We start from the raw sequence: 144179 nt of genomic DNA on the forward strand, positions 1-144179 counted from the left end.
TACTTTTTCAGCACAAAAAATGTGCTGAAAAACTCGGCTTATACTCGAGTATATACGGTACACATAAAATGTATTATTTTAGCCAGTATACTGTGGACAATGAGTGCACTGCACATAACTCCAAGATAAGAGTACAGATAACATGCAGTCACTTTTTCATACATCTGATGAAGGAAATGCAAAAAGGAGTCGGTACACTGTTTATGCTCTTGAATCGCACTACACTTTATGTATGTACAAACTATAGAAACTGAGTAGAAAACATGCATTGAGTGTGCTTCATAACTTGCCTACTAGAGAGCAGTATCAACTCTAAATCCTTAAAGGGAAACTGTATAATGGGAATCTGCAATCAAGAATGCCTAGCAGGTAGCAGATTGGTTGCTGCTAGATCCTAGTTGAAGGGACCTCTCTGATGTCGCAACCACGTGATCACTGCTGAAGAGCCGGACTGCTCCAGTGTCACCACCCACGTGATCATAGAGGGGGAATATATTTTTGTGGCGAGCCTCCGTGCCTGAAGCATGGCGAGCAGCCAGTTTTGGCCCCCCCTGTTCTGATCCTTGCCCCTCCCCCTTTGATCAAGGGTCATGTGGGTGTGACGTCAGAGGTCCCTTGCAGCACGCAAGTCTAAACTTAACCGTTGCAGATTAGTGGGAATGTACAGCTTCTCGCTTACATCATTGCCGGCCTGGGTGTTCAGCGCAGGTTCAGATCCTGAGGATGCTGCGGAATATTAGACATTGTGTTTAGGATTAGGACAAGGCACAAGGTAATTCCTATGGCCCATTGTACTTCGGGAATAGTCCTATTTTATCCATTTACCATAGTAGCCCTGGAATATAATGCTGAGAAAACTAAATGCAAAACATTATGTGACTGATTTATCACAATCTTCACTTTTTATGTGGCTGTGATAAATCATTGCCTAGATGTAAATTTTTACCCGAATTCAGCATTTTGCCCTTGCCGGGAGATGAGCTTGGTTGTCCTCTGCTTCAGGTTACCCGCAGCTACTGCGCATTTGTGGCCGATGTCCAGCGTATGCAACATTCGGGGGCTGACGGAGAGGGATCCATTTCCGAAAGAATCTGCGCTATAGAATCCCATAGGCTACTATAGGCTGACAGCAGCTAACGCCATCTTGAGGGGCCGTGGCAGGTATTGGAGATATCGTCTGTGGTCCCTCCATGTTAAATCCTGGGGATCCTTAACATTTGTGGGTACCTGACGAAAATCGTTGTTTCGGGGATATCCTGTAAATTTCTTTTAATAAATATGCCCCTATATATCACATATATTGATACAGACATTCACTAGATATCGTGTTAAAGGGACAGTAAACCACTAAACACAATATTGCATGTGTGCCAGTGGCAAGCATACAGTACATGTTGTCGCTATCTATAGCTGTCACTTTATGGTGATTTCAGCAGAGCCTCTGCTGGGATGCTCTTCCCCAGCCACAGACCATCTTCAGCTCCTTCACAAATATTCCATACTGCAGATCAGCACTCCCTGTCCCTTTTATCCAATACAATTTAGAGGGACGTGGTTGACCCATCCTATGGGTTGCTGATGCCAGGCATGTTTCTCAACAATCCGCTCTTCGAAGTGGCAACTGCAAAGATTATAATTGATATACTTGTGTCAGTAAATTGCCATTTTCTACTTCAGGGTCCATAGGGTATCCACAGGATACCTTGGGTATAGGTGTGACGTCAGTCATCGGGCACCACAGAGTTAAGCTTTCAGCCTCCCAGGATGCACTAGGGTCCCCCTCCTATACCCCGCCCCCGAGCCAAGGCACCTCAGTTTAGTTTGATGCCTGGCCGGAGTCGGGTGCACCTGTTGGAGTGGGGGCTAAGAAGAGCCCCTGAAGCTTTCCTGTATGCAGCTGTGGCTGCACATCTGGATGTACAGCATGGACAGTCAGTCCTGACGTCCATGCTGTCTTCCCTACACCCCCGCTGGTACCAGAACGCCGGTACTGATCCGGGGATGCTGGTGAGCATCTGGGGTCACAGCTAGCGGTGACCCCAGATGTTCCGGACCATGGCCGGATTCAAGGGGGACAGCAAGGTAAGCAGCGGGGTCCCGCGGTGGGTCCCCGCTGTTACATGGTCCAGAGTCCCCAGGCAGGGGGCTCCCTGGGGACTGGCTGCAGCGTGGAGCCAGGTAAGAACCTGCGCTTCCACTACCCCCCTGGGACAGCGGACCGCAGCAGAGCGGTAGCGCTGCAGCGTCCCGGGGGTTAAATGCATGCCAGGGGAGCACGCCTTCCCTGTCGCACAGCCGGCGCCTCCCCCGCTGCACACAGCCCTCTCTGCACTGTGCTGACTGGCCCTGTGTCAGCGCTCCTCCCCCAGGCCAGCCTCCTCTCTGCTCCTCGGCGGCCATCTTCCTTGAACGCATGGTGAACGCTGCTGGAACCCTGGAAGAAAGCATCTTGGTCTGGGTCCCCCCGCATACCTCTCCTCCGCTGTGGTCAGGTCTGTGTATGCAGCGCTGTGTCCTACCAGACCCTGTGTCTGCGTAGTTGAGTGATCAGCGCTGGTTAGGAATTGATTTTCTTTGCATTGTATGTGACTGTGCTAGCGCTGCTGCCTGTAACTTTTCTTCTCAAGACTGTCAGCTTTATTTCTGTCCCTGTTCTTTCTGCTAAGCCCTTGCGGTGCGGTGCTGCAGGGTGGTCTCTCACCTCTTTAAAATACAATTGGTGAGAGGGGTCACGTACCATCATGTCTGAAAGTGATTTTCCTCTCCGGCTACAGTGTACTACGTGTAAAGTACCGTTAGCGGAGGGGGAGGGTAGCGCGGAGGGCCTCTGCCGGCAGTGTTTGTCAATGGCGCGGCCTATTACAGTTACAGCACCGGTACAGGAGCCGCCCTGGGCTTGTTTCGCTCAGGCGCTTACAACCTTAGTGGGCCAGTTAGCTCCGCAGCCCGCGTTTACACAGATGGGTTTGTCCCAGCAGTCAGTGGTGTCGTCACCCATGCAGGGTTTCCCAAGACAATTGGTGGTACCCCGCAGTCTCCCTATTTCCCCTCTCCCGGTTTCTCAGGAGCCGGCGTGGGTTAACTCCCTGACGAGTTCTGTACAGCACTTGTCGGATGTGTTGCAGGGGGAGACTGTGATGCGGCCACATAAACGGCCGGTGGCGTCTCTGTCGGCTCCTTATGAGGATGACGAAGGGACGTCTGATGATGGGGAGATTCTGGATCCTTACGATCAGGAACCTCTCCATACTAAGGACGCTGACGCTAGGTCCAAGGTATATATTCCTGGACTTATTCGGGCAGTCCGCACAGCCTTGGTGATTGAGGACGAAGTTCCCCCAGCTGCTAAATCCAAGTATGCCTTTTTTAAGGATGTGAAGGGTGACGCCACAGTCTTTCCTCTTTCGGGTCAGTTAATGGACCATTTAGAGGAGGCGTGGAAACAGCCTGGCAAGAGATACCAGCCGCAGAGGCGCCTGGCGGTGGCTTATCAGTTGGCGGATAATTATTTTGCTAAGTGGGAATCCCCTCCACAGGTGGATTCTCATGTGACACGTCTTGTCCGTAGTGCCACATTGCCGATGCCATCCATGTCCTCCCTTAAGGATGCTACGGACCACAAGGTGGAGATCTGCCTGAAGTCAGCTTATTCCCTCGCGGGGGGGGGCAGCGCGGCCGGCTATGGCCATTTGCTGGGTTGCCAGAGCGAAGGAGCACTGGGTGGATTCATTGGAGGCGTCCTTTGATTCCGACTGTCTGGCCGAACAAACGGAGTTGATTGGTAATCTCCGTGATTCGGCCACATATATCAACGAGGTGGCCTTAGACATTAGTACACTGGTGTCTCGAATTTCTTCAGCAGCGGTGGCTGCTCGTCGCACCTTGTGGTTGCGATCCTGGAAGGCGGACGCTGACTCCAAAAAGGGTTTGGAGGCGTTGCCCTTTAACGGAGAAGTTCTCTTCGGTCCAGATCTGGACAAGATTGTGGCCACGCTGGCGGCAGCCAAATCGGCATGTCTCCCGTCGGCCGCGGCTCCTTCTGGTTCAGGACCATCGTCCTTTCGGTCTTATAGGGCCCAGGGCAGGCCCAAACCAAAGTCTTTTCCCCGACAGGCTGGTCCCAAAAAATCGGCCAAGCCCCGGAAGCAGGCATGGAGTACCAGACGTCCGGCCCCTAAGCCTGATGACAAGCCTGTGGCCTGACGGTCCGGGCCTCCCGTTGGGGGATCCCAAAGTGGGAGGCCGCCTGCTGCAGTTCGCCAGGTGTTGGTCGGTCACCACGACAGACACTTGGGTTCTTGAGGTGGTCTCCCACGGGTACGCCCTCTCTTTCCGGCACAGACCCCCGGCTCGATTCTTCACCACGGGTCTACCATCAGACCGGTACAAGGCCACGGAGCTGCGGAAGGTCTTGCACACTATGCTCCAGGCTGAAGTTATAGTGCCTGTTCCATTCTCCCAGAGGGGCCAGGGTTTCTATTCAAATCTTTTTTTGGTGCAGAAACCCAATGGGTCGTATCGTCTGATTCTCAGCCTCAAAGCTCTCAACAAGTCTTTGCGGGTGCCGAAGTTTCGGATGGAGACCCTACGGTCCATCATTCTGGCGCTGGAACCTGGGGACTACATGGTGTCATTGGACATACAGGACGCTTACCTGCATGTCCCTATTCTTTTGCGCCATCAACAGTTCCTCAGGTTTGCAATCCGCAGCGACCACTTTCAGTTTCGGGCGTTACCTTTTGGCCTGGCGACAGCACCGCGTGTGTTCACCAAGGTGATGGCGGTCATGGTGGCTTCTCTGCGGCTGCAGGGAGTCCGCATGTTGCCGTACTTGGACGACCTGTTATTAGTGGCAGGATCTCCAGAGCTCCTTCTACGCCACTTGGACCTGACCATTGCGCTGCTGCAACGGCACGGCTGGTTAATCAACTGGCAGAAGTCCACTCTAATCCCGTCTCGGCGGATTCTGCACCTCGGAGCCTTATTAGACTCGGGACAGCAAAGGATCTTTGTGACGGAGGAAAAGATCTCTGCTTTACAGTCGATGGTGCGCAGTTGTCTGCACAGCCGCCGGGTGTCTCTGCACTCGGCGATGAGGTTACTGGGCTCCATGGTGTCGGTGTTCGACATGTTGGAATATGCCCAGTTTCACTCCAGACCTCTGCAGCACCTGATCCTGTCCAAGTGGAACGGGCTGCCTCAGTCTCTAAAGTCCCAGACGATAGTGCTCACCCCGGAGGTTCGCCTGTCCCTTGCCTGGTGGTTGCAGATGACCCATCTCAGCAAGGGACGTCCGTTCTGGGTACCAAATTGGGTCCTGTTGACAACGGACGCCAGTCTTCGGGGCTGGGGAGCAGTTTCGGGTCCACACTTGTTCCAGGGCAGGTGGATGCCGACAGAAGCGGAGCTTCCAATAAATATCTTGGAACTCCGTGCGGTCTTCAATGCTCTCCAGCAGGCACATCGGGTTCTCCAGGGTCGTCTGGTGCAGGTCCAGTCGGACAACGCTACCACCGTGGCCTACATAAACAGGGAAGGAGGAACCCGAAGTCGGGCGGCTCTCGTAGAGGTGTCTCGGATCCTGGTATGGGCGGAGCGCAATCTTCCGGCCATATCAGCGGTCTTCATCCCAGGAGTGCTAAATTGGGAGGCGGACTTTCTAAGTCGCCAGGACGTTCATCCGGGGGAATGGTGCCTGTACCCGGACGTTTTTCAACTGCTGGTGGACAGGTGGGGTCTTCCAGAGATCGACCTCATGGCGTCCCGGCACAACAACAAGTTGCCGGTGTACGGGTCTTGCACAAGAGACGAAGAGGCGTCTCTGGTGGATGCTCTGTCCGTCCGGTGGATGTTCCGGTTCGCATACCTGTTTCCTCCGGTTTCCCTTCTTCCACGGGTAATCCGGAAATTCAAACAGGAAGGAGGGACGCTCCTGTTGATAGCTCCCACGTGGCCCAGACGGCACTGGTTCTCAGACCTTCAGGGTCTGTCCGTGGACAGTCCTCTGCGGTTGCCGCTACGACCGGACCTTCTGTCGCAGGGTCCTTGTCTTCACCCGGACCTGGCTCGGCTGTCTTTGACGGCGTGGCTGTTGAGACAGCCATGTTGAGGTCCAGGGGGTTTTCCAGCTCTGTGGTGCGTACCATGTTGCGAGCTCGGAAACCGTCGTCCGCGAGGATATACCATCGGGTGTGGCATACGTTCTTCCAATGGTGTCGACCGAGAGATTATGCACCGCTGGAGTTTCGTCTGTCTAGGATACTTGCCTTCCTACAAGTGGGACTAGATCATGGGCTTCGCCTTGCTTCTTTGAAGGTACAGGTTTCGGCCCTGTCTGTCTGGTTTCACTGTAGGATTGCTACAATCCCGGATGTACGCACCTTTATGCAAGGTGTTCTCCGCATTCAGCCGCCCTTTGTTCCACCTGTGGCGCCTTGGGATTTGGCTGTGGTCCTGAGGGCTCTCCAGGGACCGCCGTTTGAACCACTGGGCTCAGTGGATCTTAAATGGCTAACAGCTAAGACTGTTTTCCTTCTGGCCATAGCTTCGGCCAGACGTGTTTCTGATTTAGGGGCTCTTTCTTGTAGACCCCCTTTCTTGATTTTTCATGGGAACAGGGCAGTGCTCCGCACTCGGCCTGAATTTCTTCCCAAAGTTGTTTCCCAGTTTCATGTTAACGAGGAAATAGTTGTTCCGGCCTTTAACTCACCTGGTCTTTCAGTGGGTGAGGCCACTTTGGATGTTGTGCGGGCCTTAAGGACTTATGTTGACCGCACTTCTTCGTTTAGGATGTCGGACGCCTTGTTTGTCCTCTATGGCTTCCGTAAAAAGGGTTGGCCTGCTTCAAAGCAAACTTTGGCAGCCTGGATCCGTATGGCTATTTCTGAAGCTTATCTTCATGAAGGTCTGCCGGTTCCTCCTTCTCTGAAGGCTCATTCCACTAGGTCTGTGGGTCCTTCGTGGGCAGCTCAACGTGGTGCCTCTGCAGTCCAGATCTGCAAGGCTGCTACGGGGTCCTCTGTCCATACCTTCGTGAGGTATTACAGGTTTGACACCTTCGCCTCTCAGGATGCTTCCTTCGGGCGGCAGATTCTCCTTTCAGCACAGGAGCGTCCCCACCCTTAAAGGATACTGCTTTGGGACATCCCCAAGGTATCCTGTGGATACCCTATGGACCCTGAAGTAGAAAATATGAGATATGGTAAGAACTTACCCTTGTTATCTCTATTTCTACGAAGTCCATAGGGTTCCACAGGACTCCCGCCCTGTCGCACCTGTGCTGCAGATGGGCTTTGCTCTGGTCACCGGTTTTTCCGTCTCCCTCTGGTGAGAGTGTGATTCTTGTGTGTATCCAGATCTTCTTTCTCTTTCTTCCTTCTCCTCCTCCGGCATATGGCTTGGTAACTAACTGAGGTGCCTTGGCTCGGGGGCGGGGTATAGGAGGGGGACCCTAGTGCATCCTGGGAGGCTGAAAGCTTAACTCTATGGTGCCCGATGACTGACGTCACACCTATACCCAAGGTATCCTGTGGAACCCTATGGACTTCGTAGAAATAGAGATAACAAAAGTAAGTTCTTACCATATCTCATATTATTTCAATACTCCCTTTGATCTTTCTGTCCCTAGACCACTGCTTCCGGTTGCTTCATTAGGGAACAGAATCATCCTTTGAACTGGTATAAAATGGATCAATTTACATTGGTCCTTTATCGCTGTTAAAACTAATATTCTCGTACCTTCCTAATTCTATGCCAGGTAATCCTGATACACTGGCTCATCATCACTGTTCCACCGAGCCATATCCAGTCCACCAAAAGATCCTGCCATTATTTGATGATGTCACACACCCCAAAATAAATAAACTCCATCGTGTTGGTTACCCAAATATTTGGGCTGTCCCATTAAATGAATATTGGTAGGGTTTAGGGGGGACTTAGGACCTGATTCAGACCCGGTCGCTAGCAGGGGTTTGCTCGCTGCTACCAATGTCCGCTAATCTGCGTATGCATCGCAGTGGGCATGCGCGTACTAATAGCGATCGGGATCTGCTCGCTCGCCCAGCAAAGACAGCCCAGTGTAATGAGTGACAGGAGAGGCCGTTTGTGGGTGTTACAGGGGAAGGACACTAATAACGGGGGTGTGAAGGTGCGAATGCAGGCGTGCCTGAGTGTGACAACGCCGTTTCAGAGGCGTGCATAATTATCAGTCAGGAGCATAGTACACGTCACCTGTCTGTTTTTTACATTGAAATCCTCGCAGTGCTTGCGGTAAGTTAAGGCAACCACAAGCGCTGCGAGCCCTTCCGATGGTCCACGATGTACCAATGTTTTAATACACTTCCAGGAGATGACGTGCGCTAGTGGGTGTCTCTACAGACGCTAATGGGCATCTAAAGACACAAAGTAATCGCTCGCCAACACAAAGTGGGAGTGCTTATGCCTTTCTGAGCGATCGCCTGCCATGCAGTCACTTTGCCGAAATTTGCATACGCTGGGTACGAGCGATCGCATCTAGCGGGCGTGTGTAAATGAGCTCCTTAGTGCCCAGAGACCACTGTACATGGCACTATAGCCATAGGGAGGAGAAGACTGACTGAATCAGTCATATTTCATACTTGCCAACCCTCCCTGATTGTAGCAGCAATCTCCCTGACACTGAAGAGTCCGGGAATCTCCCTAATTGTACCTTAACTCAATTATGGTATATTAAAAATAAAAAGCCAAATATATACATTCAAATTATTAGTATCATTTCCCTGCATTGGTTATAAGGCACTTTGGTCCCTGTGGCTACATGCATTTTTTGAAAAGTATCAGTGTGTTTTCATCAACAAGTAGATCTTACTAACCGCTTTGTGGCTCAATTACCTTTGGATGTAAGGGCCTGATTCAGAGCCGCTCGTAAGTGGCCGCTCGTTCGTTCCGAGCGATGTTTGCCCAACTGAGCATGCGTACGGATCGTAATACGCATGCGCGAACCAGTCAGTGCGGCCGAAAATCGTTTGTTCGCTAAATAGCGAATGCCTGCTATTTTGAGTGACAGGAGGAGGCGTATGTGGGTGGTAACAGGGGAAGGTGCTTGAAAACGGGGAGTGGAGATCCGAACGCAGGCGTGCTTAAAGGTCAAAACGGGCGTTTTATGGGTGTGCATAATTAATACAGCAGCGTCATTGACCACGTCACTTGGTTGTTTTATAGTCGGAACTGCTCGCAAAATAGCGGTTGAAAACACCAACCACAAGAATAGCGAGCAGTTCATACGCTGTACGATGTACTCGATTAATCTAATAAATAGCGGACATGACGTATGGTGCGTGCGGCCAGGGGGCGTTTTTATCAAAAAAACGAGCGTATGTTTTGCTCGCTCGTTCAGACTTAGAGGTGGGAACAGACTGCAATTTGCGAACGGATCATTTGAATAGCCACCCCTTGTTTTTGAACGAACGACCACAAATAGCGAACGGCTCTGAATCAGGCCCCAAAGCTGTTTACCCAGCTGCAATAGAGGGTACATCTCAAGGACAGGGGATCTGTGATGTGTTCTATTTAGTATATCCCAAAGCATTGACTTTAATCATCACATTAACTAATAAAAATCACATGAACAGCACTGGAAGTTTTTAGAGCGAGGAGTAAACCCTAAAGGTTAATTATTGCACAAAAAACACAATAATATGTAAAATTAGCGGAACCGCGCTGCTCTCTCCACAGCGTTCCGAAACTTTACTATACTTGTAATTTTAGAACACCGTATGACCTCTCTGGATTCAACATTCTAGAAAAAATATACAAATAACTATTAACCAATCAGAGACATCATAAGCAAAGGGACTATATGAGGATTTTGAGCACTACTCTTTCATAGGTTGAACTTTTCACCAACTAGAACTCAGTAATTTATATTCTATAATCTAAAAATTCTCCTCTGAAAAGTTTGCTTTATACATTAAAGGCTATGGGCCGTATTCAATTGCCAGCAAAAAGCCCTTCTCGGCAAAAAATGTTCTCGCCGTTGATGTCATTTCGCCAGGCGAGAACTTTTCCCCGTATTCAATTCCAAAGACTTTTTGCCGGTACAAAAAGTCTGCGCCTTGTAACCAGTGGAAAAGATTCGCCTCTGAAAGGAGGCGGAAAAAAGTGCAGAATTTGGGGTGCAAAGTTGCGGCAACACCCCTGCAGCCTTGGGACAGTCCCCCAAAGGTAAATGACATTAAAAAAAAAGTAGAAAAAACACTTTAGAACACCCCAAAAAGTACTTTCGTTTTGTGGGCGAAAAAGTTCTAAGTTGGGGGACAAACTTAAAAACTAGCTAAATAGACTCAGGGGGTCCCACAAGTATGCCCCGGGTGTTTTTTAGATTGCAGGTGTTTGCTGAAGGTGCGTTTTTTATGTATTATTTAAATATTACTTTAGCACATTTTAACCATGCTTGCACCCATTTTCATGTACCCCAAAACCTGCTAAATGCTATTCCTCACCACTTATGCAAAGACGCTAAATAGCACCAATTCAGAGCATTTAAGCACCCCAAATACCTTCAGCAGGGCTATTTGGGGTATCCATAGTGCTCCCCCCTGTCAGTGCTTCTTTTGGGGGGTGTCAGGCTGATTTCCCCAAATCTGACAGCACTTTTTGCCTATTTGAGTGCCGCCGGGAAGCGTTCTCGCGTCCTATGCAATTGAATAGGTCAAAAAGCAGTGACGAGCGCGATACTTTTCCGGAGGCAAAACTAGCGATGACGACGGAAAGTACACCATGCGAAAAGTCCGGGACTTTTCGCCGGCAATTGAGTACGGCCCTATGTATCATTTAGAATTGTATTTATTTATATATATATATATATATATATATATATTTATAGTTACAGAGAGAGAGAGAATGAAAGACATAGGATATACTGTATATTTCTGGAGTACCAACTGCCTGTATTCTGGCGTGCCAGCTGCAAAAATAGGTAACCTCAGCCTGATTTGCTGTAGGTTCTGATAATTGAGGGTCTGCATTTTATAGTGATCTGCACTCATTGTCGTCCGATATACTGGTCGCTGGTATTCACTCTGGTCCAGTACTTAAAGTGGTCCTAGAGACGTAGTGGAACTCACCCCCCCCCACACTGTCCTCGGCGCCCCCCTGCAGACTAAATATATACATTTGCGCCATCCCTAATTTTTTTTTCAATAAAGAGACAGTGCAAGCTGTAGGTGCGCCACAAAAATAGGCAAGGTCTCAAAAGAAAGGGGCGTGGTCACTCAATAGTATCCCCAATTAAAATTATGCCACACAGTGGCACCATCTTATTCACATTACACCATACATAGTGCCCCTGAGTTACATTACACCACATAGTAGTGTCCCTTATTCATGTCATGACACACAGTAGTGCCCCTTTTACACAATGCCCACATTAGTGCCCCTAATACACAATGCCAACATTAGTGCCCCTTATACACATATAAAAACAAAGAGAAATGGGCGCGGGTCTCACCAGTGACAAAAATGTTAGCTGTACTGCTACACTCTAAAGGTATTGTCGACCCTCAATCAAGACAGAATTACAAATTTTATGAAGATGTGACCCTTCAAAAAATGAAGAGGGCGCTGTGCATCTAACAGGAATGATAGTTAATCAATTTATTTAGAAGTAAAAAAAAAAAATATATATATATATATATATATATATATATATATATATATATACTCATAATATCCAACATAAAAAATATTGCATAATAACATATACACAATTTAGTACATAATTAGTAATCACATATAATGGAATACAAAACTTCAATTATAATACTGAGAACATTTCTAAGGATTTTTAGTGGCTAAATATATTGCACATCATATAGGAATAATTAGTCCTTAAATTTTTCTTATATTTCTGGGGTTCTCAAACTCGGTCCTCAGGACCCCACATTTTCCAGGTCACCCAGTATTCATTAGTCACTGACACACTTTAAAAGATCCACAAGTGGAGCTAATTAGTTCACTTGTGATTCTGTGAGGAGACCTGGAAAACATGCACTGTTTGGGGTCCTGAGGACCGAGTTTGAGAACCTGTGTTATATTTTATATATAGTGTTAGTAGGAAGAATTCTTTTTTATATATTAGTATGCTCCTGTCATCCAGTTTAGGAGTAATTTTTTGTGAGTATTGTTAGTAGAGTTAGTAACTCCTTATCAACTGTACAATGTACAAAAAGATCACTTACATCACCCTTATAGTGGGTAGATGGGAATTCCCTTATGATGTAATTGATATTTTCCTCAGGTGAGTATTCTCTGTGACAAGTCCTCTTATTATGAAACATATATAAAATATGTGATCCAGCAACCGAATGCTGAATTTTCAGTATACCATGTCCTTGTTCCGGATTCTGGGCAGACTCAGGGGGTCATTCAGACCCACTCGCAAGCGGCAGTACGCTCGCAAGTGGGTCAATGTTCCCCACTGCGTATGCGCACGACGGAGGCTGCTCCGTCGTGCGCATGCGCGAGACCCGGACTGCGACAGCCAAGCTGTCGCTCCGGGTCTCGCACCAAAGGGGGCGCGCTGTCGATGGTGACTGACAGCACGCCCCCTTTGGTGGGCGTGCCTGCCAGATGGAGGCGTTCCCATGGGCGTTCCCATACCGTCTGAAGCCGGCCCCACTGACATCACTAGTGATGTCAGTGGGAGTGATTTTGGCTCTGATAGAGCCAAAATCACTCCAGGGCTTGTGGCTGGGAAACCCTACCGCAGGGTTTCCGTCGCAAGTCCGATGGTCGCGATGATCAAGACCATCGCGACCATCTTTTTGGACGCTCGTATATGCTGTGGGTGGTGACCCACAGCTATATGAGCGTCCAGGAGGATGCTCCATTTTAATGGAGGAGGGCCCTGATTCAGAGCGAGCGCTCTGGTCAAGAGCATCCGTCTTGAATCAGGCCCTCAGTCAGGAGTGTTTAATAAATGCAAGCATTAGGTCCTGCATTGCTGATATTGGCCCTCATTCAGAGCCGGACGCTCTGAGCAGAGCGCTCGCTCTGAATGAGGGCCATCCTCCATAAAAATGGAGCGTCCTCCTGGACGCTCGTATAGCTGTGGGTCACCACCAACAGCTCATACGAGCGTGCAGGATGATGGGGACCATCGCCAGTGCGACCAGAAGCCTGTGGTCGGGATTTTCGACCACAAGCCCTGGAGTGATTTTGGCTCTATCAGAGCCAAAATCACTCCCACTGACGTCACTAGTGATGTCAGTGGGCCGGCTTCTGACGGTAGGCGTTCCCTTGGGAACGCCCCCGTCTGGGAGGCACGCCCAAAAAGGGGGCGCGCTGTCAATCAACATCGACAGCACGCCCTCTTTGATCAGACACAACGAGCGAAGGAAAGTCCTTCGCTCGTCGCATCTCGCGCATGCGCACGACGGAGCTCCCTCCGTCGTGCGCATGCTCAGTGCACACCATCGACCCACTTGCAAGCGGACAGCCACTCGCGAGTGGGTCTGAATCAGGCCCATTGTTCAGACTGAGGAAGCCGCTGATACCAGTTGGAGGCGGAGAAACGCGTTACTGAGCCCATGTGTTTGAAATACAACTGCTAAGCACAGATCCAGCACCATTGGATATAATACTGACAATTGAGGAGAAGTGTTGGCCATTTTTTCCTGTCTGGCTCTGCTATCAGGCTATATGAATAGGAGTATTCAACAATATCAGCAAAGCTTGCATCTAGTAAACACGCCCGGCGTAGGTAAAATGACAGGCGTCGGGATTTCGACGCCTGTCATTTAACCCTTGCCGGGATTAAGCAGTCGGGAAGCCGGCAGTCGGCGTTGTGTCCGCCGGCTTCCCGACTGCTTCCCAATTTTATTGAACCATGCACTGTCCTTCACTTCAAGCAAGATATAGTTTCTGTGTGCCATACAATTGTGTACTGTTTTCTTTGTTGTGCTACTGATCCCATGTATTAGTGATTTTATAAAACTAAAGGAACATCAGATAAACCACTGGTAATGTACATAAATATAATAAATATACATGTAAGCAATACTGGGTTTATCTAGAGAAATATTACATGGCAATTATTTATTACATACATTTTGATATAAAAAATTTTGTCCTTGATAGTGAACGGTAAGTCTGAGGAGCTCCTAGGATCACTTCTAATTAATAATGGACTACTTTTTAATCACTTTTCTGTCATCTATGAATGGAGTATAATATATATGACATTAGATAGTGACACACAATAAAGCTGACTTAGTACTATTGATTTAATATTGATTTAATAAATATTAGCTCATGCCCAAACTCCTGACTTGTACAGCAATATGCCATGGACCTGCCCCAGTGAGGTTACTGCTTGTCATCCTGTCGTTTGTCTGTGTTGTGGACCATGATCAATACAGTCATAGCGCTGGTTATATGATTGGGGTAAATGAAAACTGTATTTTCCCGGTCATTTGTAACCGCGGACATAGCTTAATCCTACGCAAGACTGCGACATCTGAGATTCATTGATGTGACGATGGAGATTGATGTTCATCACGTCAAGTCTTCCTGTTCTACAAGAAAACACAATGTTCGATTACCACCTCATCCAACCCTCTGCAATCCTTGGTGGAAATGATCCAAGCACTTAGTACAGCCTATTCACCTCAGGAAATGAATGATCAAGTGATTGGGATATTGACTGTCTCTGGGGCTTGTGAAAGCCAGTACGTCAGCGTCACAAAGAATAATATTACACCGGAATGTATTCCTGGATCTCGAGAAAACAATTACTTCAATTATCTCTTTACAATCCATACATATTAATAATAAGTATATACCAGTGGTTCCCAAACTTTTTGAATCACGGTGCCCTAGAGTATCAGCATTGTTTTCATGGCACCCCTAAGCCAAAAGTTTGTTATTCAGAAATTCAGAAAAAAATGTAGTGAAGTAGTACATTGAAGTAAACTGTGCTTATCTGTCATCCTTAGGATTGGTTATATAGTGTTGGACAAGTTTGTGCTTTTTTTTTGTGCACATATTTAGATTACATTGACCATAAAGAATTTGAGTTGGTGCTGGGCCACCAACCTGAGGCACCTCTGCAAGTGTCCCGAGGCACCCCAGGGTGCGGCAGCACACAGTTTGGGAACCATTGGTATATACTGTAAGTCAGTGAGCAATGGCCCTGATTCAGAGCCGGACGCTCTGACCAGAGCGCTCGCGCTGAATCAGGGCCCACCTCCATAAATATGGAGCGTCCTCCTGGACGATCGTATAGCTGTGGGTCACCACCCACAGCATATACGAGCGTGCAGTATGATGGTCGCGATGGTCTTGACCATCGCGACCATCGCCACTGCGAGCAGAAGCCTGCGGTTGAGTTTTTCAACTGCAGGGCCAGGAGTGATTTTGGCTCTATCAGAGCCAAAATCACTCCCACTGACATCACTAGTGATGTCAGTGGGGCCGGCTTCTGACGGTAGGCGTTCCCTTGGGAACGCCTCCGTCTGGCATGCACGCCCCCGGCACGACCACCAAAGGGGGCGTGCTGTCAATCAACATCGACAGCACGCCCCCTTTGATCAGACACAACGAGCGAAGGAAAGTCCTTCGCTCGTCGCGTCTCGCGCATGCGCACGACGGAGCTCCCTCCGTCGTGCGCATGCGCAGTGCACACCATCGACCCACTTGCGAGTGGACAGCCGCTCGCGAGTGGGTCTGAATGAGGCCCAATATGTGCAGCTTGTCTGCATTCTGATAATACACAAGATCTAAAGTCACTGATTCCTGAGTGGCCGAACAGTATAGTAATTGGGCCATAGGTATTGTCACTAAAGTCTGTGCAGCAGTGAAGGAAAAGAGAGACTGGAGCTACAACATTACGCAGACAGATACCCTTTGTAGACAAAAAGTGGGCTAGTTCTGCGCAGAGTGGAAGGGGTGAAACTTGTGCACAGACTCTAAGGGGTATAGGGCCTGATGCAGACCCTTTAGCTAAGCTGCAGACGCTCGCTATGGGCGATTATCGCACGTTTGCATATGCGGCAAAGTACGCATGCACGAACCAGTCACTGCGGACGGGAATTGTGCACTCGTAGTACACAGACTGGACGCTATTTTGAGTGACAGATAATGCCGTTTGTGGGTGGTAACAGGGGAAGGTGCTTGTGAATGGGGGGAGTGGATGTGTGAACGCAGGCGTGTCTGGCCGTCAAAACAGAGTTTTATGGGTGTGCATAATTAGCAAGGAGTTGTCATTGTACACGTCACTTGGTTGTTTTTCAGCCTGCATTGCTTGTGGCGGGCTAAGGTCTACCTCAAGCGCTACGTGCAGCTCCGATGGCTCTCGCTGGTTCCGATTGTTCGTACACTTCCTGGAGATGACGTGCGCAAGTGGGCGTCTTAAGACTGGCTGATGGGCGTCTGCATAGACAAAGTGATTGCACGCCAAGACATAGTGGGCGTGCTTATGCCTTGCAGTGCGATCGCCCGCCTTGCCGTCACTTAGCTGACTTTGCATACGCTGGGAGTGAGCGACCGCATCTAGCGACCGGGTCTAAATCAGGCCCATAGTTACTAAAGTGCAGGTTTTTCGGGATGCAATCGGGAAGCCGGCTGACATTATAGAGACAGCCGGCTTCCCGACTGTCTTATCCCGGTGAGAGTGAAATGCCCGGCGTCTAGATGTAGACGCCGCTCATTTCACCAATGTCGGGAGACCGGCGCCCGGCATCCCGATCGAAGGGATGCCGGGCGCCACAATGTGGGAGTGTCGGGGGCGAGTGTCAGGGGCGTGTTATGGGAGTGTCATATGTGTGTTATGGGAGTGTCATGAGGGTGTTATGGGCATGTTATGGGAGTGTCATTATGTCATGGGTGTGTTATGGGAGTGTCATGAGCGTGTTATGGGAGCGTCATGAGCGTGTCAGGGGCGTGTTATGGGAGTGTCATGTGCTTGTTATGGGAGTGTCATCGGTGTGTTATGGGAGTGTCATGGGCGTGTTAAGGGAGTATCATGAGCGTGTTATGGGAGTGTCATGGGCATGTTATAAGCGTGTTATGGGAGTGTCATGAGCGTGTTATGGGAGTGTCATGGGCATGTTATGGGCATGTCATAAGCGTGTTATGGGAGTGTCATGAGCGTGTTATGGGAGTGTCATGAGCGTGTCATGGGCGTGTTATGGGAGTGTCATGGGCATGTTATGGGCATGTCATGAGCGTGTTATGGGAGTGTCATGAGCGTGTTATGGGAGTGTCATGGGCGTGTCATAAGCGTTTTATGGGAGTGTCATGAGCGTGTTATGGGAGTGTCATGGGCGTGTTTAGGGATGCTGCTGCGTTCTCTTTTGCAGCACCGCCGCCACAATTATTAAATATTATAAGGCTGATGGTGCGCCGATGGAGGAGAGATTGGTACCACCCCAGCGCAGTTGAGCCTTGCTCAGATATGCAAAGTTGGCGTTTCAGGGTCTGGCCTCATGTTATTATACGGCGACAAGGCGCAGGTTGGCAGAATGTGTATGTCAGTAAAACCATTTTAACAAAAGCCTTTGGACTGTACAATATATGATATAACTAGGTTATAAACTATTTTACTATACTATTGATTTGTTTCATTGAATGTTTGTTTTAATTTATAACGATATTATTGTGTTCTAGCATCATTTGCACACCTTTATGAGAGCGCATTGCACCAAGCCAGCCTGCCCACAGCAATACAGTATCACAGCAGATGTAATATGATTCTGAGAAGCCGGAGGAAGCGAATAATTTCACTTTGGCGCCAATGGTTATGGCTCAAAGGTATTTTTTTTTTTTATGAATGAAAACCCCCGGTAGTGAAGTTACATCACTGATAACTGAAAGCTATAAAGATGTTTAAATATAAATCATCCCCAGAGAATGTGCAGGATGAGATCATCGGATATCTAACCCACGTGACAGGATGGTTTCAGAAGACGCTTAGACACCACAGAGACAGGAGAATCTGACCCCCCCCCTTGATCTTTTGTAAATTAGAGTATTACCTCATTCTCAGCCATTCAGTGGCAGCTTCCTAGTCCCCATCAAAGACTTGCTTTACTATGCAAATTATTCCTACATCAATACATAATGTAGTAACCTGAACGGTATAGATTTTCCCATTATATATAATTGTAGCCATAGGATTATACTGTAGTAAAGAGTTTCCGTGTTTCCTTAATAAATGACATAAAAAAAAGTATTAACTGCACTGGTGCATGTTTGTATACTTTATAAACAATTATCAGACACTTTGATATTAAAATTCACCCTTTAATTACGACATGATAAAAAGACATAAATATATAAACATTTAAAAAAGAAGGAATTCAGTAATAACAATGGACATTGGACTTGTAGAACTAGAGTAACAAATCACTCATATACTAGGAACCTAGATGAAAAACCATATTGTTGCAACAATAGAAAAATAATAAAAAATATCAAGATGAATCTTATAGGAACAGTTCTCTAATCCCAGTCACACACTATCTCCAATACAGCACTGTATACTGTACATGCAGAAATGAGACTGGGATATTTGAAACAATGAAATCTTCAGTTTTGTAACAGTGGGCCTGATTCAGACCCAGACGCTATTTACGGCCGCTCGCTGGCTAAAGCGGCTATTTAAATCATGTGCTCGCACTGTGTCGCGTAAAGCCGCCCACTAAGTAATAGCGAGCGGCCGCACTATGCGCTCATACCTGTATAAAGACACCCCTTTGACATTCACAACACACGTCATCTCCGGCAGTTGTAGGATTTATCGGGGACATCGAGAGCCATCGGAGCTGCTCGCAGGGCTTGTGGCAGCCTTTTCCCACCACAACATTGTGAGCAGTTCTGGCCAAAATACAACCCAGTCACGTGTGTAATGACGCTACTTTGCTAATTATGCACACCCATTAAACGCCGCTGTGACGGTCGGGCATGCCTGCGTTCTTACATCGACACCCCTGTTTACAAGCACCTTCCCATTACCATCCACAAACGGCACTATCTGTCACTCAAAATAGCGCCCCGACTGCGGGCTCCGGGTGAGCACTTTCCCATCGCAATACGCACGCGCATTGCGACTCATATGCATGCGCAGATTGCGAAAAATCGCTCAATGCGAGCGAGCACAGCATAGCGTCCGGGTCTGAATCAGGCCCTGTGTCTCAATGTGTCGCTCTCCGCAAGGATCGCTATTCTACTTATACGCATGCAACGCAGTTGCTAATATCAGCGGTGATATGTAAATGTGTGCATTCGCAATGCAATCGCAGCCTAACATAAGGACGCCCACTTCCCCTTACTCACATCCGTTTACTATGGCAACATAGCGAAATAATCGTTAACATCGAGTAACATCGGGACCCATACAAACAGTTAAGGCAGGTCAGACCTCACTCAGGAACTGATGACTACAGCGCACGCTAATGGATCTCAGGCTACGTCAGGTATCGCAGTGGCTATTTTATGCACGCCCATGCAACGCTGTTGAAATGCACTGGCACGCCTGCGTTCACCTGACCACCCCCCCGTCACCACCCACAAACCACACTTCCTGTCAATCACTCTGCGATAGCTCTGTGTCGCCACTGCGATCACAGCGTCTGGTTCGCGCACTGCAAAGTAATCGTCCGACTGCGTGCGTATTAGCAACTGTGATCCTTGCTGAATCAGGCCCTCCGTCTGTAAGTTCATAATTGCATTGCCCACATAATGGCCCTCATTCAGACCCGGTCGCAAGCGCAGAGCGCTCGCAACCGGGTCCATGTTTAGAACTTGCGCACGTGCAGTGGCTGCACTGCGCGTATGCAAGCCCCGGAGCGAGACAGAAATGCTCTCGCTTCGGAGCTCACTACAAAAGGGGCGGCTGTTGATGTTGATCGACAGCTCGCCCCGTTTTGTAGGCATTGCGGGGGGTGGTTTCACAAATGGAGGCGTTCCTTAACGCCTGCCGTTTTGTGGGCGGCCGCACTGACATCAGCAGTGATGTCAGTGGGGAGCTTCCTGCTCGATCAGAGCAGGAAGCTCCCTGGGGCTTGCGGTTGCCGAGACCCAACCTTAGGGTCTCGTTGCCAGCCCCGATGGTCGCAGTGGTCTTGACCATCGCGACCATCAACCTGGTCGGTCGCTAAAGCTGTGGGTGGTAACCTGGAGGCCGCACTAGAAAAGTAAATCGGCCGCCCTCATTCAGAGCGAGCGATCGCTTCTTGCGACCGCCTCTGAATGAGGGCCAATATTTGTTATGGCCCGTACACAAATGACATAGTAGATACAAATTGTGTGTTGCAAAACTGTCAAGAATTTTTTTTTTATAATAATTGTGATAAAATAAACAGATTTAATGTTATTTATTTTTTACAGGTGTGAGATGATTACATAATAATAATGATAATAACAATAATAAATAATGATATTTATATTGCACTTTTCACCTGTAATGCTGCATACACACGGGACGATTTTCTTGAACGATATGAACGATAACTATATAGTTGAACGATATATTGTTCACATCGTTCATTTATAGGCAGTGAACGATCGACCAATGACCAACGATGCGCGTTCCTGCATGGACAATAAAGATATCTTTCATCATCCATGCATGCAGGCCAACTTGGACGATATCGTAAATTTTCCCTGTGCAGAGATGTGGCAGGTTGACTCACTAAAAGATATCTTTCAAGTCGTTGGTGGTACAGATCGTACCGTGTGTATGCACCTTAACACTCAAGGTGCTTTTAACTATATAAAACTAAAGATGCGCATTATGGGCTTATTTCAGAATCGTACTCAGTGCCGATGTTTTCACAAATGAAGCGATGAGTCGCACTGAGCATGCATGAAGGTACATTACCATAGTCGCATGCTGCGAGTCTTTATTCACAGTGTGATTGACAGGTAGGGAAAGTTTGAGGGAGGCAACAGGAAGTGTCAGCATTGTCTCGACTGTGTCAGTGGCGTCACATCCTGCGTCTGCGATCCCGTATGCAGGAAGCAGGGCTCCGGCATCCTCAGTTACGGCGCCCATTCTGCGTGACCATAGACTACCTCAAGGAGTCGATGCTTGCCTGAACCGCGCCTGATGCTTCATATGTGCACGTAGTTGGGGGACAGCTGCGATTCCGCTCCTAATGATTCTGCTCTGTGATGTCACACCAATAGATGACATGCGTCTCTGATGTCGGACATTTTTAAACTTTCATTTGGCAATCCAGAAAGGGTTAAGCTTCAGAAATTTACGGTGGAAATCTGCTGGCAAACATATAACAAATACATAGAATATAATTAGCGACAGTCCTGTCTCCGTCATGTGTAGTGAAAGCCCCCCCACCCCCCAATGACACCCACCGCTGTGACAGACCAAATAGGAGAGGAGAACCATTGGGAGTAAGTCATACACCCCGCAAGAGGAGGCAAGTCCCTCTCATAGTCCGCCAACCCCCCTGCGACCGCTCATGAAAGAGGGCTGTTCGGAGGGGCGATGACGCGATTCGCGCTGAGATCCTGATTCAGACCCGCTCGTAAGCGACCGCTTTGTTCGTTCCGAGCGATGTTCGCACATCTGCGCGTGCGTACGGATCGTAATACGCATGCGCGAACCAGTCAGTGCGGTCGAAGTTCGTGTGCTCGCAAAATAGCGAGTGCCTGCTAATTTGAGTGACAGGATGAGGCGTTTGTGGGTGGTAACAGGGGAAGGTGCTTGAAAACGGGGGGTGGAGATCCGAACGCAGGCGTGCCAAACGGTCAAAACGGGCGTTTAATGGGAGTGCATAATTAACAAAGCAGCGTCATCGACCACGTCACTTGGGTGTCTTTTAACCAGAACTGCTCGCATGATTGCGGTAGGAAAATGCTACCACAAGAATAGCGAGCAGTTCATACGCCGTTCGATGTACTCGATTAATCTAATAAATCCTGGAGATGACGTATGATGCGAGCGGCCAGGGGACGTTTTTTTCAAAATAGCGGCCGCATGTTTTGTTCGCTCGTTCAGACATAGAGGCGTCAACAGACCGCAAAGAGCGAGCACTTCATTTAAATAGCCAGCCCCTTTTTCTGAGCGAGCGTCCGCAAATAGCGTCCGGCTCTGAATCAGGCCCTGAATCGGGTCATCGTAGCCCTGCCCCTGCTTTGTAATGCTGGTAATATTGGCATTATAAAGCGGGGGCAGGGCCGTGATGACGCGATCATGTGGACACGCCCCTGCTCCACCCACTTCAGCCGCCTCCACCATCCCTGTTTCACCGACCCGGCAGCCCCCTCCCGATAGGGGCTCACAGAAAGTCGGCATGTATGGAGTAAGTATAGCAGGGCTGGATTGATCCCTCCAATAATAAAAGACAAAGATAGCAGGTCTGGCGCTCAGGTAAGTCTCATGCAAAGAGCCTGGTGCAGAGATGGACGGATTTGCGGAGCCGCACACAGAGCCGCTGTGCAGTTCTGTCCATCTCAGGTGCAAAAGGAGGTATCAGACACCTCCCTGCTGCATTTGCGATCCCAGCACTGCGACCGATGGTCACAATGGTTGTTCCTTTGATCAGGCTGTAGGAGCTGAAGTTGCCTGCAGCCTGGCATGGTTCTAGTCCCTTCAAAGGCAAGGAATCCGCATTCACCAACTCAGACCATGGCCACGTCCCTCCCGGAAAATGGGGGTGACATTCCCCCATTCCGGGAACGGAGACCAGACATGCCCCCGCTCTGCCCCCCAAACACAGAAGCATGTAAATCATACTGCAGCTTGGGGGGATCTGCGAGCGAGATCACAGGACCTGTTCTACACATGCGCAGAATGAATCCTGAGCAGGCACAGACCCCTTAACATGGGAGATGTATGTTCAAATTAACGTACATCTCTAAATCAGGCCCAAAACCAGATGAAAACTACTGTGTCAATGGGAATACCTTTTTCCAAATGAAGACACAGTATTCGTGGAATGTGAAAAGTCCCCTCCAAATGTGAATGTACTTTCTCTGTCCCAAGCAATACAAATATCTTCATACCTCAGCTGTAACTAGGGTAGTGCGGCCAGTGACACCGCATATAGGCCCTGATTCAGACCTGCTCGCTGCCTAAAGCAGCTCGCAGGTCTGAAGGGCATTTTTTTTTTTGCAGTTCGGCCTCCTGGCCGCTCGCTAAGCTGTGGGTGACCACCCACAGCTTTAGCGAGCGGCCAGGTTATGGTCGCGACCATTGGGGTTTGTGACGACACCCTTGTGGTAGGGTCTTGTCTGCCGCAAGCCCCAGTGAGCTTCGTGATGTCGTGATGTCAGTGGGGCCGCCCCCAAACGGCAGGCATTCCTTCGGGAACGCCCCTGTTTGGCCAGCCACCCCCCCCCACCCGCCTACCAAATGGAGCGAGCTGTCGATCAACATCGGCAGTCGGCCCTTTTCGATGCGAGTGCCGGAGCGAGTGATTTCTCACTCGCGCGTGCGCACTGCCCGGCCATCGACCTGCTTGCGAGCGGGTCTGAATCAGGCCCATAGTGCGTGGTGCCCTGGGGAGGAACCAGCCGCCCACCACAATTTTAATTTGCTGGGCCATCTGCTGCTATGTATATCAGCACAGTAGCCCCTGCCGCCTGTCAATCTCCCCTGAGCTCCGCCTCCGCGGCCAGGACCCGCAATCAGCGCACTCTGATTGGCTGCTGTGTTTGGCTGGGGTTTTAGTAATGCTGATTGTCTGTTGGATTGTGTAGACTCTATAATGTAAGCAGCGCTTCAATTAAAATTTAAGACCATTTAATCTGACTAATGTCAAATACATACATCAAACAAATCATTAAAACATAACATGAAAACTGGATATAAAAAACTTTTGAGTGCGATGAAATACACAGATTTAAATTTCAGGCACACTAGGAATAAAACTGGATGAAGTTCAATAATGGATTAGATTTGCAATTGCAAATGGATAGATATTACCAGTTTCAATGTTCTCCAATCAAAATAAAAGTCTATAGGTCTAATGACTGGCAAGGACCCATATAGTGGAGTCTTCTTTAAATCCGTGGGAAATGCTGGTATCTTGCAGAGACGTGTAGATCTCCAACATCAATTCAGCTGTCATCCCCAATGAAGGGGAGAGGCAACTGCAGTTAAATCCCAAGCAGATAAATGGCTGTCCAAATCCGGACCAGTGACTGTTGTCACATATAGTTTTGTCCCTGCCACCGATGATGACTCCACAGAGCTTCAACCAAGAAATGTATGTTCCAATTAAGGGTATACACCAACGCGTTTCCCTGCCGGATTGGCAGCTTTTTCAAGGTGACTGCATATACCTAAACAGAGCTCTCAAATAGTGTTCATTCATCCACAATAAAATATATCCAGCTGTGTTCAGTTAATCAATAAAAAATTAACAATTCATACAAAACCCATGTTCCAACATAATTTGTATTTAAAAAAATCAGTAACAATTAGAAAAACACACTATATCTTAATAGTCATAAGGAGGTAAACCTACAACCTTGGCAATATACATTAAAAAGGAATAAAGATAAGTAAATGATCAGATGGGACATGTGTATTCAATTAGGGAAATCTGTCAGTCTCAAATTTCATCTGCTCACATATAACCTGTTTGTTTCCTGGTGTCTACCAAGTGATGTCAATAATAGGACATCTAGGGGGCACAGGTTCTCAAACTCGGTCCTCAGGACCCCAAACAGTGCATGTTTTCCATGTCTCCACACTGAATCAAGTGAAATAATTAGCTCCACCTGTAGGCAATTTAAAATGTGTCAGTGAGTAATGACTACACCTGTGCACCTGCTGGGTGGCCTGCAAAACATGAACTGTGTGGGGTCCTGAGGACCGAGTTTGAGAACCCTAGATCTAGGGGAATTACTTAGATAACATACTAGACCTTCAATCAAGTCCAAACATATTAATATAATAACTATGTATGACAAAAAAACTTTTAAAAGTGCTTCCGTTAACTCCAAGTCTGTCACCATGGCAACAACCGACACGGACCGATAGAAAGTCATGTGATCCGGACGTAAGTCACATGGGACCGCCTTGGAACGTGGCGTTTAAGTTGCGCTGCGTGTCACAGGACGTTTAACACTTGACTCTTATTGGGTAGCCAGGGAGACACACGCCAACCCATGTACGGGATGAATCTAGAGCCATACTAATCTAATACCCTAATACTGGTGGTAATGGCATATAATAAATGCACCATATAGACCCAAACTAAATGCACGTAGGTGCACATATGCAAATAGGGAAAACACACTGAACAACAATGGATAGCATGTCAAAATATGTAAGTACCCTTTAATTACTTCCTTAAATTTGAGACTAACAGATTTCCCTAATTGAATACACATGTCCCATCTGATCATTTACTTATCTTTATTCCTTTTTAATGTATATTGCCAAGGTTGTAGGTTTGCCTCCTTATGACTATTAAGATATAGTGTGTTTTTCTAATTGTTACTGATTTTTTTAAATACAGATTATGTTGGAACATGGGTTTTGTATGAATTGTTAATTTTTAATTGATTAACTGAACACAGCTGGATATATTTTATTGTGGATGAATGAATACTATTTAAGAGCTCTGTTTAGGTATATGCAGTCACCTTGAAAAAGCTGCCAATCCGGCAGGGAAACGCGTTGGTGTATACCCTTAATTGGCACATACATTTCTTGGTTGAAGCTCTGTGGAGTCATCATCGGTGGCAGGGACAAAACTATATGTGACAACAGTCACTGGTCCGGATTTGGACAGCCATTTATCTGCTTGGGATTTAACTGCAGTTGCCTCCCCCCTTCATTGGGAATGACAGCTGAATTGGTGTAGGACAGTGGTTCTCAAACTCGGTCCTCAGGAGCCCACACAGTTCACTTTTTCCAGGTCACCCAGCAGGTGCACAGGCGTATTCATTACTCACTGACACATTTTAAAAGATCCACAGGTGGATCTAATTATCTCACTTGTAATTCTGTGAGGAGACATGGAAAACATGCACTGTTTGGGGTCCTGAGGACCGAGTTTGAGAACCTGTGCTGTAGGAGATCTACACGTCTCTGCAGGATACCAGCATTTCCCACGGATTTAAAGAAGACTCCACTATATGGGTCATTGCCAGTCATTAGACCTATAGACTTTTATTTTGATTGGAGAACATTGAAACTGGTAATATCTATCCATTTGTAATTGCCAATCTAAATCATTATTGAACTTCATCCAGTTTATTCCTAATTTCCTAGTGTGCCACAAAAGGGTTTTTCTATTATCAGGAGCTTGAACTTTGACATGCATGCCTGAAATTGAAATCTGTGTATTTCATCGCACTCAAAAGTTTTTTATATCCAGTTTTCATTATATGTTTTAATGATTTGTTTGATGTATGTATTTGACATTAATTAGTCAGATTAAATGGTCTTAAATTTTAATTGAAGCGCTGCTTTCCTTTTATCTTATCCATTTACTATATAGGAGACTTACTATCTCCTTCAGCAACTGCTTGGTTAAACCACTCTTGACAGTGCTTGATTATTTATTTTGTTTTTAGACTCTATAATGTGTCTTTTATTTTCTATTCAAGAACAACTAATAATAACTATGGCCCTCGCAATTAGCGCTCGCTCGTTCATAAAAAGAGGGTGGCTATTCAAATGAACCGTTCGCTCTTTGCGGTCTGTTGCCGCCTCCATGTCTGAACGAGCGAGCACAACATATGCTCGTTTATTTGATAAATAAGCCCCCTGGCCGCTTGCATCATACGTCATGTCCGCTATTTATTAGATTAATCGAGTACATCGAACAGCGTATGAACTGCTCGCTATTCTTGTGGTTGGTTTTTTCAACCACAATTTTGCGAGCAGTTCTGACTATAAAATAACCCAGTAACGTGGTCAATGACGCTGCTGTATTAATTATGCACACCCATTAAACGCCCGCTTTGACCTTTAAGCACGCCTGCGTTCTGATCTCCACTCCCCCTTTTCAAGCACCTTCCCCTGTTACCAACCACATACGCCTCATTCTGTCACTCAAATTAGCAGGCACTCGCTATATAGCGAACAAATGATTTTCGGCCGCACTGACTGGTTCGCGCATGCGTACTAAAAACCGTACGCATGCGCAGATGTGCAAATATCGCTCGGAACAAGCGTACTGCCGCTTACGAGCGGCTCTGAATGAGGGCCAATGTGTTTCTGTTCACCTATAAATACTGTTTAGGAAATATGACTGTGATAAGATCCTAACAATAGTTTTTTGGATCATTATACATACCATTGCTCTCTGATTAAGGATATTTGCCATAGAAACACAGACGTGCCAGTGCTTTCGAACGCCTATACAGGGGCGTGCATACATAATCCATACATACGCAGCTCAAGTGCTAAGTGCGTGCGATGAGGTTAGCAATTCCTGAGTAAGGTCAGAGCTTGTGCAAGTGTGCGTGAGGCTACGATTGTTCTCGATGTTACCGATGGTTTCAGTCTTGTGTTACTGATGTGTGTAAGGGAAGGAGGGTGTCCCTGTGTACTTTCTATGAGTATAGAATGAATGATTAACACTCTTGATTGATGTTTTATAGAGTACATATATAAATTTTAATAAATAATTATATGGTGATCCAAGACACAGGGGTTTTATAATTTTGTATTCATTTAATTAGTTTATTGCCAACAGTGGCATATTGGCTAAAGGAGGTTAATAATGTTGAAATTAAGTCCCCTTCTTTACTCACCTTCTGAAAAAACTTTACCATACTAAAACGGAGAAACGCGTCAAATTCAAGAATATTGGGACTATATGTGGATTATTCTTAATCCTCTATTTGGATGTTTGAGTATGAGCGGGATTAAGCAGGACTGAGGCAGTGAACGAGCTGCTTGGACTACACCAGTCATCGTTACAGACGCCGGCCAGGAGGACTGTCCGTGACTGTTGTGAGTACGTCCCGTTAATTACATCTACAATTTAGGACGAGTGTTAAGATCACTAAACACAGTGGGGTCTATTTACTAAGCTGTGTTAGGAGATAAAGAGGAGAGTAATAAGGTACCAGCCAATCAGCTCCTAACTGCCATCTCGCAGGCTGTGCTTGAAAAATGGCAGTTAGGAGCTGATTGGCTGGGACCTTATCACCGTTTATCTCGCCGAAATTTAGGAGGAGGATTACAAATTGTGGATTTTATATTACTAATGTTGTATTTATTTATGTGCACACAATTTTAATTGAAGGTTTATGTATGTCAGGAATGTGACCAGCCAGGTCCCGATGCAAAGCCCGGTCAGTTGCGTTATGTACCTCCGGTCTCTGGTTCACGGGCACTGAGCGCAGGTCCCTTCATCTCAGATCTTCTCTTCTCTGCTGACTGATGTTTCTCGTGCAGTGACGCGTCATCCTCCAATACTATCAGCGGGACTCCGGTTCATGGGTGCAGCCATCTGGCTTCAGTCATGTGATTCAGGATCTTCCAGTCAGATCGGGTTCTCAGGTCAGCTGGGAATCAGTCACCAATCAGCTACAGGCACTGCCTATATAAACTCTTCATGTATGCTCATTCAGTGCCTGTACGTCGTCTCTTCAAGTCATAGTATTTGGCTCCTGTTACTTTCAAGTCTTGGACTTCCTACGCATCTCCGTGTATTGTCCTTTGAGCACCAATGACGCTACTTTGTGTATTATCCCGGAGCACCTAAGACGCACAGCTGTGTACTCTATAAATATCCAGGGACGCATCTCGGTGTGCCGCACCAGGAGTTATGATGCACTTTTGTGTACTCAAGAAGATACACTCACTGCAAGCCAGCATTACCGCACAGTCTATATGGATACACCTCAGTATCATTGACCAAGGATCTCCGTCACGTCTAGCTGGGTATATCCTGATGAATATTCCTTCACCCGTCTAGCTGAGGATAATTCAGTGTTGTCTGACTAGTGTTCTGCTTGTCGCTGTGTTCGTGCATCGATATCAGTCATTCTACTCCAATTACAGTATCACCTTCTAGTTACAGATTCTCAGGATTTATGTGCTGAAGTCATTCTTTCTTTCTGGACTTTAGTTCTGCTACTCATCGCTCCAATCATTTCTGTGTTACTCAATAAAGCCTCGTATTCTTTTTCATCAAGTTTGGCTATAATTGTATTCTTCTTTGAGGAAAAGCTGTCTGAAACCTCCTCAGTTTCTGCTGCCAGTATCCCAGCCAGCAGAGTCTGGTCCATCACAGGAGGCCAATTTTCCTAGAGTAGTAACAATGTATCCCTCCCTTTTAGTGTGAATTAAATGACTATTTGTTTTATATCTGTGTCCTGGTTCACCAGCGGCAACGCGCACCCTTAAGTGGAGTGATTTATCTTGTTTTTATTTGTTTACTTTATATTTTGGTTACTATAAAAGTATCCACTGGGGAGCAGCATTTTTATTTACATAGATATTTATAATATCACTGTTGTACTTTGTTTAATTAGGAGAGCGCCCGGTGTTGGAGTTATTAAGTTAACTTGATTTTTTGTGAAAGTGTAATATTTAAGAGGGTGGAAGTGAGAGGTAGGGGTGGTGGTGTCTTGGGGAGGTTGGAACTAGGGTAAGTGGTGGTAGGGTGGGGGGTGATCGTGGAGGGGGTAGTGAGCATGGTGGTATTTGCAGAGGAAAACGTTTGGCCTCCTTCATTTGCATACCTCCCAATTAAACCCAGCGTTATGGGTAACGGTGGCATAGTCACGAATGACTATACCCCAAAAGTGATACTCAATGAGAGTGTGACACATGGGCACACCCACAGTGTGACGGGCAACGGTGGCATGATGCGTGACCATGTCCCCAAAGTGCAATGTGCAATGGGGATGTGACGCGGTCACACCCTAAGTGTGATATACAACCGACTCTCTACTCCCAAATGTTGAAAGGTATGGAATGAGCTCAAGCCTTTACCCCCACATAAACCAACACCACCTTCACAACCTATTACCACCATCACACCCCACACTAACTCCACTTCCACCCTTCTCAACACACCATGCCACCACCATCCCTACCCCTCAGTTCCCTCTCAAGCTCATATGGTGGTTGGGTTTTTTAACAAGGTGGAAGTGAAAGGTAGGGGTGGTGGTGTCTTGGGGAGGGTGGAACTAGGGTTAGTGGTGGGGGTGATCGTGGAGGGGTAGTAAACGTGGTGGTTATTGCAGGGATAAACGCTCAGCCTCCTCCATTTGCATGCCTCCCAACCAACCCCAGCGTGATGGGCAACAGGGGCATGATGCGTGACCATGCCCCTAAAGTGATGCACAATGGTGTTGTGAAGCTTGGTCACAACCCCAGTGTGACATACAACTGACTCCCTACTCCCAAATGTTGAAAGGTATGCACTGGAATGGAAGAGGCCAAGCCTTTACCCCCACATATACCAACACCACCTTCACAACCCAACACCACCATCACCCCCCACACTACAACCATTAACTCCACTGCCACCCTCCTCTACACCCCACCACCACCACTACTCCCTACTTCTACCCCTTAACTCCACCTTAACACCACCATGTGAGCCTGAGCCATAGGGACTAAGGACCTCATTCAGACCCAGTCGCAAGCGCTGTGCGCTCGCAACCGGGTCGATGTTTTGGTCCGGCGCACACGCAGTGGCCGCACTGCGCGTGCGCAAGCCCCGGAGTGAGAGAGAAACTCTCTCGCTCCGGAGCTCACTACAAAAGGGACGGCTGTCGATGTTGATCAACAGCTTGGCCCGTTTTGTAGGCTCTTACACAAATGGAGGCATTCCTAACGGAACACTTGCTGTGTTGTGGGTGGCCGCACTGACATCAGCAGTGATGTCAATGGAGAGCTTCCTGCTCGATCAGAGCAGGAAGTTCCCTGGGGCTTGCGGTTGCCGAGACCCAACCTTAGGGTCTCGTCGCAAGCCCCGATGGTCGCAATGGTCTTGACCATCGCGACCATCACCCTGGTCGGTCGCTAAGCTGTGGGTGGTAACCCACAGCTTAGCTAGCGACCAGGAGGCCGCGCTAAAAAAAAAAACGGCCGCCCTCTTGCGACCACCTCTGAATGAGGGCCTAAGTGCCATTACCCCCCCAACTCCAACCCCTACCGGAAAGAATGGCAGCTGCTTAGGAGGTGTCAGGTTACGGCCTAGGATGGGCCATTACTCACCCCAAACCTGGCTTCCCCTGATCCCTCGTGTGGTCAAACGTCAGGTGCGGCAGTGAGTGGTGCGCTGAGCATTATGCCTAGGGGCCATGTGGACATCCATGAGCTGTGCTGTGACTTGGTTGCTGCTGTTGCCATCATGGACGCAGCCATGACAGTCCTCATCACCTGACTACCCTATTCCCAGTGGTAGCATGGTGGTTGTCAGCTGACGCTGTCCACCAATGATCTGCTACTTCAGGGTATTTAACCAGCCTTCCGGACAGCATGAAGTTGACTGTGCAACATTATCGCTACCTTGTGTATACTTGTCGTTACCTTGTTCCAGGTTCCCTTATCGTGTATATAGGAAAAATTCCTGGACTGCACACCCTGAATATATATAATGAGAGGCGCGACCTGTTGAGACTTATTGCAGGCACAGAAACAGACAAATCACAAGTGCACAACTCCAAATTACTGATTATATATAAATACTTTATGCAATAAAATTTTGCAATCAATAGAGGTTTTTAGCATAATCATGACCAAGGTTATGGGCCTACCCACCATATCCAGGTAACCTCTGTAGGGTAGGTCCCTAACATACTAGGGTTCAAATCCAGAGCACAGTACACCCCTAAATCGGCGCAGCCGAGCCACCGCAGGGCATCGCCATAATCTAGTGCCATCTCCTTGTGCAACAGTGCGTCCGAACATCTTGCCTGCATGCAGTTACAAGTGCCACCTCTCGGTGCAGCAGTGCGTCAAATACCCTTTACCTGCGGGCATTACAAATATAAACTCCTTGTGCAGCTGTACTTCTTCCTGAAGTATATTTTTAGGGCCATCGTTGTAGTCTCTCTATTCCCGTGGGTATCGGATACCTGACCAAAGGGCCATGACATGCCTGCTGGGTGCAGCCTAAACCCATATCCCGCTTGGAGGGGGTCACTGGTGAACACATCCCAGCAGGTTAGACTCCGCAGCTTTGGTCAGGTCTCGCCAACATCTGATATTCGTGGATGAGGAGATCGTATTTACGGGCCGCACACCTCAGATTTCTCCCTCAACCCGGGACCTCAGCTTTCACCCCCTCAGTAGGGGATTTCCCGAAGTCAAACGTGACAGGAGGGTAACAATATATTTTGAACATGTCTGCTGTAAGGAGCAACTGGCCAGTGAAGCTCTGCAATAAGTGGCCACATGCCTCACTTCTGCCGCGTGCCTCGCCTCTGCCGCGTGCCTCGCCTCTGCCGCGTGCCTCGCCTCTGCCACGTGCCTTACCTCTGCGGCATCTGCTGCTAATTACTTCACCAACAGCCTCTAATGGATGAGGAAAAATGCTTCAAATGAGACAAAAAATAAGACTTTTCTAAAAAAGAAAAAAGTGTCTTCTCATTCTTGACTGAGGCACACGTTCTTCTTGTTACATGTACTGTAGTTCCTTAGCTCTGTATTTTCAAGGTATAATTGTCAGGTGTAGTGAATCTCTAAGCTCCCTTCATTACATCTGTTATAGGTACTGTATGGCCGTGCTATTTCTCCGGCGATCTGTGCATGTGCAATAGACCCTATTGATTCTGCGGTGGCCGGCCAGCCGTGTCAGTTGGCTGCCGACCATGGAGTGAGAGGAGGAGGCCCGTGACAGCCGATGCACACAGGCCTCCTCATCTCTAAAGACGCCCCTGGTTATGGGTAACCTAAGACATTATATATCTCCCACAAATGCTTAAGGTGTGGAGCAGGGGCTGGCTGGCAACTTTTAGCCTGGGGGGCAAATGCATGCAAGTGGCCCCGGCAGAGGAGTAGCATGTAGCCAGGGTGCCCGGAGCACGTGCGTGCTACGGCGCCCCCCCGAAGTGTTCCAGGGAGGAGGCAGGTCCATATGGAATTAATGTAAAGTAAAAATAAAGATTAGGGGCAGGCCCCTGTAGTGGTGCCCATATGCAGTGCCCCCTGTGCCCCAGGAGAGGACCCCTTTATGCAGGCCACCAGTAGTGCCCCCAGTAGTGATCCCCTATGCAGTGTCCCTTATGCAGTGCCCCCAGTAGTGGTCCCCCCTGTGCAATGCCCCTTGTGCCCCCAGTAGTAAGCCCCTTATATAGTGCCCCCAGTAGTGGTACACCCTATTCAGTGCCCCCAGTAGTAGTCCCCCCCTTGTAGTGCCCCCAGTAGTGGTCTCCCCCTTGTAGTGCCCCCAGTAGTGCTCTCCCCCTTGTAGTGCCCCCAGTAGTGCTCTCCCCCTTGTAGCGCCACCAGTAGTAGTCCCCCCCTTGTAGTGCTCTCCCCCTTGTAGTTCCCCCAGTAGTAGTCCCCCCCTTGTAGTGCCCCCAGTAGTGCTCTCCCCCTTGTAGTTCCCCCAGTAGTAGTCCCCCCCATGTAGTGCCGCCAGTAGTGCTCTCCCCCTTGTAGTTCCCCCAGTAGTAGTCCCCCCCTTGTAGTGCCGCCAGTAGTGCTCTCCCCCTTGTAGTGCCCCCAGTAGTAGTCCCTCCCTTGTAGTGCCCCCAGTAGTGCTCTCCCCCTTGTAGTTCCCCCAGTAGTAGTACCCCCTTGTAGTGAGTGCCGCCAGTAGTGCTCTCCCCCTTGTAGTCCCCCCCTTGTAGTGCCGCCAGTAGTGCTCTCCCCCTTGTAGTGCCCCCAGTAGTGCTCTCCCCCTTGAAGTGCCCCCAGTAGTAGTCCTCCCCCCTTGTAGTGCCCCCAGTAGTGCTCTCCCCCTTGTAGTTCCCCCAGTAGTAGTCCCCCCCTTGTAGTGCCCCCAGTAGTAGTCCTCCCCCCCTTGCAGTGCCCCCAGTAGTGCTCTCCCCCTTGTAGTGCCGCCAGTAGTGCTCTCCCCCTTGTAGTTCCCCCAGTAGTAGTCCACCCCTTGTAGTGCCACCAGTAGTGCTCTCCCCCTTGTAGTTCCCCCAGTAGTGCGCTCCCCCTTGTAGTGCCGCCAGTAGTGCCGCCAGTAGTGCTCTCCCCCTTGTAGTGCCCCCAGTCGTAGTCCCCCCCTTGTAGTGCTCCCAGTAGTGCTCTCACCCTTGTAGTTCCCCCAGTAGTAGTCCCCCCCTTGTAGTGCCACCAGTAGTGCTCTCCCCCTTGTAGTCCCCCCCTTGTAGTGCCGCCAGTAGTGCTCTCCCCCTTGTAGTGCCCCCAGTAGTAGTCCCCCCCTTGTAGTGCCCCCAGTAGTACCCCCCTTGTAGTGCCCCCATTAGTGCTCTCCCCCTTGTAGTTCCCCCAGTAGTAGTCTCCCCCTTGTAGTGCCGCCAGTAGTGCTCTCCCCCTTGTAGTTCCCCCAGTAGTCCCCCCCCTGTAGTGCCCCCAGTAGTGCTCTCCCCCTTGTAGTTCCCCCAGTAGTAGTCCCCCCCTTGTAGTGCCCCCAGTAGTGCTCTCCCCCTTGTAGTTCCCCCAGTAGTAGTCCCCCCCTTTTAGTGCCGCCAGTAGTGCTCTCCCCCTTGAAGTTCCCCCAGTAGTCCCCCCTTGTAGTGCTCTCCCCCTTGTAGTGCCCCCAGTAGTAGTCCCCCCCTTGTAGTGCCCCCAGTAGTGCTCTCCCCCTTGTAGTTCCCCCAGTAGTAGTCCCCCCCTTGTAGTACCGCCAGTAGTGCTCTCCCCCTTGTAGTTCCCCCAATAGTAGTCCCCCCCTTGTAGTGCCGCCAGTAGTGCTCTCCCCCTTGTAGTTCCCCCAGTAGTAGTACCCCCCCTTGTAGTGCCGCCAGTAGTGCTCTCCCCCTTGTAGTGCCCCCAGTAGTGCTCTCCCTCTTGTAGTTCCCCCAATAGTAGTCCCCCCCTTGTAGTGCTGCCAGTAGTGCTCTCCCCCTTGTAGTGCCCCCAGTAGTAGTCCCCCCCCTTGTAGTGCCGCCAGTAGTGCTCCTCTTGTAGTTCCCCCAGTAGTAGTCCCCCCCTTGTAGTGCCGCCAGTAGTGCTCTCCCTCTTGTAGTTCCCCCAGTAGTAGCCCCCACCCCCCTTGTAGTGCCCCCAGTAGTGATCTCCCCCTTGTAGTGCGGTAGACACACGTAATAAAAAAACACTTACCTGAATTCCCGCTCCCGCCGCCGCCATCCGCTCCTCCGTTCGTCCTCCCGGGCCGGGCCGCTCTGCATTATGGGAGAGACGTCATGAAATCTCTCCCATTACCCACTGCAGGAGCCGGAAGATGGAGCGGCTCCTGCAGTGGGCGCTGCAGCAGTCAGTGAGTGTCTGACAGACTCTCATTGGCTGCCACTCAAAACAAACACACAGCTGCCGGCGCTGGCAGCTGTGTTTGTCAGTCACTGTGTAGCGCTGACCAAACTCTGGCCCTCATTCAGAGCCGTACGCTCTGACCAGAGCGCACGCTCTGAATGAGGGCCGGCCTCCATGAAAATGGAGCGTCCTCCTGGACGCTCGTATAGCTGTGGGTCACCACCCACAGGCTATACGAGCGTGCTGTTTGATGGCCGCGATGGTCTTGACCATCGCGACCATCGAAACAGCGAGCCGGAGCCTGCGGTTGAGGTTTTCAACCGCAAGCTCTGGAGTGATTTTGGCTCTATCAGAGCCAAAATCACTCCCACTGACATCACTAGTGATGTCAGTGGGCCGGCTTCTGATGGGAGGCGTTCCCGTGGGAACGCCCCCGTCAGGGAGGCACGCCCCCGGCACGCCTACCAAAGGGGGCGTGCTGTCAATCAACATTGACAGCACGCCCCCTTTGATCAGACACAACGAGCGAAGGACTTTCCTTCGCTCGTCGCGTCTGGCGCATGCGCACGACGGAGCTCCCTCCGTCGTGCGCATTCTCAGTCCAGAACATCGACCCACTTGCGAGCGGACAGCCGCTCGCGAGTGGGTCTGAATCAGGCCCTCTGTCCGCTCAGCGCTACACGCGCGGTGCAGGTATGTCACAGAAACACAGACTGTCGGTGGCCCGCATGGCGCTGCGGTCCGGGGGGCACATGGCACCCTGCCCCCCGGCCCAGCCCGCCACTAGTGTGGAGAGTTAATGCAGACTTGGGAGGGTGACAGCTTTATAAGCCTAATAACAGAGTTTATTTTTTCAATATATTTGTAATGAATCTGAAGTAGAGCGAGACAATAATTCAAACATTGCACAATATCAGAGTATATGTAACAGGTAGGAATCTAGTATGAAATTGGTACAAAACAAATAGCATATACACATACTGTACCAAATATATGGCGAACGGAATACAGACAATTCAGCAAGTAAATGTTATAAAATAGATGACAATATATAGGAATTAAAACGAAAAGGAATGTGCAACAATGAAAATGAAGGTGCTGTGTGGACTTTGGGACCCCCAACAAAGAGACAGGGGGATCATTATCTGTGATTGCCAGGTATTCCATGAGGCAAGAGGGGAAAAGCATCTCAGGGAGATTGTGATCACTACACTTATGAGCAGGCGGTAAAGTACTATACATCTGAGAGGGGTGTTGTAAAATGTATGTACATTTAAATGTAAACGAGCCCCAAAGCTGTTAGTAAGATCTATTTGTTGATGAAAACACTCTGATACTTTTCAGAAAATACATGTAGCCATAGGGATCATTGGCCCTCATTCAGAGCCGCACGCTATTTGCGGTCGTTCGTTTAAAATCAAGGGGTGGCTATTTAAATGATCCGTACGCACATTGCAGTGTGTTCACACCTCTAAGTCTGAACGAACGAGCAAAACATACGCTCGTTTATTTGTTAAAAACGCCCCCTGGCCGCACGCATCCTACGTCATGTCCGCTATTTATTAGATTAATCGAGTACATCGACCAGCGTATGAACTGCTCGCTATTCTTGTGGTTGGTGTTTGCTACCACAAATTTGCGTGCAGTTCTGGCTATAAAATAACCCAGTGACGTGGTCAATGACGCTGCTGTTTTAAATATACACACCCATAAAACGCCCGTTTTGACCTTTAAGCACGCCTGCGTTCGGATCTCCACTCCCCATTTTCAAGCACCTTCCCCTGTTACCACCCACATACGCCTCATTCTGTCACTCAAAATAGCAGGCACTCGCTATATAGCGTACAAAGGATTTTCGGCCGCACTGACTGGTTCGCGCATGCGTACTAAAAAGCGTACGCATGCGCAGATGTGCAAACATCGCTCGGAACGAGCGTACTGTTGTTAACGAGCGGCTCTGAATGAGGGCCATTGTGCCTTATACCCAGGGAAATGATACTAATGATCCCATTTGCATGTATATATATCTGTTTTTTTTATTTTAAATATATAACAGCTACATAACGGGGTAAGGTGCAATCAGGGAGATTGCTAGGGGTAAAATTAATAAAGTGAGAGTTTTTAGAAATCAGTTTTAGAAGAGATGTTGCCCATAGCAACCAATCAGATTCTACTTAACATTTAACTAGCACCATCTAGAAGATAACAGCTAGAATCTGACTGGTTGCTATGGGCAACATCTCTTCTAAAACTCACTTCTAAAAACTCTCACTTTAGTAAATTTACCCCCTAGACTCTTCAGGGAGATTATATCAGGGAGTCAGGGAGATTATATCAGGGAGTCTCCCTGACAATCAAGGAGAGTTGGCAAGTATGCTGTGGGCCTGATTCATTAAGGATCACAGTTGCTAATACGCACGCAATCAGCCGATTGTTGCATACTGCGCATGCATTGCAGTGCGCGTGTGTAAACATTCCACTGCGATCAGGTTTGCGGTTACAGTGACTATGCAGACCCATCGCAGAGTGATTGACAGGTATTGCCGTTTGTGGGTGGTGAAGGGGGTGGTCGGCGAAACGCAGGCATGCCAGTGCGTTTCAATGCCGTTGCAGAGGCGTGCATAAATTAGTCACTGCGATGCCTTACGCAGCCTGGGGACTCATAGCGTGCGATGAGGTTAGCAAATTCTGAGTAAGGTTGGGGCTTGTGCAAGTGTGTGTGAGGCTGCGATGGTACTCGATGCTACCGATGGTTTCACAGTCTTGCTAAACATTGCGGATGTGTGTAAGGTAAAGTGGGCGTCCTTGTACAGTGCTGCAACGTCATAGCGATCGCAATGTATTAGAATTCTATCGCAGTTGAACTGCCTGCGCAATCGCAGCTGTGCGGGGGGGCTGTGTGTAGTTATAGCCCTACCCTCCTTCCTAAAAGAGAATGTACTTATTGGCCATAGCAAAATCACTGTTGGGCAATTTCTGCTGTATTAAGTTTATAGCAGGTGTTATCTATAGAAATATTGATTCAGTAAATCTCTGTAAACTCTATGTAGTCTCAAAATAACTTCAGGGCGAGGGGGAACAAACAGTTTATGCATGTACAGACTTTTCCCCATTTAGAGGGGAGGATCTGTTCAAATCTACTTTTTCACTCATTAATGAGGCGGATCAAAACATCAAATTCACATGTCAATGTCGTTTTTTCAGCAGTACACTACCTTGAAGTTGACGTGACTATCCAACACCATGAATTCCAGACCTCAGTCTCTTTAAAAAGACACAGGAATACCCTGTTACAAGCAGGAAGTCATCACCTCCCTACACCTAAATGTGGGCTGCCATATTCTCAGTTTCGGAGAATATTCGTTATTTGCAGTAATCAGACTGATGGCGTTAAACAGATAGACGACATGTCTGTGAAATTCTTGAACCTAGGGTATCACCCGAAAATTCTCGAGAGGCAACATATAAGAGTTCTGGCGCAGTCACGAATGGATTTACTTCGACCAAAATCAACTGAGACCAGAGAGCGAAAGATGATATGGGTACAAGATTACACCCCGGTGAGCCACAAAATCATCAAATCTGCACGAGCATTTTGGCCCATTCTTAGGTGTCAATATTATCATTTATATGGTGCCAAAAATGTTCTGCAGCGCCTTACAAAGTACATAAACAAGTTGTAGACAAGCGACTTACAGAACAATACACTACAGGACTAGGACATGGATAATATATATTGCTACATTAGCGACCATAACACCCAAATAAGCAACAGAGCAAAGAAACCAAGTATTAGGTGCCCTAGTGGTGAGTAAAGGTGCATACACACACAATTTTTTTGAACGGTTATCGATAATGATATCGTTTATTCGTTGAAAAAATTGTTCACTTTCTGAGTTAAAACGATGAACGATTATCGTTCATACGGGTTCCCGTTTGTAGTTCAGTCAGACTGACCAACTCAATGATTTTCAGTAAGGGAATATGCAAAAATCGTTTGTAGTACAAAAAAAACTGAACGATTTTTTCAACGATTGAACGATAACGACGTCGTTATAGTTAAATCGTTCAAAAATCGTTAAGTGCGTATGCACCATAATGCATTAAAATGACTGAAATCGTCCAAAACTGACTGCAAACACATCAGATGTCAGATATCGTTATGACCATCGGGAACGCGCATCGTTCAGACATGTCAGATTTTCCTTCAGATATTAAAGATTTTTTAAATCATTATCGTTCAGAACTGAAGAAAAATCTGACCGTGTGTATTCACCATAAGAATCAGATGAAACTAAAGTAGGGAGAAGCACAAAAGGGTAGGGGGCCCTGCTCGTAAGAGCTTACATTCTAAAAATAATTATACACGATGAACTTAATTTGTCCTCTCTTTAGAAGGTTTGAAACATATCCCCTTTTAAGTGTATAGTATCTGGGGTAATTAATGATGACGTCTGTTTATTTTGGTCACACTGTAGCTCCATGTGATCCTAGCAAGAGCTCCTCCCCAGCCCTGGGGCTTCCACATCAGAGGAGGCGGCAGCGGGGACACTCAAAACCGGCCACGTATCTACTGCCGCCATTAGCCAATCACGTCCCTCGCCCACCTCACAGACCCGCCTCTAACATGTGTTGACGTTATTAGTAGCCAATAGAAGGCGAACTACTCACTAATCCCGCCAGCCAATCGGCTTAACCGAAGTCAAAAGTCGAGCTCATTGGCTGTCCCGTGACACTGACGGGGGAATAAAAAAAATAGAGCCCCATGGTAAACAGAGAGCAGCAGAGGGAGAGATGTGATTGGCTCAGAGACGCAGCCCGCAGCTGTCGGGAGGCAGACACGCACGGTGTATCCCAGCAGGCTGTGCGGCCTGCTGACAGCGCTTTGCCCACTCTCCAATGGCAGCTGACGGGGTTTGTTAGTAGGCGGGGCAGTAGGGAAGTGATTAGCAGTGGCGGCGGCTAATAGCCGTGGGAGCTGCAGTCTCCCCGCAGTGTGATTGGCGCAGCCTGTGGGCACGTTCGGGGGGCAGCGGCTCTCGGTGTAATAGTGTCATGGCGGCGCTGGGGGAAGTGTGATGAGATAGAGACGGTCGGTGCTGGGCTCAGATGGTCGCTTGGCTATGGGAGCCCGGGGCCTGTGCGGGTGGCGGCTCGGCCTCTCCCTGGCAGCTGTGCTGCTGATAAAGGCTGCGGCGTCCGGGCTGGTGGAGCAGGGATCCCCGGGGACGGAGGCTGGTTACCCATGGGAGGAGCAGAACGACGGCGGCGGCAGCAGCAGCCTCAGCTTAACCCCAGGAATCGGGGCCGCTGCGGCCTTTCCGGCGGGGGATGTGATCGTGGAGGATGATGAGTCTGGGGCTGAGCAGGAGGAGAGTGGCCGGGAGGAGCCGAAACCCAGGTGACTGAGCTGTCCCGGATAGATGCCGCTCACCGCCGCAACGTGCATACATCTGTACCAGCTGGGTACCACTCACTTCCCTCTGCAATGCCAGGCTGCGTACCCCCTACCCCCCCCCCTATTCCCTGCAATGCCAGGCTGCGTACCCCCTACCCCCCCCCCCCTATTCCCTGCAATGCCAGAGTGCACCACTTTCCCCCCCGCGATGCCAGGCCGTCTACCACCCACCCCTTCCCCACTGCAATGCCAGATAGTGCACCACCAACGACCCTCCCCCCATGTAATGCCAGGCAGTGTACCACTTACCCCACCCCTTCCCCTGCAGTGTCAGAAAGTGCACCAGTGCCAGGCTGTTTACCACTCCCTCCCCCCCCATTGCAATGCCAGGCTGTGTACCACCCCCTGCAATGCCAGACAGTGCATCATTCCACACCTCAATGCTGGCCAGTGCACCAATCCCTTCTCCCCCGCAATGAGTGACAATGCAACACTAACACCACACACACACCCCCTGCAATGCCAGACATCATTCCACACACACAACCCTTATCCCCAGATGATGCACCACTCACATGCCAGCCAGGGTACCAGTTATTCTCCTGCCAGTGACAGGCTGTCACACCCCCCAGGGCCGTAATTAGGGTAGTGCGACCAGTGCCTTAGCACGGGCAGGGGATACTGTTTGGGCCTGTCAATTTTCCTGTTTATTCTCATTCTCACTTGTAGCTTCCTCTTCTTTTATTCCCAGCATTTCCTGGCCTCCCCTATCTCTTCCACATTAGATAGTGCACCCTTCCCCAGATGCACTATCTAATGTCCCTATTTAAAAAATGGGGGCTGGCGCAATCCTCTCTCTGGCACAGGGCACCAAAAAGTCTAGTTATGGCTCTGCCCGCCCCCCCCTGTTAGTGACAACTTTTTGTGTCTGTCTAACTGAAGCAAATGCAGTTACTTTACAGATTGTCACAGTGCTGAGCGTTAGGTAGCAAAATTGCCATCGTACAGTTACGGTGACCTGTGTTCCGTACTGTCATTTATGTTTTGGAAAGTATGTTTATGTCGCAGTTGAATCTCCTATGAAATTATTTCTAGAGTATCGTTATGCTAAACTTTCCTAAAAACAATCACTCCCCTAACCCCTTCCCCCAATGCCAGGCTGTGCCACCCCTGCTGTGCCACAGGCAGGGCACCACTCCATCCTCCTGCAATGCCAGGCTGTGCTCCACTCACAACCATATGATGCCAGGTTGTGCACCCCTCACCCTATGCAATGCCAAGCTGGGTAGCACTACTCTTATCCCACTGCAGTGGCAGGCTATGCACCACTCACCCTTTGTGATGCCAAGCTGTGCACTGCTCAATTCACACGCTGTCTCTGATGCCAGGCTGTGCACCACTACTACATTTTTCCCTTCTTGCAATGTCAGAGGTTTTTCACCCCTCACCTTCCCCTCTTTCAGTGCCAGGTTTTCCATCTTTCTTCTCCCACCCATTGCAATGTCAGACTGGGCACCACTCACCATCTCCCCTGCCATGTCAAGTGGGGCACCTCTCTCCAGCTGCTCCTTGCTATGCCATTTTCACCATTGGAAGGGCTCAGAAAACACAGCTTGCATTGCGCTAAAAAATATTTTATGCAACACAGTGCCGTATTCAATTGGCGGCGAAAAGCCCTTCTCTGCAAAAAAGTTTTGCCGGTGATGTCACTTCACAGACAAGAACTTATCCCCGTATTCAATTCCAAAGACCTTTCGCCATTGCAAAAAGTCTGCGCCTTGTAGCCAGCGAAAAAAGATTTGCCTCTGAATGGAGGCAAAAAAGTGTCAGAATTGGGGTTTTGGGTGCAAAGTTGCTGGAACACACCAGCAGGCATGGGGTGGTCCCCCAAAGGTAAACTGCGTCCAAAAAAGTAAAAAAAAAAAAAAAAATACTTTAGATCCCCCCCCCCCCCCCCCAGAGTTGTGGGACAAACTTAAAAACTAGCGAAATAAACTCCGGGGGGGTCCCCAAAGTATGCCCTAGGTGTTTTTGTTTACAGGTGTTTGCTGAGGGTGTTTTTTTTTTAACGTTTTTTAAAACATTACTTTAGCGAATTTTAACAATGCTTGCACCCATTTTCATGTACCCCAAATTTGCAGGAACTACTTGTTTTAGCCTAAAAAAACCCCTAAATGCTATTCTTCACCACTTGTGCAAAGACGCTAAATAGCAGCAATTGAAAGCATTGCAGCACCCCATATACCTTCGTAAGGGCTATTCGGGGGTATCCATAGTGATCCCCCATGTCAGTGCATCTTTTGGGGAGTGTCAGGCTGATTTCGCCAAATCTGACAGCACTTTTCGCCTTTGAGTTTCGCCGGGAAGCGTTTTCGCGTCCTTTGCAATTGAATAGGGTGAAAAGCGGGGACGAGCGCAATACTTTTCCGGATGCAAAACCAGCGATGTTGGCAGAAAGTGCACCATGCGAAAAGTCCAGGGGGTAAATTTACTAAAGTGAGAGTTTTTAGAAGTGAGTTTTAAAAGTGATGTTGCCCATAGCAACCAATCAGATTCTAGCTATCATCTTCTAGAAGGTGCTGGTTAAATGTTAAGTAGAATCTGATTGGTTGCTATGGGCAACATCACTTTTAAAATTCGCTTCTAAAAACTCTCACTTTAGTAAATTTACCCCCTGGACTTTTCGCCAGCAATTCAATTCGGCCCATAACCTTGTTATTTAATACAGAAGTGAAACTTGTAATGAGTGCTGTACGTATATGGGAAGTTAGTGGCTGATCTTCCAGAGCTGGGATTACATCTTGCAGTTAGGGTCCGTTGATGTTTGCCTACAATTTGGGGACTACTAAAGTGGCATCCTCTTTAATAAATTGCATCCTACAATCTTTGGGTTTGGTATAACCAAATTATGTTGCCTATTACACTAATTACGTACAAGGTTGGACTGGCCCACAGTGGGTAAAGGGGAAATCCTCAGTGGGCCCCACTGCTAGAGGTCTCCACTCCCTCCTCTAGGGGGGTCATGTTCCAGACTGTGCACTGAATTGTACATAGTTATTATAGGGTGAGTTACCTTGTAGAGCAGGACCACTGATAAACATCAGTTCTTGCTTTGTTTCTGTAGAACCTACACCAATATTTACCCAATGGTTAGCCAAACAACTGTGGTGGCAAGACAAACTCCTCTGGTGGATGACCACAGCCCTTAAGCATGGTCCCCAGTTACTTCATCCCCCCTCCCCCCCCCGGTGGGCCCTTTATGGCCCAGTCCGACGCTGCATGCATGTATACTATACATACATAAATACATACATGCTTTCACCAGTCCCAGGTGAGGTAATGAGAGATGGTGATTGGTTGTTCCACTGACTTTCATAACCTGTACGAAATGCATGTGCTACACCTGTGGATGACCATGTATGTTATGGCTTGCCCTGCACTGTAGTAATGTGGCATGATCAGTTATGTGGTTACTGCTTTCTTATTCCTTTGTAAATCAAATGTATAAATTCACCTGAGGTTGTAATGTACAGCTTGTAAATGTCTGCACCTTTATGTGTCTGGACATGCAACAGTCTCTTCATCCTGCTAGTTGGTCTCTGTGTATTGCTTGTAATGAGTTGGGCTGTTCTAAGCTTTTCATTCTCTCTCATGGAGAGACGAACTTGGCACCTAATACCCCTTACAGACAGAAATCCAAATTACCGGGTTAAACATTTCCCGGTGATTTACACGGGACCTTTTTCTGTCTGAAAGGGTCATCCCAGGTCTAAATTCCCGGGAGCTTCGACCCAGGAATTTACCAGGATCGGAGACACGGGAATTTAGTCCCGGGTTGACCTTTTCAGACAGAAGAAATACCCGTGTAAATCAGCAAATTACCGGGTTGACATTTTTGACCCGGTAATTTGCTCTTCTGTCTGAAGGGGGGTACAGACAGAGGATGGCAAAACAACCCGCTATGCAAAAGTCGGGAAAAATCAGTTGGTTTTTTTTTTGCCATTTTCTGTCTGAAAGTGGTATTAATCTAAAGTGTGAGCCACATACTGAGGATTTGCGCCCACCATCCACAATCATTGGTAACAAGAACCTTGTTTTACTTTTTACATCCAAAATGCCATTCACTTCAAGTTGTTCCCAGATGTCATAGCTTTTCCAATGACCTACAGTATGTAGTGTTCACTCTAGCTCTGGCGGCAGGCAGGGCGCCGGAGCTAGAGAGGGCAAGCTAGTACGCGCGCGCGTCCAAAAAGGGGGCGTGTCATGAAAAGGGGGCGTGTCTATAAGACGGGTCCCATTTTCGTCATACTTGGGGGCGTGCCCTGCACTTACGGACACGCCGGGTAGCCCCCAAGTGCTGCAGAGGGGGAGAATAGATGCCGGGCGCATGCGCCCGGCGTCTATTCTCCAGCGGTGACCGGGTCACCGCACATTTCTCCACCCGCGGGACACAGCGTCCTGTGGGTGAAGACAGCACCCGCAGGCTGTGAGGGCAGGGCGCTTTTTGCCCTCCAGAAGGAGGGCAGGGCTCCGCGCCCCGCTAAAACAGCCTAGCGGGAACGCTAAGTATGCACTGGTCTGCTATTAAATACTCTTATATTTATTTGAACTAGGGCTAAATACATGCAAAATATATCTACCAGTTGTTTGTCTATTTTCTTCTCTTTCCCTATGTGTTTCTCATGACAACTTTGTGTCTTAACTGAAGCAAATTGAGCTGCTTTACAGATTATGGGGTCTATTTACTAAGCTTTGTTAGGAGATAAAGTGAACAGTGATAAGGTACCGAACAATCGCCTCCTAACTGCCATGTCACAGGCTGTGTTTGAAAAATGGCAGTTAGGAGCTGATTGGCTGGTACCTTATCTCCATTCCGTTTATCTCCTAACACAGCTTAGTAAATAGACCCCTATATGGTCACAGTGCTGAGCGTCAGGTAGCAAAATCACCATCATAAGGTTATGGCGCCTTGTGTTCCGTACTTTCATGTTTTATGTTTTGTAAAGTATGTTTATGTCGCAGCTGAATCCTCTATTAATCCTTCCTGTGCACACGAACCAGCCCCATTGGTAAACAGAAGCATGCTTTATTGTTGCAGCATGTGATTGCTACCTGTATGCCAAATTACAAAACGCCTGCAGGTAACTTGTACGCTTATTAAAATGCAACGGATTCACGCTTTTTGTTAAACTCGTTGTGTCGCTCTCTGTTTTGTGCCTGCCGTTCTTGAGACTAATAATAGTTTACGTTATGAGTGCGTTTGGTTTGGATGCTGTGCGCCATCCTGGCTCTCTCTCTCTCCTTCTATCTCTGACCTGTGGGAGCAATTAGAGTTGAATGTCAGCGAGGAAGCTTCAGTTGGGAATTGTCACGTCTTTGCTGGTTCTCCTCCTGGCTCTTGTGCTAGCAACAGCTTAAGGAAAGCGCAGAGCTGCAGTTATATTAAGGTGTCCTAAGCTTGAGCAAAATAATATTAACGTGTCTGCAGTGTCTTGGCTCTGTTTCTCCATTGTAGGTTTCTTTTCTGTATTATGCAGGACGACGGCTCTATGTTCAGTTTGTTGCTTAATAATAATGCTGGTTTTAGACACTGTAGAAATTATGGCTATTTTCCGTCCCTTTAATAACTGGTAATGCAGATAGTGACTAATGTATGTTTCTGACATGTAACCTAAAGGTGAGGCAGCAAGACTTTGGTGAGAGAAGGTGCGTACAGGCCTGGAATAAAACTGTAATTAGAATACGGACTTGTACACTGTAGGAGTGTAGGTGGTACTGTAGCAGTCCTATTGGTTTTGTTTTCCTGCGTGACATCACTATACATGTGAAAATGATCAAATGCCATTTTAATACAGTGCTGGTAAAGTAGCACTGATAGCCTTTCAGATTGTGGTAATCATTATTCATAGCTTGGAAAGTGACTGATGGCTTTCACTTATTGACTTGGGGCAGCACAGACGGTGTAATGGCACTCAGATCGTGGGTTCGATTCCCACCACGGCCCTAACTGACTTTGTATATTCTCCCTGTACTTTGGTGGGTTTCCTCCGGGTACTCCGGTTTCTTCCCACTCTCCAAAAATATACTGGTAGGATAATTGGCTCCCAACAAAAATTAACCCTAGTGTGTCTGTGAGCACGTGGTAGGGAACATAGACTGTAAGCTCCACTGGGACAGGGACTGATGTGAGTGGCTAAATATGCCCTGCTAAGTGGGAATGTGTGTGCGCTATATAAATAACTGGTAATAAATAAATACATTTTATAACCGTATACTGACATTCTCTCCATGCGGGCTGAGGAGTTTCATGATGGTGCAATTTGCATAATAGTCCTAAGTTAGTGACTTGCATGGGATGAACTTCTTTGGTGCAATATGGGAAGGTACAAGCAGGTAGGAAGTAAGGAGAAGACTCTGCTAATAGACCAGTCATGGTTATTGGGGAGGGGGGAGTTTAGCCTATACTATGACATGTCCGGGATGTTTCACAAGTATTGTTTGTGTCTTCTAGGACCCTACAACCGTTTCCTTCTCTGGTTCCTGTGTATGCTATTTCTTCTGTTCTGGTGGTGTTGTCTAATAACCGGCTTCCAACATTAAATACATGAGAATGTAGAATGCTTCTAGTGTCATGTTGGCAGTGTGTTCTATTGCATAGTGCTGGTTGCACATGACTGGATATGCAATTATGGACATTGTAGCTTTGGCTAAGATTTATGCATTGGATGAAGTGAACTGTTTCTTGTATAGCTACTTTACACTGGCTTTTAAGAACCTCTATGTGCATAGCAATATCTGCAAGTCTTCTAATAGGTTCTTATTTTATCTGTTTACTTCTGCTCTTGTCATTGCATTGGATGCAATGAATATGTTTGATATGCTACAACAGTGGTTCTCAAACTGTCCTCAGGACCCCACACAGGTCACGTTTTGCAGGTCACCCAGCTGGTGCACAGGTGTAGTCATTACTCACTGACACATTTTAAAAGATTCACAGGTGGAGCTAATTATTTGACTTGTGATTCTGTGAGGAGACCTGGAAAACATGCACTGTTTAGGGTCCTGAGGACCGAGTTTGAGAACCTGTGTGCTAGAAAGAGCAGAGGGTGAAATACTGGAAGCTGGTCACCTGCTGGACGGGGGGAGCGTTCAGACCCCGCAGGCAATGCAGCATGATTAGTATGGAAGGATTTATGCTGAAAACAGTGTGTTTGGTTTTTTTTGTATTGTAAGAACCAACCACGTGTGGGTGCAGCTGGGCTCTCCCTGCATGGGGATTTCCAGAGTCGCTGATGTCTTCATGACACTCCCTGGTTCTGTGCTCTCATAAGCTAGTGTGAGAATTCCTTAGTGCTTTTTGACCTAATTGACGAGCATTTGTCCAGTGCTGTGTACTTTGCAAGTCCTGATTTTAGTGGAACTACAAGTGCCAGCTATCCCTTTCCTGACTTACAGACCATGCTGGAACTTACAGTTCTACAACAGCTGAAGCAGCACAGGATAGCCAAGCTTTTTCCGGAGGCTAATCTGGCTTATATTCGTATCCTTATTAAACTGTTACCTTGACATGGTCTAGGCGTAATCTGTTTACCTTCTATCTTAGGAAGTGCAGGCAGCTAAACACCGGCATTAGCACTTGTCAGACCAAACATTTGTTATCAGCGGTTTAGGGCTGTCATGTTGTACAGCAGGGATAGGAAAACACACTGTTAGTGACTCAGATGATCCAGGATTTCAGTGTTGGCATGCTACAGACATATCGCAGTTTGGATAACTGGTCGGTGTACAACTGATACTTGTGCCATGGCTGATAATATGCCGCGGTCCATGCTGAGCTTCTGTCTTGCACATGACTGGCATCAGAGGGACCGACGCTCCGCAGAAGCGCTTCCTGGGTAACATCTATACGATTCAGAATTACGATGGTCACCCCTGGTTTATGTATATATATATATATCTCTCTCATAGGCTTGGGAAGTAGTTTAAAAAAAAATATCCTATATATTTTCCCCAGATCGTAGTTCGCTTTTGTGTGTGTGTGTGTGTGTATATATATATATATATATATATATATATATATATATATATATTATATTTTATTTTTAATAGTACCTTGAGTGTTTTCCCCATGCTCCATTAAATTCTTTTACTGTATGAGTTCCTGCAACCCCGGCTGGTGGACTACTCCATGGATCTATCCTCCTCTGTTATAGTCTCCCTGCAATGTCTGTGTTCCATGGGTACTTTACGTATTACATTTATCCTGCACTCTATTAATACTATGATCTTTATCATATTACCTCTGACCCTTTTTCAATGTTATTAATTATTTTGGGGGATATGGTCTCCATAACCATACGCGGCACACAAGGTGAGGTCCTACCAAGTACCTATAAAATGGCGATATAGCCAGCCTCTACCTGCTACTAGTACGTCTTCCTATACAAGCAAGTGTTATACAGGCTCTTCCCACGCTGAGATCATGGCCGTCACACCTAAGTGAATTGCCCTTTTCTCTGCTGAGATTTGCTGCTGTTTTGTCTATATGGTTTTTTTAGTGTTTGACAAGACCCTGATAGATGGCTGTGATAACCCTGTGTCTTCCTTCTCACCAGGTCGTTGGTGATCATCAGTACACTGGACGGACGCATTGCAGCCCTGGATGCGGAGAACCATGGCAGGAAGCAGTGGGATCTCGACGTGGGCTCGGGGTTTCTTGTCTCATCCAGCCTGAGTAAACCAGAGGTTTGTACACGCTCACAGCATATGTCTATAGTATACGCTTGTGTTAGGGTTGCTATAATAGCATTTTAATCAGGGGAAACATATGAAATACAGTTTCTGTGCCTGGCTGACTTCAAAACCTGCATTTCCACTGGTTTCAACCCACCTGAGAACCTGTGCAATTCACGTGTCCCTGATTAAAGGGATAGAATAGAAACCCTGACTTTGGTCAGCATGGAAAGAGTTAAACGAACACTTCACTGCTCTACTCTCCGTATCTGCCACTCGGGGCCTGATTTGGCATAGGACGGAATTGCAGAGCTGCACACAATCAGCTTTGTAATTCTGTCCTTGCTAAAATGCAAATGCAGCAGAAGGTGTCTGAAATCTCCTTGCTGCATCTGCGATCCCAGGCTGCGACCGAGGTTGCAGTCTGGTATCACCATTGCAACCATCGATTGCGATGGTTGCAGGTCAGGCTGCGGTAGCTGAAGCTAGCCGTGTTCTGTCATCCTGCAAGGCCAAGAAGTCTGCATCCATGGATGCAGATCCTAGCCTTGCCACTCCCGGAAAACGGGGGCTACATATGCCCCCTTTTCCAGGAACCTAGGCCGTCTCCGCCCTGTAAACTCCTCTGCCTGTCAATCAGGTAAATGTATACAGGTGCCTGTGCGATATAGCAGGACCCGTCCTGCACATGCACAGAATGGGTCCTGCACAGATTCCCAATAACTAGTGTGCACTGGTGAATCAGGACCTCTGTGCGCGGTAAAGTACAGGACAAAAGAGTCATTTAAACAAACACGGCAAAACAAAATAACCGACATATGGGAAAATGTCACTTATATAGATTTGGTTTAAACGATCTATAGAACTATAACCAAATCTATATAACTACATATACAGAGAGATATACAGACAGACAGACAGACAGACAGTTAAACATAAATGGATTGGTGAAGGAGCTATATAACATTTGCTCACCTTAGTAGTGGGACCTGGCTATCAAGCCCAAAAACAAGCTACCTAATAAATACAAGCAACTGGGACAAAAAACAAGCCCAATTCCGCTTGTTATCAGCGGACTTGGCAACTATGACTGTAGCGCGTCCGTCTGAAAAGGGGTCATGGCCATGAGAAAAGAGGGCGTGTCATTAAGACGCGCCCACTTTTCATCACTCTTGGGGGCATGCCGGGCACTTATGGACATGCTGGGTTGCCCCCAAGCGTTCCTTTCTTTGTGAATAGATGAAGTGCGCACGGCATGTATTTACCGGCGGTGACCGCTGCACCGCAATTTTTCCCACCCACGGGACATTGCAGCCAGTGGGTGGGGATGGCACCCGGCATGTTTTAGCGGGGCGTCGCCAAAAGGGCACATTTTGTCCTTTTGAAATCAGGCAGGATGCGGCGCTCCTCTACAACATCCTAGCGGGAATGCTAGATCAGGTTGTATATGTCCAAGCTTCAATGAAAATTAGTTGATTGTAGCAGAACGATAAGTTTTATATATATATAATGACAAACAAGGCGGCACTCTGGCGTCTTAAAGGAATGCAATGGACCCCAAAAGTAATATCAACATTTCAGAACACTTTACTTGAGTTCTTTCGTCAGGATACAAAAGATACAAGAAAGAGACATATCTTTATGCTTAACACCACGCCAGCACAACTTCCGTTCAGGAAGTTGAATGACATCAATTAAGTGAACACCCATCACCCAACATACTCAATATATTCAACTAAATACATCACTAAACATAACAAATAAACACAAATCAAAAAACATCAATTTTACCTTATGACATATGGTTATTAGAGGTTCGATTACTAGGTAAAACACAGATTTCATAGGAGGATGTCAAAAAACAATTATTATTTGCGCTCAATATTAGCTGCAACTGACAATTAGCATTAATTAACCATCCACTCCATTAATCGTATGATATTGGTAATAGATAACATATCAATCAATTGAACAAACCCTATATCGTCCCACACAAAAAATTTATTTAGAGGAAAATATATGCGTTTGTGAAAATATAAATGAAAAATAAAAAAATGCAAATACACTGTATGGGTAAAGAGAGAACCTAATTATAAGTGCAATAATAACTGCGAAAAACACTTGCCGCATACATTAACTCACTGCTATCAAAGCTGGATCTCATGACAGCCAATATGATAACTATAACCACACTGATAAAGAACGAGACTGAAAAAAAAGATACAAAACGAAACAAAATGTATCTGATACACTCTGAGAAGAGATAAACTATGTGACACTTAAACAGTTACATCGTAACATCCCCGTAATCTGTCTGCGTGTAAGATAATATAGTTCACTCCAGGAACCATCAATAGCCTTGAACCAGGCTATTGATGGTTCACTTTCTAATAACTGATGAGCATAGCAAGGGTTCACTATTATAGGTAATCCACTTTTACTTACATACTCGAAAGTAGGGTAAACACGAGTGAAAAATAAGCGTGGCTTTTATATGCAAGTGCTGCTGGGTTCTGACATATCAGTGTAATGCTTCTGGCTCATCAGTGTAAGGCCTGTAGCCCTCTGGCTGCCCTGGAACTACATATCCCAGCATGCCCTGTTAGTTTCAGTTTGCTGTAATAGCTAAACTGTGACAGAGCATGCTGGCATGTGTGTAGTGTTATGGAAGCAAGTTGAATACCCCTGGTGCGGATAGATGGACGCGTCAGACAGGCAGCTTTTATATTCCATGCAAACGTCTTTGGTAGTCTGTGCATCTCTCACGCTTCTATGCTTTTGACAGCACTGAGAAAAGCAAAGTAAAGTTTTAATGAAATGGTCAGTGACTGGTCTTGGAGTTGTCTGGAGTCAGGGCATTGGTGTCCCTGCTGGAAACCATTGTCCTGCATCCCAGCCTTTAGCTTTGCCTGTTTACATAACACTCTGACCTGTGCTAATAGCAATTGTGCCCAATGGTGCATTAACTTGGGCTATATGACAAGAAGTTGTCTCTGGATGCAGTAATGGCATTCGGTAAAGCTGAGCTCTGGAAGAGTTGGGTTCTGAGACCCTATACTTATGGTTCTTGGCAGGTGGTTGTCGTGGGGCTGGGAATTTTCAGCGAGGGCCCAGCCTGGGGGTCTTATCTGTAGCCTTAATTTTTGTGGTGTTGTACAAGCCAGTGGTTCATTGTGGGGTGCACTTGGGTAATTTTATCAGGGAGCCCACGCTCACGTACAAATTGGTGCAATCAGGACACAGGTTGGTATGTAATCCTTTTGTGTGGCAGCACTGGCTGGTAGATCATTTTATATAGTGGCAACTGCCAATATAATTAGGGAATAGTCTGTCATACGTTCTTGGGGTGCCCACTGTATTGTTTACTACGCTTGATGCAGCCTTCTATGGATGGACTGTATAATTCCATAAAAACATTGCCTTCATTCTTAGTGCTCAGTCCAATTAGGTGCGAGTTGTGTCCTGCGAGCCACAGCAAACTCGTACTGCAAATTAACTTTGCAATCAAATTCTAAACTTACGTTGAGGGCGATTCAATTCAGCGCGCTGTTATGGAAACGAAAGGATTTCTTCTCGCACCTTCCTGAGGGTGCGATGAGAAATCCGACTAAAGTGCTGGCCACAAGGCCGTTTTCTGGTGTAGCATGGCGCCAACAGCCTCGAGGCCAGCACTTTAGTCGGAGAATGACTGTTGTCGCGATTAAACACCCAGGTTAAGTCGTGAGAGTCTGCATTCTCCAACGTAAATTTTCAGACTAAACTGCACGCTTAATTGAATGGCTCTGGGACCAACTTCCCGGCACGATCAACAGCGGGCTTAATTGCGTTGTCCCCATTGATTTTTTTTTTGAATGGAAATTTCCTCCCTTTTTTTGCACACCGCCCCCCCCCCCCCCCCTCCCTGAGCAGGAGAAAAAATAGGAAAAATCTTTATTTCAAGGTAAAAATGTCAGGTCACAGTGCAGGACCTTTGGTACAGCCCTCCCAATGAATAATCGTGCACTTGAAGGGGTTTAAACAGCATAATATGGCCAATAAAGACTCAGTAATGGGTTAAATGATGTGGGACAGGTATATGGAGGTGTAAATGATGTGGGACAGGTGTGTGGAGGTGTAAATGATGTGGGACAGGTGTGTGGAGGTGTAAATGATGTGGGACAGGTATGTGGAGGTGTAAATGATGTGGGACAGGTAGGGTGAGGTGTAAATGATGTGGGACAGGTAGGGTGAGGTGTCAATGATGTGGGACAGGGAGGGTGAGGTGCAAATGATGTGGGACAGAGGTTTTTGAACTTGCACATGAGAGGTAAGTGTTTATTCCAAATTTTTACAAATTTTATAGAACCACTGAAAAATGACTAAATAAAAAATTTTCTGTACACCAAAATGCTGGAAGGACTTTCATTGGCTGAAAATGCTGGCTTGCTGTGTATTCTCCAACATTAATAAAAAGTGCAAAATCAGCCAGTTGACCCTTTTTTTTTTTTTTTTTTTTTAAACCTCCTTTCTTTATAGCCATTGTCAGCCTCCTATATGGTCCTGCTATCTCAGTTGTCACTAACAGCCTATTATATGGTCCTGCTATCTCAGTTGTCACTAACAGCCTATTATATGGTCCTGCTATCTCACTTGTCACTAACAGCCTATTATATGGTCCTGCTATCTCAGTTGTCACTAATGGTGCGTACACACTGGGCGATTAAAGTGGACGACTGAACGATAACGATATCGTTATCGTTCAGTCGTCCACTTTATCGTCCATGTTTAACACAAAAAAGATGAACGATGACGACGACGCGCGTTCCCGCGGGTCGTTCGTCATCCTCGTTCATCGGGCTGACATGCAGGCCAACCTGACGACCTCGTCAGGTTGCTGCATGTCAGGGAATGGGTGAGAGAGCCCGGCGCTGAACGATATCGCTAATGATATCGTTCAGCGGCTGTGCTCAATGTCATGAACGACATTGAGCACAGCCTGCCGGGGACACACTAGACGATATCGCTCAGGGAGCATATCGTCTAGTGTGTATGCACCTTAACAGCCTCCTATATGGTCCTGCTATCTCACTTGTCACTAACAGCCTCCTGTATAGTCATGCTATCTCAGTTGTCTATGTCCTGCTGTCTCAGTTGTCTCTATGTCCAGCTATCTCAGCTGTCACTGTATTTGTTGTCCTGGGTGTTTTTTCCACTTTTTCATGCACTTCTCCCAGGTCGCATTGTATAGAAAGATTGTGCACCCTCAGTGACTACAGCGTAGACCTTTCTAGTTGTTTCTCTCCTTTCTCGGGTGCATGAATTCGTGCAATGTATCTGCATTTATTCAAACAAATGTGGACACTTGCACCTAGTAGGATTGAGCCCTTAGATATGATGCTGGTGTGTGCACAGCTCCACTCCTTAATAATATTTGTGCAGCTTGCACATTGTGTAATGTCTTGCTGGCTGCTAACATTTAGATGTATTTGTGCAGGCCTGTACTATATACAGTACCAGTCTGCTGTATGCCTGTGCTGGTGACAGTATCCGGTCCTATGGGAAAGTCACTCCTCATTCTGAGCACGTGTGGATCTGAGAGTGCATTGGTTCATGCTTAGTCACCTGATTGATGGGACAGATTAGGATTAGCTATAGCTATCCCCTTAGACCTTGTTGTTTTCCTATTGATGGGAATGTGTCATGTTTATATCTGTCTGTCAAGCAGCTTAATTACTGCTGTATGGCGGTGTGACCCTGAGACTGCAGCAATGTGTGCCTACACTCCTGTCTCAGAGCTGGTAATCGGCTGCATGACCCACATTGTGTGACTCACCGATTAGGAGGTGAGGTAATGGTGTTACAGAGGGGACTGATGTCATCCATCACCTGCAGTGTCTCTGCTCTCCCCCCTGCACCGAGCATCACGGTGGCTCAGTGGTCCCATTCATAAATATTCATACATGTAATGACAGTGTGTGAGGGCATCTGGGTATCATTCTTACACAGAACATTTTCTTCAGTGACTTAGCAAGCAGCAAGCTACATTTGCAATTGATTATTTCTATATTGCTCGTCGAACGCTGAAACATAATTATAAATGTATTTATTTTATTTTTTTAAGTGTCACTGCTTGCAGAAAAATGACTTAGATTTGTCCCAGCTTCATTTAACAACCGTGGTGGCCTCCATGAATGTTGTTGCTCTCTGAGGAAAATTAGAAAATATTGTACTTTAATTCTAACACATTCAGCAAAACCCTTATTGGGAACTGTCATTTTAACATTTTTGTCTAGGTATCGGTTTTATAGGTCACGTCTGCACAGACTGTTTCCTTTCTCCACTGCTGGCCTCCTGTAAAAGGAGTGTGATAAATTATGTAAATCTAATTATAACGCTGCTGTATATTCCTGCACTAGGTTATATAATCTCCTGAGACCAAAAAAAATCTCTGGATGCAGCCTTAAGGGTTAATCGGATGAATCTGCAGTTCAGGGACAATTGGGGCTTGTGTGCATGTGCTGAGTGCTCCAAGTAATGATTTCTGAATCACAAACCCCTTGTTTATTGCTTTATAAGCTCCATAGCTGCACATCTCTCCTTATGGCCTCAGCATAAACTAGAATGCAGCTTTGTAGAGACCAGTTTGTCCTGAGAACCAAAGGAAACGATTTGCTTCTCCTTCAGGAAACTTTTTAGTTGTTAGAAGTGTCCCAAATTCTGGGGACAAATTCCATATGGTCATTTACTATTATAGGTAGCTTTTCCCTCTAGTTGGCCACATGCTGTAATATTGGCTAGACCAGGGGGTAGGCAACTTTGACACTCCAGCTGCTGGTGAACTACACATCCCAGCAGGCCCAGATACAGTTTTGCTGCTGGCTCCTGTTTAACTGTGGCAAGGCATGCTGGGATGTGTGGTTTCACAGCAGCTGGAGTGACCTAGACAAATGGGATCATTATCCGATTGGTCATTATACTGATACTCAGAAGAGATGTGGCTGCTTGGCTTGTAACTTTGTGTCATTTTGGCCACCAGCGTGGGGGAGCAGGTCGGCCACCGAGCCTCTAGACTCGCCGGCTTGTTGTGTTGTCACTGAAGGCGATTGTGAGTGGTGTAAGAGTACACTGTAAGATTGATTACTTGATACGATACGGGTATACAGTACAGTCTATGACACTGTCTTTTTTTTTTTTTTTTTTCTCTCTCCTTAGGTGTTTGGCAATAAAATGATAATCCCTTCTTTGGACGGAGATCTCTTTCAGTGGGATCGGGACAGAGAGAGCATGGAGGCCGTGCCTTTTACGGTGGAGTCTCTCCTGGAGTCGTCATATAAGTTTGGCGATGACGTCGTATTAGTCGGCGGAAAGTCCCTTACAACCTATGGTCTCAGTGCCACCTCTGGCAAGGTGAGTTTACTACAGGTTCCCACAGAGCAAGATATTCCCGTGGCCCCAAAGTACCGTGAATCCCTTTTACATGAACCGTAGCCTAAAGGTAATTTCATGCTGTCTCTCTAATGAAGGCTAGAATAGTGGTTGCTGCTGCTCTGACCTATTTAGACTTGGCCCCACTGAGCTACAAATTACTGGGGTGGAGGGAGGATTGAATCCTGTGGGATGGTTAGGGTTGGACTGCGGCAGGGGAGGGTTAGGGTTGGACTGCGGCAGGGGAGGGTTAGGGTTGGACTGCGGCAGGGGAGGGTTAGGGTTGGACTGCGGCAGGGGAGGGTTAGGGTTGGGCTGCGGCAGGGGAGGGTTAGGGTTGGGCTGCGGCAGGGGAGGGTTAGGGTTGGGCTGCGGCAGGGGAGGGTTAGGGTTGGGCTGCGGCAGGGGAGGGTTAGGGTTGGGCTGCGGCAGGGGAGGGTTAGGGTTGGGCTGTGGTAGGGGAGGGTTAGGGTTATAATACTTACAAAAATCTGTCAGGTTTCTGACTGTCGGGATGCCATACCCAACCCTAAAAATAGGTCTCCTTGAGAAGGTGAAGGGATTGTAATGTATTTGCACTTTCAGCACTTACTATGGGTTGGGTATGAAATCCCGGCTGTCAGTGTGCCACTAGTCAGAATCCCGACATGTGTTGGAGTGAATGGTAAGTTGTTTTTTATTTGTTACCCCCTACCCTAACCCACTCTTCTTGGTGCCTAATCCTAACCCCCCTCTAGTACCTAACCCTCCCCCTAGTGCCTAACCCTGCTAGGTAACGCTGTCCTCCCCGTGCACCCCAATACTTACCTTTTGTGATACTGACGGTCGGGATAGTGGTGTCGGTATCCTGACCTCTTGGGATTTCTGGCGCCCGTATCAGGACCGTTGGCATCCCGGCCGCCTGGATGCCGACTACATCCCCTTAATACTTGCTTACAATATAGGGATATAAAAATGGGATTACAGTGTTTACCTGTAGTTGTGCGGTTTGTTACCTAACAAAGTGTGTAATAAAAGATTCGATTTGTTTGTGAAAGTCATTGCTGTATCAGGGCTGCAATATTGGGCCAGTTTGTATGCACAGTTAGCTGCCGATAACCGCTGTCCTATCATCTGTGTTCTGTTGTGAGAATACGGGTCATGGTATGATCTTACTTTTTTCTTTTTTGATGCCGTTCTTTGTCATATGGGCTTTAATTTAAAATGGCTTCTCTCCCCTAACTAGCATAACTGTGGGGCTTCCATGTGTGGGGCACTCACCCCATGTACTATGTGCTCACTCGCAGGAACCTTGCAGCTGGCTAACTGGAGAGGGCTTTATTTTGTTTGCGTTTTCAAATAAAATGCAAATCCAGGTGACGCAGTGTACTCCTGTATAACGATTGACTTTTTTTAAAGAGACTATGTAGAATATGTAACCATGCTCTGTGCCCATGCTGTAGGTAAAGTACGTGTGTTCGGCTATGGGTTGCCGTCGGTGGAACGAAGAGGAGGGTGAGCAGGATGATATTCTCCTATTGCATCGAAAGCAGAAAACCGTGCGCGCCGTGGGTCCTCGCAGTGGCAGCGAGAAGTAAGTGTTTCTCGGACGTCAGATATTGATGTTGTGGGTGGAGAATCTTGTTTGATGCTAGTTTTTTAGTCCAGAATTATTAGTTATACTGTCTGAAGGTGGAAGGATGAGTGTAGATAGTAAGATCAGATTCCATGACCTTCCTTTGTGAAGTTAGGCAGTCAGAGGTCATTTCCTGAGCTTAATCAGCATCTATAAATGTATGATGGATTGCACATGCATACATCTGTTTATGACCTGTAGATGTCGGGGAGGGCGGAATACAGTACAGTGTCATCCATTTGTTTCTCTACTTAAATCCTGTAGTCTGTTCCATCTCTGTTTTAATAGTAATAAGTCCCTGTTCCACCTCATCATCTGTTATATTCTTAGGTATTTGAAGTGACTCGCTCCAAAGAAACCAATTCTTCCTGTAAAATTTTTAAGTATTTATTTATTTTTTTTAATTATTATTAATAATAATAATATGATCGGCACCTTACAAAGTACATAAACAGGTTGATTTACAGTGCAATACAATACAATACATTACAGGACATGGATAATATACATTGCTACATTCGCGACCATAACACCCAGAAAAGCAACAATGCAAAGCTACCAAGTGTTAGGTGTCCTGGTAGAGAGTAAGAAGTAGATGAAGGTAGAGTAAGGAGAAGCACAAGAGGATAGAGGGCCCTGCTCATAGGAGCTTACATTCTAAGGGGGAGGGACCGACAAACAGGGGTGACACAGATGGGGTAGGCAGAGAGGAAGGAGTATGTAGCAGGGAGTTATGATGAGAGCTGGAAGGCTTTGATGAAGTAGTGGGTCTTGAGAGCCCGTTTGAAGGATTGTAGAGAGGTGGAGAGTCTGATGGGGAGTGGGAGAGAGTTCCAAAGGTGGGGAGCAGCGCGGGCAATATCTTGGAGGCGGGAGTGGGAGGAAGTAATCAGTTGGCATGAGAGGCGGCATTTGTTGGACGAAGAGGGCAGGCAGGAGAGTGGAGGGAGATGAGATCAGAGATGTATATGGGGGAAGATTGGGTGAGGGCTTTGTAAGTGAGTGTGAGAACCTTAAATTGGGTTCTAAAAGGGAAGGGGAGCCAGTGGAGCGCTTGCAGGAGAGGGGAGGCAGATGCAGAGCGTTTTGAGCGTTAAGATGAGCCGAGCAGCAGCATTGCTATAATTCTGCTTAAATAGGCTGAATAATAGTCTAAAAATCTTGTTCTAACCACTCAAAGTGCTCCCCCTTTTTTTTTTTTCTCCTATTGGTGTAAATTGACAATATAGACCATAATGTATCAGGTCACCCCCTCCTCTAAATCAGTGGCTTAAATCTTTATCTGCAAAAGTAATGGATCGCTGTTTTATCTCCAGTTGCATCCCTTGCCTTAAAAGGAGTAACCTAGTGTGTGACTAAATCCATATATCCGTGTAATAGCATTATATAGTGCATGTTTTTCCGGGAGAAGGTGTTTGCCATCTGTCTAACAAGCATTCCGTGGTTTAGGCCTTGCCTTGGCCTAGTATTTTGTCTTGTGAATGCAACACAAGGATGGTGCAACATCTTCTTCTCAATAGTCCCTACAGACATCCGAGCAAATGGAAAGACTTTGGGCCTGATTCAGAGCCGGTCGCTATTTGCGGTCGTTCGTTCATAAAAAAGGGGTGGCTATTCAAATGAACCGTTCACTAATTGCGGTCTGTTCACGCCTCTAGGTCTGAACGAGCGAAACAAAACTTGCGGTCGTTTTTTGGGAAACTACGCCCCCTGGCCGCTCGCATCCTACGTCATGTCCGCTATTTATTAGATTAATCGAGTACATCGACCAGGGTATGAGCTGCTCACTATTCTTGTGGTTGGTCTTTGCTACCACAATTTTGCGAGCAGTTCTGGCTATAAAATAACCCAGTGACTTGCACAATGACGCTGCTGTTTTAATTATGCACACCCATAAAACGCCCATTTTGACCTTTAAGCACGCCTGCGATCGGATCTCCACTCCCCGTTTTCAAGCACCTTCCCCTGTAACCACCCACATACGCCTCTTTCTGTCACTCAAATTATCAGGCATTCGCTATTTTGCGAGCACATGAATTTCGGCCGCACTGACTGGTTCGCGCATGCGTATAACGAATGATCCGTACGCATGCGCAGTTGAGCAAACATCGCTCGGAGCGAACGAGCGGCCGCTTACGAGTGGCTCTGAATCAGGCCCTTTGTACTGTATTCTTAGATCCTTGTAGAAGAGGGTGAATTGGCCTCTGGTCAGTCACTGCGAAACCAGGGGATGTACCCAATGCCATCACCTCCACCTCTGTCTCCTGGCTAACACTGTGATGCCATTCAGCTAGAAGATTAAATGGACAGGAATCTATAATTCTTATTTTCTCGAACTGATCAACAGGATAGCAAACTTTGCCTCTATGATCTATAATAGAGCTGTGGGTTGACCTGGTGTAGTAGGAGTAGGTTGGGTGACTAATACTTGCTTATAAATAAAACTTTTCTAACGGAGTAGCCAAACAATCGTGTCTCTGTGCATACCTGTAATGCTTGCGCAGTGTAATGTGGTGCTACGGAAAATATATTCACATATGTGACTTCTCTTATTCCACAGGTGGAACTTCAGCGTTGGGCACTTTGAGCTGCGCTACATCCCGGACGTTGAGCCACGCGTGGGTTTCATTGAAGGTCACATTGAATCCAGCGCTGGCACAGACGAGTCCAGAATAATTTCTGACATTGACGAGCAGGAAGCCGGGACGAAGGACGCGTTTATTAAGGTCTCTGTGGCGGATTGGAAAGTCATGGCCTTTAACCGGCAGCTTGGACACCTGGAGTGGGAACACCAGGTATGAAGTGTCGCTGACTGCATGTGAAATCCTATCTGTAACTTTTCTTTCTATCTATAAGTTACATTGTTTTGTTAGAGTTGAAAGCTGTTCTAGTCAGAGATGCTATGCTTATTTTATTTGCCGCATAGTATGTGTTTTTATTCTCATAGCTGCATAACTTTGCGTGTTGAGGATGGTTTCTCGCTGGAGTGTCACCATTGTTCTGCTTTGTCCTAGTTCTGCACTCCGATAGCTTCCGCCTGGCTAGTCAGAGATGGGAAGGTCATTCCGATAAGTCTCTTTGATGACACAAGTTATACGTCAAGTGATGAGATATTGGAGGATGATGAGGACATTGTGGAGGCTGCTAGAGGAGCGACAGAGTCCAGTTTCTACCTGGGTATGTGAGATTCTATGTGATTATGTGTTGAGGTCCCTTTTTCCCAAGCATTAGTATGTGTGTCGGTCCTGATAGAGTAAAGAGCAGGTTAATGTCCCCTGTACAGTATAATATGTCGGGGAGTAGTGAGGTGAGCTCAGTCCACTCTGCAAACTGCTGGACGCTGTAGATGAGGACTGTTTGTCAGTAGTAACCTCAATGTGGCTTCGCAGGGGCGTTTCTAGAAAGTAGGGCGCCCGTGTGCAGTCTCCGACATGGGCCCCCTCCTCTTCGGCTGGCAGCGCACTGAGCTGTGCGCGGTCAGCGCCGGAGTTATAGACTCTGGGCACTAGAGTGTGCCCAGAGTCTGTAGTGTATGCACAGGTCACCGGGAAAGTGTCCCCCACTGCCATTTTCCAGTCGTTTTACAGAGCGGACGCCCGTGCCGACGTGGGACTCCGGAGAGGTAAGTATTTATTATTATGGGTGCAGGGTGTGCGGTGCGGGGCTCCCCTGGACCTAGGGGCCTGTGTTCCCCGCACACCCTGCACCTATTATAGCTACACCCCTGTGGATTTGTTTTTAGCTTTCTTCTAATTTTCTGTTTAGCTTATTAATTGCACTTTCACACAGAAAATGGTCAAAAGCCTAGCTTTTCATCTGGCATTTGATGCACAGGTTCTTTTGACGATCCCACTCTGTACCCCCTTTCTCACAGAAAAGCAAATTCCTGGGTCAAGCATTTGGACCCAGTAATTTGCTGATCATCCCGGGTATTTCTTCTGTGTGAAAGGGTTATCCTGGGTCTCTATTCCCTGGAGTTCGACCCGGTTTGACCCCTTCACACAGAAATGGGACCAGTGTTGATCTGCAAATTACCAAGTCCAAATGCTTGACCCGGGTAATTGCTTTTCTGTGTGAAAGGGGTAGAAGTTGTCGTGTGGTTTTTTTTTTTTTTTTTCATTTGATCAGAAAAATACACACAAAATTAATTTGGTATGATTAATGTATTTGTAAAGATCATCTACTCTATTGTCCTGTCTTTTAAACTGAATAACCTCTCAGTGCTGGTGATCACGCACCTATTCCACTAGCTAATGAATTTACCTTACACTGGTTATAATGCTCCTCTGTGAATACGAAGTTCCCCAATTTGCATGTCCTGTAAGAAGAAATTTTAGACATGGTAGCACGGCGATTGCTGCGTTTCTAACAGCTATTGTAGTGTCCTTTCTGTTATTTATGGGAGTCAAATCTAAGCTGATGCAGCAAATTTTAATGAGGCAAAGAGCATGAGCGAGTGTAGCCCCGCCCCTCTGCAGCTGAATTAGAGCGGAGGGGGCGGAGTTAGTGGTTGTCTAATCTCTCCATTTAGTCCCTGTTAATTGCACAGAAATTGTGTGTGTTAATCTAGTTACATTACTAATTGTATCTTTCGAAATTACAACAATATAGAATAACATTTTTTTTATTTTAAATATAATAACTTTTTGTGTCGGTTTCATCTTCATTGATATCCAATAGCGGTTTGGAGACTGATTTATGTGAGTGACACCTTGTTTTATTCTATTTACACCCTAGGAATGTTCCGGGGGCAGCTGTATCTGCAAGCATCAGTGCGACCGTCCGAGAAATTCCCAGTTAACCCAAATGCGTTGGACACCATGAAGGATGGCCAAGGCATCATTACTCTGCCAAGGATCAAATGGAAGCCTTTAATTCGTAAGCACATGCTTCATTTAATAATGTACATCCAAATATGATTATAAACATAAATAAGACTTATTTAGCTATAACCACTCTTAACAAATACATGCCGAAGTTCTCATTAAAGATGCGTTCCTTTGTGGTTGTAAGTTCTTTGTGTTATATGTCTGGCGAACACAATTCTTAAGAGCGTGACTGTATCTGGGAGGGTGGGGGTGGGGGGCTGGGCTGGCTATTTAAAAGAAGCATTTTTAATTTCGGTCAATGGAAAATCATTGTAGTGATCTTGTGAATTCCACTCCCTGTGTTCAGTCTAACCCATCTCTCACTGCTCAATCAAAATATCTGATTGTGGTCAAAAATCTAAAGTTCTAACCTGTAAAGGGTTTTTTATTTATCTTTTTTTAGCAATTCCGTGACATTGTGTTCTCAGTTTTGTGTAATTACTCCGCACCTGATACTACTTTGGCTAAATAATAAAATGGCCCGGCTCTGCGTGGTGTAACTGTAATGACTTATACAAACCTAACTCTGTTCTCCACCCGCAGACTCTCCCTCCAGGACTCCGGTGTTGGTTGGCTCAGATGAGTTTGATAAGTGTCTCAGTAATGACAAGTTTTCCCATGAAGAATACAGCAACGGTGCCCTGTCTGTGCTGCAGTATCCGTATGGTAAGTGTTTGGCTCATACAGGGGAAACCTCTGCATTTTTAGCTCTGCAGTTAGCTTTTTATAAAATGTAACAGCTGAGGAAGTTATGACTGCAACCGCAACAGGTTCTAGACTCTCCGGGTGCCGGCTACAAACTGGTTATGCTACATAGATTCAGGGCTGGTTGTTCCCTTAACTCGGTGGGGAAGCAGCGTCTTGGCCTATTCAGCAGTCACAGCACTGCCACCAGAATTCAGGACTGTCCTGCTGTGGGCTGGTGATACCACACGTTGGAGGGGCCCTGGATCCAATTGTGTTTTTGGAAGCTGCAGCTATACCTTGAATGTGTTGCATGAGATTTTTTTTATTTTTATTTTTTTCTAAGTTCTTCTAGTGCTGAAGCCATCAGCCATAGCAATAAAACATTGATCAATCGCTCAGTTCTCCTGATGTTCTGCCTCGTTTTCTAGCAAAGACAGGAGGAGACCTCCGACTTGGAAAGCAAGGACCTCCACAGCACATTGTTGCAGCTGTCGGCCAGGGTGCACGTCATGCCCAGCGTCCGCCAGCTCTGACTATGGGTACATACCTTGCTGTGGGACACCCTGTACACTGACCATCGTCCTTGTGCACCATCCATGCCATACTGTCTGTCGGTGTAATTCTCAGTTAGGAGAATCCTTTGAGATGCAGCAATCAGTTGCACTGGAAGAAATGGTGGCCCCTCCCCTCTCTCTGTAACTCCTCCCAGTCCCTTCTGCCCCTGTCCAGTTGTGTGTGGTATTCCGCATTTGGCAGGGCACTGGGATATATTATGGTCCCTCCCCTCTCTGTAACGCCTCCCTGTCCAGTTGTGTGTGTGGTATCTAGCATGTTGCAGGGCATTGGAAGAAATGATGGCCCCTCCCCTCTCTAATTCCTCCCAGTCCCTGATCTCCTGTCTACTTTTTTAGTTTGATTTTATTTCCAGTGCTCATATGTGGTGGACACTTATATCTTAATGCTAATAGTAACATATATTATGTTTGGAATGTGGCAGAAGAGCACTATGGTGTTCCAGCATGATCCTGGTCATTAAGTCTGAGGCCATGTGTTAAGAGCCAAAACTCCTTCACCTTGCTGGTGCGTAGTTAGGAACAGTGTTGAACCTGTAGGTTACCCACCTTCCCTGGCTGCCCTTCTGCCACCTCCGAGCTTTTCGTAGGGTGCATGTCCCTGCAATATAATCAGTTAGCCCTCATTTCCAAGTAGTCTGCCATTGTTTCTTGCTTCGGTTCCCCATGGAGCTTTAGAGCCCAGAATACCATGTGAGGAGCACCTTTTGTAAGATGTTGCGCTTGGACCCCTTATCCCCATGTGCTTGGATGGTAGTATGGTCCCTTCCTTGTAACTGAAGGTGGTCTCAGGGCTCTGCATTAACCAGGAGCTGGTTGTGTCATCCTTGTGCCACCCTCCTAGGAACGCAGAGGCTGTGATGTGCGTCCTGAGGCTTAGCACAGGGCTTATCAACATTTTTATCCTTCTCCTTACGCCAAATATTTACTTACCCCTTAATGTGTTTCAGGTTAACCCAAGAACCCATACTTTTTTACTTATTTTTTTTTTTTACTTGGAGGCCAAATACTTTTAAACTGTTTTGGTTTTGAGATTCATCCATTGATCTCATCTGTCTGACACCCCTGTGGATACATGAGAAAACCTTGCCCGACCTTGCCCGACTTCCATAATGTGTTTCTCTAATCCCCTTCTCCCCAGACAATGGCTATTACCTTCCATACTACAAGAGAGAGCGCAACACGCGTGGAACTCAGATCACCGTGGGAATATTAGAAAACCCCAATTACAAGAACACTCGCAAGAAAGATCCCGTTGTGCTTCTGCCCTGGTGGAAGGAGATTGTCGGCACCATCCTGCTGTGTATCACCGCCACCACCTATGTTGTGCGCAGGCTGTTCCAGGCTAATCCGCACTTGGCCAGGGTGTGTAAGAAGTCTCTCGCCCTAGAATCCCGTAACCTTCTGTATGTCTTTATTAGTTTAAATATATGCTGCCACTATATAAGTCCGTGTTAATAAGTAACTGATTAGGGATCCCTGTTGTGACCACTGCGTCCCTACAATCGCCTTGCACTGCAGCTAGGTTTAGCCTAGTGACATTTCTTGGCCCAATCACTCAGTTACCCAAGAAATCTTTTTTTTTTTTTATCCTACCACAAATAGTGCTTACATTCGGTTACTGATATGCCGTCCAATGGTGGTTAAGTTGTTATCTAGTACAATCCTGTAAACTGCGAAAAACTCAGAGCTTTGTAAATATGGGGGAAACCTAATTTGCCATATAGAAGCATGCAATATTATTCATATTGAACTGTAATAAGCCTGGAATTATCTAAACAGCACTGTTTCCGTCAGAGTAAAACACTTGGCTGTGAAAGCGTTTGTATTGCATGTGTATAAAACAGCCGGACGTGGTGGTGCTCAGTGTAAGTTTATTTCTGCATTGTTTGTTTTTAATGTACATTCAGAAGAGAAAAGAGTCTGAGACCCAGTGTCAGACGGACCATAAATACGAACTGACGAGCGCAGAAACCAGCGAGAACAGGGGGGACTACAGCGGCTGTGGATATGTATCACGGTATGAGCTTATTGTTCCAGTGATACTTCTGTATGTACTAATATCAGGACATTCAGGCAACTGGCACATGTCTCCAATTTCTCTCCTATGCCTAAATGATAAATACAAACAAAATCACAACTACCTATTAACATATAACACTTACGTTATTATTATGAAAGCACATGGGCATTTGTGACTTCTATTGTATAATATATAGTGAAAGAAATATTTAGCAAATTGGTTAGGTGCGTGATCCCGGCGCTGATATTGCCGGCGGTGAGAATCCTGGTAGCGTAATTCTGAAGGTTGGAAATCCCGAAGCATGCGGTTATGTAACCCTTCTACTAACTCTCCTTTCCCGCAGCCTAAACCTAACCCTAATACTCGCCGTCAGAATCGTAGTTGTCGGAATTCTGGAGCCAGGGTTCTGACTGTTGTCGGGATCCTGAGCGCCAGCATTGTGTGCGCTGGGATGGCGACTTCATACCTTTTGCAAACTTGTGTATTTTAGGGAATAATTTACCATCTCCTGTAAATTCCAGTTATTGGATGGGATTCTATCACCTCCATCTAATAACCAGCAATTACACTATGTAGACAGCCTGTGCACTTGTGCTTTTTATATGGTCCCCAGCATGTCTTGCCAACTTTTAATATCCATATAATGTATAGTAGCGCGTCTGTTAATACATATTTGCGCTCAAGTGGCTTTAGCACATTGACTCCATGGGCGTTCCACAGGCTATTTTAGGAGACCACTAAGAATGGTAATTTTGCAAATCAGCTTCTTGATTGGGGCACTAAAATGTGACGTTCAATGCAGTTGTGTTCCAATCTGCCTCACTCCCCCATTATAGGTATCTCACAGACTTTGAACCCATTCGGTGTTTAGGACGTGGGGGTTTCGGAGTGGTATTCGAAGCAAGAAATAAAGTAGATGACTGCAATTATGCGATCAAGAGAATCCGCCTTCCGAACAGGTAACTGAACGCGTTACTTTTAGGGGCCACTACATGACCATAAGGCTCATCCTTTCAATGTGTCAGCACTCAGATTGCACAGTAATGGTGTAAGCCCCTAACACATTGCTTATTTATCAATCTGATTGAAATGAATCAAACCAGTGTGTGGTATCTTTGTAAGTGCAGTCTGAAGATGACCGCTATCACCCTGTCCGGTTCTCTCCTGTCTGCATTAACTGGCTGCAATGGAGCAGACCAGATGGCTGGAACTTGCTCTTTAATGTATAGTCAAATTAGATATTCATTCTGCAAATCTGGGAAACGCCATGAACAGCTTGTGTGCGGCAGCTTAGCAGGGGAGTCCTCCCGTCTTGTATTACATTTATTCATGAATGTGTGTTGTGCCATTCTCAGAACTCATTATATCTGACCTATTCCGAACTGTTTCCAGGAAACTGGCCAGAGAGAAGGTAATGAGGGAGGTAAAGGCTCTCGCCAAACTGGAGCATCCCGGAATCGTGCGCTATTTCAATGCGTGGCGTGAAGAACCTCCCGAGTTATGGCAAGAACAGATGGATGAACTGTGGTTAAAAGATGGAAGGTATAGGCTCTGCTACTGTACCCATTCAGATACTCAGAGAATACTGTTTGTTTTCACGAGGATAAAAAAAATAAATCCATAAATCATTACATTTCTGTGAATGATCAAACGTCATACGAATGGGTTGTAAAGTGAATTTCCTGCATCATTTTGTCTGAATGTAAGAGCACGTTTTAAGTCTGTGTATCAGCACATTTGCCATAATGGATAATATGTAGACTGCTATAGGAAGGATTTATTTTGACCTATATTTATTTTTTGTTCCAGTACGGATTGGCCATTCAGCTCCCCAACTCCTGCGGATGGGCTCTCTGTGAAGGTTCGGAGTGCAGACCCGTACTCCATGAAAGAGCAGGTGGAAGTCATCACCCCTTCATCGGAGAGTCTGAGCTCACTGTCCACTGCGTTTGTTGCGGTGGGTTCGGAAATACCACGAAGGCACCACTCTCCTTTCCACTTTACTACTGATGGGGACTACAACCAATCGGAAGACTCCATTGTAAACCTGCAGCACAGTTTCCTTACAGACTGTGATTTGGAGCACAGTATGATGGGTGACAAGGATGTGGGGACTCACAACGGACATTGCAGCCACCGACGCATGGATATTGGGTTACATGAGAGAACCTCCTCATCCATCGTCTTCGAAGACTCTGGTTGCGACAACGCATCCAATGTAGACAACCGAACAGACGTTTCTGTTGTCGTTACAACAAGTGAGTTTTCTCAAAGAGACTCTGGAACCAAGGACTCCAGTGACAGTAAACCCACTTCTGCAAGTACTTTGTCCATTTCTCCTCCGAGACCAAAGACCTTACACTTGGACCTAACCAAAAATACTCCAGAGAAGCTGAATCCCAGCTCTCCTAAGGTGTACCTCTATATTCAGATGCAGCTGTGCCGCAAGGAGAACCTGAAAGACTGGATGGAGGCGCGTTACACTCTGGAGGACAGGCCGCGCACGGAAAGCCTCCATATATTTCTGCAGATCGCAGAAGCGGTTCAGTTTTTGCACAGCAAAGGGCTGATGCACAGAGATCTGAAGGTGCGTACTTGTGGTTTTCACGGGACGGATTGTTCACTGATAATATTGTTGGAAGGGTATGTAAATGTCTTGGTCACAGTTAGGACCATCTCACTGGCAGAGCCGGAGAACCAACTCTTAGCCCACACATGTAGAGACATTCAAAGCAAAACAATTAAGGCACAGCCCCCTGTGCTCTTAGGCAGTACCCTTGTATTACCAGCAGAGCTGTAAGGTGCCCGCACATTCTGATGCCGTCATGTAGTAAACATCTTGCTTGGTTAAAATCTTATCCTGCAGGTGTGTCCACAAGCACTTCTCCTCAAATATCCCCATTTGGCGCGCCACGGACGTAGCCGTGCCATGTGCATTCTTCTTGAATGTGCGTCTTTTTGTGCTATACTAATCCGAAGTACTTAGCTATATTAGCGACTCCGATATATGTAAGGTATGACACAGCCGCAGGGAAGCGACTGTGCAGTTACGTACATCTAATATGCTAATGACTGAAGAAGGCGCCTGAGGGAAAAAAAGACTCCTCCAGCAGGCATCTCCGATCAGAGTGCTGCATCCGAAAACGAAGCTTCCGATCGACATCGCAACATTTGGACGCAATGTTTTTAGCATCGGCCATCTCGGTAAGCGGAAGCTTGCTCAGACTGTTAGCCTTCTGCTTGCGAGGTGAGGAAATCTGCGTCCTCCGAGGCAGAGACTGGCCTCTGCACCCCCAGTCGCCACCAAACAGCCCCATCCTGTCAATTGGGCTGCGGCTGTCAGAAACTGAACGCAGGGCTCATTCTGCACATGTGCAGTTTACCCACCATTGGTGCTAACCTGAATCGGGTCCAAAGTGCTGTACCTAGGATTAGTATTTTTGTTGCAAGGAATATTTATAAAGTGGATATTAATCCTAATATGCAGGATTTGAGTCACTTGTATATAGTACGTGGGAATATTGTCCCACATCGTTATGCTTAATATGCTACTTTATACAAATTCCAAAGTATAGTACTTGGGGGGTCATTCAGACCCGCTCGCGAGCAAAGGACGCTCGCAAGCGGGTCGATGTTGCCCCACTGCGCATGCGCACGACGGATGGAGCTCCGTCGTGCGCATGCGCGAGACCCGGATAGCGACGGGCTCTCCGTCGCTCCGGGTCTCGCACCAAAGGAGGCGTGCTGTCGATGTTGATTGACAGCACGCCCCCTTTGGTGGGCGTGCCGGGGGCGTGACTGAATTGAATAGCTCCGGGAGCTCGCGTTGAATTGTATCGCCCCCAGTGTACTTTGAACTACCTGCCGGGACACTTATTAGGATGTTTTTTAATTAGATTGTACAAATATTTACAGAACACTCAATGGCCGTTGTCCATTGCCGCTTATTGCAATATACAGTGTGTATGTATGTGTGTGTGTATATGTATGTATGTATATATATTTGTTGCGTTTCCCATATCCAGATATGCCGAAATACGGATTTTAATTTTTTTATCATGACTGAGATAGTAAAACCTTTTCTTTTTTGATGGTTTAATTTACACAACTTTGTTTAAAGCACAAAATTATAAAATCTTGTAGAAAATTTACCCTCAGGCTTTGTGTATATGAAACATACATGAAATTTGTTTATGTACACAAACTTTGTTTGAGCCACAAAATTATTGAAAATATTGTGTAAAATGACCTGCAGGCTGTGTGTATAAGGTGTATATAACACATAAATGCATTCTGTGTTTAGATTTGGGTCCCAATGATATGCAAATATTCCAAAATATGAAATATTCCGATATCCAAAATATTCCTGGTCCCAAGCACTTTGGATATGGGAGACTCAACCTGTGTGTATATGTGTGTGTGTATATATATATTCCTATACACAGGAGACGTGGATGGGAATTACTGCTAGCCTCCTTTTTCTAGAGAATAGAATAAGATGTATGTATGAGTGTATATGTGTATATATATATATATATATATATATATATATATATATATATATATAATTTTCTGTGGCTCTCCAGCTGTACTACAGATGCGTCCAGGTTCATTGTGGCTGATCGCACCGCAAACATGCGCGAGCCATGCGGCTCCCAACGCCAAGTTACGCCACGGTGCGCACTGCGATCGCATCATTCATTCCTATGGAGGCGCACGCTCGCAGTGCATCTCGCGCTATGCATGGCGTGATTCGCTATGCCATCGGCAACACACTCTAGCTGGGCATATCTGTAGCTACACCAGTGGTTCCCAAACTCTGTCCTCCAGGCACCCTAACAGTCCAGGTTTTCAGGATATCCATACTTAAGCACAGGTGACTTAATAACTACCTCAGTCAGTTTGATTTAACCATCTATGCACAAGCATGTGTATCCTTAAAACCTGAACTGTTAGTGTTAAGTTTGGGAACCCCCGAGCTACACACTGCAGTAACAGATCACATTGATATGGTTCAATCTGCTATGCAATGGGAAGTGGCCATATCTGCTTTCCTGCTCCTTCCCGGTCTCCTGATGAAGCCCTATACCAGCATCGGGCAACTGCCATCTTCTTTTCATAATATTGGACATGGCGACACACACAGGGCCTGATTCAGGCCCGCTCGCAAGCGCTTCAGCGCTCGCGAGCGGATCGATGGTGTGCTCTGCACGTGCGCAAGCCCTCTGGAGCGAGAGACAAAATCTCACTACAAAAGGGGCGGCTGTCGATGTAGTTTGACAGGTCGCCCCATTTTGAAACCGTGGACGGGGGGATGGCTTCACAAACGGAGGCATTCCCAAACGAACGCCTGCCGTTTGTGGGCGGCCCCACTGACATCACCAGTGATGTCAGTGAGATAGCTTCCGGCTCTATTAGAGCCAGAAGCTCTCTGGGGCTTGTGGCCACGAGACCCTACCACAAGGGTCTCGTCGCAAGCCCGATGGTCTTGACCATCGCGACCATCATCCTGGCCGCTCGCTATAGCTGTGGGTGGTCACCCACAGCTATGCGAGCGGCCAGGAGGCCGCACAAAAAAACGCCCAGATTCAGAACGAGCGCTCTTTCAGAGCGTCCGTCTCTGAATCAGGGCCACAGTCCACTGTTAAAAGCAAGATGTACTATTTCGTCTTCGGGGTCCATAGGGATCCACTGAGATACCATGGGGAATACTATGGTTGGAAGACCAGGCACCAAACAGCTAAAGCTCTGGCTCCCAGAATGCCCTGGGTCCTCCTCCATATATACCCCGCCCCTAGCCATAGGACTTCAGTTTGTTGTCTGGTGCGGCAGGATTCAGACGTACCTTTGTAACAGGGGACTGCTCAGGCAGTCCTAAGCTCTTATTTTATGTATTTATTGTATTTTACATTTTTTGAGTTGGCAGTACCAAGCGTCTGTAATAAGACTCATGTACTGCGACTCCATCTACCTCCGCCGGGCCTCAACATCGGTAATTGTGCTGGTGATATCGGCAGGTCGTGGCTGAGCTTAGCTAGCAGCGATGCTGCAACCTGGACTGCACCGGATGCTCGGAGATATCAGGTAAGGCGATTCCTCGCTTACGGGGAATCGCGCACGGCAGTCCTTGCTTCTGGTGTCAGACGTGTACCAGAAGCCGCTGCTGTAAGGACCAGGGATTGTCCGCATCCTTACTACACCAGCCGGGACCTTATAGTCTGACGCCGGGGATCGGCAGCAGACGCTATCTGCTGCCACGAGGCCAGCGTACCCGGCTGGTTAATGCTGCTAAGGGGAGGTAGACGCTCCCCCGGAAGCCCCTCTCCCGACCCAGACACAGTCCCTACGAAGGGTTTCGGGTGTCTGGGTTGTTCCGCCTACCCTCCACGTGTATGAGACGCTCACGCTCAATGCACCCTGTAGCTATTGGTCTCAGGAAGGTCTGAGTCAGTCTCCCTGTATACCTCTCCCTTGGTTAAGATACGGTGCTGTATGTCCTACCATTCCTTTGCGTTGCTATAGTTGGTTTAGAGCCGATGGTAATTACATTACTAATACATTGTATGTGACTGTTTGCTAGCTGCTGTATTGACACTTGGCCTGATTCAGAGTTGGGAATAGAGTGAGATATCTCTCTGAACTGTGAACCTGGGCAAACCATGTTGCAATGCAAGGGGTGTAAATACATACATTTTTTTACATGCGGGGTAAATACTGGCTGCTTTTGCATGTAGCCCATAAATACTGCACAGCTTTATTATTACTCTACAATTTATATGACAGTTTGGAAACACTCCTCCCAAATCTAAATCTCTCTGCACATTATAAATCTGCCCCACCTGCAGTGCAGCATGGTTTCACCAAGATGATCAGTTGAGAGAGATATCTCTCTCTATTCCCAACTCTGAATCAGGCCCTAAGTCTTTATTTTCTGTCTGTCAATTATAACTCACTGTTTTCTCTCCTTCATCCATTCATTAATATATTTGTGAAGGCAGTCACATTGGTATGCAGTCGGGAAGCCGGCAGACCTACTCCCAAATGTCATATCCCGGCAAGGGTCTAAAGACAGGCGTCAATATGCCGATGCCTGTCATTAGACATATACGCCGGGAGCGCGGCATCCCGATCGAAGCGACGCTGAGCGTGGATAGCCGCGCGGCTTAGATTCAGGGTTCCCAGGGGGACTTAGGTTTAGGCTAGGGGAAGGGGGGGGGGGTTAGGCACCCCTGGGAGGAGGTAAGGGTTAGGCACGCCCATTCTTGCCTAATCAATGCTTGGAGTTTGTCAGAATTTGTGGTGGGATTTTGTTTGTCCACTCACCTCTTGAGGATTGACCACAAGTTCTCAATGGGATTAATGTCTGGGGAGTTTCGTGGCCATGGATCGATGTGTTGTTCCCTGAGCCATTTAGTTATCCCTTTTGTCTTATGGCAAGGTGCTCCATCATGCTGGAAAAGGCATTCAACGATTTATTTATTTTTCCGCTCCAAATTTGCACGGACGATTTTCGCCAAAGTATGCAATTTACTAATTTTTCTTCCGGTAATTTATCATTAGGGGGGGTGTCCCAAAGGGTTTTGAAATCCCCACATTTTTTGCCAAAAAATAGGGATTTTGCATTTTTTTTTTTTCTCCTAGTCTGGGATGGAGAAAACATTTCTCCAGTTTTTTTTCCTGTTTTTTGGTGAAAATTTCACCTTTTTTTGATGAAAAACGTCCGTTTCCGCCGCTAATTGAATACGGTCCACACTTGTGAAGACTGAGCTGCCATCCCCCTCTCTCCTAATTAGTTGGAGACCCTCAGCTGCAATTGATCATGGAAATGTGTGCTGAGGGGGGATTTGGGCTCTCTCGGAGTATGCCTTTCTCGTAGGACCAGGTATATAGCACTGGAATCCTACCAACTTTTGTGTTTTTTGTATAAGTTGATTCGGTGCCGACTTGTAAATATGTTTGTATGCATTACACTTATATCCTACCAATGCGATCGCGATTTAGTGCCCATTTGCAAGATCCTACCAAACTTATGTGTTTAGGTAGTTGCTTTGAATGCCCTTTTGCAAATATATTATATGCATTTTATATGACTTGTGCTAACTCTGCTGGAATAAAAAAAAATAAAATTGTTTTCTTTTTGTTTTTCCTAACCCCCAACTATCTGGTGTTTAGGGGTTAGACAGTACTTCACATTTATTTTGATCTGTGAAAAGGGTCACATTGCATTGTTAGTGTTCACTCTAGATCTGGCGGCAGGCACTTCCGCATGCACCCGGAAAGGGGCGTGGCCATTGAAGGGGCATGTCTATAAGACTCGCCACCCTTTTCGTCACTCGTGGGGTCGAGCCCGGCACTTACGGACAGGTCGGGCAGTCCCCAAGCGCTGCTGACAGGGAGAAGAGATGTCGGGCGCATGCGCCCAGTGTCTATTCACCGGCGGTGACCGGGTCACCGCACATTTCCCCACCCGCGGGACACTGCAACCCGCGGGTGAAGATGGCATCCGCAGGCTCTGAGGGCAGGGTGCTTCTTGCCCTCTAAAACAGCCGGTGGGAACGCTACATTGTTAACCCTACACTGGTTGTAGGTTACTTGCTTGTATTTCCCATGTCTCGGGACAAGGGTAAACATGAGACTGTTGTCCCTGTGCTGGTTTCATGTAAATCCTGTGCAGTGGCCTCTCAGGATTTCATACAGGATGGACTGTGGTTTGATTGTTATACACCACAACAGTCCACCTCGCCAGCACCTGTTCAGGGGGCACCTTGAATGTCCTCTTGGTCTCAGGTTATGACACAGTTAGTGGACAGCGTATTATGCCCCACACTGCCTCCCACTTGGGATTACCCACAGTGATTACAACCTGCTACGTTTCCTCTTCTCATACATCGTCTCTGGATGGAGGGTTATGTCCACTCAGTTCAGAGTCTGTTTTTTAGCGTCTACCCATCTGCAGATGTTACAGGTGAATAAGGCATCAGCCGTCTAAGCATATAGATGGACTGCACCATCCTTTCAGTCCACCCTGCTTTCACATTCTGATATATCATTTGAGGAGGCAGAGGATACACAGTTGTCTCCCTCTGGGCCTATCTCTGAGAGGAGGAGCATCTGCCAATAAAGTGGATGTTCCTCTCTAGCAGGGGCGGTTAATTCAATTCTCATTATGGAAGATGAAGTACCGGTTCCTAAAACCTAAATAAACCTGGTGTTCAGCACCAGAAGGTGATTGTAGGCTGGATTCCCTCAATCCTGAACAGCTCACTGATCTTATGGTGGAAGCATGGAACATTTCAGGTAGACTGTTCTAGATTCCAAAAAGACCAGTGTCTTTTCACTCTCCCCCACAGGGAGAGTGCATTAGGTGGGAAATCCCTCTCCCTACTGGGGATTCTTACTCCCCAGAAGGTTGTTTGCACAAACTCCTCGTTCCTTTAGCTAACAAGGAAGGAGTTTTTACTCAGATTTGTTCTTGATTCAGAAGCTAAATTTGGTCTATTCTGAATCTGAAATCTCTGAACAGGTTCTTTCATGTGCCAAAGTTCTGTGTGGAGACCCTATGGTCAAATATGCTGGCAATGGAAATTGGGGATTCCCTGGACATACAGGAGGCATATCTGCATGTACCTATTGCATTATCCACCTAGGGTTTCTGAGTTTTGCTGTTCGTCAGTAACATTACCATTGTCCTTTGGTCTGTCCACAGCCCCTCGGGTGTTTGCCAAGATAATAGCGGTCATAACTGCTCATTTCAGGAGGAGTCAGGATACTGCCATACTTGGGTGACCTCCTGATATTGACAGTCTACGGAGGTTTTACAACCTTATCTCCAGCTGACCACTGCCTGTCTATAGGAGCAGGGCTCGATATTCAATTGGGAAAAGATTTTCCCTTTCTCCAACAAGATGGTACATCTGGGGGCGCTGCTGGAATCCCTGGCACAAAGGATCTTTCTACCAGTGGACAGGTTTTCGGGTCTACAATTGTGGGTGCGCACATTGCTCCGAAATCAGAGGGTATCCATTCACTCAGCAATACAGGTCCTGGGGTCCGTGGTATCCACCTTCAACCTTGTGGAATATGCCCATTCACATTCCAGGCCTCTACAAAGATTGATTCTCTCCAAGAGGAACGAACAGCATTATCTTATAAGGTCCCAGAGGATCCTTCTCACTCCAGAGGTTCTTCACTCCCTCCTGTGGTGGCTGAGAAAGGATCGTCTAAACAAAGGACCTCTGTTTTGGGGAAGATGGACAAATCAAGAAAGCCATCTGCCAATACACATTCTGGAACTGCGAGCAGTATACAGAGCACTGATCAGGGCAGACCGGTCTAGATCCAGTCCAGCACAGTGGCCTACCTCAATCATCAGGGAGGCTCCAAGTTAAGTGGCAAAGGTTCTCATTTGGGCAGAACGTCATCTTCTGGCCACTTCTGCAATATTCTTAGCGGGAGCACTCAATTGGGAAGCAGACTTCCTAGGTCGCCAGGACATACATGCCGGAGAGTGGTCTCTCCCATCCGGGAGTGTTTCGGCTCCTGGTAAACAAATGGGGTCTAACGTAGATGAATCTCATGGCATCATGCCACAACCACAAGGTCCCTAAGTACGAGTCCAGGGACCCATCAGCAGCCTTTGCGGACACACTGGCAGTAAGATGGGACTTCAAGTTGGCGTATCTCTTTCCTCCAATTTCCCTGCTCCCAAGAGTTCTCAGGAAATTCAAGCAGGAAGGCGCAACAGCAATACTGGTGGCTCCGGCTTGGCCCAGAAGTCATTGGTTCACCGACATACAGAATCTGTCGGTGGACAATCCGTATCCTCTTCCTCTGTGGCAAGATCTGCTAATGCAGGGTCCCTGCCGACATCCGGACTTGCCCCATCTGGCTTTCACGACGTGGCTCTTGAATCTTCCATCTTAAAATCGAAAGGGTTTTCCAGTTCTGTAATTCAAACAATGCTTAGAGCACGGAAGTCTGCTTCTTGCCCGCATGAATTACGGAGTTTGGCATTCTTTTGGTCAATAGTGTTCCCATAAGGCATATGATCCTAAGGTATTCAGGATTCCCAGGATACTGGCTTTTCTGCAGGCAGGGTTAGACAATGGTCTCCGTCTGGCCACTTTGAGAGTGCAGGTTTATGCATGGTCAGTCTGGTTTCAGAAGAAGATTGCTTCATTACCAGATGATAGAAAAAAAAATTTATTCCAAGGAGTCCTGTGAGTTCAGCATCCTTTTGTTCCACCAGTAGCACCGTGGGCTTTGTCTTTGGTTCTTAAAGTGTTACAAGCTTTCCCCTATTTGAACTTTTTAGACTCTAGATTTGAAGTGGTTGACAGCAAAGACAATTTTTTTTTTTTTTTTTTCTCCTCGCTGTCTCTTCTGCTCGTAGAGTCCTGGATTTGGCAGCGCTCTCTTGTTGCTTCCCATTTTTTATTTTTCAGCAGGATAAAGATGTTCTTCGTACAAGGGAGGGTTACCTTCCTAAGGTAGTGTCCCATTTCCATGTAAATGAAGAAATTGTTGACCGGCTTTCAGGCTCCAGATCTTTCTGTAGGTGAAGCCTCCCTGGATGTAGTTCGAGCTCTCCATATTTATGTGGAGCGGACAAACTGTGTTAGAAAATTAGATTCTCTTTTTGTATTATATGGTTTTCACAAACTAGCATGGGCAGCTAATAAACAGACTCACTGGCGAGATGGCTACGTATGACTAGCTCTCAGGTGTACACACAGGCTACTCTCCCTGTCCCAAGCACAGTGACAGCACATTCTGCTCTCTGTCTGTCTGTAGGGCCATTGTGGGAATTCAGTCGTGGTGCCTTTGCTGAACAGTTGTGCAAGGCTGCCACGTGGTCTTCTGTCCACACTTTTTTCTTAGGTTTTATGCCTTTGATACTTTTGCCTCCCAGGATATTCCCTTTGGGCGACGAGTTCTCCTTTCTGCTCAGGAGCATCACCCACCCTAGGGGAACTGCTTTAGGACATCCCCATGGTATCTCTGTGGATTCCTATGGACCCCGAAGAAGAAATGTAGAGTTATGGAAAACTTGTCTAGATAACGCCTTTTCTTTGAGGTCCACAGGGCACCCACCCTGATGCCCCTGGCTTCATTGGGTGATTTTTTTTCGTCAGATTCCCTCCTCTTCTGTAAGTGTTTCTGGTGTACGATTGTTCTTCCTTCTACTTTTTCCTTCTCCTGCCTTTAGGCTTGTTAACTAAACTGAACTCCTATGGCTAGGGGTGGGGTATATATATGGAGGGAGGACTCAGATAAAGCTCTGGCTCCCAGAATACCCTGTTTGCTGCCTGGTCGTAGAGCCATAATCTTCCCCGTGGTATCCGTGTGGACCTCGAAGAAAAGGAATTATCTAGGTAAGTCTACCATAACACTCTATTTTTTTTTTATTTGCGGATTGTACAAGAGCTTATTAAAGGTCATTTAGACTACCTATCCCTTCTAGACATAGGCTGAATACGTTCCGCTAATATCACTGCGGCACAAGTATTCGGCCTATGAAATAAAGGATCTCATTTAGGCGCACGCCCATTGCAGAGTAATCGGATACATGCATCCATCTTGCCTTCCATGGTTTCATTTATCCTCTTCCCGTTTTTTCTTTTCAGCCTTCCAATATATTTTTTACAATAGATGATATAGTAAAAGTGGGAGACTTCGGGTTAGTTACGGAGATGGACCAAGAAGAAGATGAAGAAGCTGCTTTGACGCCGATGCCAGCGTATGCCCGACATACCGGGCAAGTGGGAACTAAGCTGTACATGAGCCCAGAACAGGTGCGTTGGGTTGGTATATGTAGGAGAGTGTGTAAGCGGTTGGCTATTTGGATACAGTAACACACAGGCTATGTGATAACGTAATGTGATTTAGCGGAACGTCTTTTATTTCTAGATGTACGGCCAAAGCTACTCGCACAAAGTGGACATCTTCTCACTGGGGCTGATTTTATTTGAGCTGCTGTATCCGTTCAGTACCAATATGGAGAGAGTAAGAGTAAGTGCTGGTTTTATATTAATACTCTGCTTTGGTGGGCTTTCGCTATAGAAGTATTACTTATGTACCAAAGGTAATTCTTGCACCTATACACGTGTCCTTATACATCTTTGCTGCAGTCACGCTAAATAGCCCCTCTCGGCGCGTCTGGTCCTGTGAGACTATGCTAGAACTTTTTGTGACCTTTTTATTTTTTTTTTATTTTGCCGAAAATGCGTCTGTCACAATGCAACTAGGATGCCCCAGCGACCCTTTTATATCTGTGTGCGACTGAGTCGCTGAATCTGTATACAAAGTGCTATAATGTAGCGGCCGCAGCTTTTTTCATTCAAAGTTCCGGTTCATATACAGACTATGGTGTACACGGATATAGAGGTGTCTCATATCAAATCAATCAGCGCAACCTGCTGGCGTGTCCTAGTCGTAGAGCTTTGCCACTTAGAAGCCTTTTCGGCCAAATAAGGCACCCGACGCAAGCAGAGCAGCATGGGACCTGGCGGCTCACTCACGCCAGGCAAGTCGCACTGCGTGGCCTATTAAGGCTAGATGTATGAAATACTCACCCCACATAACAAGAGGTCCTCTACTATAGAAGTGGATGTGAAATCTAAACTTTGTTGGTGTTGGCCTGAGTGTGGTGTTGCGGATGAGACCAGTCGGTGAGGAAGCTGCTCGTCTGGTACCCTGTGCATTCTGTAGTTAGCCCAAACAGGGTTCCGTGTTGTTTAACACACAAGTTATGAAGGTAGTAATTCGTTACAATTGGTAAATAGATTGTTACATAACCTGCAAGTGCTAAATGACCATAATTCCCCCAGATATAGAATTAACCCTGCCCCCCCCCCCCCCCCCCCCTCAGTAGAGGTTATAAAATCTTCATCTGTACATTATATTTTACCTAAAGAGGTACGCACAGCTCCTATCCTTCTGTTGTAGTCATATTTAGAATGTGATCTTACAATTATTGCTGCATCTGGGCAAACAAGATTTCAGTTAAAAGGAACTTTCTGAAACACCATTATCCAAGTTTGAATGTTTTATTGTCTGGTGGGAGCGAGGCCCTTGCTCTGTGTGGCCTGGGTGGGAGCGAGGCCCTTGCTCTGTGTGGCCTGGGTGGGAGCGAGGCCCTTGCTCTGTGTGGCCTGGGTGGGAGCGAGGCCCTTGCTCTGTGTGGCCTGGGTGGGAGCGAGGCCCTTGCTCTGTGTGGCCTGGGTGGGAGCGAGGCCCTTGCTCTGTGTGGCCTGGGTGGGAGCGAGGCCCTTGCTCTGTGTGGCCTGGGTGGGAGCGAGGCCCTTGCTCTGTGTGGCCTGGGTGGGAGCGAGGCCCTTGCTCTGTGTGGCCTGGGTGGGAGCGAGGCCCTTGCTCTGTGTGGCCTGGGTGGGAGCGAGGCCCTTGCTCTGTGTGGCCTGGGTGGGAGCGAGGCCCTTGCTCTGTGTGGCCTGGGTGGGAGCGAGGCCCTTGCTCTGTGTGGCCTGGGTGGGAGCGAGGCCCTTGCTCTGTGTGGCCTGGGTGGGAGCGAGGCCCTTGCTCTGTGTGGCCTGGGTGGGAGCGAGGCCCTTGCACTGTGTGGCCTGGGTGGGAGCGAGGCCCTTGCACTGTGTGGCCTGGGTGGGAGCGAGGCCCTTGCTCTGTGTGGCCTGGGTGGGAGCGAGGCCCTTGCTCTGTCTGGTCAAATTTTATTGTCTGGCATGAAATAAATTCCCGAAAATGAGCCAAAATCACACCGAGCATGGTTTTGCTTAAACAACCAAATAGTTATTGTCGTATTGTTCTGTTATGGATCACTTAGTGTTGTAAAAAGGGATGTGCCATGCTGTATTTATTGTAGGGGTGAGCGGGTTCGGATTTCTGAAATCCGAACCCCCCCGAGCCCCCCCGATCCGAGTCCGATCCGAGTCAGGCTCGACTTTTCCCGCCTGACTCGGATTCTGAAATCGAGGCAAAACGTCATCTTCCCGCCTTCCGAGTCTCGCGGGTTTTGGATCCTATATAAGGTACCCACGTCGGCGCCATTTTCTCACTCGGCTGTGGACAGTGAAGAGGGAGGGTGGGAGTTAGGGCTGTGTAGTGTAGTGTAGTGTAGTGTAGTGCTGCTGTTGTCCACTACTTCAAAGTCCATAGGGGCTGGCTGTGTTGTGCTGTGCTGCTGTTGTTAATAGGGGCTGTGTCCACTACTTCAAAGTCCATAGGGGCTGGCTGGACTGTGTTGTGCAGTCAGTTCTCCATAGGGGCTGTGTCCACTCCAAAGTCCTGTGCAGTGTCCCAGTCCTAAAGAGGTGCTGTAGTGTTGTCCAGGGGGTGCTCTGTCCATCAGGGGTGCTCCCCCCAAGTGCTAAAAAAATAATATATTTTCTGTGTTTGTGAATTGTGTGCGCAGTAGCCGCACGTGCATCAACAAAGTAGTGCCAAGCGTGCGCCTGTGTCATAAGTAAAGGGCCGGCTGGCTTGACCGTTAAAGGGTTCTGTAACCCCCAAAGTACACTCCAAACCAAAAAAAAATATATTTTCTGTGTTTGTGACTTGTGTGCACTGTGGCTGCACGTGCATCAACAAAGGAGCAGCGCCAAGCGTGCGCCTGTGTCCCATAAGTAAAGAGCCGGCTGGCTCATTTCTTAAAGGGTGGTGTAACCCACAAAGTGCACTACTCTCCAGCAAAAATAAAAAAATATTTTCTGTGTTTGTGTGCGCTTTAGCCGCACGTATATATATCAATATAACATAAATGGAGGACCAAACTTTCTCTGATAAAAATAAAATAGGGAAAGATCAAGAACCACTTCCTACTAGTGCTGTTGCTGCTGCTGGGAGTTGTTCATCATCCCAGAGAGGAAGTAGGAACATCACTACTTTTACTAAACAATTGACCCTCCAACAGTCCCTAGCGATGAGGATGAAGTACGACAGCAGTCATCCTGAAGCAAAACGTATAACTGAGGCCTTAACTGCTATGTTGGTGTTAGACGTGCGTCCGGTATCCGACATTAGTGCAGTGGGATTTAGACAATTGATGGAGGTAGTGTGTCCTCGGTTCCAAATCCCGTCTAGATTCCACCTGCATCCTCAAAGCAGCAGCGACAAGCGTGCGTCTGTCTGTTAAAGGGTGGTGACACCCTCAAAGTGTGCTACACAAACAATAAAAATATTCTTCTTTTTTTCTGTCTTTGTGAATTGTGTGGGCTGTAGCCGCACCTGCATCCTTAAAGCAGCAGCGACAAGCGTGCGTCTGTCTGTTAAAGGGTGGTGACACCCTCAAAGTGTGCTACACAAACAATTAAAATATTCTTCTTCTTGTTTCTGTCTTTGTGAATTGTGTGGGCTGTAGCCGCACTTGCATCCTCAAAGCAGCAGCGACAAGCGTGCGTCTGTCTGTTAAAGGGTGGTGACACCCTCAAAGTGTGCTACACAAACAATTAAAATATTGGTCTTTTTTCGGTCTTTGTGAAATGTGTGGGCTGTAGCCGCACCTGCATCCTTAAAGCAGCAGCGACAAGCGTGCGTCTGTCTGTTAAAGGGTGGTGTAACTCTCAAAGTGCTCCAAAAAATAAAAAACTATTTTTTTTATGTGTTTGTGACTTGTGTGCGATGTAGCAGCACTTGCATCCTCAAAGCAGCTGCGACAAGCGTGCGTCTGTCTGTTAGAGGGTGGTGTAACCCTCAAAGTGTGCTCCACAAACAATAAAAATATTCTTTTTTTTTTTTCTATCTTTGTGAATTGTGTGGGCTGTAGCCGCACTTGAATCCTCAAAGCAGCAGCGACAAGCGTGCGTCTGTCTGTTAAAGGATTACATCGGTGACAGCATCCAAGTAGGCATGTCAGACAGTCCGTACCTGTACTGGCAGGAAAAAGAAGCAATTTGGAGGTCCCTGTACAAACTGGCTCTATTTTACCTGAGTTGCCCCCCCTCCAGTGTGTACTCCGAAAGAGTGTTTAGTGCAGCCGGGAACCTTGTTAGCGAAAGGCGTAGGAGGTTGCTTCCACAAAATGTGGAGAAGATGATGTTCATAAAATGAATGATCAACTCTTCCAGGGAGACCAGCCTCCAGAACGTACAGAGGGACCTGTGGTTCCAGCAGGGACGAATTAATACTCTGTGAGGATGAGGATGTACACACTGAAGAGGGTGAGGAATCTGTGGATGAGGAGGATGAGGACGACTTCTTGCCTCCGTAGAGCCAGTTTGTGCAGGGACAGATTAATTGCCAGCTTGTTTTGTGGGGGCCCAAACGAACCAATCATTTCAGCCACAGTTGTGTGGCAGACCCTGGCGCTGAAATGATTGGTTTGTTAAGTGTGCATGTCCTGTTTATACAACATAAGGGTGGGTGGGAGGGCCCAAGGACAATTCCATCTTGCACCTCTTTTTTTTCTTTGCATTATGTACAGTTTGGGGCCTAGTTTTTCAATGCCATCCTGTCTGCCACTGCAGTTTCACGCCTAGATGGGTCACGTGTTTGTGCCGCCCACTTGTGTCGCTTAGCATAGTCATCCAGCTACCTCGGTGCAACCTTTTGGACATAAAAACACTATTGTGAGGTGTGAGGTATTCAGAATAGACTGGAAATGAGTGGAAATTAAGGTTATTGAGGTTAATAATAGCATAGGAGCAGAAAAACCTACAAATTCTGTGATTTTAGCTGTTTTTATGCTTTTTTTCAAAAAAATACAGATCCAAAACACAAAACCCAGAACCCAAAACACGGAAGGGTGGTTTTGGCAAAACCAATCCAGATCCAAAACACGAAGAAAGATCCAGATCCAAAACCAAAACACGAAAAGTGGCCGGTGCACACCCCTAATTTATTGTGTCGTCATAGTATTTGCCTCAGAATAAATTACGGACTACTGCCCTGATAGTATGTTGCCACTCATGTTTGTATAGTGCCATGCATTTGTTTTTACTTTTTTACAAGTTTTCACAACTTTTATCGGATGTTGCAGAATACACCAAATTTATAGCTGCTTTATATGGCATTTATCAGATGTAAATGATTTTGTTTAGCTAAAATTCTTGCATTAAAAAATGTTCTGAAGATCCTTTTCAATTGGAATTCATAGATTAAGCGGTGAGTTAGTACCTTGAGTGGTCATCATTACTGGTTGTCAAATCCCCTCTAGATGGCGCTGTTTCCCCATAAAGACTGTTACTTTGCTAAGACAATGCTGGGGACTCCTATACTAATAGAATGGTCATTTGAAGACTGTCTTGGCGAACAGGCTTATTTATTGGTAAGGCAGCGCTGTGCCCACAGAGCAATACATATAATGGGCACACAAGGGACACCAAGTAAGTACTGGCGTGAAAAGAAAAGGTTGGGGAAGGCCCTGCTTGTTGCAGCTTACAATGTAGTGGGAGAGAGACGAGAGGAGTGCAGAGCGGGACAGGAGCAGGCCAGCCCCCAGTGTGCTTTAGTATAAAATAATAATTTTTTCCAGGGGGGATATAACAGTTAAAGGCCAGGATGGAAGTGCCAATTACGGTATGGAACTCCAAAAGTGGGTGGCAGCTGGGGAGAAGGCTTATAGGCACAGGCGGTGGTACAGAATAGGGTAAAGCTAAGGGGATGAGAGGGAGGGCATTGGAAGATGAGTATGGAGGGTGTTTGTGGTGAGGCAGTCATTTTTATATTAGATACTGGTGGATATGGGGAGCCAGTGTGTGGGGACATAGAGTGGTGTGAGCCAAGCTTGACTTTGCATTTGGGACTGACTGAAGTGAGGACAGATAATGCCAGATAGAATAAGAATGCAGACGATGAGAGAAGGGATTCGTTTTATTTGCATCTTGGGTAAAAAAGGGCATATCTATATAGAGGGTTTATCTTCATCTAGAAGTTGCACGCTAGATCCAAGGACAGGCCCCCCCCCCCCCCCTTCATCCCCCGTCCCCTCCCTCACAGCTCTTAGTGGGTGCTAGGGAGAAGTTGCAGTTAGAATAGAGGTCAGGGGAGGATAGTGCTGTAGGTCATTACGATCCTTCCCTGGTGTGGTGGTGGCCAGTTGAGCAGGTTGTCTTGTGAAGAGAAGAGGTGTGTGGTGAGAATAGCCCTGTGGGACCCCTACAGATACTTGGAGCAGAGGGGGGAGCAGTGCCATAGGTAGCAGGTGTTACAAAGATCAGTGGATGGGAAGAGTATGCTCTAGAAGCAGGTAAGCAGGGATGTCCAGAAGGATAGAGCATTTACCTTGTACAAGGTTATGTTATAGGTTCCGAGTGTAAGGAACCAGCGTGTGTTCAGTGAGTTAGCCACTCATTTTAAAGCGGCAATTAGTCATTAGGTAGATATTGCCTTTATAGCTAATTGGTGCTTTAAATTTAGCGGCAAAATTGTTACAAACACGCAGGTTCCTTACTCGGAACCTATTATATAGCCCCCTAGAGTTACTTGTCTGCAAATTATACATATGGTGTGTTCACGCATTTAATTCATCAGAGTTTGTAGATCTCTTGATTTGATTTAAATTCACAGAACAATGTCTGCGTGTAACATCTCACAGGCTACAGTACACTCTAATACCCCTTTTACGCCAGATCAAGAACCTGGGTTATTGTTGGGTCTACCTGGGTCGCAGCTCAGTGTAAAAGGGTCCCTGAAAAATAACCTGGGTCAAGTGACCTGGTAATCCAACCCAGATAGCTTCCAGGGTCTGACCCAGGATGGACCTGGGTAATGGTGCAGTGTAAACTGTGCAACTCAGGTTATCCAACCTGGGTCATGCCTAAAATGCGCTGATTGGTGGGTGTGGAGCAGTCACCTCCCACTTTTTATAACCTCACAAGTTTAGCAGGGCAGACCCAGGTTCAGTGTGAACGGGGCTGACCTGAGAATAGCCCAGATCGATGGTGCTGTGTAAATGGTGTTTGACCTGGGTTGGAACCATGTCTGAAAACCCAGGTCGGATCCGGGTTTTTGGTGGAAAAGAGGTATTACATACAGGAGGAAGACAGTTGTTTTAGATGTAGAGCATTCTATGCAGTTCAGGAGCTGTCCAAAGGCTCCATTTGCCCTGATTGCTGTCCAATTTTCTTCAGATAAACAGATGGAGCACAATTAATGTACATATACATATAAATGTATCTACGCTGCTGTATATCGAACGATTGCTCACTGTTAACAACAAACATTGGGTGAAAACATCACACAAATACAAGAATTTACTCCGGCTTTACCCAGCAAAAACAATCGCATGCCATAAAGGGAGATTATTTATAAAAAACGTGTGCATTGGCCAGTGAGGAAGGAGGAGCGCTATATACAGGGCAACCAATTAGATGGGCTTTTGGCTTCGTTTCCAGAAGCTACTTTTTCAGAAAAGGCCACTAATGACTTAAAAAAAAAATAGCGTTATTCCTGTATAATATCCCTCTAATTACCAATCTACCACCTCATCTTCATGACCTGTGTTAACCAACAACCCAGTGCTGCCTACATCTTGACCAGTACTGCCACTGAGCAGGGTGACCATCCTTAGGTGCTGACTAATCCCGCCGCTGAGCAGAGTGGCTGTCCCTGCACACTGACCAATCCCGTCGCTGAGCAGCATATCTATACCTAGGTGCTGACCAATCCCGCCGCTGAGCAGAGTGGCTGTCCCTGCACACTGACCAATCCTGTCGCTGAGCAACATAACTATCCCTAGGTGCTGACCAATCCCGCCGCTGAGCAGCATAACTACCCCTAGGTGCTGACCAATCCTGCCACTGATCAGGGTGGCTGTCCTTATACTCTGACCAATCCTGCCACTGAGCAGGCTGATTGGCCCTACATGCTGAGCAGCGTGACTGTCTCTACACGCTGACCAATCCAGCCACTGTTCAATATTGCCATATGGCATTCAGTGCGTGGCTTTCATTTCCTCTGCTAGTATGAACTACTCTGACGTAATGACTAATTAAATATATAGTTAAAGTTAACGTGTTGGAAGTTATTTACTGTTACTGATTTACATGTCTTTGCTTTTTCCTCTTCCCCTTAGATTTTAACAGATTTGCGTGACCTGAAGTTTCCGACCTTGTTCACACAGGAATATCCCCAAGAGGTAACAATTGCACATAAAAGAAGGGGTTAACTCATAAAGTCTTAAGATATAAAACAGTGATGCAGTGCGAAAATGGCTGCATATTACTATATTTATATACTATCAGGTGCTGAAAACGTGTTACCTGCATATACAGCTGAGGCAGCCATTGCATGGGCTGAGCCATGAATATACAGACTGTCACTGTGCTATAACCAGTGCGTGCTTGGTCACCTTATTGCAAAGAAAGTGAACAGGGGTGTGTGTTCCTCTAAATAGACCTCTTTGGCGCTGGTTGCTAGAGTGGAAGGCTCAGGCCTGGAAGAGGATCAGCCCCCCTTATACGGCAAGGCTGTGGGGAGGGGAAGCAGTACCCTTTAACACTGGGGTTTGCATAAGACCCACCCAGGTATCCAATCCTCAGCAACATTGAACCTCCCCTACAAATGAGGGAAGCTAATCTGTCCATGGTTAGGAAGGGGCGAGCAGAAATACTGTCACCAGCGGCTGTTTGCGCCCCAATGTAGCAACAATTTAATTGCTCCGTTGGGATTCCAGCACTGGAATCCCGATTGCCGAGAGAACACCGGCGACTGAATCCCGACATGACTGGGGATGCCGACGTCTGAATTCGGGCAGACTGCATCCCAATCGTAAGGAGACCGGGGAAAGGTAAGTATTGCCGACGTCTGAATTCGGGCAGATGGCATCTCGATCGTAAGGAGACCGGGGAAAGGTAAGTATCAGCTGCGCGGGGGGGGGGGGGGGGTTTAAGGTTAGGTTTAGGCACCCCAGGGGGGACTGAGGGTTAGGCTGCGGGAGGTTAGGGTTAGGCTCTAGACAGAGAGGGGTTAAGTTTCAGACAACACTGGGGTTAGGGTTAGGCACAAAGGGGGGAGGGTTAGATTTAGGGACTTACTAGGAGGGTTAGGGTGCGGGCTAGGGAAGGTTAGTATGAGGGTACAGGAAAGGAGGGTTAGGGGGTAAATATTACAGGGGAACATTACTCCACTGTTCCCCCCTGTCTGGATTTGAACCATCGGGATGCCACTGTCAGTGTACTGACAGCCGGCATCCCGTCCATCGATATTTCATACTGATTCCGTTGGGGACCTGGCAATACCAGCCATTGGCGAAAACAATTGTATTGCTCCCAGTGGGGGACCGGTAAGGTAGAAATGAAATATTTGACTGGCTCTGCATGTGTCTGAGTGATTGAACCAGGAGTTATACTACCAGGGATTATACTACCTGTCTTCCTGGAGCACAGCCACAGAACAAACATGGTCAGAGATGCTTGAGGACGAGATTATTGCTATCTGTTCTAAGCTGGCAGCAGGTCTGTCCCCCATCAGCTCAATGCTCTAACTGGGTCCTACTTATAGAATAATTAAAGCGGAACCATTATAGGTGTGGTACATTCCGTGTTTATCTTTATACATTTTTCCTTTTTAAATACATGTTTATAATTCTTTCCCCGTGCCTTAACCATTGTGTCTTTCTGCTTGTCACAGCACAACATGGTCTGGCATATGCTTTCCCACAACCCGAGCGAGAGACCGGAGGCTGAAGAAATCATTGAGAGCCCATTGTTTGAGAGCATGGAACTTCCCGGCAAGCTGACTCTCAGGCAGAGGTCCCGGACATTGAGCACCTCAGGCCTGAAGAGCCTGAGGCATCCCAGTATGTGACTACTTCACCTGTAACCCTCACATTTTCCCTTCTGTTTGACCATGAAGACCGTCTACCCTCACAGCTGGACCAGTTATGAAGTCCTGACTAATCTCCATCCATACGTCTCCTCCTTTCACAATAGGATCGGATTTTATTTCCACAGAAAGTTGCCCAGGTGTCCCTTTGTAGGACACGGCTTGAAGTTTGCTTGTAAATGATGGAGAACGTGTTCTTATTGGCGGCATTATGAAGACCTGGATTAATTTTATTTTTATTTGTGGTGGCTATCGAATAATATGGACAAATGTTTCGTCTTTTCCCCTCAGCTGGGCACCACAACTAATAATGTTCTATAGACTTGACATTTTATAGAAGATGATCTGTAGGTTTGATAGCTGGCCTTTGTAATACGTTTTTACATGATGTAAAGCACAGTTTTTTTTTTTTTTTTTAAATCTGGAGAGAACAATGACGGACCATAGTGTATAACAGATATTTTATCTAGGTTTGGATGGGGAATTTTTTAAATGCTACAGGGGTGTTATCATGTCCTCCTAAGTGAATACCGTTCATTCCGTGAAAACTTGTCATTTAAAGGCACTTTAAATAGTACAAAACAAAACCTTTCATCTGGTGGCTGTTTACATTGGAGGCAGCCATGCTGTTGGGCTTGTCACATTTCTTAAAAATGTAGCCGACCTCTGTACTTCTCCCTCAGCACCCCTGGGTTCAAAGCTCAAAGTTCCAAGGCCAAAGAGACGCAGTCATGCCACCAAGATGAAGTGACCACGCCCCCTTTAGTACCACCCAACCGGTATGCGGCCCCGAAATTCACAATGTAGCATGGCCACGCCCTGGGGGCATTTCTCATTGTATCTGTATGTACCTCCTCTTTCAGCCATGCCACTAGTTCTAAGTAATACCCCTTTTCCACCAAAATTCCGGGTCTGACCCAGAGTTGGAACAGGATTCCTATCCGGATCAGACCCGGAATTTAGCCGGCACCGACTCTGAATATTCCCGAGTCAGCGCCGCTCACACCGCCGTCGGGTCTTCATAGACCCGGCTTTTCCGGCGTGAAAGTGGACGCTTGGAGATGACGTCGTCTCCGAGCGCCACTGAAGCCGGACCAATCGGTCGGCTTGCGGCGCACTGCAGGTCATCAAGACCCGGAGTGCCCCGTACACACAGCAGGGTTTCACGGGTTACGCCCGTGTTAAACCCTGCCATTTACCTGGGTTGGATCGCCGGGTCACTCGACCTGGCAATCCAACCCTCACCCCTTTTACACCAAGGAGCTGCCCGGGTTAACCCTGCAATAACCCGGGTTTTAGCTCCGGTGTAAAAGGGGTATAAGTTGATAGGCTACCCACAAAATGGCTCCCCCTCTTAATGTCTACACTTTAAACCTCTTATTTGTAATTTAATACATCAATTCGATTTTATAAATATGTTGCTCCAATCTAACTGTTGCTGGTTTGAAGCATAGAACAGCTATATACACTCTTTCTGGTTGTTTAGACCATTGTTAGTGTTTTGTTTGTGGTGTTGGCAATAACCTGTTGTCCAACCTTTTGTCTTCATGGTGGTTTGTGGCAAACAAGACGTGTAAATCTAATATGTAATGACTTCCAAGCAAGCTGGCGCCTCCTCTTCCTAGTTTATCACGCTTACCTTGAGGGGGGCTGCAGGACGTATAACGGCCACAGATATTCCGATATGATTAGGCACCTTCTCTAGCTTTGCACAGTAAATGTGATCCAGTTATTGCCTTATTTGCAATCAAGCTGACTTGATATGCATTAAGTCCGAATTGCACTAGAACACTAGTTAATACCACAGTTATGTCAAAAATTGAATGTAAGGTTATAAAGCATTTTCTAAAGTTTTATTACTATTTTGGCAGGTTTATTAACGTCTTACAGGCTATAAGTTTTGTAACAATCGGGCATGTGAATCAATTAACGAGTTAAATTGTGATTATTATTTTTTTTTTTTTTTATAATGTAAATATGTTTTATTTATATAGGTTGGTCAATCCAGTGGGTTGGTGCTGTACAGAGCACTTATTGCAATATGAGACCCGTTATAAGTGCATTACATTGTGACTTTTTTAAAGTCTAATTGATTTAATAAAAAAAATAAATCTCTCTTATTTATTGGTCTGTGTAATGCTGCGCACATCTGCTACTATAAGATCACTGATTTTTGTAGAATGTTTTTGCTATAGGGAAAAAAGGGTGTTACGCCAACTGAGCTTTAAACCCTATCGCCGAGTTCAAACCAAATTCCTAGGTTGGGGTTTAATCCATTACTGATAAATGATGTGGGACCAGCTGCTTCGCCCACAATGAAATCTTTTCTGCCAACTTTTTTTTATTTTGGGGGAGGGGGGGTCTTTGCATAGGGTCCCTGTCGCGGGAGTGGCCCATGTGACCAGCAGCGCCATACAGACTGGTGGCAACAGCGCCTTCTCACACCACTCACACCGATGTCACTGTGTGCCATGTGCACAGACTGCTATGTAGCCTATCCTATTCACCGACCACTCACACCTATGTCACTGTGTGCCCTGTGCACAGACTGCTATGTAACCTCTCCTATTCACCCACCACTCACACCAATGTCACAGTGTGCCCTGTGCACAGACTGCTATGTAACCTCTCCTATTCACCCACCACTCACACCTATGTCACTGTGTGCCCTGTGCACATACTGCTATGTAACCTCTCCTATTCACCCACCACTCACACCAATGTCACTGTGTGCCCCGTGCACAGACTGCGATGTAACCTATCCTATTCACCCACCACTCACACCAATGTCACTGTGTGCTCTGTGCACAGACTGCTATGTAGCCTTATCCTATTCACCCACCACTCACATCAATGTCACTGTGTACCCTGTGCACAGACTGCTATGTAACCTCTCCTATTCACCCACCACTCACACCTGTCACTGTGTGCCCTGTGCACAGACTGCTATGTAACCTCTCCTATTCACCCACCACTCACACCAATGTCACTGTGTGCCCTGTGCACAGACTGCTATGTAACCTCTCCTATTCACCCACCACTCACACCAATGTCACTGTGTGCCCTGTGCACAGACTGCTATGTAACCTCTCCTATTCACCCACCACTCACACCAATGTCACTGTGTGCCCTGTGCACAGACTGCTATGTAACCTCTCCTATTCACCCACCACTCACACCAATGTCACTGTGTGCCCTGTGCACAGACTGCTATGTAACCTCTCCTGTTCAAGTGACCGCGAGCACAAAGCACCTCCCCCTCACCGGCCGTGCGCATGGCGCCGCATCCATCTAGCTCTAGAATTGATGTCAGTCAATTTGGGTTTAGTTATTGCTCAGCTTTAACTTGACGGAACAAGATGAAACTAAGAGCTGGTTATTCCTAAGAGTTTCCGCTACACAATGATGCAGTTTTCATGAAAATCAGTCGTTTTTGCGCCAGCTTAGAACAAACCGACACCACGTTCTTATTATATTGGTATAGATTATTCTGGCTGTTACTGGATGGATTTTAGAATGCGGCTGATTACCTGTTAGTATAAGGAAGCTGTGAACTCCTTTATGAATACATCCATGTTTATGTCACTTTCCATGAAACCAGGGCCGAAGCACGTTTGCCAGCGACCCTGTTCACCAAAGAAAATAGCTGTAATACTCTATCAGCGTCCCCTGATGCTTTTCATCTTGTTTGCTTGATGCGTCTCATCTACAGTAGTAGATTCCTTGTTCCATAGGGAAATTATAATTTTTAAATCATAATGCACAGTTTTGTTGTGCTGGGAGATAGCGGTGAAGAAGGGCCACACACCCTTTCAAATTGGTTATGAAATATTCGGAAGCCCATTACCAAACATCTAGTTGTCTTCTATAACATTTGCGAAAGTTTAAATTGACAAAACATATTTTAATTTTTATTATTAGTTAGAAAAAAAAAAAAAATAATCCAAACTATGAAAAAGAAAAGCGATTTGTGTGAAAAGTAAAGTAATCCAAATCTAGTGCTGCCATCTGAGGCAGCGATAATTGCAATCTCTTATCAGGTGTTCAGCCTCTTCCCTCATTGTGATCAGTCGGGCTAATTACTCTGCCTCCCGGTACATGGATGACTGTTCCATACGACTGTATAGGCCAGTGTTGGCTAACCTTGACACTCCAGCTGTTATGGAACTACATAACCCAGCATGCACTGCTACAGTTTTGCTATTAGGGCATGCTAAAACTGTGGCAGGGCATGCTGGGATATATAGTTCCACAACAGCTGGAGTGTCAAGGTTAGCCAACACTGGTATAGGCTTACTCAGCCACCTGTGGTTCAGTTTCCCTTTCTCTGTCAGTAAAAGCCGGTTACTGACATCTCTTACTGCATTTGAGTCGCAGACACCATCCGACACACGGAACTGATTGCTTCTGATTATAATAAGTTTATTTATATATAGCCCTTTTCTCCAGCATGGCTCTATTGCTTTACAAGTATCAAAAGCATAGTACAGAGGTTTAGTATTACAGCAAGAAAACAAACTGAAAACAAGGCACACAGTGAACATAACTGGGACAGCGGACTTCATGCAGGGGTGGTGCAGCCATTTTGGGCAATAAATACCAGATTACATAACCCACCTGCGAAAGGTACCGGGCAAAAGCCATTTTTGGGACGCTACATAGGTTACCCGGGATGGAATAAGCAAATGAGGTAGTTGCGTAGTATTAAAGGTAGAAGCCGATCCCTTTTATATAAGTCAGTACCAAGTATTTTATGTGTGTGGTTATGTTGCTGCTGCTGCAGCGCCTCCTGGATGGTGATGGAGAATACCCACTGCCTGCTTGGACAGACCGGCTGTTCGGAGACACTGGGCTGAAACGCATAGACTGGATAAGCGTTTGCGCTTACTGTATCTGCTGGTCACAGGGTTCAAAGTAACTGCAGGCGTCTTGGACGCAAGTAGAAATTTATTAGCTCCAATAAAATGTCCTGAAAATCAGATTACGCTCAGTTGAAGGCAGTAAGAATACACAGCGTATAAATTCTTCTCAAGTTCAGAGAATACAAACTCATGAAGTTGCTTTTAGATTTTACATGGTGAAGTCGAGGATGACACCCAGACAGCGGACTTGGGATACGGAAGAAGGGAGAATGGTACAAAGCGGGGCCTTAAGGAGGGGTGTGCGAGCGATGCCGTCTACCAGACCTTTGGGGGGCTGCACCATCGCTGCCCCACGGCCCCTGCGTGTGGCTAGTAGGGTGTCTGGAACACTTTTCTCCTGCCAGTAACCCCAACTCCAGGGGGCACCGGTGAGCACGCTACGAAAATGGTGGAAAGACAATGAGTTTCATTTTAGAGATGGTAACTTTCACATCCAAAGAGGATGGGCGATAGGTGAAAACGTAGGTTAGGGTGAGAGGTCATGGATGGTGATGCAAAGTTGGGTGTCGGCATCTAGTAATGGAGGCAGAAGGAACTGATGAGCACTCAAGAGGGAAGAGATATAGAGGGAGGGGAGAAAGGGACTAAGGGCCTGATTCAGCAAGGATCGCTGATGCGATGGTGTCAGCAAGCGCGTACGCAATTCTGTGAAATTATGCAAATGACTGATCGCAATTCCTCCGCAGCGCAACATAAAGACGCCCACTTCCCTTTACTCACATCCGTAATGCCTTGCAAGTCTATGATTGGTACCATCGGAGCCTCATGCACATACGGCTAAACTTCCTGTCTGTATCTAAAGCTCAGGCTGCGTATGCCGTCGCGAGGCTTAATTATGCACGCCCCTGTAACGGCATGGAACTCAATGGCACGCCTGCATGTTGCCGACCGCCCCCAAACGGTGCTTCCTGTCAATCACTCTGCGACGGGTCTGCGTAGTCACTGCGATCGCAGTGGCTGTGCGCACTGCAGAACGCAAGAATCGACCGGACGCATGCTTTTCTGCACTTGCGATCCTTGCTGAATCAGGCCCTAAGGACGAAACCTGAGAGAATGCCAATGGGATGGGGGATAGCGGGGTAGAGGTAGACAGAGAATGCGCATTTGGACAGATACGAGATGAGCCAGGGAGGACATTGGGAAACTGTCCTACAAAGTTCCATTGCAAATCTGTCAATTGCATTCATACCAGACCTCAATCTCATTTGAGTTCATCTTTGAACAACGTGAGATTTAAATCCAAAGACAGAGGCGACACTGTACCCAGAGCAAATGCTTACTGTGCAACAAAAGGCTTCCCTTACCAAGATACTGTGCCACTCAATACACTTTCCAAGGGTCACACAGTTTTTTGGGTGTTTTTTTTTTATTATTATTAAATAGCCTCATAGGTAAAAGTGTACATTTAATTCATTTAAAAATGTTTCTACATTGCTACTGCTGCATTCAGCATCGGGTCTAAATCCTCTTTGGTGCTGCAGCACCAGACACAAACAATTCCAGCGCAGAAGTGCCAACTATATCTGTCTCTTCCGTTATTTTAATACATTAAAACCTTATACAACATTGTGATTACTTTTAAAACAATATTTCCCTAGTTCCGGTGATTAACTCATTTTGGAGTTGCAGTTACCAGATACTGTTCCAGTGCCACAGCTAGCTGTAACCGGTCATAAAAATGTTCACATTTAAACAAACATTCATGCCAACATTTCCACCTTGCTGGGACTGCAGGTTCCAGCCACAATAATTTATGCCCATGCCTACTTACAAGACAGCTACTATTTTATTGATAAAAGAGAAAGTCGAGTTTATCTGCGCTGGTAATTATATAAATGTGACACCTTTAAAATAAAACAAATATATAATTTATTTGATAGTGAACTGCAGTTCAATACAACATACAAACATATAACAAATAAGTAATAAGAATTAATGCCATAAATGATGCAAACAACCAAATGAATGGGGTGGTTGTTACAAAAGGATAGTATCCAATTGTTCCCAACGGCTAATATGATAGCCAGTAAATGATATCAAGCAAATGACAATAATGTTGGTATAAAATAGGGCCCAATAAAGGGAATAAAGCTGGTCAATGTCACAAATCGCTCACATCCAAATGTGTAAAGTCCAGTGACTACAACTCCTTTCCCCACAGAGGCTCACAGGAGAAAAACTGAGCGGCAGTGATGTTAGACTGAGCCACACCATTCAGGCGACTCCTGCCTGCACTTTGGGTGGATAGCGAAAGACCGTGGATGAAAGGTGCAACGTACTGGGTGCTGGTGTATAGCTGGATGGCACCACGGGACCGGCTCCCATACACACCGCAGGCAGATGGAAAACAGCCCACCGCAGAGGGGGCACCACGGCCAGGAAGCCCCAGAGGACGATGGAGACCAGCGGCAACCAACAGGTGCGTGTCCGTCCTAACCGGCACAGGAGCCCGGCGGCTAAGCGGGATGGAATCAAATGACCGCTAGATGGATATGGGCGGCTGCCGGGAGCTGAGCACACATGGATCCAGAAGGCTCGACCGGAGAGCCCAAATGGCAATCACTTCAGCAAATTTGAACCAAGAGTGTATGAAGTTGTCGGCAGTTCACTGGTTCCTTGACGCGTTTCTCCCCTATACAGGGGTTTTCTCAAAAGGCAAGCAGCGTGTCAATCCTCTGTCAGGAGGGTCTTTTAAACTCAGTCCAATTAGTGATCATTATATCCATCTGTGTAGCAGACTTGATACAGCCCTCTATAACTGATAGATACATTCCACTCCCCACAGAACAATATGTATCATTTTGTAACAAAGACACCATTTTTTATGTAGATACAAAAGGAGGCAATAAAGAAAACAATAAATATGAAAATAAATAAGAATAACCAATAAATAATATGATTAATTAATAGCAAATCTAGAAATGTATATATTAACTATAAAGTGAAAATTATTTTTAAATAATAAATAAAACATATGATCAATAGATTATATATTATAAAAAAAAAAATATATAAAAATATATATATGACATAAAAATATCGTATCCGTCCGGTCAGCGCTACAAACGCGGTGCAGTCTGTTTCACAGAGACACAAGACTGCCCGGGGGGCACATGGCACCCTGCCCCCTGGCCCAGCCCGCCACTGGTGTATACTGTATGTAACATTTAAAAAAAAAAAACTTTAAGTGCTCTGTAATTTACAAAATTTCTGCTAAGGGATAGGTACATTTAATGAGGATACTTTGGGGATGATTTATCAAAGCTTGGAGAGAGAGAAATTCTAAAGGGGGGGCTGGGTACTAAGCCTTGGAGAGAGAGAGAGAGAGAGAGAGAGAGAGAGAGAAAAGGCACCAACCAATCAGCTCCTAACTCACTTTTCAAACACAGCCTCTAACATAACAGTTAGGAGCTGCTTGGTTGGTACTTTATCTCTCTCCAAGCTTTAAAAAAAATCTCCACCTTTAAGTGATATTACTGGCTAAATTAAGTCAGACCTATAATATCCATAATATTGGCAATTACCAACTGGTGAATAAATCTCTACGAATGACATTTTGCTGACAAACTGAAACAAATTAGGTACTTAGGGCGACCTACATTTGTGTAGAGTGTCCTAAACAGCACCATTGGAGAAACGACTATAGTGTGATTTCTACTTTTCAATTAGTTCCAGCAACAGTAAAACATTATATTTAGGGAGAGGTTTGCGTGTAGTAGCATTTAGGGGCATACTTACTAAGCATAGGTTTTACAATAATAATCAACACCAATACAGCACTTACACTATAGAAGACAGAAAAGATGCCACAAGGCAGATGTACAGTTCTTTTATGTTTTATTCACATTTGTTCCTCTTTCTAATACACGTTTTTTTTGCTATCTTTTATATTTCACGGTTTGTTCTTAACATGTATAAATATTTTTTATTATTGTAACTAATAAAAGTTATGTTTTCATTTTATAAGTGCACCATGTACAGACACTTTTTGCTCGTATTTTTGGTAGCACCCCCTATTGCATAAGAAATAATTACAATATTATATAGAGTGAGATACAGGGGCAAAAGAGAAAATCTAGTTATACCCCTTTTCCACTGCTGCAATAACCCAGGTTATTGCTGGGTCTTCCCAGGGAGCAGCTCTGTGTGTGATGTTCTGGGTTGTTTGTGGACCCGGGGTGGTAGCAGGAGTGATCACAGAAGCAGATAGTAAAAATAAAACTAGAATTTTTAATAAGTGCTTGAGTAGACAGATAATGGCAGTAAATAAAAGTCCAGGAATATATAATGTGCACAAGAGTTCTGTGGTGGGAGTAAAAGGGTTAACGTCCAAGTAGAAACAATTAAAGCTGTGCAGGTAGTGAAACTGAAAATAATCAAGCCAGGTATACAAGTAGTGAACTGAAGCGCAGGATGTCAGCAGGCTCAGGCACTCAGGTATGGGCAAGGGTGATGGAGGAAGCGGGGTAGTCCAGTGGGAACTAGGAGCTGACAGGCAGACTGGCAGACAGTGAATACACAGGAACAGGAAAGCACAGAGAACTCCCTCTCAGCTAGGCTGAGATACACGTTGCACTGGCAAAGAAGGAAGGCACTGACCCTTCCTAAATACCCCATGCCGTGCTGTTACTGGCCGGAGGGAACATGTGACTCACCAGGATTGGCCAGCCGCATCACATGGCCAGAAGGCAAGATGGCGGCGCCCATGCCAAACGGAACGGAGACACCGCCAGGCCTCACCAGTGCAGAGTGACAACAGGGCCGCACAACAACGCGTGCAGCCAAAGCCCCCCGCCAGACACCAGCTCCGCCACCAGACAGCCCACGCCACAATGACCTCACAGGTAACACCCGCCTAGCGCCATGCTGAAATACCCTGGCCGTGACAGTACCCCCCCCCTTTTGGGGTGGCCTCAGGACACTCACCAGGCTTCTCCGGATGGGCAGAATGGAATCTCCTGATGAGCGTGGGAGCGTGGACATCACGAGCATCGGTCCAGCAACGTTCCTCTGAACCGTAACCTTTCCAGTCCAACAAATACTGAAGATGACCTCTGCGCAGACGAGAGTCCAAGATCTGGGCGACTTCAAACTCAACTCCTCTCTCCGTCTGGACTCGAGGAGAAGCAGGTAGAGCATTATGGAACTTATTCAGGACTAGGGGCTTTAATAAGGAAACATGGAAGGAATTGGGAATCTTTAGGTATGGGGGTAACTGTAAACGGTAGGCCACTGGATTAATGACTTCTGTTATGGTGAAGGGACCGATGAAGCGGGGTGCGAATTTCATAGACGGAACTCTTAGACGAAGGTTCCGAGTAGACAACCAGACCTGGTTTCCTACTTGCATGCGTGGGACTATTCTCCGCTTCTTATCGGCCTGGGTCTTATAGCGAGAGGATGCCTTCAACAAATCAGACCGTACTTGAGTCCAGATGGCAGCAAAATTCCGCACCGTGTCCTCCACGGCTGGAACATCGAAAACAGGCAGGCTTCGGAATTCAGGAACACGAGGATGAAGGCCATATACAACCTGAAATGGCGTTTGGTTAGTTGATGACTGGTAGGAAGCATTATGTGCAAACTCAGCCCACGGCAGCAAGGCAGCCCAATTGTCCTGGGAAGATGACATAAAAATTCTTAAGAAAGTCTCTAGATCTTGATTAACTCTCTCAGTGGAGCCGTTGCTTTGCGGATGGTAGGCCGTGGAAAAGTTTAAATTCACTTGAAGAACAGAACACAAAGCCCTCCAGAATTTTGCAGTAAACTGCACACCACGGTCAGAGACAATTTCAGCAGGAAGGCCATGTAGACGAAATATGTGTTGGACAAACAACTGTGCCAGGTCAGGGGCAGAAGGTAACTTCTTCAACGGTATATAGTGGACCATCTTAGAAAATCGGTCTATTACAACCCAGATAGTGTTGAAACCTTGAGAGACTGGAAGGTCTGTGACGAAATCCATGGAGAGATGCGTCCATGGACGTGATGGGGTAGGTAATGGAAGCAATTCCCCAGCTGGAGCTTGTTGTGATGATTTATGCTGGGCACAGGAGGAGCAGGAAGAGATAAACTCCATTACATCTGCCTTCATAGAAGGCCACCAATAGTGTCTTTTCAGGAACTCCAAGGTCTTCCGAGTGCCTGAGTGCCCTGCGAAGCGAGAGGAATGTGCCCAAGTGAGAAGCTGCTTCCTTAATTCCGGGGCCACAAATGATTTTCCCGAAGGAGGCTGAAGTTGTAATGCGGCGAAAACTCTTGAATTCAAGATAGGGGTATTGCTTTGATTTTCAGATTGATCATCACAGAGGAGAGATCTCGATAGGGCATCAGCCTTCTGATTAAGTGCTCCAGACCGGAAGGTCAGGGTGAACTGAAACCTGGCAAAGAATATTGCCCAGCGGGCCAAACGAGGACTCACACATTGGAGGTTTTTGAGAAATAGGAGATTTCTATGGTCCATAAATACAGTAAATGGAAACTTGGCGCCTTCTAGCAAATATCTCCATTCCTTCAACGCCAACTTTACAGCTAGTAGTTCTTGCTCACCTATGGCGTAGTTCCTTTCGGCAGGAGAGAATTTTTTAGAAAAGAACCCACACGGATGGACTCGGTTGTCCTCATAACGTTGAGACAAGACTGCTCCCACAGCTTCAGATGATGCTTCTACCTCCAACAAAAAAGGCCTGTCCAGATCGGGTTGTCGAAGAACTGGTGCTGAGATAAAGGCCTGTTTTAGAAGATGAAAGGCAGACTCTGCCTCAGGTGACCATTGGGCAGGATTAGCACCTTTGCGGGTCAAGGCTGTAATGGGAGCCAGCAGTGTAGAAAATCCCTTAATGAAGCGTCTATAATAATTTGCGAAGCCCAACAATCTCTGGGTGGCCTTCAGTGTCTGAGGTCGGGTCCAATCCAGATTTGCCTGTACCTTCTTGGGGTCCATTTCTAAACTGGAGCCAGATATTACATAGCCGAGAAAAGGTACACTGGGCACTCCAAAGACGCACTTCTCCAGTTTGCAGTAAAGGTGGTTTTCTCTCAAACGGGTCAGAACTTCTTTAACATATTCTTGATGTTTAGCCACAGAGGGTGAAAAAATCAGTATGTCATCCAGATAGACAACAACAGAAACATATAACAGATCCCGGAAAATCTCATTAACGAAACTTTGAAAGACAGCAGGGTCGTTACACAATCCAAAAGGCATTACTAAATACTCGAAATGTCCATCTCTGGTATTAAAAGCGGTCTTCCATTCATCGCCAGCTCAGATACGAATGAGGTTGTAAGCCCCTCTTAGATCTAATTTCGAAAAAATGACAGAGCCCTTGACCCTATCAAACAACTCAGTAATCAGGGGAAGAGGGTATCGATTCTTTACAGTAATGTCATTAAGGCCTCGATAATCGATACATGGTCTTAGACCACCGTCCTTCTTGCCAACGAAGAAAAACCCAGCTCCGGCAGGTGAAGTAGAGGGGCGAATGAACCCCTTTGCCAGGTTGTCTCGGATGTATTCGGTCATGGCTTGAGTCTCAGGCAAGGACAGCGGATAGGTACGACCGCGAGGTGGTATTTTATCAGGTATCAATTCAATTGGACAGTCCCATTCCCTATGAGGGGGTAAGATATTTGCTTGTTGTTCAGAGAAAACGTCGGCGAACATCTGATATTCCTTGGGAATGGCAGAAGAAACTAATGGAACTGTCTTTCTCACAGGTCGAATTTTTGGAAGACAGGATTTCTGACAGTCCATACCCCATGACAGAATCTGCATAGAACTCCAATCAATCCTGGGATTATGTTGACGTAACCAGGGTAGACCAAGAACAATTTCTTGAGAGGCCTCTGATATCACCAGGAATTTTAAGGACTCAGAATGAAGTGCCCCAATTCGGACCAATACTGGTTGAGTCTCTTTGGTGACTATCCCGTTAGTTAGAGGGCGTCCGTCTATAGAGGTCAGAGAGATGGCATGGTTGAGAGACAAACAAGGAATCTGAAATTTATCTATGAAACTAGACGTTATGAAATTTCCGGCTGCTCCCGAGTCGAGTAGAGCAGTAGCAAAGACAGGTTTGGGTTTAAGATCCAAGGCTAGGGTAATCGTGAAATCTTTAATCTTTGGAGACGGGTTCATAACTCCTAACTTGATGTCTCCAGGGTCAGTTAGGATTTGGCATTTCCCGGTTTACGGGGGCAGGAGATCAGCAGGTGACCGGACTCTCCGCAGTACAGACAGAGGTTCTTTTGCATTCTTCTCTGACGTTCTTCTTTAGAGAGGTGTGTATGATTCACCTGCATAGGCTCCTCTTCAGTAGGGGAAGGAATGGGACGGGTAGAAATGGAGGGGGTAAATGACCTTTGCCGGTCAGTTCTGTTTTTTCAGCCTGACGTTCCCTGAAGCGTAGGTCAACTTTGATACACAACGAAATCATGTCGTTCAGATTAGTAGGAAGCTCTCGAGTGACTAGATCATCCTTTAGTCGGTCTGACAACCCATGCCAGAAGGTCGAGGTGAGGGCTTCCTCATTCCATTTGAGCTCTGATGCTAAAATTTGAAATTGCACGGCATATTGACTGACAGGACGGACCCCTTGTCTCAGTGTCATGATGTTTGATGATGCTGATACAGTACGCCCAGGTTCATCGAAAATCCTCCTGAAGGATGACACAAAGCCTGCGTAATTATCCAGCAGCGGATCTGAGCGCTCCCAGAGTGGGGAAGCCCATTCCAAGGCCTGGCCGGATAACAGAGAGACTATATAAGCCACTTTAGTTCTTGCAGTTAGAAAGTTGTCAGGCTGCAGGGTAAAATGTATGTCACACTGATTTAGGAATCCTCGGCAGAGTTTAGGGTTGCCATCAAATTTACTTGGTAAAGGAAGATGTAAGCGGGGAGATGATCTGCCTCCTGTATTCCCAGACGCTAAAGCGGATGTAGATGCTGGTACTCCAAGGTTAGAAAAGGAAGTTTGCAAACTATACTGTCGCTTGGACATCTCTTGCAGAAATTGAGCCATCTGATGCTGCATGTTGCACCTGAACAAATCCACTCCTGACTCCTGATCCGTGGCTGGCTCCATGGGGCCAGTGCAAACTGTGATGTTCTGGGTTGTTTGTGGACCCGGGGTGGTAGCAGGAGTGATCACAGAAGCAGATTTAAAAATAAAACTAGAATTTTTAATAAGTGCTTGAGTAGACAGATAATGGCAGTAAATAAAAGTCCAGGAATATATAATGTGCACAAGAGTTCTGTGGTGGGAGTAAAAGGGTTAACGTCCAAGTAGAAACAATTAAAGCTGTCCAGGTGTGCAGGTAGTGAAACTGAAAATAATCAGGCCAGGTATACAAGTAGTGAACTGAAGCGCAGGATGTCAGCAGGCTCAGGCACTCAGGTATGGGCAAGGGTGATGGAGGAAGCGGGGTAGTCCAGTGGGAGCCAGGAGCTGACAGGCAGACTGGCAGACAGCGAATTCACAGGAACAGGAAAGCACAGAGAACTCCCTCTCAGCTAGGCTGAGATACACGTTGCACTGGCAAAGAAGGAAGGCACTGACCCTTCCTAAATACCCCATGCCGTGCTGTTACTGGCCAGAGGGAACATGTGACTCACCAGGATTGGCCAGCCGCATCACATGGCCAGAAGGCAAGATGGCGGCGCCCATGCCAAACGGAACGGAGACACCGCCAGGCCTCACCAGCGCAGAGTGACAACAGGGCGGCACTACAACGCGCGCAGCCAAAGCCCCCCGCCAGACACCAGCTCCGCCACCAGACGGCCCGCGCCACAACGACCTCACAGGTAACACCCGTCTAGCGCCATGCTGAAATACCCTGGCCGTGACACTGTGGAAGGGAGGCAGTCAGGAAGCCGACGGAGGGAATCCCGACCCCCGGGTTCCCGACTGTCTAATCCCGGAAAGGGTTAAATGACAGGCAACGAAATCTCAACGCCTTTCATTTTACCTACGCCCGGCATCCCGATCGAAGGTAAGCCAGGCGCGGACAGCCACGGGGATGGGTGGGGGGGTTAGGTTCAGGGCTCCTGGGGGGGTGGACTTAGGGTTAGGCAACCCCCCGGAGGGTTAAGTTTAGGCTAGGGGAAGGGGTGGTTAGGTTTCTGCACTTAGAGGGGGGATTGGGGGAGGGGAATTGGCGATACTGTTGGGAATTGAATCATGTGGCCGGCGGTAAATCATACCGATCCCCTGTGGAAAAGGATCCCTGAAAAAAAAAAAAAACGGGTCAAGTGACCTGGAAATCCAACCCGGGTAGCTACCAGGGTTGGACCTGGGTAATGGTGTAGTGTAAATGGTAAGACCTGGGTTATCCGACCCAGGTCATGTCCAGAAGAGCTGATTGGTGACTGTGGAGCAGTCACCGCCCACATTTTATGACCTCACTAGTTTAGCAGGGTAGAGCCGGGTTCAGTGTAAATGGGGCTGTCCTGGGAATAACCGAGATCGAAGGTACAGTGTAAACGGGGTCTGACCTGGGTTGGAACCATGTTGAAAACCCAGGTCAGACTCTGGTGTTGGTGGAAAAAAGGTATTATATACAAAATATTTCCTGGTGCAGTAAACAACCTTTCTCTTTTTTAAGCCTTATATAAAGTCACCTGCAACCAGTCCTAATTAAGTCCATCTAAATCATCCCAGCCTTTCAGTGCTGATCACTGATGCTGAGCAACTGAAGGTGCCCATCCACTAGACGATTAAGTTGAGCGGTTGAACGATAACGATCGTTTGCAAAAATGTCTAAAACGACCAGCGATGCATGTTTACAGATGATTGATGAGCCTGCACTGAACGACTGCTCATTCAGTGCAGACTCATAACAGACTGACAAACGACTGCACGATTACAATGTCGTAATCGTGCAGTTGTTTTCATGTCTGCTAGTGGATGGGCGGCTTGGCTGTCAGGGAAGTTAAACAGTGGATATGGACTGAGATGTAACCGAAATACTCATTCTGACAAATATTATTGCTAATCCTGACTGCCACAGACGGGTCAGCATAGTGCTGGTGCCTCTATCTAGGGCAGTGATTCTCAAACTCCGGTCCACAGGACCCCAAACAGTTCACGTTTTCCAGGTCACCCAGCAGGTGCACAGGTGTATTCATTACTCACTGACACGTTTTTTTTTTTCAAAATATTTTATTGGTAAACTGCATACATTAATAAGACGTATGTAATGCATCACAATTATATGTATAAACAGACACATTTTGTATTTACAATAAAACACATATATATAATAAGTTGTCAGAAATAAATGGGTTGAGAGAACTGCACGTATCACTAATAGACGTTTTAAATCAATCATATTACTACATTAGAAAGGGGAAACTCCTGTTGAAACAACTTCTAAGTTGTACCAAGCAGTTAACCTCACCGCTTGGCGTAAATTATCTTTTGTCTCAGAAGGTAACGTACAAACATATGGTAACCATATCTCTGAATTTTTTTTTTACCTTTTTTTACTTGTTAATTGACATTTCAAGCCAGTCCATATGGAACAAATAAGAAATGCGGGGTATTAATAAAGGTAATGTCAAAGTATCTGTGGATATCCACTGAGACAAGATTGTCTTCTTACCTGCTGCTGCAATTTTAGCTAATAAAATTGGTTATCCCAGTGGTGGTTTAGGCAAGTTCTGATCAAGGTATATGTCCCATAGGGCCCATTCGGGAGAGATATTAATAGTTATACCTAAAACATCTTTAATATAAGTTTGAATTATAAACCAAAATTTTTTAACTTCGGGACAATTCCACATACAGTGATAAAGATCTGCTTCCAAAGCCTGACATTTGAAACATTTAGAATCATTGGAGGCCCCCATCAAAAAGCGTAACTTGGGTGTGTAGTAAGCACGGTGTAGCAGTTTATAATGCATTTCTGTGTAAGAAGCTGAAATAAGTATTTTATTTAGACGAATAAAAGCTTGAAGAACATCATTAAGTGGAATGTCAGGAAAATCAATCTTCCATTTAACAATGCCAGACTGTAAATTTTCCAAATCTATAGATCGTTTAATTTGAGAATACAAATATGAGAGAGCAACCTCTTCCTGGGCAACTACTCAACACTCTATCTAATGTATGTGTCTTGTCAGAATCTGTTAGTTTTGAGAGAATGTTAGTCACATAACTTCTAAGTTGGCAATATGTAAATAAAGGAATAGTTATCTGAGGAAATACCTCTTGTAATTTTTCATATGTAAGAATTTTAAGTGTCTGTCCATCCAAAAGTTGATAAACCAGTTTCGGACCCCCTGAACCCCAAAAACGCATTAAAGTATGATGTAAAGCAGAGAATCCTTGAGACCTAGTATTATGATATATGGGTAAAAAAAATAGTGTTATATGTTGATAAACCCATCTTGTGTCTGGATAGACGCCAGGCTGTACATGTAGTGGTTAACACCAAATTATTAGTAACCGAGGAAGGAAAATCTGTGGGCCTCATATGTAATAGGCTAGAGAGTGTAATGTCAGGACAAAAGGCTTGTTCCAAGCCAGTATTGGCGAACTCTTCAGAATTCTGTAACCAATCAACTGCATAACGATAGTTTGCAGCTAGATTATAGCTTTTTATACAGGGAAGGTTAATACCTCCCAATTGTGTGGACTGACTTAATTTGAACAAAGATATTCTTGGTTTTTTATCCGCCCAAATAAACTTGCTCATAACTTTATTCAATAACTTTAAATCTGAATCTTTTAAAAGTAAGGGTAACATTTGTATTGGGTATAGCAACCTAGGGAAAGAGATCATTTTTATCAGGTGGCATCTACCTATGTAAGACAGTGGCAGGCTTGAAAATCGGCAATAATACGGGATATTACAGCAGGAAAATTAGCCATGTAGAGATCAGAGGGATTGACAGGTATATGTAAACCTAAATAAGTCAATGAGACATTCGCCCATCTGAAAGGAAATCACTGACACATTTTAAAAGATCCACAGGTGGAGCTAATTATTTCACTTGCGATTCTATGGGGAGACCTGGAAAACATGCACTGTTTGGGGTCCTGAGGACCGAGTTTGAGAACCTGTGATCTAGGGGCTTTAAAAAAAAAAGAAAAAACGAGACTCTAATTTATAAAAATAGAAGTTGAATAAAAGATCCACAAACCCTTGTTTACCCCTTAATTAAGTATACTGTATAATAACATATTCATCATTGATCAGTTGTTGTGTAATGAGATATAAAAAATTATATTCTTCTGGGTTTTTTTGTGCTCTAGATCCGTCGCAGTTCAATGGGAAAAAGAAAATAAGAAACCTGCTGATACGAAACAATGCATCGTCTCACTAATGCTAAATGTTGATGTGACCGGATGGGCTTATCCCTGCTAGTGATTTGTAAGAGGTTTTGCAGCTGCCACCAGCAGGTTTCCACACAAGCACCTGAAATCTCTTCATGGTGTAGGTGTGCCAACGGTGCTGCAACACCTCCTGGATGGTGACAGCTACTTCCCACTGACCCCCTTACTGTGGCCCAGATCCACTTTGGTAGTGAGCAGAGAGTGAGCTCGGAGACCCTGAACTCAACTCAGCTGTATCACGCGCCACTGAGAGGTCTGTCCAGATTTGGCACTACTAGAACCGCCAGTTTTTAATTATTCCACTATATGTGTTCTTAAATCTTTTTTCTTTGCCTATTTATTAATAATGGACAAGGATATTTGACAAGACTTTCTTTGAAGTCCACATCAGCTCTACATATATATACGGTAACTTATATTTAATGCACAAAGCAGTATTTATTTATCTTATTACTCTCATGCATATGTACATTTTATATTTTACAAGTTTTGATTTATTGCACTTTTGAGTGGGTGCGATGAACCCACTCAAAAGTGGATTTACCCCTTGGCAAATGCAAGAGGTGCTGATGGGCCGATATGTCCGTCTGGAGACCTGGTTATGCAGTTCTGCCTCCCACTGGTCTGCTTGGCTGGAATGCTTAGGTGGGGCACAATGTGAGGCCACGCCCTGTGACATGTAGCCATGGCCCCTTTTTTGGGGGGGAAAGAATGCCGGGGCAACATTTTAACCCTTGTCTGTCCCTGCCCTTATGGACCCTGTCCCCAAAGATCAAGATAGAGCCGTGTGACCAAATAGCTCCCACTCCCCTGATTCCTTCCAAGGCTTTCCCACGGGACAGTGCCATAGTTTTGGGCCTTAGGGAAAGCCTCAGTAGAGGCTGCTCTAAGATCCCAGTGATTCGGGTATTTTCTCTTAGGGCTGCAATGTATATAGCCTTTCACTTTGATAATTTCAAAAACCTTGGCCTATTACTTGAGTACTTGGGGTATTTCACAGACTTTTTTTTTTAATTAAAAAAGAAAAGAAAAGTAAAAACAAAAAAAAAAGTTTAAGTTTTTCCTGGAATGTAAGAATAGCTCTATGCACTCTGGAATAATAAGTTGTTCAAGACATACTGCTTTATTTTTGTTAAAATCTCTCCCACATCCCCAGTCACCGATTTAGATCCTAATATTCATTTCTCTCTTATAAGCAATAAATGTTGCAGTAGGTTACATCTATACTTAGGGGTATATTTACTAAAGTGAGAGTTTTTAGAAGTGGAGATGTAGCCCATAGCAACCAATCAGATTCTACTTAACATGTAACTAGCACCTACTAGAACATAACAGCTGCAATCTGATTGGTTGCTATGGGCAACATCTGCACTTCTAAAATATCTCACTTTAGTAAATTTACTGCTTACTCATATTTTATTTTTCATGCTATGATAACAGAAATGCTTTGTTTTTATCATTTCCTCTGTTTTCAGTGTATACAGCACATTACCGGCCCCTCCGAGAGGCGTCACCCTGACCGGTCCCTGTCCATCGGTTCTATTTCGCATATAAGATTTCTATTTCAATGTGACTCAACAAAACTCCTGACTTATATTTAATTTTTTTTATTTTTAAAAACTATATATTAAAGTTGCCAATCTACTGTGTTATGTTGGTGATGTGCATTTGTATTCTTGAGCGGAATTAATCAATTTAAACTTGAAGCAGACTTCATTTTTAAGCTGTCAGAAGCATCAATAGATTGTGTCTGTGGCTCCTCTGTGTGATGTGTCCTGTGATAGTCCCGTCACTCTATAGGGAAGAAGGACATCTTTTATACCGTCTATCAATCTCTAGTTTTTATCTCTGCAGATACCAGCTTAATTGCAGAAGATAACGGTTTTCATCCAACGTGTTCTTACTCTATGAAAAGCTGAGTCAATGTTACACAATGGGTAGTGTCACAACTACATTGTCTTTAAATGGCATTCAATGCAACATGATCCAAAATGTTACCACAGTTTCGATTCTTCTGTGGATTGTTTGTAAAGTGCATTATTAAAATATGGCCCAATGCAAATAATGTATTTTGTTTATTTAGTTTTGATATATCAGTCCTTCAGCTGCATGGCAAAAACTGGATTGGAGTCCTGTACTAGCTTAAAGGGTTATGTGTTCTAGATCATTGGGCTGGTCATAATGTCATTGTGGTGTAGCTAGGTCCGGCAAGGCCAACAATATGTGTAATACAGGAAAGAAACCCAGTGAGTTGCTCCTATCTTGCACCAAGGGATAAAAAAAACCCTATGTCTAGTGTATACTATCCCATGTGCTAGTGCTAGTTACAATTAACTAAGCACAAAAAATAAAAAATAGATTAATGTTTCTCTGGAGGCCTGTAGAGGGCGCTGGTTTGTATCTATGCAGTCAATATATAGATGTACTGCACTAGTTGGTAGGGATGGCCATCAGTGGACTGCTCATCAATGGTCACCATCGATGGTTTCATTTGTGATTATTGATGGCACAAAACCATGTATGGTGAACCACTGATGACTTGCACCACTTGATGGCCACAGCTGCTGGGGAGGCACTGCGGACCGCAGGCCAATCGGCATTAGGGGTTGGGTTTAGACGGGACTAAGGCCCTGTTTCAGAGCCGGATGCTCTGACAGAGCGCTCGCTCTGAATCAGGGCCGGCCTTCTTGTTTTTTAGAGCGGCCTCCTGGCTGCTCGCATAGCTGTGGGTGACCACACACAGCTATAGCTAGCGGCCAGGAAGATGGTCGCGATGGTCAAGACCATCACGACCATCGGGCTTGCAACGAGACCCTTGTGGTAGGGTCTCGTTGCCGCAAGCCCCAGAGAGATTACGGCTCTAACAGCCGAAATCTCTCCAACTGACATCACTCGTGATGTCAGTGGGGCCGCCCCCAAACGGAAGCGTTCATATGGGAACGCCTCCATTTGGGCAGCCACTCCCCCAGCCCACCCACCAAAGGGGGCGTGCTGTCACTCAACATCGACAGCACGCCCCCTTTGGTACGAGACCCGGAGAGACGGATTGCCCGTCGCTATCCGGGTCTCGCGCATGCGCACGACGGAGCCAGCTCTGTCGTGCGCATGCCCACTGGGCCACCATCGACCTGCTTGCGAGCGCATAGCGCTCGCGAGCCGGTCTGAATCAGGCCCTAAGCCCTGTGACTTAGGGAAGAAGAAAAAAAAACACTAGGTCTCAGTTTGCCACAATGGCTGAGAACCATTGTATCTCTGCCATCGAGGGCAAAGCTATCGACCATCGGTAGGTAACCATTGATGCATTTTAACTATCGATGGCCATCCCTCCTAGTTGTGTGGACAGGAGCTAGAGAAGGTGTTTATGGCCTCTGGGCCTGATTCAGACCCACTCGCGAGCGCTATGCGCTCACAAGCGGGTCGATGGTGGCCCAGTGCGCATGCGCACGATGGAGCCGGCTCTGTCGTGTGCATGCGCGAGACCCGGATAGCAATGGGCAAACCATCGCTCCGGGTCTCGTACCAAAGGGGGCATGCTGTCGATGTTGAGTGACAGCACGCCCCCCTTGGTGGGCGGGCCAGGGGCGTGGCTGCCCAGACGGAGGCAAACTCGGTCCTCGGGACCCCAAACAGTGCATGTTTTCCAGGTCTCCTCACAGAATCACAAGTGAAATTATTAGCTCCACCTGTGGATCTTTTAAAATGTGTCAGTGAGTAATGAGGACACCTGTGCACCTGCTGGGTGACCTGTAAAACTGTGAACTGTGTGGGGTCCTGGGGACCGAGGGCCTAATTCAGACTCGCTCGCAAGCAGGTCGATGGTGCCCTAATGCGCATGTGCACGACGGTGGGAGCTCCGTCATGCGCATGCGCGAGACCCGGCGAGCGACGGTATCGCACCAAAGAGGGCGTGCTGTCGATGGTGACTGACAGCACGCCCCCTTTGGTGGTACACCTGTGCAATTGCATCTGCTGGGTGACCTGTGTGGGGTCCTGAGGACCGAGTTTGAGAACCACTGGATGGGAACCAAGATACACACTGTACCTGGCAGGCTAGCTGGCTGCGGAGCATGGGGACACCCTGTGTGGGAACTGATACACACACTGTACCTGGCAGACCAGCTGACTACGGAGCATGGGGACACCATGTGTGGGAACTGAGACTCACACTGTACCTGGCAGGCGTGGGAACTGAGACACACTGTACCTGGCAGGCCAGCTGGCTACAGACCATGGGGACACATTGCATGGGAACCGAGATACACACTGTACCTGGCAGGCTAGCTGGCTATGGAGCTTGGGGACACCCTGTGTGGAACTGAGACACACACTGTACCTGGCAGGCCAGCTGGCTACAGAGCATGGGACACCCTGTGTGGAAACTAAGACACACACTATAAATGGCAGGCCAGCTGGCTATGGAGCATGGGGACACCCTGTGTGGGAACTGAGACACACACTGTACCTGGCAGACGAGCTGGCTACGGAGCATGGGGACACCCTGTGTGGGAACTAAGATACACACTGTACCTGGCAGGCCAGCTGGATACAGAGCATGGGGACACCCTGTGTGGGAACTAAAATACACACTGTACCTTGCAGGCCAGCTGGCTATGGAGCATGGGGATACTCTGCGTGGTAACTGAGACATACACTGTACATGGCAGGCCAGCTGGCTATGGAGCATGGGGATACTCTGCGTGGTAACTGAGATATACACTGTACATGGCAGGCCAGCTGGCTACAAAGCATGGGACACCCTGTGTGGGAACTGAGACACACACTGTACCTGGCAGGCCAGCTGGCTACAGAGCATGGGGACACCCTGTGTGGGAACTAAGATACACACTGTACCTGGCAGGCCAGCTGGCTACAAAGCATGGGACACCCTGTGTGGGAATTGAGATACACACTGTACCTGGCAGGCCAGCTGGCTACAGAGCACGGGGACACCCTGTGTGGGAACTAAGATACACACTGTACATGGCAGGCCAGCTGGCTACAAAGCATGGGACACCCTGTGTGGGAACTGAGATACACACTGTACCTGGCAGGCCAGCTGGCTACAGAGCATGGGGACACACTGCATGGGAACCGAGATACACACTGTACCTGGCAGGCTAGCTGGCTATGGAGCTTGGGGACACCCTGTGTGGAACTGAGACACACACTGTACCTGGCAGGCCAGCTGGCTACAGAGCATGGGACACCCTGTGTGGAAACTAAGACACACACTATAAATGGCAGGCCAGCTGGCTATGGAGCATGGGGACACCCTGTGTGGGAACTGAGACACACACTGTACCTGGCAGACCAGCTGGCTACGGAGCATGGGGACACCCTGTGTGGGAACTAAGATACACACTGTACCTGGCAGGCCAGCTGGATACAGAGCATGGGGACACCCTGTGTGGGAACTAAAATACACACTGTACCTGGCAGGCCAGCTGGCTATGGAGCATGGGGATACTCTGCGTGGTAACTGAGACATACACTGTACATGGCAGGCCAGCTGGCTATGGAGCATGGGGATACTCTGCGTGGTAACTGAGATATACACTGTACATGGCAGGCCAGCTGGCTACAAAGCATGGGACACCCTGTGTGGGAACTGAGACACACACTGTACCTGGCAGGCCAGCTGGCTACAGAGCATGGGGACACCCTGTGTGGGAACTAAGATACACACTGTACCTGGCAGGCCAGCTGGCTACAAAGCATGGGACACCCTGTGTGGGAATTGAGATACACACTGTACCTGGCAGGCCAGCTGGCTACAGAGCACGGGGACACCCTGTGTGGGAACTAAGATACACACTGTACATGGCAGGCCAGCTGGCTACAAAGCATGGGACACCCTGTGTGGGAACTGAGATACACACTGTACCTGGCAGGCCAGCTGGCTACAGAGCATGGGGACACCCTGTGTGGGAACTAAGATACACACTGTACCTGGCAGGCCAGCTGGCTACAAAGCATGGGACACCCTGTGTGGGAACTGAGATACACACTGTACCTGGCAGGCCAGCTGGCTACAGAGCATGGGGACACCCTGTGTGGGAACTGAGACACACACTGTACCTGGCAGGCCAACTGCTACAGAGCATGGGGACACCCTGTGTGGGAACTAAGATACACACTGTACCTGGCTGGCCAGCTGGCTATGGAACATGGGGATACTCTGCGTGGTAACTGAGACATACACTGTACATGGCAGGCCACCTGGCTACAAAGTAGGGATGTGCAGGCTCGGTTCTACTCGGTTCTGTTCGGTTCTTTTTACCGAATCTTATTGGCTATCCAAAACTCGTGACAGCTGAAACCCAATAAGATTCGGTAAAAAGAACCGAACGGAACCGAGTAGAACCGAGCCTGCACATCCCTACTACAAAGCATGGGACACCCTGTGTGGGAACTGAGACACACACTGTACCTGGCAGGCCAGCTGGCTACAGAGCATGGGGACACCCTGTGTGGGAACTAAGATACACACTGTACCTGGCAGGCCAGCTGGCTACAAAGCATGGGACACCCTGTGTGGGAACTGAGACACACACTGTACCTGGCAGACCAGCTGGCTACGGAGCATGGGGACACCCTGTGTGGGAACTAAGATACACACTGTACCTGGCAGGCCAGCTGGCTATGGAGCATGGGGACACTCTGCGTGGTAACTGAGACATACACTGTAACTGGCAGGCCAGCTGGCTACAAAGCATGGGACACCCTTTGTGGGAACTGAGACACACACTGTACCTGGCAGGCCAGCTGGCTACAGAGCATGGGGACACCCTGTGTGGGAACTGAGATACACACTGTAACTGGCAGGCCAGCTGGCTACAGAGCATGGGGACACCCTGTGTGGGAACTGAGATACACACTGTACCTGGCAGGCCAGCTGGCTACAAAGCATGGGGCACCCTGTGTGGGAACTGAGACACACACTGTACCTGGCAGGCCAGCTGGCTACAGTGCATGGGGACACCCTGTGTGGGAACTGAGATACACACTGTACCTGGCAGGCCAGCTGGCTACAAAGCATGGGGCATCCTGTGTGGGAACTGAGACACACACTGTACCTGGCAGGCCAGCTGGCTACAGAGCATGGGGACACCCTGTGTGGGAACTGAGATACACACTGTACCTGGCAGGCCAGCTGGCTACAAAGCATGGGACACCCTGTGTGGGAACTGAGACACACACTGTACCTGGCAGACCAGCTGGCTACGGAGCATGGGGACACCCTGTGTGGGAACTAAGATACACACTGTACCTGGCAGGCCAGCTGGCTATGGCGCATGGGGATACTCTGTGTGGTAACTGAGACATACACTGGACATGGCAGGCCAGCTGGCTACAAAGCATGGGACACCCTGTGTGGGAACTGAGACACACACTGTACCTGGCAGGCCAGCTGGCTACAGAGCATGGGGACTCCCTGTGTGGGAACTGAGATACACACTGTACCTGGCAGGCCAGCTGGCTATGGAGCATGGGGATACTCTGCGTGGTAACTGAGACATACACTGTACATGGCAGGCCAGCTGGCTACAAAGCATGGGACACACTGTGTGGGAACTGAGACACACACTGTACCTGGCAGGCCAGCTGGCTACAGAGCATGGGGACACCCTGTGTGGGAACTGAGATACACATTGTACCTGGCAGGCCCGCTGGCTACAGAGCACGGGCACACCCTGTGTGGGAACTAAGATACACACTGTACCTGGCAGGCCAGCTGGCTATGGAGCATGGGGATACTCTGCGTGGTAACTGAGACATACACTGTACATGGCAGGCCAGCTGGCTACAAAGCTTGGGACACCCTGTGTGGGAACTGAGACACACACTGTACCTGGCAGGCCAGCTGGCTACAGAGCATGGGGACACCCTGTGTGGGAACTGAGATACACACTGTACCTGGCAGGCCAGCTGGCTACAGAGCATGGGGACACCCTGTGTGGGAACTAAGATACACACTGTACCTGGCAGGCCAGCTAGCTATGGAGCATGGGGATACTCTGCGTGGTAACTGAGACACACACTATACCTGGCAGGCCAGCTGGTTACGGAGCATGGGACACTGGATCGTCAGTACCTAAGTGAGACTAGAGGGTACATTTACTAAAGTGCGGATTTACAACAGTGGAGGTATTGCCCATAGCAACCAATGAGATTTTGGCTATTGGCGACACTTCCACTTTTGTAAGCCTGCATTGTTACACCTAGGAGTGGTATTATTGGCTTTCCTTCATTCATATTTGATACCTTCCTATATATTAAAAAATGCTACCTTTTTAATAAATATATTGTATATTCATATTTGATACCTTCCTATATATTAAAAAATGCTACCTTTTAAATAAATATATTGTATATTAATATAGTTATTAAAAATCAATGTAAGTGATTAGTCTCACTGCTCATGCTCCAAGTTTGTAGGAGGTACCGGGGGGGAAGGGGGTGATGGCAGGGCCAGAATAACAATGGGGGGGATGGAGCTACAGCTCCAGGCCTCCACATAAAAATAGGCCCATCAACATGACAGCATGATTACCAGCTGCCTAACTGGCCATACATTTTAAGTATTTAAATAGTTTTTCTATTGCAATTTTTCTATTTCTATGTATTGTCCATAGTGTAGGGGTGCACACACCAAGGAGACTCTGAACACACTCACACAGCTCCAATCACAGCTCTTCCCCTTCTTAGTATGGGCCTATGAACATTTTCAGCTCCAGGCCCATGTGGGCTTTAATCCAGCCCTGGGTGATGGCAAGTGGCACACAGTCGTCTGGCGACCATTTTGGGGGCGTGTCTGTGCCTGCGACTACGAATTTATATGCAGTGGATAAGGCTCAGACGGCTGACTTCCAACGGACATTCTGGGCATCCACAGGGTTGCTCATAAGATCGATGATGCGACCGATTTGCCATCAATGGGGCGTTGGATTGTGCAATGTGTACTCTCGATTGCGGTGCAAGACGGTCACTCATTGCATTGTCCCATCTGTTGTGCCGTGCAGCACATAGCATGATACAATGAATGACGCGGTGCTGTGACATGTAGAATGTAACGACACATTGCGCCATCGTACACCGGATCGTGCAGTGTGTACAGCGCGCAGGATGTATCATTACATTGCACCAATGCTGGGTATACACATCATATCAGGGGCAGAACCATGGGAGACAATGGAGACACTGAAGGGGCACCTCCTCCATTGCCCACGATAGATATATTCACCCCACTTATGGCTGTAAATATGTACCCTTAGTGTATCGTCTCTGCCACCCCAATACATGGCCCCTCTTCCCGGCACCTGAGAAGCCACCATAACCATACACTAGTGGAGGGTTCCGTGTCAGACCATCAGATTCTGTCTGTCTATGGCCTGTCCCCGCTCATTGATATCGCTGCTCCTCAGCAGCTTCTCATGCGGGTGTGACTCTGACGCCCCCCCTCACCCACACCTCCCCGTCCCACTCCTTCCTGGTGGCAGCTCTAGCGGCGGGCCCAATCATAAGCGCAGGAGCTGGATGTCAACAAGGATGCACCAGACGGAGCTGCGGGTAAGAGGCAGGGCTGGTTCTCCCGTTACGCATGGTACGCAGCTGCGTAAGGCGCCACATAGTGAAGGGCGCCTCAGCTTCGTACCATGCGGGCCGCGGGCAGACTGTGTCTCTGTAACACAGGCTGCACCACGTGTGTAGCCCTGACCGGACGGAGTTTGGTCAGCGCTACACAGCACAAACACACAGCCGCCGGCGCCGGCAGCTGTGTGTTTGCTTTAGCAGCTGATGAGAGTCAGACAGTCTCTCATCGGCTGCTGCTCCCAGTGCCAGAGCCGGACATCTTCCGGCTCCCGCAGTGGGTAATGGGAGTGACGTCATGACGTGACGTCACTCCCATAATGCAAAGCGGCGGACGGAGGAGCTGGTATCGGCGGCGGGAGCAAGAGCAGGAGCGGGTTTCAGATAAGTGTTTATTTTTTTATTACGTCTCTACTGGGGGCACTACAAGGGGGGATTACTACTGGGGGCACCACAAGGGGGGTACTACTACTGGGGGCACTACAAGGGGGGATTACTACTGGGGGCACCACAAGGGGGGTACTACTACTGGGGGCACCACAAGGGGTGATTACTACTGGGGGCACCACAAGGGGGGTACTACTACTGGGGGCACTACAAGGGGGGATTACTACTGGGGGCACTACAAGGGGGGATTGCTACTGGGGGCATTACAATGGGGGATTACTACTGGGGGCACTACAAGGGGGATTACTACTGGGGGCACTACAAAGGGGGGGAATACTACTGGGGGCACTACAAGAGGGGGACTACTACTAGGGGCACTACAAGAGGGGGACCACTACTGGGGGCACTATATAAAGGACACTGCATAGGGGGGGAGTACTACTGGGGCACTATATAAGGGGCTTACTACTGGGGGCAAAGGGGGACCACTACCGGGGGCACTGTAAAAGGGGCACTGCATAGGGGGACTACTACTTGGGGCACTATATAAAGGGGAATACTACTGGGGCACAAGGGGCACTGCACAGGGGGGACCACTATTGGGGGCACTGCATAGGAGGACTACTACTGTGGGCACTATATAAGGGGAATACTACTGGGGGCACAAGGGGCACTGCACAGGGGGGACCACTACCGGTGCCACTGTAAAAGGGGCACTGCATAGGGGAGGCGCCAAAAAATGTACTCGCTTACAAAAAAATTTGGGCTAGGGCCGGCCCTGGTAAGAGGGCATGGGAGGCGGGGGCCTGGGCACCAGCGACTGAGTCTGGGGGTAGATATTTGGTGAAGCAACTTCATGTGACTGCATGTGAAGTAGTCGGCAGTAGACTGAACATTTTGTGTCTTGTAGTTCCACCACAGTGGCAGTCTTACAGTATCTTAACTCAAACTCAGTCCTCAAAGCCCCCACATCAGGTGGTTTTCCCGTCTACCTGGGTATCAGGAAGACTCCCCACCCCACATCTGGTGGCTTTCACCTCCATCAGGAGGACTCTGAGCCTCATGCTAATTGCACCATACAGGTCACTATCTTATCTGTGACTAACGCATAGCTGTATAAGGGTGTTTTAGGGGGGTTATCCTGCAAATTTGCTTTAGTAAATAGGTCTAATAGAAATAAATTCACATATTCTATATTAGTGCTTTTGTGCATATGGATAGATAGATAGATAGATAGATAGATAGATAGATAGATAGATATGCACAATATTTATTTTTCCTTTTCTTTTAGGGGTGGCACCAAATTATGACTTGCCTCCCGGCGTCTGGGATGAACTCACTCCACTGCATCATATAGTGTCTGCTTTACTGTAAAGCTGGAACTGTATGAGAGAGGGTAGGTGTGGAGTGGAGAGCGAACCTAATAATGTAATAAGAGTGATTTATTAGAGCAGTGGGGGTTATTTCATTTAATACAGGGATGGGGAACCTCAGGCCCGGGGGGCGTATAAGGCCCACGGAATCATTTGGTCTGGCCCTCTGAGCTTTTTTCCACTAGCCTCATGTGGCTATCAGGGTGCATAGAATGGCACCCTGCAGCCAGAATCTATGCAGTAATGCCACCTGGAGCATCCTTAGAATGCTCCAGACAGTCACACCGCTGCCCTTACAGCTCCCCGGGATGCTCTGGGCATTGCTGTAATCACCTGCAATTGTTTCCCCCCCCCCATGTGACATCACACGGAGGGGGCGTGATCTGCACCGGGCCCGCGAATAATGTTATATTTATCAAAATGGCCCTCGGCAGAAAAAAGGTTCCCCACCCCTGATTTAAAATAAAAGCGGTGGGGGCTGTTAATTTATTATTATTATTATTATTATTGGGTTAGTAATTTAATGTAAATTGGGTGGAGGGCTTGGCTATTTATTAGTGTGCTTGGGGATAATAATAATTATTATTATTATTAGCATTTATTTATATGGCGCCACAAGTGTTCCGCAGCGCCTTACAAAGTACAAAAACAAATTGTATACAAGTGACTTACAGAACAATACAATACAGGACATGGATAATATATATTGCTACATTAGTGACCATATCACCCAGATAAGCAACAGAGCATAAGCAACCAAGTGTTAGGTGCCCTAGTGGTGAGTAAGAAGTAAATGACACTATAGTAAGGAGAAGCACAAGAGGGTAGATGGCCCTGCTCATGAGAGCTTACATTCTAAAAAGGTGGGGGAAGACAAACTGGGTTGACACAGATGGGGTAGATGGGGACGAATGAGCATGTAGCAAGGAGTTAGAATGATAGCTGGAAGGCTTTGATGAAGTAGTGGGTCTTGAGAGCCCGTTTGAAGGATTGCAAACAGGTGGAGAGTCTGATGCGGAGTGGGAGAGAGTTCCAGAGGTGGGGAGCAGTGCGGGCAAAATCTTGGAGGCGGAAGTGGGAGGAAGTAATCAGCTGGCATGAAAGGTGGCGTGCATTAGTTGAGCGAAGAGGGCGGAGAGGAGCGTGAAGGGAGATGAGATCAGAGATGTATATGGGAGAAGATTGGGTGAGGGCTTTGTGAGCGAGCGTGAGAACCTTAAATTGGACTCTGAAAGGGAAGGGGAGCCAGTGTAGGGCTTGTAGGAGAGGGGAGGCAGATACAGAATGTTTGGAGAGGAAGATAAGCCGTGCAGCAGCATTGAGGACAGACTGGAGAGGAGAGAGATGGGATTTGGGGAGGCCAGATAGGAGGAGGTTACAATAGTCCAATCTGGAGATGACCAGTGAGTGTATGAGGGTTTTTGTAGCATCCTGGGTGAGATAGGGTCTGATCTTAGAAATATTTTTGAGATGGAAACGACAGGACTGTGAAAGGTTCTGGATATGTGGTTTGAAGGAGAGGGATGAGTCCAGGATAACTCCAAGACAGCGCACCTTGGGACTAGATGAGATAGTTATTCCATCAATTGATAAAGAAATAGTGGGAAGTGAGGTGATGTGGGAGGGTGGGAAGATGATTAGCTCTTTCTTAGACATATTAAGTTTAAGAAATCGCTGGGACATCCAGGAAGAGACAGCAGAGAGACAGTTGGAGATACGAGTCAGAAGAGAGGGGGAGAGATCAGGGGAGGAAAGGTAGATTTGAGTATCATCAGCATAGAGATGATAATGGAGGTCAAAAGAGCTGATGAGTTCACCTAGAGAGGAAGTATAGAGGGAGAATAGGAGAGGACCAAGAACAGAACCTTGGGGAACACCTACTGTAAGAGGCTGTGGAGGGGAAGAGGAGTCGTGAGAGGAAACTGAAAAAGATCGGTCAGAGAGGTAGGATGACAGCCAGGAGAGGGCAGTTTCACGTAGACCAAGGGAGTGAAGGATATTCAGCAGGAGAGGGTGGTCCACAGTGTCAAAAGCAGCAGAGAGATCAAGGAGAATGAGAAGAGAGTAGTGGCCTTGGGATTTGGCAGCAAGGAGGTCATTGCTGACTTTTGTGAGGGCAGTTTCAGTGGAGTGGAGAGAACGGAAGCCAGACTGAAAAGGGTCAAGGAGGGAGTGGGAGGAAAGAAAAGTGGTAAGGCGGTTGTAGACAATCCGCTCAAGGAGTTTGGAGGCAAAGGGGAGGAGAGAGATGGGACGGTAGTTAGAAAGAAGGTTAGGATCAAGGGTAGGGTTTTTAAGAATGGGGGAGACAAGGGCATGTTTGAATGCAGAAGGAACAGTGCCTGATGAGAGGGAGAGGTTAATGAGGTGGGCAAGATGGGAGCAGGCTGAGAGAGAGAGGAAGCGGAGGAGGCGGGAGGGGATGGGATCAAGGGGGGAGGTGGAAGGGGGGGAGGACCGGATGAGGGCCATGACTTCCTCTCCAGATACAGGGGAGAAGGATGTTAGAGTTGGTAAAGTTGATGGGGAGGGGTGACTAGGGAAAGGAGGAGGTGGAGAGCTGGGGGACTGATTGGATATGATGTCCTGACGTATGGAATCAATTTTAGATGTAAAGTAGGTAGCAAAGTCAAGGGCAGTGAGCAAGGAGGGGAGACGAGGAGGGGGTGGGCGAAGGAGGGATTTGAAAGTAGTGAAGAGGCGCTCGGGATTAGAGGACTGAGAGGAGATGAGGTTCTTAAAGTATGACTGTTTAGAGAGGGAGAGCGCAGCACTATAGGATGAGAGCATAAATTTGAAATGGAGAAAATCTGCCTTAGAACGTGATCTTCTCCACTATCGCTCGGCAGTTCGAGAACACTTTTGCAGGTATCTGGTGCATTTGGAATGCCAGGGTTGAGGAGTAGATCTGCGAGTGTGAATAGTGATCGCTGGGGCAACAGAGTCCAGAGCAGAAGTAAGGGAGGCGTTGTATAGGGAGGCGGCTTGTTCAGGGCAGGAGAGAGAGAGGATAGGGGAGAGAAGTGAGTCAAGCAGGGAAGAAAAGGAACCTGTGTCGATAGTGTCAATGTTACGCTTAGTAATGGAGGCTTTTGGAGGTAGAGGAGGGGAAGGAGAGAGGGACAGGTTAAAAGAGAGAAGGTGATGGTCAGAAAGAGGGAATGGGGAATTGAGGTGGTCAGAAATATCACAATGGTGTGTGAATACCAGATCAAGCACATGGCCACTCACATGGGAGGGTGAGGAGGTCCATTGGGAGAGACCAAGTGACGATGTGAGGGAGAGGAGTTTGGAGGCAGAGGATTCTGTGGGGATATCAATTGGAATATTGAAGTCACCTAGGATAATGGAGGGAAGGTCTGAGGAGAGAAAGTGAGGGAGCCAGGAAGCAAAGTTGTCAAGGAACTTGGAGGGAGGGCCAGGGGGACGGTAAATGACAGCTACTTGGAGGTGTACTGGGTGGAAGAGGCGTATAGCATGGACTTCAAATGAAATGTAATAGTGAGATGGGGGGTGGGCTATTAATTTAGTTGTGTGGTGGGATAAATAATTTACTCCACCACTTACTCCAATTAATTTATGGGTGAGGGATATATAATATAGCAGCATCTTGTCAGTGTCTATTCATTTAAGGTAAGGAAAAGTAGGACTATTTATTAAATATTCATGTTAATTATTTAATATCTGGGGTGTTTAGAATGGAGAATGGTGTGATCAGCGTGACAGCAGTCAGAATCCCGCCACCGGTACTATAAGCGCCGGCTTCCCAACCGCCTTGATGTCAATTACAGCTCCCAGCACCACCCTCCCCAGCGCGCTTCGTGGTGCTGCAAAAGTGTTTTTTTATTCTTATAGGGGCGTGGCCACGCCTCCCGCGATTAGGTCGGCGTATCTGAGCATTGCACACTCTGCACCCATTATAGATGTGCCTATTTCTCTCACAGTAACTCTATTCATAATTAGGGGGAATTCAGTTAACAACATTAATTTTTTATTTTACTGGTCGACTTAAAGCGCATATCACAACCTATTTTCAGAATGTACGCTCCCGCGACTTTTGCAGTTCAATTAGAAAATGTTTTTCGCGGCAAGCCGCACATTGTAGATGATTTTACATTGCGCGACTTGGGGTAAATAACATGAAAAAGTGGGGAAGGGTATTTGTGGCCATAAGTAAAGTATTTAAAGTTCTAAAAGGTATCAAATGGCTGTTTTCTACCCTTTCTATTAACAGTGGAAAGATGAGTGACAACAAGTGTTTTTCACCAAATAAAGCCACTTGATTATTTTTGTTTTTAAGCAAGTTTTAAAAAAATATTAGGAAAAATATTTGTAACCACCACCTGCAAGTTCAGAAACGAATTTCCCATCAATACGCCAGAAAATACATGTCCCAAATAACTAATGAAGATTTTCACCTGCTCAGGGGCTGAAAACTAAAATTTGTGTATACTCTCATTGAGACCAGTATTCATTTATTACAGGTTTTCTAAAAAGTTATGGCCGCTGTTTGTTTTAGCTGCATTAAGAAATTTTGGGACACCTCATGTCTAATAGAATTGGCCCCTTAGAGTGACTCAAAAACACCCATTTTCTGTAATGATAAGACTTTTTGCCCTTTGATATATCAGCCTTTTTGTTCTGTGCCTTAAACCATTTTTGGGGATGGGTGACTCCTCATTGGCCAGTGATGTGTGCTCTCCCTCAGCCAGCCCTTGTACATGTGTGGTACCCCCAAGTTTGTTCCTAAATAGGGGTCCCCCAATATTTTTTTTTATGTATGTACACATAGATATACTGCAGCCCCATTCCTTATTGTAGGCAGGGATAGTGAACTTTGACTGACCTTGCTCTCCCTGAACCCCACTGAGCATGTGCAGACAGGGAGGTAGAAATAGCCCCTTAGTCAGCGACCCATTTTTGGAGGGAAAATCCTGCCCCATTGATTGGCAGCCTAGGTGTCCAGGCAGAGATCCCTGTAGGCGGCCTGTTGCTGGGTCCCCCCTGTCCACTCATAGATGCCGGACTGACAGGGAGGAGAGTGAGGTAGAGCTTACAAAATACCTTCCTCAGGCTGTCAGTGCTGAGTCTGGGAGGAATTTCTGTAGAAAGAGTCTGGGAGGAATTTCTGGAAAAGGAGTCAGGGAGGATTTGTCTGTGGAGTGCCCCATGATTTATAAAATAGGGGTACAGAAACCCCTCTCCTTTAAACTGGATTACAAATGCTGCACCTGGTATGCTGCCTGTAATGAGTTGCTGTGGAGTGTCCCTGGATCTGTACAAATAGGGGAGCAGTAACCACTCTCATTTACCCTGGATTAAAAATACTGCACCTGGTATGCTGTCTGTAATGAGTGTCTGTGGAATGTCCCTGGATCTGTACAAATAGGGGAGCAGTAACCCCTCTCATTTACCCTGGATTACAAATACTGCACCTGGTATGCTGTCTGTAATGAGTTGCTGTGGAGTGTCCTTGGAGCTGTAAAAATAAGGATGCTATAACTTTAATGTTGCCCTGGATTACAATTACCAGACTTCATATTAACCTGGTAGGCTACATATCCAATCTGCCAGGAGAGGTGCTCTGATGCTGGATGTGAGTCCCTGGTGGAAGCTTGCCTGGGGATTTGCATAGAGCACCCTGCTTTGGAAGAAGCCCCCTCTGAATAAAGGACTGCCTTCCTAAGTGCCTGTTATCAGGAGCCACATTTGTAAATCTGCGCAGGCTGGGAGAGAAGAGGAGCTACCTGGGAAGGAGGTCTCATCGCTCCATCATTGCGGATGAAGCCCCAGCTGAGGAAAAGGTCCCGCCAGTGACGAAAACCCTTCTGGCACCCGCATGGGCAGAAGAAAAGACAACCCCAGAGGAAGAGTGCTTCAGGACCCCTCCTGCTGCTGTGTGAGTTTGCTGGACAGAGCCCCTGTGGAAAGGGATTTTGCACCTGTTGTTCCTTGTAAAATACCTGCCGGAGGTCTGCAGCTGGGAGCTCTGGTGCGGTGCTGTGCATCCCAGAGTTGCCTGGACATCGGAGGAGGCTGAATAGCCACTGCCAGGGGTGAGATCATACCAGAACCTCCATATTCTCTGTCCCTCCACAGCTCCTATCTTCCCTCCATTAAGGCCCTGCCCCTCTGTACACCTATCCTATATGGGTCCCCTGGGTCTATTGCATTATCCTTTACCTTCTGGCTAACCATGATTAGGCTGGGAGACTAGGTTTTGTGTAAAAGCTGGGACAGGGGGTTAGTCTCCCACACAACTGGGTGTAGAAAGGAGTCATAGTGTTTTAAATTAGGTAAAGTGTGTGTGTAGTGATGAAATAGGGGGGAAGTAACAGATATGTCACCCCCTCTTTTCCCCAAGAGTTGCATTGGTGGTCATTTTCTTTCCTGTGAACCTCTGGCTCATGTCCAGGAGGGGACCTGCCTTATGGGTGTCGGATCATGTCCCATGCCACTGTGGGTGATGTACAAAGTATTTTATGTCTAGCTTTAAAGTAAATGTAATGCCATGTGATATGTATTTGGCTCTGTTTACTGTTTGACTCATGTGTTAGCTAAAGGGTTGATAGTGGCCCTTTATCTGTTATAATACTCTGTAAATCTGTTCACTGCTCGCTGTGTTATTATTGTCAATGCTGATTAATATTTTGCTTGCATGAAATGTTTGAGTATTTACCCGTATTGGTGTTGATGTAAATTGTTTCTTATACACTATTTGGCCCGGTAACCATTTCAAAGTCCATTCATGCTGATGTAATGTATATTGCTTGTTTATTTAGCCCTGTGTAACCCCGGCTGGCAATTCTGGTGATAGTAATTTGTGGCATAGGCAATTAGCAAAGACTGTGTTAAGTGCTGCAAACCTGCCGATGAACTACTGCTTCCAGCATAGCCCTTGTTATTTTTCTCAGTAGGGCCAAGTATTAGCAAGTTTTCCTTTTATGTGTATAGTCCTATTGGTGAAGGGTGCACAATATATCTATATACTGCTGCCACTTGCCAGTGTCAATTAATCATGGGTTGCTCTTAGTAATCTTTTATTAATTTTTTTTGGTCTTGTTATGTCAGTATTTTGAGTAATTGGATTTGGACTAGTATTAGGACAGAACCTCCACTCCAAGATTTTTGAAAGCTATCCTTTTTTCCCTATTTATGCTGTTATTTTTGCAAACATGTTGCCATATTTTTTGTAAACCATGGCACCTATTTATTGCCATGACGATGTGATGCTGATTAACTATGGTCAGGAAGTGGTATGTGCACTGCTCAGACAGATTGCTGCTTACTTGGTCACTATGATTCCCACAAGACCAGCTGGCCCTGATTGCTTGTTAGCTTTGTTGCCTTGGTGACAGACTCAGGAACAGTGGAACATTGAGACAGACTTGTGATGATGTCACTACCTGTGCAATCTTATCTAGACCGAAACGTTGCATCTTCGCATCTTCATATGATGTAACTATTGGAATAAATCCCTCCTTTTCTTTTTACAAGCTCTGGTGAGTATGCTCTTTTTTTCAAAAGTTTGTATTTGTGGCGCGCCTGGATGGGGTGATCGCTGAGGAGCATACTAGCAATTGGAATATAAGTAAGTGGGAGTGCAGATCTGACCAAAGACTCTATTATATGTGTGCACTAGGTTGCTGTCTGTGCAGTATGGGATGCTGAATGCGCTCTATGGCGGTCACTGCGATCATATCTGTATTTTATGGTTGCCACTTATCTAAAGAAGGTAGCATTAGGTGTAAGTACTAAGGGCCTGATTCAGGGTTGTACGCCAATGCTGCTGTAGCTGTGGATATGCGAAATGTGGTAATGCAACAGCTGCTGGGACTTGTACCGAGACGCCCACCAGAGCCATTGCAGCTGTCCGCAAATGCGTTAACATACCCAACATTGGACACAGATTAGGCAAATATCGGCTTCCCGAGTAAGAGTATGGTCACTCAGAATGACTGCCGCAAGTGAGATGCCGGAGCCATGGTAACTGCGTACGGGGTCACAGAGTCAGGATGTGACATACCCCCGAAAAGGTCGAGACACGCCTGCGTTTTTATCTGACACTCCCCATTGCCGCCTCTTAAACACTCCCTGCCTGTCAATCCCACTGCAATTAAAGACTGGCAGCGTGCGCCAAGCAACTCGGACTCATGCGCAGTGACAAAAAAAAAAAGCTCTATTTGCCAAAACATTGGCATAGCGTACACCTCTGAATAAGGCAGCAAGACAGCAAAGTCAGGTATTCTGTTAGTAACGGATTATAACAACTTCGTCCAGTAACATGACGGGCCCGGATGGGAGCAAGGGCGGTGTTGTGTAACTTTGCCCAGGGCACCTAGAAACCTTGCACCAGCCCTGGATGTAAAGGGAAATTATGTGGGAACTGTCCTGCTCTACGCATGATAAATAGATATTGAGATAGTGGCTTATCCAATGAGGCTCATTGAATTGCAAATAAAAAAATTGCAATCACTCGTGAATTAAGTCTGCATTTTCATTAAAATGGAACAGAAAAAAAAAACATAAAACATAAAACATACAAAACAATAGACAATGAACATGCAAATCAGTACACGGGGAAAGAATAGACATGAGATACAATGACATCCTCTGAGCATTGAAAGCAGAAAAAAAATCTTCACATTTGAAGACATCATGTTACGTAGATCAAGTGATAATAGAAATATGAGGCAGATACATAAGAAATAAGCAACAAGGAAACCTCACTACAGGGCATTAGACCAACACTCCAGAAGCTGGTATGCCTATGGGCCAGAGACGGACCATCTGCCTGAGACGGACCCTTAGCGTATGTGGAGTTGATACATTTAGATGAAATACGATCAAACTTCCCTGGCCAGGGACACAAATCTTTCATGCGCAATGGTGGGACAGCTTGAGTCTCCCATATCCAAAATGCTTGGGACCAGGGGTATTTTGGATAACGGAATATTCCGTATTTTGGAATATTTGCATATCATAATGAAATATCTTGGGAATGGGACCCCAATATACACACAGAATGCATTTATGTGCTACATATACACCTTATACACACAGCCTGCAGGTAATTGCATACTATATTTTCAATAATTGTGTGGCTCAAGCAAAGTTTGTGTACATACATGAAATTCATTTATGTTTCATATACACCTTATACATACAGCCTGAAGGTAATTTTATACAATATTTTTAATAATTTGTGCCTTAGACAAAGTTTGTGTACATTGAACCATCAAAAATCAAAGGTTTCATTATCTCAGTCATGCCTAAATTATTCCGTATTTTGGAATATTTCGTATTTTTGGAATATTTGGATATGGGAGACTCAACCTGTATTACCAAGGAGAGTCATTAACTTTAAGCATGACCTGAGAAGGCCATCCATGAGCAGGCAATACAAACTGTAGCAAGCATGCATATATTAAGAACTTAGGGCCTGATTCAGAGCCGGACGCTCTGACCAGAGCGCTCGCTCTGAATCAGGGCCCACCTCCATAATTATGGAGCGTCCTCCTGGACCATCGCGACCATCACCACTGCGAGCCGAAGCCTGCGGTTGAGTCTCTCAACCGCAAGGCCCGGAGTGATTTTGGCTCTATCAGAGCCAAAATCACTCCCACTGACATCACTAATGATGTCAGTGGGGCCGGCTTCTGACGGTAGGCGTTCCCTTGGGAACGCCCCTGTCTGGGAGGCACGCCCCCGGCACGCCCACCAAAGGGGGCGTGCTGTCAATCAACATCGACAGAACGCCCCCTTTGATCAGACACAACGAGCGAAGGAAAGTCCTTCGCTCGTCGCATCTCGCGCACGACGGAGCTCCCTCCGTCGTGCGCATGCGCAGTGCACATCATCGACCCACTTGCGAGCGGACAGCCGCTCGTGAGTGGGTATGAATCAGGCCCCTAGTGGCTATTAGAGGTGGCTCAAGGGGTGGGAGGGGGTGGGAGAGCAAGGCCATTGCCTGGGGCTCTGTGCACTGGGGACACAGCTGCAGTCACTCCACCAGCTCATTCTGCCTCTCTTTGTATAGGGGCTATGATAGTCAAGACTGCCGCCAGCTCTGCGGGCCCAGGTACCACCAGGGGGCGTGTGCAACACGGGCAAGTGTGCCCACACCCCCTCCTTCAAAAATTTTAAAAAAGTGATAGCATCTTTGCGGCTGCGAAGCAGGCATGCGTGATGCACACTGGGGGCTCCGGTGTCCGGGGGGCAATCTCTCCCCCCTGCATATAACGCCGGGAGAGATAGAACTGACTGCTGCAGCTTCTCTCCCTAGCCCAGCACACGGCATGACAGCAGTCCTCCTCTAGCTCCCTGCTCAAACTAAGTAACGGTGGCGAGGAAGGGGGCAAGCTGCAGGACCCGCTCCCCCGCCGGGCTCCTCCAACAGAAGCGGGCCTGGGTAAATAGTGCCTACTCCCCCTCCTCTCGGCATCCCTGATGAAAGTGTGAAATACATTTTAGATGGTTTTTTTTGTTTTTAATCTTAAAATTTTATTGAAATAATCCCAAAAAAGCATACATAAATTATAGAAGATTAATCACAATAACAGAGTAGGGGGCATATTCATTTTGAAGCAAATGTGAAGATTTTAAAAAGTGAGAAATCCACCTTCCGCAAGCACCTGCAAACAAAAAATACCTGGGGCATACTTGGGGACCCCCCTCAGTCAATTTTTTTTCACCCCCAAAATGAAAGTACTGTTTTTTTGGGGTGTCCTGTGCAACTTTTTAAAATATTTTTTGACACAGATTACCTTTTGGGGACTGTCTAAGGGGTGTAGGGTGTTTTTTTGAAGTTTGTACCCCAAAACCCCAATTCTGCACGTTTTTTCGACACCTATTCATAGGTGATACTTTATCGCTGGGTTTGAACCACTGACTATCCGCACCGGGTCAGAAATGCGAAAATTACGTCATCGGCAATAAAGGCTTTTCACAGCCTAACTGAATATGGCCCTAGGTATCAAAACTAATTTTAAACAACTAATTTTAAAAATACACCAAGTCAACTAATTTTAAACCTACTCCACGTAAACAAAGAACAGAAAAATGAATAATAAAACATAACATGGGGAAGCTTTTCAGCAAAAAAAATAAATGTTTTTTAACAATCGTGCCAGCCATTAGTGTCAATCTTCATGATTTTTCTGCCGCCTCACTGAGTTTTTTTTATGGGGTTCCCAAGTCTTTGTCACTTGGGTATCCTCTTCTCTTACTTATATGATGGTTTCTCTGCAATGGGGGACCTCTGAAGAAATTCAGCCTCCCTAGGCAGTGTCTTGAGCTGGTATTCAGAATAAATATAGGAGGTCATGTCTTACGGAAGCCACCTGTTTGCATGGGAGTAATGTGTTATCTTCATACAAAAGAGGTTCAACCAGATAATACATAGTAAAAGAAGTTTTGGGGCAGCGGAAAACGTGAGCTCCCCTCATCAAACATCCCCTGAGAGACTCCATCCTCCTACCAGGGGCGTTTTTAGAAATTAGTGGGCCTGTGTGCAAAGTCCAGTTGTGGGTCTCCCTCCCCCATTATACAAAGATGCAAAGACACAGTATAATACATTGCGTATTGGCTCTAGAAGTGGTATTTACCAAAATAGTTAGTCCAATAATTCTATAAACTCCCTATTGGCAGATGTGAGGTTGTACTACCCTCACACTTAACTTAAATACATAAAGAAATGACCTATAAACTTAACTAAAAATAACGACACAGACACAGTGAAAATGCCATTAAATTGGTCAACCATTTATTAAATTTAACAATAAAATCCAGTATGGGGGCAGCAAGAAAGAACGGCCAGCTGCTCAGTGACATTACGTCTTAAGCCCAAACTAATGTCCATGACATGTGAGTAACTGAGCCAATTGCCCTATGCCAATAAAATTATCAGGCTCCAACTCTCCCACCAATACATTATAATGGAGCCAGCCAGTCAGCCAGTGCCCTTGCCCCCCAGTAGGGAAGCTCAGACTAAATTAATATATTGGTATGGAGAGCGCACCTAAAATATGGCTGCGTAAAACTCACTGGACTGCTGTTCTTTCCTGCCACAGACCGGCGATCAACCATAGCCGGTACTGCTACCATACCCTAAACCACCTGATCTATAACATTGAACAAATCAACCAAAAACAACATAATTCAATCTCCAGTGAGGTGTACCCCATCAGGCCTAAAGACATGCAGGTCTCGGAAACGTATAGAGGGATGATGCACCACGAGACCACCAAACTCCACAACCTTCCTACTTAAAAGGGCATTCACCTTGCGCCTGGCTTTGTCCATGACCACTCCCGGCATATTGCCGTGCCATGACCTCCTTGGTATAATGTTCGACCACACTAAAACACACGAGGGCCACTGCTCCATGACTATCTCTATATCCCTCACCATTTCATGCCACAGCTCTAGAGAAGACTAGGATCCCACATCATTGCCTCCCAAATGCACCACCAAAACCACTGGACTACCAAATGATCGCTCATTGGACTCCAAAACTGGCAACAATTCGCTCCATTTCATGCCTCTGCGCCCCAACTACCGAACCAGACCAAGAGCTGAAAACAAATTGATATAGCTGGCAGCCAGAGATCTAGACACCCAGTGCACAAAGGAATGTCCCACTATCCATATTGGTCATGGGTCAAGAGTCCCTCCTGCAATGAACAAGGCACACATAGGTAAAGACTGAAAATTAAAATGCTCTAACTAAGAATAACCCTAACCAACTAAAACTAACTAAATGAGTGTGTTTTTGGGAGGGGGGGTGTGATGTGTGACTTGGCCCGAGGTAAAAACCTGAAAAACCTGCACGGACAGCACGAGCCAATAGTGCCTACGGATTTTAAGGCAAAAAAACAGGACAAAATCCCTTGGGACCCCTACTGGTGAAATGTTGACGAGTGGCAACTTGCTCCCCGCCTACCCACGGATGGACCAAACACTCCTCCAAATTCATGCAAATGGGAAACCAATCACCCACAAAGCTTTGAACCAATACACATCCTCCGCCATCCACCACTGATAGCTGCACCTTAACGTACATACCCCTAAACGTACATACCACTGGTAAACATTGGATTTCCAGCGACCCAGAGCTTTAATCTCAGCCGCTGAAAAACCCAAGGAAGCGGCAGTGGTAGCTGCGCCGATTTCGGAATTAATGGGTACAGAAATCCCGCAAAAGGTAGTCCCAGTGTCTGAATGCACTGCTGGAAAACCCATCTGAACTGATGCACTTGGATGGTTCACCATTAACAGTGTATCAACCAAGCTCCATCACCGACGGGCCGAGATCACAGATATTCCCGAGCAATGACCACTGGGCAAATCCTCGTGTCCGGGCAGGCCACCAAGGACACACAGAGCCCTCGACCCAGTTGATCAGTCTTAGATCGCTTCACTTTACATAGAACCGAATCGGACAAGATGACCTGATTGAAAGCCAGCGGGGAAACAGAACGTCTTAATGATGTGGCCAACTTGCCGACGTGAAAGGCTCTGTGAAAAGTAATCACAAAGACGAGTCGAAACAGGGTGGATTCGTGCATGCACTCACAAATGGAGGGGACAACAGACAACAAATGAATCAACATAGCAACTGGAATGGGGTGTCTACGGTCATCCTTTGCAGGGGTAACGCGCACCCATCCTTTAAAAAATTTCTGAACTGGGGCGTGGCCTGATCTTTGAGGAAGATGGTCGCATACAGCCTGAGCTCCCGCTGACTGAGGAGACTACTCGGCCTACGACACATATTGGTGGCTGATTTCTGCCTCCCTCACTCACCAAGATCACTCAGCACCAGGCGCGTGAGGTCTACGGAATCGGGCAGTGAGTATTACCGCTGCCGTGGGTTACGGCCTCCGACCACCTTGCAGACCATGGCCTCGATTTCCGGCTGCGTCTAGTCGGGACTCACGGCTAACATATACGCAGCTCACCAGGCCCCCCGCCCTCTGCCCTGCTGCGATTTGCACAAGACTCACTTCCATATTCTCGTCGCGGTCCTCAGGAACCGGAGTAGCCCTCCGGAGTGTGTTACACAGGGGAATTGTGAAGAGACACCGGCGCCATTTTGAGACATGCTACGAGCAGTGCGCTGGTCGCGGCTCGCGGCTACAGAACACAACATCTGATGAAGTGAGATTTATTAGTCTCTCTACTCTCTCTATTTTAGAAGCAGACTCTGACCGTGTCTGCCGGTCAATGTCATCTATCCTCACATGGTGCATGCTGTTCACTCTCATTCCCAGCCTGCTATACATTATACAGGCCTGTTTACTATTCTCAGCCATGTAGTAATCACATTCTATTGCTCCTGAACCTCCAGTGTGATATGGCATAGTACTATATTGTAACTTCACTGCCACCCTGTCCATATATTAAACACCTTTTAGGTGTCTGTGAACCCCCCCCCCCACCCTCTCTTTATTTGTTACGTCTCTTGCTAAGTGTCTCCACTGTATGGAGAAATTTTTCCCTCCACTGATGCCAGGAAAATCAAGTCAGAAATAACGGGGAGACAGATGCAGAGATTCCACCATGGTCGCGATTATTGAGCCGCAAGTGAAAGACTCTAACTTACAAGCTTCCGACTTGATCGCGAATAAGCCTATATATTCCAACCCCGAACAGCCTATAAGTTACGCATCAATGGTGCAGGCTATAAAAGACACAATGGGTCCGATGCTGCAAGATCAAGCATCCATCTTTACACAGGCTATAGCAGATATTAAGTCTAATGTTGCACGGGTGGAAACTCTTGTGGACACAATTGAAAATAGAGTGGGGGTCAACTTCCATGACATACAAATCCTTAAAAGTAAATGTGAAACGCTGGAAAAATCTAATTATCAACTATGCAATAAGATCGACGACTTAGAAAATCGTTCCAGAAGGAACAACCTGCGTCTAGTGGGACTTCCTGAATCTATCAAAGGAACTGCCTTATACCATTTCTTACGTCAGTCCCTTCCTGAGTTGCTGGAGTTGAATGATATTAGCTCTGATTTGGTAATTGAACGAGCGCACCGCCTGGGGCCGGTCAGATATACAGGTTCAAATAGACCTAGGGTGGTCATCTTCAAATTCTTAAATTTTGCACATAAGGAAGCCATCTGGTCAGCTTCTCGACGCAAGCGCAATCGAATGTATGTAATGGAAAACACCACAGAGTAGCAGAGCTCATATGGTATTAGATGAGACTGGACAATGTGTGAAGTGCAAAGCCTCTAAAGCCACCTTCTGGCACAATATATGGGAATGTGGGCGCATCCGCAATTTCTGGGATAAACTTATGTGCTTTATAAATGATTTATTATCAATACGTCTACTAAAAGTTCCCTTAGCTTTAATTTTTGCGAACTTTAGAAATTGGAATGTATTCCCTCATAATAAGAAAACAGTTATTCCGCTCCTTACGACAATAGTGACGATCGCTAAGAAAGCGATTCTCATAAATTGGACGGTAAAGACCCCTCCTTTTCTTGGGAATGTTAAACGTATGATACTTCAAGTACTTTATTTTGACCGGTGTGACACTCTCCCGGATATAGAGAAGGGGGTAGAACGTTTCCAGAGAAAATGGTGTTTTTAGATATCTCACTTGGATAACTCCACTCAATCCCATATTAACAACATTTTTGAAACCACATCATGGTATTTGCACCAAAAACTGGTTTAACTCATATATTATGTCTGTTTTCTTTGAGAGATTTGGAAGACTTCTATTCAAGTTTTCTGTATTAAATTATTAAAAGGTCTCTACTATAGAAGACTCAGTCCTAGAAACACCTAAAAATACGGGTACTTATCTCTCCCCCCCCTCTTTTCTATTCCCTTTCTCTCTTCTTTTTCTTCATTATGTATATTGTCTATTTTTTATTTATTTTAGTTTTTTATATTATTGTATTATTTTGTATTATTTGGCTAAAGATATAAATTGTTTTTATCTAATAGAGTACCTAGGCCCTCATTCAGAGCCGTACGCTCTGAGCAGAGCGCACGCTCTGAATGAGGGCCGGGCTCCATTTTCATGGAGCGTCCTCCTGGACGCTCGTATAGCTGTGGGTCACCACCCACAGGCTATACGAGCGTGCATTGTGATGGTCGCGATGGTCGAGACCATCGCGACCATCGAATTTGCGAGCCGGAGCCTGCGGTTGAGGTTTTCAATTGCAAGCTCCGGAGTGATTTTGGCTCTATCAGAGCCAAAATCACTCCCACTGACATCACTAGTGATGTCAGTGGGCCGGCTTCTGACGGGAGGCGTTCCCGTGGGAACGCCCCCGTCAGGGAGGCACGCCCCCGGCACGCCCACCAAAGGGGGCGTGCTGTCAATCAACATTGACAGCACGCCCCCTTTGATCGGACACAACGAGCGAAGGACTTTCCTTCGCTCGTCGCGTCTGGCGCATGCGCACGACGGAGCTCCCTCCATCGTGCGCATGCTCAGTCCATAACATCGACCCACTTGCGAGCGGACAGCCGCTCGCGAGTGGGTCTGAATCAGGCCCCTAGTGTTCACTTTGGCTCCGGCGCGAGGCAAGGCTAGAGAGGGCACGTTCGTGCGTGCGCCGCAGGCGAGCGCGCGTCCGAGAAGGGGGTATGGTCATCGAAAAGGGGGCGTGTCTATAAGACACGACCCCTTTTCGTCACTCTTGGGGGCGTGCCCGGCACTTACGGACACGCCAGGCAGCCCCCAAGCCCTGCAGACAGGGAGAATAGATGCCGGTCACCGCACATTTCTTCACCCGCGGGACACTGCGACCCGTGGGTGAAGACAGTTCCCGCAGGCTGTTAGGGCAGGGCGGTTTTTGCCCTCCTTCTGGAAGGCAAGGCGCTTTTTGCCTTCCAGAAAGAGGGCAGGGTGCCGCGCCCCGCTAAAACAGCCTAGCGGGAATGCTAAGTACCAGACTCTGGAACCCTGAAGTTCTCAATCATTACAGTTTTTATGTGATTTTTGAGATTGGAACTACTTTTAGAGTTCCTTATTTCTGCATTGTTTGAACTTATTTGTAATCAATCTGAGATACTTGGAAATAACTGTTTATTTCATGGTCGACTTTTATGTCTTTGTGTCATTGAGCAGTATGTTTGTCATATTTAATGACTCCTTTCTGTTATACCTAGAATGAGTATTTTGTTACTTTTTTTTTGTATTTTTCCTGTCTGAAAAAACTAAAATAAAAAGATATTTGAAAAAAAAAAAAATTTCTGAAATAAAAAACCCTTGGTAAAATCGTAACCGCCGCGCAAACGAATGAAAAAAGAGATGCCAGCCAGTTTCTGGGCCACAACTGCTCTGGACTTCCCTGCCATATAAAGACCTCACAAAAAAGTTAGCAAGAGCTTATGGAAGGGCTTACCTTCATTCTGCTTCCGCAAAATAAAAGTTGACCACAGGTTCCAAGAGGCACGATACGTCCGTAACATTCCTGGAGCCAATGACTGACAAGCCACGCCTTCTATCCCTGCCATATAACCTGCCAACAATGAGAGAGGCAAACATGACCAATGAGGGACCCGCCAGGAGCGAATGCCCTGAACCTATCCCATTGCTGGCACCAAAGTGCATCTGCTATAGAGCTATCAACACCGAGAACGTAGCGTGCCGTGAAACGAACATTGAGACAAGCACCGCAGCACAAGGTGCGCCAGCAAGCGCAAAACCGGAAGGGAAGTTGACCTCAGGCTGTTAACGGCCTGCACCACCCCCAAGTTGTCGCACCAAAATATTACATGTTGATTCCTGAGGCGCTCGCCCCACAACTCCAAAGCCACAACAATTGGGAACAGCTCCAGCAGCAAAAGGTTCTTGGTCAAACCCAGCCTAATCTACTCTGATGGCCAGGAGGAGGAGGACCACGAACCTTCCAGATAAACCCTGTAGCCGAAGGCGCCCGAAGCATCAGTAAAAAGCTGTATTTGCGCATTGGTAAGAAAGCCAGACTGCCACACTGTTAAATTCTCACAAAAACACATCCCAAACACGCAAATCTCTGCGCAGTTCAGCGTTCAGACGAATGAAATGATGAGGTCATTTGGCACCAGATGTCGCCCTTTCTAATTTACGGCAAAAAACCCTACCCATGGGAATTACTCTGCATGCAAAACTGAAAAGTCCCATAAGGGATTGATACTGCTTTAAAGTGACCTTGCCCCCCGCCAAAGCCAGCACGATAGCATCGTGCTGCTTAGCTACTTTGTCAGCCGGCAATCTACAACGCCCTGTAATAGTATCAATCTCAATACCAAGGTACGCGAGACAAGTGCAAGGGCCCTCACACTTGTCCCGAGCAATAGGGACCCCAAATTCGCAAAAAAGCACACACAAAGAAAAAAGCAACTTCTCGCACCTGTCCGACCCTGCGGAACCGACACACAGAAAATCATCGAGGTAATGAGCCACACCTGATTCCCCGGACCCTGCGCAGATGCACAAATGCAGGAAGCAGCTAAATGACTCAAAAAATGCGCACGAAACTGAGCAACCCATGGGAAGGCTCTTATCGATGTAAACACCATCATCCAATCTAAAACCCATGAATCAGAATGAGTCTGGATGCAAAGGCAGGAGGCGGAAAGCGGACTCCACATCCACTTTCTCTAGGAGAGACCCCGGACCTGCTGCCCGAAACAAGGCTCTGATTGAGAGCCGGACGCTCTGAAAGAGCAATTGCTCTGAATCAGGCCTTTTTTTTTGGGAGCGGCCTCCCGGCCGCTCACATAGCTGTGGGTTACCACCCATAGCTATTGCGGGTGGCCAAGATGATGGTCGCGATGGTTAAGACCATCGCGACCATCGGGCTTGCGACTAGACCCTTGTGGTAGGGTCTCATGGCCGCAAACCCCAGAGAGCTTCCAGCACTGGTGATGTCAGTGGGGCCGCCCACAAACGGCAGGCATTCGCTTGGGAACGCCTCGGTTTGTGAAGCCACCCCCCCGCCACGCCTACAAAACGGGGCGAGCTGTCGATCAACATCGACAGCTGCCTCTTTTGTAGTGCTTGTTGTGCTCGCTCTGGGGCTCGCGCATGTGCAGTGCGCACTGGGCCACCATCGACCCGCTTGCGAGCGCTATGCGCTTGCGAGCAGGTCTAAATTAGGCCCCAACTCCAAAGCGCCACATCAAACGATTGGTAACGTACCCTCAAAAGATGTTCCGGAATGGCATCGTTCACAGACATCCCCGGAGGGTGTGATAAGTGCTGAATCAATCGGTATTTACCCGGCACTTTTTTAGGTACCACCCCCACCGGCGACAAGACCAAACCTGGCAAAGGAGGAGCAGGGAAAGGGCCCACCATGCGCCCTAACTGAACCTCCTTGGCTACCTTCTCTTTCACAATATGTGGGAGGTCCCTGGCAGAACGCAAATTCCTGGGAACTCCTGGAGCATCAGAACCGGAAATGGGAAGCCAAAAACCCTTGCTGAAACCCTTTAACAAAAATTCTGCCTCAGATCGAAAAGGGTACCAACCTAACCACTTGCGCATGGCATTCACTCTAACTAGGGACGGAGCCTTACTTAGCCACCCCTGCTCCATTGGGACGGGGGCTGGAACGGAACCGGTGGGCTTAACACAGTCATTGGCCAGGTGTGAGGCACCACAGTGGAGGCACTGATGTCAGAAACGGCATTTAGCGCCGACACCGCAGCAACCATTGTTGTAGGCATAACAACGCCCCTTCCATCCATTTCCAAAAGAGGAATGAAAGGAACTGCACGCAGCCACCCCTCCACGCCCTGTCAGAGTCGACTCAGCGGCAGCAGAGGGTGGCTGAGTACCTCCCCGTCCTTAACCCCGAAAGCCATAGTCTTAACACTGTGCTGCTTGCAACGAAACTCTTTGTCATAGCGTCTCCAAACCGTACCCCTGGCAGAACAAAAGAGACCATGAACTAAGTGAAGATATCTCACAATGCTCATGGACTCCTCCGGACGGGACTCCAAATAGCAAGCTGAGAACATGTAAAAACAGCTTAACCAATTAACATAGGAGCGAAAAACTTCTTCTCCTACACCCTTTTCTTCGCAGCTGCTAAGGGCCTTCCGGTTCTTAGATGTCAACGCAAAGACATCTACATATTTGCATTATTTTATTCGCTCAAGCATGCGCGGCCTCAGACGCCTAAGAACTGCAGTGTTAGCACAGCGAACAACGGTGCTCGGGCTACCCTCCTCTGGACTGCTGCTGCTCTTTCTATGCCGACGCGAGCGCTTGCCCCTCTTATGCGATCTCCCATGCCTAGCCCGTTTTGCGTGCTTTCCAGCACTCTTTGACCTGCTGCTCGCTGAGCTTGATACGGAATCTGACTTCTCACGCAACCAACCCGAATCAGTCTCACCTGATGAAGTGGAAGCCGCTACATCACCAGAACTGACCGATGAAAACGCCATAACTTCACGGTCGCTCACCTCCTCAGACCCCGCAACGAAAGAGGATGACACGGGAGACAACAAATGCGAGTATCGGCGACCTCCAATCTGCCTACCTGCTGAATCACTCCCAGCAGCAGGCGGAGGAACTGCAGACGCCGCACACAAAGCTGTCACCAGCAATAGGAGCGGAGCTAGTGCCGCTCTCACATCTAATCCAGGACCCGCTGCAGTCCTCCCAGCCGCCTGAGCAGCCAGCAATGGCGTCAAGGCTCCCATTACGGACACCAGAAGGCTAGTTACCGCGCCTAAATCATTACCCCTAGCAACACCACTTGCAGTCCCAATGTCAGCGGTAGCCACAGGGGCAGAGTGTCCCAAAGACTCACTAGTCGCAGCACTAGAGTGAACAAAAGGCGCAGCTGCAGGGCCCCCGGTTTCCAGAGCCCGGAGAGACCCCCAACCGGATTCCCCCTGTCGCCCTCCCGCATCCCGCTCAGCCAGACCCCCGCGGAGCTAACCGGTGCCATGTTTGATTGGCTCCGCCCCCCTCACGGCACTGCTTGCCTTGTTCGGCAGCTGCCGCTACCATCCATGGCAGTCTCAGACCCGGAGGAAGCACATAGGTCAGAGGATGACCCGTGCCTCCTCCGCCGTCCCACGCGTCTCCTCCTGTGCATGTTCCTAGCCGCGCCAACTGTAAGTGTAGCCGGAGCGTGTGACGCAGCCGGGAGCGGGCCATCAGCCCTAGCAGCCGCATCATGCTGCTCAGCCATCGGGAAGGAGACCCTTCCATTGCTGGCCGGACAGGAGGCAGCCCGCTGCACGCCATCGCTGTACCGCCTGCCGACAAGGGCGAGCAGACCTCTTCACAAGAAATAAGGGGCCCCATTTACAAACGAAATATAAGCAGATGGACCGTCGCGCATGCGCATGACACTGGAGCCCCGTCGCTGGCAGCGTTTTGCCACCAGTCCAGTAGAGGACCTCGTTGAGGACGAGGATTCCACTGGACTTCGCGGGACCTCGCCGGAGGGGTAAGTATTACTAAATACCAGTGGAATTTTCGTTTGTAAATGGGGCCCAAGGTGAGGATAAAGAGAGGGACAAGAGGACAGGACAAGGGAAAAAGTGATAGAGAGAGATAGAAGGGGAGTAGAAGTGGCAAGAATAATGGTGCGTACACACTAGATGATATGCTCCCTGAGCGATATCGTCTAGTGTGTCCCCGGCAGGGTGTGGTCAATGTCGTTCATGACATTGAGTACACCCGCTGAACGATATCATTAACGATATCGTTCAGCGCCGGGCTCTCTCCCCCATTCCCCAACATGCAGCAACCTGACGACATCGTCAGGTTGGCCTGCATGTTATCCCGATGAACGATGATGAGGAACGACCCGCGGGAACGCACGTCGTCGTCTATAAGACACGACCCCTTTTCGTCACTCTTGGGGGCGTGCCCGGCACTTACGTACACGCCAGGCAGCCCCCAAGCCCTGCAGACAGGGAGAATAGATGCCGGTCACCGCACATTTCTTCACCCGCGGGACACTGCGACCCGTGGGTGAAGACAGTTCCCGCAGGCTGTTAGGGCAGGGCGGTTTTTGCCCTCCTTCTGGAAGGCAAGGCGCTTTTTGCCTTCCAGAAAGAGGGCAGGGTGCCGCGCCCCGCTAAAACAGCCTAGCGGGAATGCTAAGTACCAGACTCTGGAACCCTGAAGTTCTCAATCATTACAGTTTTTATGTGATTTTTGAGATTGGAACTACTTTTAGAGTTCCTTATTTCTGCATTGTTTGAACTTATTTGTAATCAATCTGAGATACTTGGAAATAACTGTTTATTTCATGGTCGACTTTTATGTCTTTGTGTCATTGAGCAGTATGTTTGTCATATTTAATGACTCCTTTCTGTTATACCTAGAATGAGTATTTTGTTACTTTTTTTTTGTATTTTTCCTGTCTGAAAAAACTAAAATAAAAAGATATTTGAAAAAAAAAAAAATTTCTGAAATAAAAAACCCTTGGTAAAATCGTAACCGCCGCGCAAACGAATGAAAAAAGAGATGCCAGCCAGTTTCTGGGCCACAACTGCTCTGGACTTCCCTGCCATATAAAGACCTCACAAAAAAGTTAGCAAGAGCTTATGGAAGGGCTTACCTTCATTCTGCTTCCGCAAAATAAAAGTTGACCACAGGTTCCAAGAGGCACGATACGTCCGTAACATTCCTGGAGCCAATGACTGACAAGCCACGCCTTCTATCCCTGCCATATAACCTGCCAACAATGAGAGAGGCAAACATGACCAATGAGGGACCCGCCAGGAGCGAATGCCCTGAACCTATCCCATTGCTGGCACCAAAGTGCATCTGCTATAGAGCTATCAACACCGAGAACGTAGCGTGCCGTGAAACGAACATTGAGACAAGCACCGCAGCACAAGGTGCGCCAGCAAGCGCAAAACCGGAAGGGAAGTTGACCTCAGGCTGTTAACGGCCTGCACCACCCCCAAGTTGTCGCACCAAAATATTACATGTTGATTCCTGAGGCGCTCGCCCCACAACTCCAAAGCCACAACAATTGGGAACAGCTCCAGCAGCAAAAGGTTCTTGGTCAAACCCAGCCTAATCTACTCTGATGGCCAGGAGGAGGAGGACCACGAACCTTCCAGATAAACCCTGTAGCCGAAGGCGCCCGAAGCATCAGTAAAAAGCTGTATTTGCGCATTGGTAAGAAAGCCAGACTGCCACACTGTTAAATTCTCACAAAAACACATCCCAAACACGCAAATCTCTGCGCAGTTCAGCGTTCAGACGAATGAAATGATGAGGTCATTTGGCACCAGATGTCGCCCTTTCTAATTTACGGCAAAAAACCCTACCCATGGGAATTACTCTGCATGCAAAACTGAAAAGTCCCATAAGGGATTGATACTGCTTTAAAGTGACCTTGCCCCCCGCCAAAGCCAGCACGATAGCATCGTGCTGCTTAGCTACTTTGTCAGCCGGCAATCTACAACGCCCTGTAATAGTATCAATCTCAATACCAAGGTACGCGAGACAAGTGCAAGGGCCCTCACACTTGTCCCGAGCAATAGGGACCCCAAATTCGCAAAAAAGCACACACAAAGAAAAAAGCAACTTCTCGCACCTGTCCGACCCTGCGGAACCGACACACAGAAAATCATCGAGGTAATGAGCCACACCTGATTCCCCGGACCCTGCGCAGATGCACAAATGCAGGAAGCAGCTAAATGACTCAAAAAATGCGCACGAAACTGAGCAACCCATGGGAAGGCTCTTATCGATGTAAACACCATCATCCAATCTAAAACCCATGAATCAGAATGAGTCTGGATGCAAAGGCAGGAGGCGGAAAGCGGACTCCACATCCACTTTCTCTAGGAGAGACCCCGGACCTGCTGCCCGAAACAAGGCTCTGATTGAGAGCCGGACGCTCTGAAAGAGCAATTGCTCTGAATCAGGCCTTTTTTTTTGGGAGCGGCCTCCCGGCCGCTCACATAGCTGTGGGTTACCACCCATAGCTATTGCGGGTGGCCAAGATGATGGTCGCGATGGTTAAGACCATCGCGACCATCGGGCTTGCGACTAGACCCTTGTGGTAGGGTCTCATGGCCGCAAACCCCAGAGAGCTTCCAGCACTGGTGATGTCAGTGGGGCCGCCCACAAACGGCAGGCATTCGCTTGGGAACGCCTCGGTTTGTGAAGCCACCCCCCCGCCACGCCTACAAAACGGGGCGAGCTGTCGATCAACATCGACAGCTGCCTCTTTTGTAGTGCTTGTTGTGCTCGCTCTGGGGCTCGCGCATGTGCAGTGCGCACTGGGCCACCATCGACCCGCTTGCGAGCGCTATGCGCTTGCGAGCAGGTCTAAATTAGGCCCCAACTCCAAAGCGCCACATCAAACGATTGGTAACGTACCCTCAAAAGATGTTCCGGAATGGCATCGTTCACAGACATCCCCGGAGGGTGTGATAAGTGCTGAATCAATCGGTATTTACCCGGCACTTTTTTAGGTACCACCCCCACCGGCGACAAGACCAAACCTGGCAAAGGAGGAGCAGGGAAAGGGCCCACCATGCGCCCTAACTGAACCTCCTTGGCTACCTTCTCTTTCACAATATGTGGGAGGTCCCTGGCAGAACGCAAATTCCTGGGAACTCCTGGAGCATCAGAACCGGAAATGGGAAGCCAAAAACCCTTGCTGAAACCCTTTAACAAAAATTCTGCCTCAGATCGAAAAGGGTACCAACCTAACCACTTGCGCATGGCATTCACTCTAACTAGGGACGGAGCCTTACTTAGCCACCCCTGCTCCATTGGGACGGGGGCTGGAACGGAACCGGTGGGCTTAACACAGTCATTGGCCAGGTGTGAGGCACCACAGTGGAGGCACTGATGTCAGAAACGGCATTTAGCGCCGACACCGCAGCAACCATTGTTGTAGGCATAACAACGCCCCTTCCATCCATTTCCAAAAGAGGAATGAAAGGAACTGCACGCAGCCACCCCTCCACGCCCTGTCAGAGTCGACTCAGCGGCAGCAGAGGGTGGCTGAGTACCTCCCCGTCCTTAACCCCGAAAGCCATAGTCTTAACACTGTGCTGCTTGCAACGAAACTCTTTGTCATAGCGTCTCCAAACCGTACCCCTGGCAGAACAAAAGAGACCATGAACTAAGTGAAGATATCTCACAATGCTCATGGACTCCTCCGGACGGGACTCCAAATAGCAAGCTGAGAACATGTAAAAACAGCTTAACCAATTAACATAGGAGCGAAAAACTTCTTCTCCTACACCCTTTTCTTCGCAGCTGCTAAGGGCCTT

General features: G+C 47.2%; 1 protein-coding gene across 2 annotated transcripts; it reads left to right on the forward strand.

Moving 5' to 3' along the window:
- Positions 1–40109: 40109 nt before the first annotated feature.
- EIF2AK3 (eukaryotic translation initiation factor 2 alpha kinase 3) lies at positions 40110–91445 on the forward strand. 2 transcript variants are annotated; one of them, XM_088454262.1, is made up of 18 exons: positions 40110–40685; positions 49298–49427; positions 56607–56801; positions 58262–58392; positions 60995–61229; positions 61449–61611; positions 63172–63312; positions 63846–63968; positions 64418–64528; positions 65703–65926; positions 66472–66581; positions 67421–67543; positions 67977–68126; positions 68394–69171; positions 79211–79378; positions 79494–79595; positions 87571–87633; positions 89127–91445. In XM_088454262.1, the coding sequence occupies exons 1-18, from the start codon at positions 40408–40410 to the stop codon at positions 89301–89303; spliced, it is 3402 nt and encodes a 1133-aa protein (XP_088310388.1). In that variant the 5' UTR covers positions 40110–40407; the 3' UTR covers positions 89304–91445. The 2 variants fall into 2 exon arrangements, with proteins under 2 accessions (XP_088310388.1, XP_088310389.1); XM_088454263.1 differs by lacking the exon at positions 64418–64528.
- The last annotated feature ends 52734 nt before the right edge of the window (positions 91446–144179 follow it).

This window comes from Taudactylus pleione, unplaced genomic scaffold (genome assembly GCF_031769625.1).
Source record: "Taudactylus pleione unplaced genomic scaffold, aTauple2 ptg000611l, whole genome shotgun sequence".
In the NCBI taxonomy this organism is placed as follows: domain Eukaryota; kingdom Metazoa; phylum Chordata; class Amphibia; order Anura; family Myobatrachidae; genus Taudactylus; species Taudactylus pleione.

Bases quoted from the DNA above. Each gene is read 5' to 3' on its own strand.
- EIF2AK3 (XM_088454262.1), top strand. From the start codon at position 40,408: ATGGGAGCCCGGGGCCTGTGCGGGTGGCGGCTCGGCCTCTCCCTGGCA. The intron at 68,127-68,393 runs GTATAGGCTCTG...TTTTTGTTCCAG, and splicing joins CTGTGGTTAAAAGATGGAAG to TACGGATTGGCCATTCAGCT. The intron at 87,634-89,126 runs GTAACAATTGCA...TGCTTGTCACAG, and splicing joins CACAGGAATATCCCCAAGAG to CACAACATGGTCTGGCATAT.